Source organism: Dipteris shenzhenensis, chromosome 17, assembly GCF_047967505.1.
Source record: "Dipteris shenzhenensis isolate YYH24624 ecotype China chromosome 17, Dip_SZ_1.0, whole genome shotgun sequence".
Classification (NCBI taxonomy): Eukaryota; Viridiplantae; Streptophyta; class Polypodiopsida; order Gleicheniales; family Dipteridaceae; genus Dipteris; species Dipteris shenzhenensis.
The window spans coordinates 28,862,738-29,006,916 of record NC_141612.1 but is presented as its reverse complement, the minus strand read 5'-3'; the positions used below and the strand labels follow the sequence as shown (position 1 = coordinate 29,006,916).

Below are 144,179 nucleotides of genomic sequence, written 5' to 3'. Positions count from 1 at the left end.
CAATTAAGAAGCGCGAGATCGAAGAATACACAGAAGTAATTATAGGAGGGTCCTCTCAAGGAGGGTACAACAAGACGCTGAGATAGGTACGACAAGACGCGGCTGGAGATATAACCGAACTAGTAGTTTGGTCTCGAGGCACCTAAATTGTAAGGCTCTCTAATAAGCACCTATGCCTATGGCTAGGGACTCTCCCACGAGTTATGTCATAAAGGAAAGGTACTATAGAAAGGAAAGGTATTGATATGTACACGTGGTAGGCCTTAGTAGTTGTTTGTGGCTGAAAGAGAAAAATGCTTCAATTTTGACTTTTAAAAAATTATTAATTTCCTATTGGCTACCTCCATGGCGCCAAGTTGCCTATGGCCAAAAATATTGGCGAGAATATCTCACCATGATCTTTCGCCATAGCTCCAAAACCCTCTTTGTTCACCTTGTACCCTCTCCAACACCGCCCAGGTACCGTCTTCCTGCGCTTTTCTTCACTCTCGTTTTCCTTTTGTTCGATTTTCCTTCTCGCCTTGTTGCCCTCCGGGAGAACCTGCTCCAAGTGCTTACTTGTCGTGAGAGGCGATGAGCATTGTGATCTGTAGCTCAATCGCTCCAGAAACGCTGTGAGAGCTTGTGTGTGCTCCATTGGCGCATTGTTGGGCTCCTGCCCCCGATTGCATTCGTTCCTCACTTGCATACTTGTAGTCTACAATGGAGATTTCAAACAGTAAGTATGTATTCAAACGCTTTAATGGGTTCACGGCAGTATATTCATGTTTTGTTGCTCATGGCTTGGCATTGAAGTCTTCTCTCACTCTTCTGGGCTTTGTTGGGCAGAATACTCCCGCTTGTTTCTCAACTTCTTTTTAGACCACGGTTGGTTCTCTTTTGACTACGAGAATCTCTCTGGCGTTGCTTTTTTCCGTCCTTGTTTCTCAACTTCTTGTTTTAGTTCGAGCTTTTCTTCTTAATTGTTGAAGAACAACTTCGAAGAAGCTTCTTTGGATCACATTCGAACACCTTCAATCTTCAATTTCTTTGACTTCAAGCTTTCTTCATTCTTTTATGCTTCTATATTGATATTGCGCTAGCAAAGCGTGAAGAATATGGTAACGATGTTCATGCAATGTCAATGCAATTTGAATCGGTGCTCTCTCTCTCTCTCTCTCTCTCTCTCTATAGTTTTGCATGATAGGATTCGTTTTGCAGGTTCTTTGGTAGCCCTCACCAGCCGATTACCTCCTGCTTGCTTTGTAGCTTCATATCCCATATACTATCTATCATCTCATGCACTTTTGTGCATGAGTGTATGGAGGTTTTACAACACGTAGCTTATTCACCTTCAATCATATATGGGTCTATTGCTCGTATTGTGTACATCGGAGCAGCACCCTCCCTAAAATGTTGTCCTAACTTTAGAAGAATAGATAATCTCGGTCTGTAGACTGTCTACGAGATGTCTTTACAATTCATGCCTTTCTGCCTTGCATGGCCCCCTTATTTCAGAAGGGAGCCTTTCGGTTCACAAATATGCTCTTCTTTTCCTTTCACTTTCTCGAGACAAATTTAAGGTCTTTGTTGGTTTGTTTCTGATGTATTCGACTTTGTGCTGGAGCCCTCGCACTCGCAAGTCCTTGAATAGAGGTTTTATGGCATGTAGCTTGTTGAAATTTAATTTGGGCAGGCCTCTTGAATACAATTCACCTTGTTTAAAAAATGTAAAGAATTACCTTTTGCTTTTTCGATTTTGTTCCTTTCCACTTTTTTCTCCATCCAAGACAACGTTTCCAATCAGCAACTAGAAAATCTCTTCTCCCAATTGAAAACTATCTTAAAATCATTCATCAAATCACACTTGAAGTATGGTATTCTTAGGCCCAATTGATTGCATTGTAGCTATAGGGGATCTAGTGACTTGACTATTAAATCAAAATTCAAAATATGTACATTTGTAGGAACAACTAAGCACAACAAGCCTTCAACATGATCTTGTCTTTTTCATGACAAAATCATATAGGTTACTTTTGATTATCCACCACTCTTCCAACACTCTACCAATAGGGAGACTATGTGTCTTTGGTCAGTTGCACTACTCAATGATTTGGGGCCACAATTATAAAGCAAGCAACCACTTCAAAGCTTGTTCCTTTCTCATCTGGGCTTACCTCTATGAATTTGTGCTTCCATCCTCATCAAATCACATCTCATCTATGCATTAGATTCTCTATCATTTGGCTTATGGTTGAACATAGAATACTAGAGAATCAATTATCGTATACAGGAGGCTAAATTCATCCATACAAATTGTAAGAGACACTCAATCACTCACAATCATACAAGTGAAGAATCATAGTAGTAGCAATTTTCACAAAGCATCAGCAACAAGGATTGATGAAGGTTGGCAATCATTTGTTACTCGGTTGTGATTTCGTATTCTCTAAACAAGCTAAGCTAACTCTGACCACTTCCTTCATCCCCTCGCCTTGTCACATAGCAGTGTCTATAGGGGGTTGGGCCAATACACGATGTTGGTAGGGGATAAGAGCTGTCGCTGCCCCACTTCACCCAATCAATATTTAGTCAATAGTTCCCTTTGCTCCTTCATTGAAGCATTCACTTCACGTTGGTTGAATCATGAAATGTCCATTGCTGAGCACTTTAATTTGAAAGGGGAAATCTATGGGGACTATTGGGGGTAGAAATTAGGGTGAATGAATTTGCTTAGATAAGGAGAGGAAGATGAGGAGGATGGGCAATTGTTCCAAGAGGCCACTTCGCTTTAATTTAAGAGGTTAAGTGGACAAGAAGATGGACGATAGTGAGCTCATCAACGTCTATTCCCTGCTTCCAAACAATCGCCTTAAATCAAGGTCTAGATTAGGAGCGTCTATTACATCAAGAAGATCGGTAGTAACCGTCTTAACAGCTTTGAGCGATGAACGGGACAGGGATGACAACTCAACCTATGATGATGAGGCAACAAGAGATGATGAAGCAACCATATGTGTTGCTAACGTGGGGGAAGGATTGTCACGTCTTTCCCCCCCTTTGAAAAGAACAACCCGTGCATGATAGGGCTTTATTTGGGATATGTGTCCTATGGTCTTTGTTTTGCGACGATCAATGCTGCATCTTTCTAGAGCATAAGTTGCTTGCCCCACAAGTTTGATCACTTGGTAAGGACATACCCATTGCACCAGGAGTTTTTGAACCAAATCTTTCTTTTGGATTGGGTAATGAACCATTACCAGGTCGCCTTTTGAGAACACGATATTCTTATGTCGCTTGTAATACAGTCTCTGCCTCTTCTGAGCCCTCCTCAAATGTTATTAGCATTTTGCCTTATGAATGATAATGCATTCTTAAGGAAATCAGCCCACTGTTGTGCTTCTTTGACCTTGATTTTACCTTCATTTACCATGCCGACTTTTGGTGGAAAGATTGGTGGTCTGCCATATAGAGCTTCGAATGGGGGCTTAATCTGGTTGAGTCATGAATAGCAATATTATATGCCGCGACCACATAAAGTAAAGAAGTATCCCAGTTTGTATGCTCCGATTTCACGTACATTGCCAGCATTAGCTTTATGGTGCGATTTAAGCGCTCTATCAACCCATTGTAGTTTGGATGGTGAGGACTAACAAATTGTTGCTTCATGTTTAGCCTCTCAACTCTACGACTCGAATGACTTCAAATTTGAAATTACTGCCTTGGTCAGATAATATTTGTTTTGTGCATCCATGTGGCAAAATTAGATTCCGCAGTAAAAATTTGGCTACTTCAAATGCAGTAGTCGTTTTGAGAGATCAAGCTATAGTCCATCTGGTCAAATAGTCTATGACAACTATTATATAGTTGTTTCCATCTGCACAAGTTGGAAACAGGCCCATAATATCATAGGCTACTAACTTGAAAGGTCGAGTTACTGAGATTGATTGCATTTGTCCAGATGGATGGAGACTTATAAAATTGACATACTAGATAGGATTGTCGATACTAATGTAGAGATTTCCTCATTTTTGGCTAGAAAAAATTGGTCTGAAGATTTGTCAGGACTTTGAGGAATCCCAAATGTCCTCCAAGCATTCCATCATGAAAGGCATGAAGGTTGGTGGAATTCCTTTGGAACATACATCCTTGGTTGAAAAGACGGTTTGTGATAATAAAGCAACCCGTCCAGCATAGTGAAATGAAGCGATGCTTTACCTGATTGGAACTGTCTTAGAATTTTGACAATCTTTGGATCCTTAGCTTGCATCTCTCTGAGTTCTTCATTAGTCGGTAGAGAAAGAGGATTATGCGGAAGAGGTAATGGCGTGCAAGAAGTGGTGGGCAAATGTGTTTGTATTTCTTGAGCAGTTGAAATTATAGCTCTTGACAAGGCATCTGCAATCTCATTTAGCTTCCCCAGGCGATATGAGATACTGAAATCATAATCTTGAAGTAAGAGTACCCATCGGGCAAGGCGACCTTGTAGATGCCTTCACTTCATGAGACCCATCAATGCTACATGATCAGTTTGAATTTCGAAAGTTGCTCCATGAATGTAAGCATGCAACTTGTTGATGGCCCAAATTATAGCCAAAAATTCAAGCTCAGTAGTAGATGAGTATCTTGTCTCAGGCTCCATCAAAGATCTGCTCAGATAGACGATAGGTCACCAGTTGCCATTGTCATCTTGTTGCATGAGAATTGCACCCAAACCTTCTTTAGAGGTGTTAGTTCGAATTAGAAAAGGTTTTTTTAAATCTGTGTGATGTAAAAGTGCGTCTTCTTTTAGAACATTCATTATTGTATCAAATGCTTCTTGAGTTTTTCTATCCCAAATGAACTTCGACTTCTTTAGGAGCAGGCGGCGGAGAGGAGCAGATAAATTGGACAACTTCGGAATGAATCTGGAGCTGAATCCAGACATTCCTAAGAACCTTTGTACAACTTTGACATCTTTTGGAATCAAAAAATCATTTAGAGCTTTGACTTTCTCTAGATCAGGCCGAATTCCATCTTCAAAGACGATGTAGCCAAGATACTTGACTACTAGTTATGCCCATTTGCATTTGGTGGGATTTAGTAGAAGATTATATTGTTGAAGTAGATGCAACACTTGCTTCAAGGTATCTTTATGTTCTTCCCATGATTTGGAATGCACCAAAACGTCATCGAGGTAGACAAGGACCTTGAGGCTTGCCTTCAATTAAATCATGGAGGACAAAGTTCATTAGTCTCTGAAGTGTACTAGGAGCATTTTTTAAACCAAATGACAATCACTTTGAATTGATAAAGACAAAAAGGAGTTCGAAAAGCTGTTTCATGTTGATCTTCAGGTCGGATAGGGATCTGCCAATAGCCAGATTTTAGATATAGAGTGGTGAAGAATTTGGAATGAGTAAGTGAATCAAGAATGTCGTCAAGTCAGGGAAGAGGATACTCATCTCGTTCTAACACTTTATTCAGTGGTCGGAAACCAACACAGAATCGGTATGTCTCGTCTGCTTTCTTTGCCAAGTGGGGTTCACAAAACCAAGGACTTTTGGAGTGTTGTATTACATTATCCCGCAGCGTAGCATTTACACGTTCTCTCAGAACTTGCATTTCTTTCAATGATCTTCTTCGTTGGGCTGTTACTACCGCCGTGAATTTCTTGTATGAATTTCGTGGAAGATCCACGGCTGTTGTTGTTGATGAATTGCTAGTTGCGAATGCTTTCGGAAATTTGGACAGCATTTGTTGTACTTCTGCTTGATGAAATAAATTTGCTTGAACAACTGCAGAAGACATATATGACGTAGCAATCATTCTTGAATAAATCCGTGGAACAGTTGTTGAATCTGGAAGTTTTAGGCATTTCTCTTTGAAATCTTTAGAAACTTGGTTTTCCAAAAGCCAATCACATCCGATTGTTAAAGGAAATATATGTTGCGGCAAAACTTTGGTTTCTACGACATGTTTGGTATCTCCTAGCTGTAATTCTATCTGTGCACCTAAAGAAGACTCGACTGTTGTAACATTATCTCCGAATGTTACATGACTTCTTGGAAGAGAATAAAGAGGAATTTTGTTTTGGTCAATAAAGGACTTGTAAGAGGACGTGAGCGAGCATCCTGAATAAATAAGGACTAGTAATGACTTAGGATTCCAGCTGATCTTTTCCCGAGACTAAAGAATTTGTTGTGGCTGTGTTAGAATTTTGCATGGAGTGAAGTAATCGACAGTGTTTTTTGACGTGGCCATATCTATTACAATGAAAGCATCTTGGTTTTCCTTGAGTATCACGATTAGGTAATCTAGGTTTATCAGTCGGTGGGTTTGCTCTAGAACGGAAATGAGATTTATGAAAACCTTGTGCACTTTGTGTATGATCTATGTCCATTGATGTTGGTGTGGAAGAATAAGATGGAATTGGCAACAATGGAGGGAGGGTCATAAGTTTTGCACCTATTTTTGTTGACGTAAATTCGATTCTTTGCGCAATGAGAAGCGCTTCATTCAAAGTATTGGGACCCTGATATTGTGTCCTTTGAAAAACAACAGGCTTCAATCTCAGCCACCAAAAGAATAGCTTGAGATTCACTATCATGTTTTGGTCTATGTGAATCAACACATGAGTTAATTTTCACTCCAAATTCCGTGGGCAATTGACTTAAATCTTGGAGTTGAGTAAGCACATTCTTCACAATATCAGTACTTCTAAATGTGCTTGTAAGAGCGGCTTGTAGATGCGGCCAAGATTGTTTGATAGGCTCCTTGAGTTGGTGATACCATGCTCTAGCAAGGCCTTGGAACAACAGCTTAATCTCCTCAACTTTCTGGGCATCGGACCATTGTGATATTCATATAAATTTGAGAAGTGGTCTAACCACATATAGATGTTATCGTCAGCTACGCCTAAAAATGCTTTGGGACGAACATGCGAATTCGAAAGTTTTCTTCAGGACAAATGGGCTATCATGTTGGCGACATGCATATTCGACTGTACCAGCTCTGAGAATAAAGTAGCGAGTACATTTGGAGTGATTTGTCGAGGAGAAGATTGTTCTGAGGTGTCGAACTCTGTGCCTGTCATCTCTACCAAAATACGTAACAACTACGTATGAATCAAGACAGCAAATTACAACAAGAAAATGGACGACAGCGAACTCATCATCGTCTATTCCCTGCTTCCAAACAATTGCCTTAAATCAAGGTCTAGACCGGGAGCGTCTATTACATCAAGAAGATTGGTAGTAACCGTCCTAATAGCTATGAGTGATGAACGGGATAGGGATGACAACTCAGCCTGTGATGATGAGGCAACAAGAGATGACAAAGCAGCTAGATGTGTTGCTAATGTGGGGAAAGGATTGTCACGATAGCTTAGTAACAAATTTCTCTAGCATAATCATCATGAGACTTATTCATACCCATGAGCTCACATATTTTCCCTTAATCTTCACAAATTATTCCATGCATCTAACTTAACGTCATGATAAAGGTAATCAAAGATGAGAAACTTAATTGATTTTTTAGGTGAAAAGTTGACTACCTCAATTAAGCTAAGATCAAAAGTATAGCTTCAAAATTTCATGCAAAGAGGGGGACTCAAAAAGTCTTACCATCAAGAAGAAGTTGTAAAAGAGATAGAGTACAAGGGCTTAAAGCCTAAGTAGAGGAAATCCCCTTCTATTTCCCACCCCTCCCCTTGTACCTTTTCCTCTAATTAATACATTTTGGAATTCTTTTTAATTGGGAGCACATATTTTAAAATGACTAGAAGGGAGACCTTCCCAAAGAACCATCAAAGCACGAAACATAAGTTGTTTAACAAAGTAAATTGTTGTACTTGCCTTCTTGAGTTAAGAGGTTACTTCTTTATCTTTCTTTTCTGATCCTCTTTTTGGCTTACTATGAGGTAGGTCTTAGTGAAGATGATTCCCAAGAAGAGAAAAATCATCATTTTGCGATTTTCATTTTATGATCCACTTACTATTTTCTTTTCTACAAATCCTCCATATTTTTAGCCACACACTCTCTCTCTCTCCCTCCCTCGCCCCCCCCCCCTCCCTCCCTCCCTCCCTCCCTCCCTCCCTCTCTCTCTCTCTCTCTCTCTCTCTCTCTCTCTCTCTCTCTCTCTCTCTCTCAATTCATCATCTCTCCACCCTCTTTTTTGAGTAGCAAATCCAATTCATCTTCTTCTTTGGTACTTTTGATTTTGGGCATGCCTTATGAATGATTTATTATTATTCACCTTGTTTTTTACATTCATGATTTTAACCATTCCATTTATGAACACTTTTAAATAACCTTGAAGTCAAATAACATTTATGAACACTTTGTGATCTTGTAGAAGCTAGACATGTTTGTGTACTTGCTCATGTTGACACCATGTTGACTTGGTGATATGATAAATGATGTTTTTGGCATTTGCATGACATCTTTATTATCATAGATGATACATATGATAACATAATAATGTGACAAGTGACAACCCATTGATCACTTTACTTCAAACATGAGTATTTGAAAATGAGACACCTCTCTCTCTCTCTCTCTCTCTCTCTCTCTCTCTCACACACACACACACACACACACACACACACACGTGTCTTGTTTCTACCTATGTTGCACTTTCTCTTTCTTTCTCTAACTTTTTCCTTCATTCCGTTGATTTTTTGACTACCTTATCTCTTTCTCTCTATATAGCTATGGTGTTGTCTTGTTTGAGGACTTTGCTCTTGGACATGAGTATTGTTGTTGGTAGCAAGGACTTTCTGGGTAGTTCATGGCTTGTCAAGATCGGGTGATTCCTCCTCTAGTGACGTTACTAGTTTCTCTTTGCTACAATGCAATGTAGGCCACTGACTGGTTGTCCATTTGAGTTGGCTTTGCTTGTTGAGTTTCTTGTGATATGGCAACAATGTTATCTGCAAAAAATTGTGAATATAACTACTTTCCTGATGGTAGCAGCAACCCTTGGATGGCTCGTCCCATCCTCAACACCCTTCTTGACTAGCCCTATGGTAGCACCAAGCCTTGGATCATCCCTTCTTGCTTAATGCAAACAAGAGTGGATCTAGGGGGATCCACAGCCTAATTGACCTCTCTAAATCAAACCTACTGATAACCCCATTATCTAGGCAAAGACTGGCAGAGGCATTTCCGAAGAAAGGCTTCACCATGTTGACGAAATTCTCCCCAAACCCTATGTGCTTAAGCACCTAATAGACATGGTACCGCTTGATTTTGTCATATGCTTGTCCAAATCAAATCTAAATAGAATGCACTTTTGGCTAGATGCACATGCATAATCCAAGGAAATAGTAACATTCAAAACATTTTCAAATATATCTCTATCCTTTATGAAGCCATTCTATTCTCTGTCTACTATGGAGATGCAAATCTCCCTTATCTTGGTGGATGCTTAACATAGCGATCGGCCTCCAATTCCCCAATTTAACTGGCACTGCCTTTGGAGGAACAATTCTTTCACTCTTTCATTCACATCCTCTTAGAGGGAACCTCTTTTGACTGTGGCATTACCCATTTCCACAAGATCCTCTTTCATTACATCCTACAATTCTAAGAAAAACTCCATCGACAACCCACCTCAACCAAGGGATATCTCCTCCTCCATACTAATTAAAGGCTTCCCACAAATCATCCACCAAGAAATGCCCACATGTTGCCCCTCTGAGACTCGACATCCCACCACCTAAAATCATATGCATTTTATGAAGCATCATCCGCAATTGCCACATCCCATCTGAAGGACTTCTACAAGATATGAGAAAATAAGGTTATGTTTCTATGAGTGAATTATCCATTGGATGGTAATGTGAAGATAGTGGGAGAGAAGGAAGGAGTCTCACTTGAGGCTTTCTCACATACACAATGGGGGAATACACACAAAGGTGGAGGCTGAAAATAGTTTTCCTCTTCTTAGTTGTGAAAGCCAAAAGAACTCTAGTAAAGAGAAATAGAAGAACCCTATATGTGGGTCTCAAGCCAACCTCAACTAACTAAGGTGGCATACTAACTGAGCCACGAACTAGAGTACATAAGGATAGCTATCATCCAGCTAACAAGTCGGTGACATAAATGCACAACGGTCACCCTGGCATATCACAAGTGGAGCTAGATATCTCAACACTCCCCCTCGAGCTCAATCCCAATTCCTGCACACCAAGCAGGTCTCTGAACTTGCGTAGCTTCTCTGCGCCCAATGCCTTCGTGAATATATCAGCTACGTGATCCTCTGTGCTGACATAAACTAGATCAATAAGACCTAGTAAAACCTTCTCCCACACATAGTGATAATGCACCTCAATGTGCTTTGTTCTAGCATGATAGACTGGGTTATTTGCCAAGTGTAAATTGCTCATGCTGTCACAATAAATGACAACTGGCCCATCTGTAGACTAATGCATATCATAAAGTAGCTTATGCAACCAAGCTACCTCACATGCAGCCCTCACATGCAGCCATTGCTGCATCCCTGTACTCAGCCTCTGTGCTCGACAAGGCAAGTGCAGGCTGTTTCTTGCTGCTCCAAGTGACTGCAGCACTCCCAAAAGAGAACACATATCCACTGGTGGATCGTCTATCAGAAATACTACCAACCCAATCAGCAATAGTGTATCCATGCAACTGTATCTGAACCCCAGCCTCATAAAATAGTCCATACTGCAATGTGGACTTCACATACCTGAGTATGCGTCTAGCCGCATCCAAATGTGGTTTTCTTGGAGCCTGCATAAACTGACTTACCAATCCAATAGCATAGCTCAAATCTGGCTGGTAATAGTCATATAAATCAAACTTCCTACTATGTGCCTGTACATAGTAGGGTCTTCCAGAAGCTCACCTGCATCTGTGCTCAGCTTCACATTCTGCTCCAAAGGAACTGAAATAGGCTTACAGCCTGTCATCCCATATTTGGACAGCATGTCCAATCCATACTACCTCTGCAAGAGCCGTATCCCACTTGGTGATCTAATCATCTCAATGCCCAAGAAATAATACAGCTCTCCCTAATCCTTCATCTCAAACTTCTGCTTCAATAGCATTTTCACATGAAGGATATCTTCATCAGTATCACCTGTGATGATCAAATCATCAACATAAATGACAAGCAGCATAATGCCTTTCTCTATTTTTCTCACATAAAGTGAGAAATCTGCCTTGGAAATCTGAAAGCCAATAGTGACAAGATATTGTCCTATCTTGTCAGACCATGCTCTAGGTGCTTGCTTCAAGCCATACAAGGCTTTCTTCAACCTGCGAACAAACTCAGGATGAACAGCATGAACATAACAGCATGAACATAACCTGGTGGCTGCTCCATAAAGACCTCTTCTTGCAAATCACCATGCAAGAAAGCATTCTTTACATCCATCTGATGTAAAGACCATTCCTTTGATGTAGCCATAGCAATGACTACTCTTATGGTTGCCATCCTTGCAACCGGACTGAATGTTTCTTCATAATCAATGCCATATGTCTGTGCATACCCCTTGACAACTAATCTTGCCTTGTATCTGTTCACAGAACCATCTGCATTGTGCTTCACCTTATAAACCCACTTACAACCAATTGCATTCTTGTCTTTAGGCAAAGGCACCAATTCCCATGTAGCATTTGCTTCCAAGGCATCCATTTCTTCATCCATGGCTTTCTCCCATTTTTCTTTTCCCATGGCTTGCTCAAAAGAAGTGGGTTTTGGTTCCTGTATCACTTTGACCATATAGGCATAGTGAATGGTTGTAAATCCATCATATTTCAGCCTATCCACAGGATACCTAGCTCTGGTAGACGTGCGCAAAATAGACTCACTTCCAGGTGCTCTCAAAACATCCCTGATCTTCCTTACTCCAGGTGTAACAACAGAAGGAATACCCAACTCATCATCAATGCTCTGTTCTGAGCCACTGGATTCACCATCCACATAAGAGTGACTTGCATTCACATCAAACATGGGCTGATCGACCTTCTCTTTTCCTTTTCGTGATACCTGCATACCACTATTTGCATTGCTTTGAGGAGATTCTCATGATCTCAATCTGCCTGTCCATGGCAAAGTATGTGAACCACTACTAGAGGACACTCCAGGTCCACTAATATTTTGTGATTGCTGCTATGAATTCTATGCAGCATTACCATTTTGTGCATCTACATCATCAATCACATTTACTGGTTTATACCAGCTACTCATCTCATAAAAAACAACATCTCTACTCACTGTAAACTTACGAGTAGAAGGGTTATAGCATCTATACCCTTTCTACTGTAGAATAACCAATAAAGATGCACTTCTCAGCTTTTGGATCCAACTTGGACCTCAACTCATCTGGCACATGAACATAGGCAATGCAACCAAAAATTTTCAAATGAGAAATATCCGGTTTCCTATCAGTATACATCTCCTCTGGCGTCATGCCATGTATTGCTGCAGTGGGAGTCCTGTTCATTATGTAAACTGCTGTAGCAACTTCTTCAGCCCAATAATAATCTGGTAGGTCTTTTTCATTTAGGATGGCCCGAGATACCTCTCCAATATGCCTTTTTTTCCTTTCTGCAAGTCTATTTTGCTGTGGGGTATGATTGCATGAATATTGCTGCTTTATGCCATGCTCCTGCAGGAACCTTGCAAACTCATTTGAGAGGTACTCTCCCCCTCCATCTGACCTTAGGCATTTTATTTGCACGCCTGTTTCTTTTTCAACCATAGCTTTAAAAGCTTTGAAATGGCCAAACACTTCACTTTTCTTTTTCATAAAAAACACCCAAACTTTTCTGCTGTAGTCATCATTAAAAGTGACAAAATAATGACAACCTCCAATAGATGCAACTTTAGTAGTCCACACATCAGAGTGGATTAATTCCAATGGCTTCTTACTTTCTTGAACATGTCTAGGAAATGGTTTCCTTGCCTGTTTTCCAAATTGACATGCTTCACATATCTTATGCATTTCTACAACCTTGAATTTAGGCAATCCTGCAACAATATTTTGGGCCTGCATTGATTTAAGTCATTGTACATTAACATGACCAATGCGTTTATGCCAAATATCAATATCTGCAACTACACCGGTCCCATGTGCAAACATTGCTGCACTCAATTCAGGCATGTTCGCATCCAACGTGAACATCCTGCCCTTCTCCTTTCCTTTTACTATCAAGCGATCGTTATTTTTCATATCCTCAACAAAGCATCCATGTGGATTAAATCTGACCTGCAAGCCCTGCTCAACCATTTGACCAACAGAAACCAACTTCTTGGTGATATTCGGGACATGAAATACATCAGACAGGTATTTCTTTTTCCCATCCTCCATAGACAAAGGAATTTTACCAATCTGCACAATAGGATGTGCAGTGTCATCACCAGTCTCCACAAATCCTGGTCTTTTCATTTTCCTAGCATTTTGCATCCATTCTACATGACCTGTCATGTGGTTTGACGCACCTGAGTCAACATACCACACATCATTGCTTTCTTCTGCACTTGTCACAGAATTGGTCATGTGCTGCACCATAAATAGATGCTCATTTCTGTCATCACCCTGTCTACTAGAAGATGCATAATTCCCTTGCTGCAATTTTCCATTCATGATATCATTCTGCTTTTTATAGCAGTCTTTAACCATATGACCCATTTTACCACAATAGTAGCATTCAACATTGCTGTTTGCATTTTGGCCTCTCTACCATCCACCACGACCTCTTTGGTTCCCCCTGCCTCTAGAGTTACCATGCCCTCCTCCATAGGACTGGTTTTCTTGAGTTTACTGCATATTCTGATTTCTACCACGGCCTCCAGATCGGCTTGCTCTACCTCTGCCTCTACCTCTTCCAGCATTTGAGTAGAAGACATTTTCTTTTGAAGTTCCTGTTGAAGAAGATGCACCACATTTCTCTGCTCTTCAGAAATTAGAAGAGCAAACAACTCCTCAAAATTAGGAAATTTTTCACGGACGGCAATGGATGTCCGGAGCTGTGCATAATCCTTTCCTTGACCATTCAAGGTCACAGAAACTAAATCATCATCTTCCACTGGCGACCCAATGGAAGCAAGTGCATCTGCAATTTTCTTCACCTTCATGTGGTAGTCATTGATGCTCATATTTTCTCTCTGCACATTGTGCAACTCCTGCTTGAGCTCTCCTGCTTGAGTTGCATTTTCCTGCCTGTGTATTTGTGCTGTACATTTTTGCCAAAGTATCCCATGCCTCCTTTGGCGTACTTGCATCTTGAATATGCACAATCATAGAATCTGAAATACTGATAGACAGCCAGTACATAACTTTTCTGGCTCTCTCATGCCATCCTTTAAATGCCTACATTTCTTGTTGATTGGGAACATTAGGAAGAACTGGTTCTTCTTCATTTCCTGTAATGAACTCCAATTAGCCTTTTCCCATAAGGAAATTCATCATTCTAAACTTCCATGCTTGGAAGTTGTTCTTGTCAAGCTTTTCAGTGACAATCTATGAAAGAGAATCAGATGCCATTACAGAACACTGCAAAATATTCTCTCACTTCAAAAAACCCAACTTCTGCCTCACAAGGCAAAACTGACGAAAGTGGTATTTGACCACACAGTCACTTCCTAGTGATGATTTTGTATCAACAAGCAACAAGGATGATTTTGTAACTCCCAATATCTTTGCGCACAGGCATACGATGTAATTTCTGTGGCAACTTTTCACCGACCTGCAGAGCAGTGGTCGCACAGCAAAAACAGAGCCTTTTTCTCAGTGCTTGCAGAGAACTTCTGCCTCCAAAACGGGCCCCGAAATGGCCTCGAATCAGAAAAATAAAGTCATCGAGGGCTTCGCCCATTCCCGCAACATATACTACCCTCTCGCCACACCGCGAAGGCGTCTCAATCTGAGACAATGCACTCTTGCACTTTCCAGCTGTGCTACCTACAGAGATTTGCTCCCAAACTCGAAAAAGGAAAGCAACACTGGTCCTCTTACCAGGACACCACGAACTTGGTTTGCTTTCTTGAGCTCCTCACCACGAACCAGGCTCTGATACCATGTGAAGATAGTGGGAGAGAAGGAAGGAGTCTCACTTGAGGATTTCTCACATACACAATGGGGGAATACACACAAAGGTGGAGGGTGAAACAGTTTTCCTCTTCTTAGTTGTGAAAGCCAAAAGAACTCTAGTACAAAGAAATAGAAGAATCCTATATGTGGGTCTCAAGCCAACCTCAGCTAACTAAGGTGGCATACTAACTGAGCCACGAACTAGAGTACATAAGGATAGCTGTCATCCAGCTATTATTCATGGACGGTGTACCAACCGCATCTACAGCTAACAAGTCGGTGACATAAATGCACAATGGTCACCCTGGCATATCACGAGTGGAGCTCGATATCTCAACAGGTAACTCACTATGTAAAGGTCAAGTCCACTAGGACACATTTTATTGAACTGATGGACCAATATCATACGATTATCTTTCCTCTCACAATCCAATCTTGTAATCATAACACCTCCTTTTATTTTAGTCAGATGTGTTTTTTTCCATGGTGTGTTGAGCCCAAACGTAAGTCCAAATCGTGAGACTCAAAACAATGCAACTTTCTTGCCCTCATAGAGGCTCAAGGCTCTTTGTAGAGTGTGCCACATGGCCAACATATGCCGGTGTGGGTCCCACACTGCCTCATAGCCACACCTCCTCCTCGTATCCCAAAAGGTCAATCAGGATGCAAGGTTTTCAACCAAGGCCATATATATAAGGCCACCACAAGTGCACATTGATTTATGGGATTAATTCCCCATTGTACACACGTCACATAGTGCATGGGGCCCAATATCCTTTCAATTAATCAAGTTACTTAAGGAGAACTTAAGGACGTACAAAGGGGTTTGACCCCGTATTTCAACACCCCTGTGAGCCATGCACTTGAAAGTACTAACCAACCCAAAGGCCATCACACTAATCAAGGGTGACATGAGACAAACGCACACGACACGACACCAAATGTAGATAGCCAACTTTTGGTGCAAGCGAACACCAATGAAATCAAGTCACAATCTACTAGAGACAGCCATCTACCGCCAAACATGTTAAATTACACAGCGCAGTGGAACAAAAATTGAATAAAGAATAGAGAGTACACAGCAAACTAGAGAGGAACTAGGTAGAAGATCTAATCTGATGGATACAATGGACTAGGAAGGTTGCCTCTTTATAGCTATGAGGGCAATAGTCGGATCAACATAGTCGGTGGAGCTGACCAGTCCACCTAGTCGGTGGAGCCGACCAGTCAACCCAGTTGGTGGAACCGATCAGTCGTCCATGGAATATTTAGGGAAGGCCAACTGGCCCGCAGACCCTAAGAGAGCAAGAGGCTCCCACACAATCAAGACAATGTGCCTCGTTGTGCTACTAGCTTACCTACCCTGCCTAGCCCATAGGCTAGACTCACATAGATCACCTTTCTACCATCAACGGTCTCATTGATAGACCTCATCTGACATGCAACTCAGGATCCATCCAGCGTCCCGGGATCACACATGGCTTCTCCTCATATGGGGGCCTTATAACTTGAGCACCTTGGACCACTGGTGGTTACCAGGAGGGTGGGACATTGAGCATATCTAACAAAACATCTGCCATGGGTCACCACATCCCACAGCATATCAAAGATAGCCACCAAGTGTGATAACCGCCAAAATGCCACATTCCAATGTCCAAGCTCTGATACCATTGAAGGCCCTTTGCAGAGTACACCATGCAGTCCTCACAGCCTGTAATGTCGATCGGAATGCAAGAAGGTCTTCAACCAAAGGTCTTCAACCAAGGCTAGATATACCCATTGTACAAGTGCAACGCAACACATAAGGGCCCCCATACCCTTTCAATCAATCAATCAAGCTACACGAGAGGGTACCAAGGGGGGTGGCTCATATTTCAACACCATGGGCCACACACCTACACATATCCACCAAACCAAGCTAGCACACTAACCAAGGGTGACGTGAGCAAATGCACAGGCAGTTGTGATGAGGGGAAAGGATGGAGAATAATGGAAAGAAAGGAAAGGAGTCTATCTACTACTAAGAAGAAAGCAAGGGGGGAGTCGGTTGTGGAATCAAAACTGATGCATGAAGAAAACATTGGTGAATGAGGAGATATTGGAAGCAAACCAATAGAAACGGATACTAGAGGAGAAGGGTGAGATGCAAAAACCTCTAGAAGAGTGTAATTAGAGCAAAGCTGAGAAGGTGGTCTCGAAGAAAATAAAAAATATGGCATGGAATGTTGGCCATTTTAAGAAAAAGAATCGATTCAATTTCTTACAAGATGCCTTTAAAAACATGGCTCAACAATAGTGTGGTGGGAAAGGTGATTTGCCAGGTATCAGTGGTCACTTAGAACATTAGGAGAGGATGTGATAAAGTCAAACAAAAGGCATGCATATCAGCTATCAGGAAGTGGTCAGCTGATGTGATTATGTTGCATGAGCTGAAATGTGGTGCTGATGATGGATTTTGGATGGCATTACGATGGGAGAGCACACGGATTGTTGGGAAGTTCTTGCAAGGTAATGTGATTAGAGAAAACTGGATCTTGGGAGGTGCCTATAATATGTTTGAATCTGAGGAGGATAGATCTCAAAGCATCCTCAAGGAATGGGGGTTTCTCCTAGAACAATAAAAGCATTTTAGTTTCGAGTAGGTAGATTAGATGTATTAGAGTTCTTGGGTGAGGCATGGTGGATGTGCATGCTCCAACAAGAGGCAATTGGCTTCCCAATGCTGGTATTTTGGACCATCTTCCAATGGAATGGCATTTTGCTATTCTACGGATGGTGGGAAGGTCATTTGATATCCCATACAAGTTTGACAAGGGTTGCTTGAAGTTTACTGTGAGGAAGTGAAAAGGCTGTGGAAGATGCTGCTTTTGGAGTGGAAAATTCATGTGATAGATGGGTAGTGCTATTAGAGTTGTGATGTTGTTTTCTAGGAAGTGGGAGATGGAGCACAAGGCTAAGCAAGCTCGGCTCAATGAGCAAGTGGTAAGCTATTGGCAGAGTTTAGAAGAAGCGATCGAGGAATGCCCTATGGATCAGTATGCCTCAGTGGAAGCAGAGGACTGCATAAAGAAAATTGAGCTAGAGAAGGTAAAGAGAGCCCGCATACAGAGTAGGGAAACTTGGTTGACATTGGGGGATTGTCCCTCAAAATTCTTTTTCAAGTCTGTGAAGAAGAAGAAGCCAATGAAAGCTATTGATAGGGTGATGGATGTTCAAGGGAAGGTGGAGATAGAATTTGGCATCTTGCATACATATTTCGGAGGGAATCGTCCTCAATTGTGGGAGACTCAAGAAGTAGGGATTTGGTATGGAAGACTAATGTGGAGGAATATTTTGCAAGATGTAGGCACAAGAGTGTCTAATGTCCAAAGAGTGTGTCTAGAAAGGCAATTTGATGAGGAGGAGTTAAAAGAGGCATTAGATAGTTTGGAAAAAGATAAAGCCCATGGACCTGATGGCTTTACGGTGGCTGATTTCTTTAAACATTTTTGGGAGAGTAATTAAGGATGAATATGTGTCTATGATACATGATGCATTTTAGAAGGGAGACAAAACAACACAATGCATCCACAGACGTGTTTGCAGATGCGTTTATTGAATTTTAAAAAAAAGAGACAGGTGCAACTATTAGCACATCTATTAGCGCGTCCACAGACCCACATCTATTAGCGCATCTATATAATAGAGGGATACATGTATAGAAGCGCTAGTAGATGCTCTAATAGACGCTCTACAGAAATTTTAAAAAAAAAACAGAATGCTAATAGATGCGCTTATAGATGCTCTGTAGAATTTTTTAAAAAAACAGAATGCTATGTGGTTGAACAGAATGCTGTGTGGTTGCAGGAATCCCATTTCTACAGTGTGTAATGCAATTCCTACAACCAACAACATTTTAATTTGCACGATTCCACTCACATCTATAGCTATTGGTAATTCGTTTTATATTATTAAATGAGTTAAGGGACTAACTGCTAGAATTTGAAGTGCATATATTATTAAACGATCATATACAAGTCGACGATTACAATTCTGAATAAAACATTTATATCACAAAGCATTCATTTGATAAAACATTGTACAAGGAAATTGAATGCTAAAAAAATAACAGGAGAGTATATTAATTCATAACCCAAAAACTTCTTGAATATACATATAGCATGAAGCCAAGCCACCTGTGGCTTCAAGTACAAAAAAGAATAGTATCTAACTAGCACTACTTCTATGACTAATTGTAGGCATCCTTGTCCTCACTCCTGTCATCAGTCCTGCCACCCTCAGAGCCTTTTTTGTTGCCTTATTCCTCCTCATTATCCTTTCCTTCTTCCTCCTCAATATCCCCAGGAGCCTGTAAACGAGGGACAACATGTATCAATGTATGAAAAATCAAATCTTTATTTACAACATTGACATTTTTTAAGTATTTGAGCCAAAAAGAACAACATTCTCTACTCTAGCAAAGGGTCTTTTATGACTTAATTCAATATGGATCTCTGTAATGCACAAAACCCATCCTCTCATTAGCTCATATTTCATCAAGGCTAGCATGCTCTTGAAGAAAGGTCTCCAAAGTTGGGGCCAACTGTTGCTCAAGGGAGAGTTTAGATGGAAGAGCTGGTTAGAGATAAGAAGAGAATTTGGATCAACTAACCAAGAGCAATATCTAGTCATTAGTAGGACTAATCTTTGTGAAGGGGAGATCCAATGGAGGGTACCACACTGTTTTACTAGAAGGAATTAAATTCAACTCACCTCCCTCCTATCCCAACCCCACAAGATGGCATAGAGGAGGTCTACAGGGTCCTCAATAAAGGTGGAATACTATAGACGGTCTTTTCCAATGGAGAAAAGGCTCAAGACCGTCTGGGACAAGAGGATTCCAATAAAGATGTTAGTATTACTTTGGTTGATCCTCCACAAAGCAGTCTAGACCAATAGTAGGGATGAGGGCATTGGCAAAGGGGATAGGAAATGTAAAAGATGTCCTAGCCACAAAGAGGATATATTTCATTTGTTTGTTTTCTACCTTGCAGCAGCAAGTCATGTTTGGAAAATGATCTAGATTCAACTAGGTGATTAATTGGAAAGCTATTTTTCCAGGGGATGCTCAGAAAACAAAGTAAGAGTTATTGTTTCCTATCAAAGCTCAAGCTCTCTAGAAAATCTAGATATCTAGAAATAACTTGCAGTTTAACAATATTCTCATCAATGCATAGGAAGACTTTTGCAATTGGTTTGGAGGACACATATCAAAGGATAGCACCTTAATGAAATCTTGTTCAACCAGCATCACTAACTTGCCTTCTTTCTTGAGCAAGCCCATGAGCAGCTTGATTTTGACACATTGAATTTCAATGAGGCCTGCCTCTAGCTACCCAAAGAGAAGGAGAAACATTTGAAGAACCTCAATGACTACCCCAAGCTCAAGGATGGGGGTTAGAGCAATAGACGTTTTGTATAGTTCAATGTGAAGCTTGAATATCAATGAAGCACTGGAGCTACTGGTGGACCTTTTTTGGAGTGGCGTTTATTTTGAAATCTCTTTTATTGTATATCTATACTTTCCCATGAGGATGAAAAACTCGATGGAGCCACAATGTAATATCTCCTTTAAATGAATTTTGGTCAAAAAAAGAAGAAGAAGATGTTCCAATTTTGTTTCAAAAAAAGAAGAAGAATAATATTATTTTGATATCATACCCTATGAATCCAATTCTTTAGGCTCATTTTGTATTTAGAACATGATGGCATAAGCTGCTTGTTCTTAGTGTACTTATTAGGACTACTCTGTTGCATTCATCTTAGTTTCTTGTTCTTTGTGTGCTCATTAGGACTACTCTACTGGATTCATCTTAGGACAATATGGTACAAGTTTTTGTGCTTAGTGTGCTTATTAGTTGCAGTTGAATGGATTGGCCATAGCATAAGATCAATGGTTTTAGTAACAATCCTCTAACACAAGCTAAGATGTCAACAACATCTATGAATATAGAGCACATTGAACCTATACCTAAATTCCTATATCCATCATTTTTTGAATACATATGGACCTTCAAGAAGCAAAGAGCAATAAACCATTGATTTGGAAATACACATCTCTTGACATTCTCTAAAATTTTCACATAGCTTCTTTCACAAGCATTGAATATTGGAATTGTAGACCAAACATAAAAATGAAACATGCATGAATGTAACAAAATACTAAAAAGAAATTGTTCTTTTATCTACCTACAAATACGACTCTTGATAGAGTATGATTTGTTTGACTATAAACTTTGCTTGCACATTCTTTGTGAATTGAACGTTATGATACCAGGTTACTACATAGCCACAATTAGCTTAGTAGTAAAGGGCCTAATATAAAGCTATGCAATACATGTTTTCTGTGCAAGGTTTCAGCTTTAATGGTGGGATTCCAAGAAAATTGGATACAAAGAATGAAGACATAGAAGAAATAAGGAAATTTTTCACGAGGTAAATTACAATATGAAAAATTTAGGTCATCACCTTAGCAATATTCACACCTACAATCATGCACTCCTTATTGATCATTGGCAAAAAGCCACTACATGGGGGGTGCTACAATCACCTTAGCAATATTCACACCTATAATCATGCACTCTTTACTAATCATTGGCAAAAATCAACTACATGGGGTGTGCTACAAAAACTGCATCCGTTCTATGTCCACATACTTGAATGCTCTTAGTTTGACTTTACCTTTGCTATGACCTCCTTGCCTCGTCCCTCTATAATGAGTTCATACATGGGTCAATGGGAGAGAGAGAGAGAGGTTGGAGGGGGGGGGGACAAATCAAGGCATTTAGGTCACTTCGTGCATTGACATTAGTTTGAGGGACATCATGCCATGTAGTTCAACTCTAGGACTATTCATCCAATATCCACACATGGGTAGTCTTTCATAAAAAAGGTTTAGGAAATGGAGAATATTAGAGCCTCTCAAAGATCATACATTTTTAATGGCCCTGCAAACCTTCAAGAAAGGTTTTTTGTCTTGGTGTGCCAACCTTGCTAATTGATGGCAATAGCCTGCTAAATGTGAAGTATCATTCAATAATTTTGAGCCATATTTTGGAAAATTGCATCTTCGATCTTTAGAAAGGGTCTTGTCAAAGCAATTTCTACATTGAACTCTAGCATAATTGGCAATTTTATGTTCTTTTCCACTATTCAAGCTCCAATCACACATTGGTGAGTGGAGCCCAATCCTTCTCATCAACTCCCTTACTATTCTTGGTGACCCTCATACAATTAGCTTACAAGCTAATCCCTCATGTCTTTGAGTACCCTCTCGTACATTGCACCTATGTAGTTCCTTGTGACATTGACTGCTATGAGAATTTCCCCTCAACTCCTCCTTATGGTTTTAGCTCCCATCTTCCCTTTTAAAGGTCCTTGATTCTGTAGAGATTCACTCATCACATGCAATTCAAGGGTTCTTAGACCTTTAGAGAAGCACATGAGTTCTCTTTCAAGAGGTCTCCACATGTTTATACTCGTTTGCATTTTTGTTTTATTTGGAGACAATTCAGCATCCATGTGAAGCATTTCTTGACTTATAGGGTATTAGGCTAGTTAGAGTATGCTTACTAGGTTTAAAGCTTATCTTTAGCATGTAAAAAGGCCTAGCTTCTAATTTACAATGCAAAGAAAAAGTTCTATATGGCAACCAACAAAGGCTCATGTAAGGGCAAGTTCACCTCTAAGAAAGGTGCTCCCCCCCTTTCCCAGTGTACAATCCCTGGCCCATCATAGGAGAGGCAACCATGTCATTATATACATGCCAACCGAGATGCAACAACCAAAAGGGATACCCACAAAATAAAAGGCATGATAAGAATGTGCCTATGTCAAGAAGAGACACTATGCTTTTAAAAAAATGGCACGGGCGTAGAAGGATGTTAGTCCCATTGTTATGGGATGCCAGCACCCTTCATGCATACATGGAGGGGCAAATATGCAAGAAAATAAGAGGTCCAACCACAACCCTCACAAAAGTGGAGGAGAATCTTGGTTGTAATGGTGCTTCCATATGGAGTAAGTTATGGAACAGTGTTAGCATACAAGAATTAAGGGTGAAAGTTTAGAAGTACCACACTCAGTAATGGTGCTTCCATATCTAGTAAGTTATGGAACAGTGTTAGCCTACAAGAATTAAGGGTGAAAGTTTGGAAGTACCACACTCACTAATGGTGCTTCCATATATGTAGTAAGTTATGGAACAGTGTTAGCCTACAAGAATTAAGGGTGAGAGTTTGGAAGTACCACACTCACTAATGGTGTCTCAAAAACATGTTGTGGGACTAGTTTTGAATACGGCATATGAAGTTTATTTTTCCGATTTCCAAGCACCTCGACAAGGCCCATAAATTTTCCCTTTGTCCCAAGATAATCAAGGTACTTCATGAAGGCTTGCAACTAATGTATGGCATGCATAATTATCCTCTTCATCGAAATGTCCAGAATGTAAACAAGGCAAGGGTACAAGGATGCAAAGACATGTGCATGAAAATGTTGACCAAGGACACATGGTATATGGACTTAACCCAAACACTAAGGAGTGGCAATGATATTGTGCTATGTCAATGAAAAATAGAAAGGAATTGTTGAGCTATTAAATCTTTGAAGGCAAGTGTGGTGTGCAAAATTACATTGTCCAATGTAAAGAGGCAGCAGTCTTTTCCATGCAAAATTACATTGTCCAATGTAAAGAGGCTATAGTCTTTTCCATGCAAAATTACATTGTCCAATATAAAGAGGCTGTAGTCTTTGCTTCCATGCAAAATAAAGCATGAATGATTGAGCAACTATTCAAGGCATGAAACACTTCTAACATACCTTAACCAATGGGGTTTCTCCAACACATGAGCACTTCTTGATTGGGGATGGTCATGCCCCCCATGTCATATTAGAGTTGGTGGAGAAGTCAAAGGCGGTATGGTGTACCTTGTTCACACCTCTCATCATTTGCAACCCTTAGATGTTTCAATCTCAAGTCCCTCAAGATAGAGTTTAGGGAAGCTAGTTGCTTGAAGTCTTTACATATTTGTGGAATTTGCCCCTCGAAACCTACAACCATTAATTTTGAGGGGTTGCCTATACTTAGCCTCACTGGAAATCTCTTTTAAATAAGGAGTTTTGACATGTATCCGATCCTTTGATCATGCTTGTAATCTTTGTGATCCTTGGGTTTTTGATTCCTATGAATTCTTCAGCAAGATCATCATTTGGCTCTACAGGACCTCTCTAGCTAGGTTGTCTAGTGGCTGAGCTTCCATGTTATGAAGTCATGATGTGCTTGGAAGATCAAACCCAAGCTATTTCATATCTAGATTGATTTAAAAAACACAAGATCGTTGAGAAGAAAACCACTAGGGTCCAGGACTACTGAATCGCACTTTAGATGACTCAAAGATCTTGAACCAAAATCAACTATTTTTGCAGTAAATCAGCAAAATGATTTGTTGTTTTGGATGGATATCACTACAATTGCCTTCAATAGTGATAATGAAGAAGAGGATTAAGAGGCAGAGGGTGATACATTTTGGAGAGCCAAGCTCCATGCACCCTAAACATGGATGCAAGAGCAATAACGATCCTTGCTACATTGCAATTGCAAGATGGACTCCAAGAATGTCCGGCTAACTAAGACAACATTATTTTGAATATCCAACGTGTACCAAGGGAGGAGATAACTATTATAGTGTAATTGCAATAATGTTGTCTTACAACTTACCAAGACAACATTATTCTAAACATCCAACATGTACCAAGGGAGGAGATTACTATTATAGTGTAGTTGGAAGGCTATTCATGACCTAAAAGTATTCCATTATCCTTGTGAGTAAGCAAGGATAATAGTGTAGTTGGAAAGCCATTCATGAACTAAAAGTACTCCATTATCCTTGTGAGTGAGCAATAAATATCCAACAAAAAGGCCAAGAAAGAACGGGAGGGCCATCAAATGGAGAGGGAGATGCAAAAGATGAAGAAAGATGGAGGAAAGTACAACAAGGAGTCAAGCATCAAGAGTTGGAGAACGTATGGGTGCCATAGAGAATGGGACCAACAACTACATCAAGATACATTTTATTTTCATCATGACCTAACCTTTGTTTTACATCTTCTCTATACCCAAAATGTCAATGTGTCTTACCAAACATGGTCAATATCTCAAGCTCAGAAAGGACGAACTTCTCAAAGATCATGCCAAAATGCTAAGAGACATCAACACGTCAAGCCCCTCCCTCCCAAGTGAGCCCTTAGTGCACAATGATACGAGGGTCATTTTGCTCCTCAATTCACAAGACTACCTATGACAATGCAAACCTCTTTATTTCCCAATTGGTTCCGATCTTGATAACAATGTATAGCGTAGATATGAAAACAAATTTTGTAATACAAGGAATCAACCTATAGTTTCTCTTCATTTTCTAACTATTAGTGATTAAGGACCTATGCACTTCACACAAATCTGTCACACATGAATCAAGCTCTAAACCCTATTCAATGCATGAGTTATAATTTAGGATCATCCCCTCCAACATGAAGCCCATTTACCAAACCAAACCCTTGAAATAGAATCGCAATACCTTTAGCTTCATTCCCCAACTTAATTGACTAAATCATGCTTTCTAATTTCAAAGCATAGCATGTTTGTCTCTTCAGAGACATCTAGTAAAATTGAAACAATACAAAGAAAATTAGCATGGCCCCCTGCACAAGGATGGCACGAATCCAAAAATGGTCCAAATTTTTCCTTCCAAAAAGAGCATGCCATGCACTGATGAGGTGCAATAGTTACCATCAAACCACCTCATTATTGTAATATTGAAACCCGCCACACAAACGCACACACCATCCTTTTGAGAAAAAAAAAAGTAGCTCACAAATGTAGCTCTTCCATGCACCCCACTTCCGCATATGAGTGAGCAATTTAATGGCAATTCATCCTTTCTAGTTGTCCAACATAAAAACCCAACTGGAGCAAATAGCAAGCAAGGAAGGATAGCGTACAAAACAAAAGGGAGTTATGCTTAGTAAGGATGACTCAACTCAAATGGAAATTTTATCTTGCATATGGAAACAACCCACCCCTCTCAATGATGGCAGTACAGGTGGCTCCTAGCATCTACATATAGCTTTATGGCATGTAAATGAATGCTAGTGGTTGTGGCAACAAAACATGTGCAAAGCATTGCCATGGAGGGAGGTTAGGATATCATGGTGGTGGAGGACAAGGAGAGGAGGGGAGGGCAAGATAGAGAGAAAGAAAGAAAGATCTATTAACATCTACAAAAGACCTCACAGATCTATAACACAAAGTACAAACACCAAAAAGTGACGTACTACATCTAGATAACTAGAGGATTGAGGGGGGGTGCATGAATCTCATCTTTTCTTGAGTTTTTATAGGGAATAACGACATTCTAATACTTTCATAAAGTGGCCTTTATAACATCAGTTTAAGACTGAGAGTCTTGGGGTTTGGATTTCACGCCCTAATTTGTACTTGCCCATCACGATAAACCACCCATTTTCAAGCTTTTGTGCTTCCTTTACTTTGGTGAGATCAATATTTCATTATTTGAGCTAGATCGGATTGAGCTCCTTAGATATCCAAATCTTTGTACCTATGTGTCTGTTTAAGTATCTTAACTCTTGCTGCCCTCCCTCTGAAGTAGACTTGTGCTTGTGTGCCATTTTGACTAATATTGCATATATCACTTCCTTCTCAAGGCATATATCATGTCATCTATGTCTTTCTCCTCATCATCATGAATACAACCATCTTTCAACCCCCCAGTGCTTAAGCTCATTCTATTATTCACTCTAGACTCTTGCTCTTTTACTTAGCTTTATTTACTTTGTTACTAGCATCTACAATGATCTCTTCTTTGATAGAACTTACTTGGTTAGTGATCATCTCCTTAACCGTGGTGTAGATATGTTGCATTTGTGTAAGACTTCGGCCAAAAATTCATGTTTTCCATTGCTCTCCATGTCTTGTACCTTCCTTCCAAGAGCTACAAGTTGGAGCTTGAGCTCTCACATTTCCTCTTGTTGCAAGTATTATATCTTCTCCTGTCAATCTGAAACCTCCTCCGCTTTTGATAAATCTTGATTTGGAGGGGCCGGGGGGTATGGGCAGCAATGGTCGAGTAAGAGATCTTGTTGGTTGATTGGGCACCCCTTTTTTCTTTACTTTTTGTGAGCAAAAAAGGAATTCTATTAAAAAAGAGAATAAAAATTATAGCCGAACCTTAATTCAAGTTGGCAAGCAAGGCAAAGTATGCAGTATAATAGACAACCACCGTTTAACATAAAGAACAAGTCTTGAGGCTTAGGTTATGCCTGAAAACCAAAGAGTTCCTAGGATCAAGATTTGGTGCAATGTTAGTACTTGAACCAAATTCTCGAATTTGACCTGGTAATCATTTAAGGAGCTCCGATCCCCCAAAGTCACACTCTTCCAAACAGCATTCAAAAGTGAGATGTGCAGCACTGAATCGTCGATGGATATGACTGCTACAAGGGTCGAACAAAGACACAATTCCAAAACAAATGGAAGTGGTCTTCAAATTGCATTCTACAAAGTGAACAAACCGGCGAAATCTCCTTCCAAGATGTGATTATCCTTAGTAGGCATCTTGGCAACAAGAATGCGCCACAAGAAGATCAGTTCACTTCACCACACTCGAGAAAGTTGCATTTGCCAAATATCAACCAAATGGCGAGGGGCGAATTTGCACCAAGAAGCCTGCACCAATGAGACAATAGACTCTAGCAGAGTAGCCGCAAATTCTGAAGGCGATAATCGAGCAAGATCTTTGCCCCAATCATTACACCAACCCTTCAAGTCCCTAGGCCAAAGCAAAACTAAACTAAAGGGCCACCCTATTCAATGTTGCATGAACGAAGAGTTGCTCCCATGAAGACAAATGAAAGTGATCTGCTATCGAAGATAGTGATATAAAGCAGGACTCCCTGGGGTTCTAAAGCGAGGACAATTAGAAATGCCACAATCATGCAACCGCTCTAGCAGAGTAGCCGCAAAGTCCGAAGGCAATAATCGAGCAAGATCTTTGCCCCAATCATTACACCAACCCTTCAAGTCCCTAGGCCAAAGCAAAACTAAACTAAAGGGCCACCCTATTCAATGTTGCATGAATGAAGAGTTGCTCCCATGAAGACAAATGAAAGTGATCTGCTATCAAAGATAGTGATATAAAGCAAGACTCCCCGGGGTTCTGAAGCGAGGACAATTAGAAACGCCACAATCATGCAACCGCTTAGCCAACCTAGGCCGAATTTGAACCGAGGCAACACTATTGAAATATGGCCATTTGTTAACCCAAATGTTAGGGCTAAAGAACCATCTAGGCATAGAGCATGCGCCCCATGCCAAGAACATTGACCAAAGCCCCTCCGCTATATCGAAATGAGGCTCGTCAGTACATCTAAGTTGCAAATCCAAATAGGGAAATCAAATAAAAGGAGCTCCTACCAACGAGCCCTACCAAGAGAGAGACTCTACACTCTTGCCTATTTGATCTAGAGATGCGCGAGGACAACCCATGGTTCATCGATATGCGCCCACTTGAAATTTAGTCATTCACATATGCAATGTCTAAAGACCCAAGCTACCTAACCGTTTCGATGCCGTGACATAGCTTCATGTTCACCCCACAAATACTTCAAAGCCAACTTGCATGGTGAAAGATAAAACAATGGAGACATACACCAACGAAGGATCAAGAATGTGTTTGGCAACGATCTGATGCCCAACAAATGAAGATGTTTGGACTTCCACTTATCAAATTTGGCTGCTACTTTATCTAAATACCACTAAAGACACTGTTGCATGGAAATGCCTAAGCCCACAAGGCAACCTAAGTACCGAAAGACTGCACCCTTAGGGATTTGTGGAAAGGATATTGTGAGAGCCATTAAGGAGTCATATCCCAACCAAGGTATAAGCTGTGGTCTTGTGAGCATTGATTCTAGAGTCAAACAGATAGGGAAATACTGAAAAAGTATCCACGCATGGTGAAAGATAGAGCCGTGGAGACATACACCAATGGAAATACCAAGGCCCACAAGGCAGCCTCAATACCAAAAGACTGTACCCGTAGAGGTCTGTAGGAAAAAAATAATGTGAACCATCGAGGAGTCATATCCCAACCGAGGTATTAACTATGGTCTTACAAGCATTTGACTCTAGAGTCAACCAGATAGGCAAATTTGTTGAAAATATTTAGAAAGTGGTTGAGATTTGAGTGATCTACTACCAAGATATTGGTGTTGTCATTTATGACGGACTGAGTTGAAATAGGCATTATCTAGTAGCAATAGAGCTTACAAACAACCACGTTGAGTGTGGTAATCCAATTGACGCAAGAGAGGCTCAATGACAATCAAAAACAAAAGAGGCACCAAAGGACAAATAGAACGTTCCAAAACAAAGTTGTCACAAAAATACCCATTACAAAGAGCGCCACAGTGGCATTTGTGAATAGGGTAGCAATCAAAGAGCAAAACCTCTTCCAAATCCAAGACACCCCGAGAATGAAGTCCCAACTGATGAGTTGAGAACAAAGAATCAACCCCAAAGTTGGGTTGGGGGTTCAACTCAACTTGGGGTTAGGGTGGGGTGAACCTTTGGCCTTTGAGCCTTTTGAATTGGAACTGAGTTTGCATGTACTGTGGTGCACATCTAGGGACCAGTCACTCTGTGCTCTAGTACTCCAAACATTCACATGCATTTTCACTAGGGTGTTCAAAAGGTATATATCTAATAGATCAACTTTAGTTGACAAAATATATAATTCCAACCACCTACTTAGTAGCCAACTAAGGCAAAACTACTGTACACATGGCAATTGCCACGAGTCTGGCTTCTCCCAAAAGAATATATGTATGTATGTAGCAATCAGCTCAACGAGCCCTTTCACATGAACCTAATTAACCGGTCTCATTCACAAAAGTTAAAACATAAATAAGCTTGCTATACTGAAACAATTGATAGGTAGCCATGTAGAAGCTCGAAGAATGCACACAATTTAGGATGTTGGCTTTCTTTCATTTCTCTATGTAATTCTCACTGCACTACCTACCAAAAAGAAAGATGGTGACAAGTAATGAGCATCCCAAGGTGGTCATTGAACGTGGGCAAGTGAAAGTGATGTGACCCAATCTTCAGAGGCTCATGACACCTCATTCTCCTAAAATAACCTCGACTGGAAAAATGCTGTGATATTTTATTTTAATTTTCACTCGGGTGAGTAGTTGAATGGAAAGAAATAATGCTGTGGATAGTGTTAACAAGCCTTTGTACTCCATTTCATACCAAATGGTCCCACTCTTTTAACCCCCCCCCTTCCTTTTCTTACCGACAAAAAAAAGAGAGCGTAGAAGATATATGGTGCATGTGCATATGACCCTTAACTTTCTAAGCTATACTAATTCTGAACCCCTATACTGCTAGGCACTGATGCATTCCAGGACATTAGCACCACCATCTAAAGGGCAATGTGTCACAATCTAACTTCCTGCTTCGCACAACAAAGCATACCTGCAGGTCACACAGATCCTCACATATAAGAGCAGGTTCCTTTTACTAGATCATCATGAACATAACATAAAACCAAAATGAAGACTTCCAACCCTGTGAAATGGACTTGAGTTTATGGTAATCAAAAAACTTCTTCCACAGAAACCAAAACTTTGCAACATTTCAAAGCATTTCAGTGCCAAAGAAACATGGGCCTGCTAAGTCTCAAGTTTCAACCAGTAGGCATAGCTTTTTGCAATATCAAAAGTTGAGCCCTAGTTTCGAAACATTTTGAGACATCTAGAAACTCCTAGACAAGCTTCGAAACACTATGCTTGACGTGCCATTTGAGGGTGCAGATATGCAGGAAAGAGACCAGGTGAGCCCAGGGGAAAGGGGGGCGGGGAGGAAAAGGGGGGGGGGGGAGGAGGGAGAGAGAGAGAGAGAGGTGCCAACTATCACCAAAGGTATCAGCCTTAAGGGCTATATATTAAAAAGAAGATATCAGCAGCATAATACTTGATAAAATCAATAGAAAAGAAGAGGGGATGGGGGATGACCTGCTTTCATGTAACATAAACTGGTATCCAGGTCAGCAAAAATGCCATCAGTATACTATTGCTGAAAGTGGTAGCTGTAAGACACTGATGATGGCCATTGACGGTTTTGCCAACTGTCAAATATCACAACAGCAATTCCAGTAGAAGCCCTCTTGGCCCCATGGAGAAATGAATCAGGTAATAAAACCATTCGCTCGCTCTACACGAAGCTACATTTTTCTATTTCACTATAAACAACCTGCACTTGGTTCCATCAATAACAAGAAAAAAATAACTTGTAATCCATGACACGTGTTCCTCCTAGTCCCTTGAAAGGAGATTGACACAGCCAAAAAATGTGGTATTGCAGCCCTTGACAGCCAGGATAGTTGGAAACATTCCACCACAATTTACAAGGAAGTTGCTGAAAGAGCGAAATCTCCAGACAAAGTAGCTAAGCAGAAAATCTCAAGATGGCGCCTCAACATCAGGACTATCTTGAATCTTGGATTCTGTTATCTCCTCCACAACATCCATTCCAACCTACACAAAATGACATCCATTCCAACCTACACAAAATGAGAATACATTAAGCTACGTATACGGTATGGCATTTCGAGATTTCACATTTATAGCCACAGAAATCTTGAAAGGTTTAAACACACAAACGATACCACGAAAGGCTACACAAAAAAGGAAACAGATGAAGGGATTCCAAAGACCAAGTTCAATGCTAACAGAGATAGCATGACACACAGAATCCCTCCAATAACTTTTGGAAGAAGGGCATGACAAGCTAGCTGCTAGGTCTGACAATCAAAAGAGATACGACCATCACCCTTGTTCATCATCAACCTTGTAGGAGCACTTAATCTCTAGAAGAGCTTGCCTTGTCAGATGAAGGCTTCTTTCCTGAATAGCGCTGCAGAGACAGAAAAAAAGCTCTCAACAAAATACATCTTTAAATCAACTACGAAGTTAGATTATAATCCATTAACAATATAATCTTGAAGCAGTAATCTTACCTGTTTACCGACAGTGAAAGGCAAATATTTGTACTTGATCATATGTCGTATTTGTCGTTTCATAGTGAGGAAGAAAAGTACTATCCAGTAAAGCAGTAAAATAGGCCAGAAAACAGGCACATCAAATATTGAAAAGAATGTCATGAGGAAAGCCACACAAAAGGCTTTCGTCAAAGCATACCTGTGACACAAACGAGACATTCTGCTCAGGATATGGAAAACAAGATTTAACCATGTGTCAAAAACGTTCTACAACATAAAATGTAGATCATCCCTTGGAACATTCACAATGTAACAAGCATGTTAGCTTTAGCTTCACACATGCAACTCTAATCTGCAGATCCATGTGTGGGATGCCTAAACTTACCCATGTTTCTAAAGACCCGCGGAGTCTCTTGGGCAAACCCAGTGCTTACTAAAATACGTCAAATAAACAAAAGAGAAAGAAAACAAGAAATAAAGAAGAGAGGAAGCAGGTGACTAAGCAAAAATAAACAAGCAAGTCAAGAAACAAAATCTTCCAAAAAACTGGAATAACGCTCTCTCTCTCTCTCTCTCTCTCTCTCTCTCTCTCTCATTTAAAAGATAAAAAGCTAAATGGCCCTTTACACTTACATATCATTTACTACAAAGAGGCAAAAATACATTTCTAACTAAGAAAGCACAAGCATACTCAAACAAACTCTCTTTTGAAACTAAAAGAAAAGCGGGCTATTCAGCTCCCCGCTTTTTGTTTTCAGCTTATGTTCAATCATTCTAAACATACCTAAGGCCGATACACCATAGATAAAAGACTTCATATCTAAGATTGTGCATACTTTTTTCATTATTTTCCTTAGATTATACCTCTTGTGTAGTAGTAAAGTAATCAAATTACTACATTGAGTGATAAAAGACTCCTTAGTTGTACAAAGGCAGGAAAATCTATGGAATTGGGAAGAAATGACTCCATATTTTGCCAAATCAGAAACAAGCTATAGTCCAATCATGATAATGTATGAGTTTTAATGCAGAACACTAGTGTCTATAGGACATTAGAAAGAAAAGATACATGCTGTAAAAGATTTTCTCAAGCGTGAGGGCGGAAGGGGGGGGGGGAGCAAAGTGGTCACATCCAACGTGAGGTACAAAGAGCGAGGTGGGGCATCTGCAGTCCCCTCCAAGATCACAACCACCCCTACAAACTGTAGTGCTAAACCCCACAAACTTGACTTATTTTTCCCCTTTAGAATAGCTATCCAAAGTCAATGTCAATTGTGAATTGAAACGCTGTAAATTCATATATTCATAAGAATAAAACAGGTGAAAGAACAAAGGAAAGGAGGGAGTTTGTAAGCGACTTTAAAGAAAATTATGAGTACATGACAAAAATAAAATATAAAATATAACTTAGTAAGCAAAGTGCTTATGTTCTCATCACTGCCCAAACATAAGCTGCCTTCTGGGTTTCAAAAGATTCCAGAATCTGTAACCTCATGCTTACTAGCATAAACCTTACACAGATGACAAAGTTGCAGCCTTGAAAATCTAATTATCATGAAAGTATTAAGGTAGTAAAATAAATTTCACGGCACACAGAAAGAAGAGGGGACAAAATAAGGCATAACACTGAGACAAGTTTGGGAATGAGTATATAAACGACATCCTGCACCCATGGCGGCATTAATATTTGTTTCATGGATGTAGTGATACTAACTTGTGCCACAAGCTAAGAACGGCATAAGCATTTTAGGTCGCGAGCATAACTTCCTGAACGTTCAATGCTGAAACCCACACAGGAGAACTTAAGGTTGATTTGTTTTATAATATGACCACTCTTCATGGAAAATAGATTCAACTAGTGCAGATCCTTGGGACTTTCAACATACAGGTATCTGTTGTAAGCAATATAACAAAAAGGGCTCTTAAACGAAACTCTCCCTCTTTGCCAATTTTGTCGTATTTGTAGGTTACGTTTCACATGTGACCTAGTGCTGACTACAGAGAGGCTAAAAATGATCATTCTCGCCTGGAGATTGGTCCACACATGCCGAAATTTCAGAATCGTATAGATCGTCAGACATTTGCTAAGATGACGGCAAGAAACAACGAGACACAGATGATTGGCAAGCAATGAGGCTCGATTAGCAGTTCTTCAATCACGATAGCGGAAAAACGAGGAAATGAAAGGGCAGCAGCAATCTTTACCAAAACTTGAATTCCGGGAGCCTGCGAACGAAAGGCTTGAACTCGTCGCTGCCTTTGGATGGCAGAGTAGGCCCTTCGCTCTCGGGGTCGACTTGCGGGGACAGAAAACCGATCAAGAGGTTGAGGAGGTAGATCCCCAATCCGTAGGTGACGATGTAGAAACCCTGAAGGAAGTAGACGCGCAAGCAGTAGATGGAAGCCACAAGGACGGATCCAAGCCAGCGAGAGACGGGATGAGGGGTAGATTTGTCGAGGTAATACTGAAATTTGCGAGAGAGGTCGGCGCGCCATTGGAGCAAGGGGTTGGAAGAAGCGTCATCGACAAAAGGAGGTTCCATGGAAACAGAAAACCTATATTTCTGTGAGAAGATGTGCAAAGATAATCTGCTTCTTCAAAATTCAGAGGCAAATCTAGAAATGGAAGCAAGGAATTGATGAAGAAGATGAAGATGAAGATGAAGATGAAGATCGAACAAGAGTGAATTTGAGCAAAAGAAGAAAAAGCAGATGATTCATATCTTTTGTAACACAAGACTCATCTTTCTCTTCAACCTTACAAATCTTTTCTGCCCAAACTTTGGGAACCTGCCTCTCTCTCAAGTTCAAGAATCCTATTTGACCCGGCTTCAACACCAAGGCATTATAGCGAATATGCTCCACACATTTGCACTTTTCCCTCTCCTCCTCCCCTTTGGCCTCTCCTCCTGCAAACCTCGCTCGCGTTCACATCAGATCGCGCCCCCCAATCCATGCACCGTCAGTGTCCGTCGTGCTCGATGATGATGTCATCCATGTGTGCCTGATGGGACTATTGCGGAGCACTCCTCCCATTTCCCATCCTCACAGGGCCTCCCCACGCTCCTGCTGTTGCCACCGGAACCCTAGCTGGGGGGAGATGCTTAAGCTAGCATTGCGAAAAGCACGTCCCCATGAAAGCTTTGTGATTCCAACTTCTCAGTAATGATGACCTCACAAGGCTGTTGCAGGTTGTTCAACCAATCGGAAAGAAGCTCGACATCTATGCACCAATCTCACAGGGCTTGGGCATTGGAATGTTAGTAGTCCAATGCCAGGGAAAATGCTGGGCATAGCATTTTGGAGCCATGGGGATGCAAATCCTCCATGCTAGTGAGGCTGGACCAGCCCCACTAGCATGCGCGGGGAGGCCCTCTTAGTTGCACTCAGGCTTTTACCTTTTGCATTGCAATGCAAAAGAAGACTCATCTTTGAAAGGTTAGAAGAAGAATGGGAGCAAAAGAAGAAGACTTGTCTTTGCAAAAGAAGACTCATCTCTCATAAAGGTTTGCCCAAACTTTGGAAAATGCCTTGAGTTCAAGAATCCTATTGACCCAGGAAAGTGAATAACACATGCACTTCCTCCCCTTTTGGCCTCACCCACAGATTTTGTTGACATGAGATCGAGCCCTCAAGCAGTGTGTTCGATGATGTCGCATCAATATGTGCCTCAAGGGGCCAGTTTGAATCAACGTTGCATTGTTTGCACTACTGCCCCCCATCAGGAATGCATTTCTCACCCTTAGCTACATCAGGCTTCACCTTTTGCAATATAATGCAGAAGAAGACTCATCTTTGAAGGTTAAATTTTTTTCGCACAGCTTTGGGGATGCTTTAAGTTCAAGACTATTGGCCCCGCAACAAGGAAAGCAAAGATATACAGTTTTCCCTCCTCTTCTAGCTCATCCATCCACAACTCATGTTGACATGAGATTGAGACTGCAAGTGCATCCACTATAATAGTGTTCATTGATGTCACATTAGTGTGGCATCAATGTGTGACTCATGGGAGCAGTGCGAATCGATGTCACATTGTTTGCACTGTGCCCATCATGCAAACATTTCTCATCTAACCAAACTCTTCCTTAATGTGCTTGATGGGGGCAATGCGAATTGATGTCACATCGTTCACACTTCCCCCATCAGGCACACATTTCTCATCTCACTAAGGTCATCCTTAGTGTGCCTAAATGGGGCAATGCAAATCGATGTCACTTGCCCTGCCTCCATTACACATACGTTTCTCATCTCGCTAAGGTCCTCCTTAGCTGTGCTCAAGGGCTTTACCTTTTTTGTTATAGTGGAGGAGGCCAATGTGGTAGGGAGGAAGTGTCATAGTATATTGTTGGCATGGTCAACCCAAGAAAGGAATTTCCTCCTAAGTTTAAAGGTGCTTACTTATAGTGAATGTTACATGTGCTCCCTTATTGTTATAATCTCCTAGATATAGCTTCGTTAGCTTCTCAAACCTATGACATCCCTACCATGCAAGACTGCATGGTTCTCAAATAGGCAAATAACATAAAGCATAGCTCCCTTGACCATAAACCATACCATTGCAAGGTCTGAGCTAAGCATAAAAGATCACCAAGCTCATGTTTCCAAAATACATACATTTAGTCATTCAGGATACCAGCTTCCATAATGGCTTTCTAGACGATCTACCAAACTCAGCGACAAGATGGCCAATGTGAGAAATTGGGCTCATATCTGTGTTGGCCCCTATTTTTAATAGGCAATTGATGCATTAATATTTCATAATGAAGGAAAATACCAACTTTTCTATAACCTTGTGTTGGCTCTTTCCCACGGCTTCCGCAGGAAGAGTAGGGTATTCTCAGTATGCAGGGTTTCGAGGCTTTTTGTTACCTATGGATATATCAGTGTGGTCATTTGTAGTATAATTGTAGCTTAGGACCTCGGGTCGTATTCCGATGAGAGACATAGGCTTAACTGTGGTAAGCAAACATAGTGCATGCATGTGTGAAAGGGACGTGCATCATCATGATTGGGGTAATGAAAGCTTTCGCTGGGGGTTGCAAGGTTTAGGAGGAGTTTGAGGGTTAGAGGGAGGTTCAGGGTTCAAAAGGAGGTTCCAAGGTTTAGAAGGAGGTTCCAGGGTTTAGCAGAGGTTCAGGGTTTAGAAGGAGGATCCAAGGTTCGGGTAGAGTACATGGCAGAGAACTCGTCTCCCTCGTTGATCATGGAGGTCAAGGGTTCAGGGACTAAGGGTTTAGGTAGAGCATAGGAGTGGGAGAGGAAGAAGTTGTAAGAGCAGATGGAAGGAGGAGGAGGGAGGAGAAGGGAGGAGGAGAGGGAGGAGGAGGAAGGAGCAGGAGGGAGGAGAAGGGAGGAGGAGAGGGTGGAGAAGGAAGGAGGAGGAAGGAGGAGAAGGGAGGAGGAGGAGGGAGGAGGAGGAGAAAGAGGGAGGAGGAGAGGGAGAGGATGGGTTGCAAGGTTGGAGGAGAGGGGAGGAGGAGTTGCAAGGTTAGGACATGGTTTTAGACATGGAGTGCAAGGAAGCATGGACACTTGGAGACAATTGCTTGGAATACCAAGGTAGAACTCAACACAATGCCCCAAAGAGTCTGAGCTTCATTCCATCATGGGATATTTATACGAGTTGGAGAGCTTCTCTCTCTGCATGTAGGAATTATAAGACATTCTCTCTCTACATGTAGAAGTTGCATGTAGGAGTTGTAAGTTGCATGTAGGAGTTGCATGTTGCATGTAGGACTCGCATGTAGAACATACATGTAGGATTCGCATGTCAGACTTGCATGTAGAACATGCATGTAGGAGCTACAAGTAGAACTTGCATGTAGAACATGCATGTAGGAATTGCAAGTAGAACTTGCATGTTCTGCCACCTCAACCCTGGGCCCTATGCACACCATATTTTATTATACTATTGCCACACATACAAACACACACTCATATTTATGCCTTTTTCCTTAGACAAATTTATCCATAACAGTTCCCCCCCCCAGGCAGGGAATGCACAGCATTTCCATGCTTGGGTCCATCACGCACAAAGAAGGGCTTGAGGTAACGCTTGTTGATCACCTTCTTGCCATATGGTTCATGCAGCTCCTGAACTTGTACAGACCCATTGCTACGTTCCTTGATGACTTTGTATGGACCGGTCCACAGTGGCAGAAGCTTCTTATCCATTTGGTGGTCCAATCTGTTATCAAAGCATAGCACAACATCCCCCTCAGCAAAATGTCTTTCCCATCCCTTGCGAATCTTAACATCCAAGCGGGCCTTTTGTCGATTCTTTTGGATCTCTGTTTGATGTAGTGCAAGGCGTCGGGTTTCATCTAGCTTCTCAAGTTGCACCAATCTGGCCTCTACATGTTCATCTTCTGTCATCCTCTATTCTTGTGCCAATCTCAAGGCTGGAATCTCTATCTCTAGTGGTAAAACTACCTCAGTTCCATACACCAACTCAAAAGGAGTGTGACCTGTAGACGTTTTATGAGTGATGTTGTAAGCCCACACGGCTTCAGTGACCTTTTGATCCCACTGGCTCCTGTTTCATGTGGCCATTTTTCCCATGGTTTTACAAAGGAGACCATTGGTCCGCTCTATTTGACCCATGGATGCTGGATAATAGATGCTAGAAGTGTGATGATCAATACCCATGCGATCCATGAGTAACTCCACTGCTTCATTTAAGAATAGACTCCCATGGTCAGAGACAATTTCCATGGGTGTCCCAAACCTTGTGCAGATACGTTCAAATATGAAATTTGAAATTGCCTTACCATTTGCACTGGCGAGGGCGATAGCTTCAGCCCACTTAGTGACATACTGAGTGGCTACCAAAAGATACTTCTTTTTGCGGGCAGTCATGGGCAAGGGCCCGACAAAATCTATTAAATGGATGGATGGACATCACTGGGTGGTGTTGCCCAGGATGCAATTCCTTCCTACCAAAGAATTGGCATGGTTCACAGGTTTTACAATACAAAGTGACATCCTTGAACAAGGTCGGCCAATAGTGTCCAACATGTAAAATCTTCTTAGCTGTATAGTCACTGGCATAGTGACCTCCACAAAATCCATCATGATAATGCTTCAATACCTTAGGCACTTCATCTGCATCAATGGCCCGTCTTAGTACCCCATCCATGCCTTGATAGTACAACACCCCATCAAAGAAGGTGTAGCGCCTACTATCTTTGCGGATCTTCTTTCTCTCATAGCTAGTACTTTCTGGAGGAAAGGAGAAAGCGGTCAGAAACCTGTAGATACCACCATACCATGGATCCCCAACTTCTATGGCTGCTACAAGGGCTACATCGAGGCACTCCTCTAAATCAATCAAAGCATTCTTCAAGTTGGAACAACCCCCTTTTACAATTTTTAAAGAAAAATCATATTCTTGTAGAACTGCCAACCATTTGGCCAACCGGCCCATGGGATTTGGTGATTGAAGAACCTACTTTGCAAGACCAGTGCTAGTGAGTATAATGAAGGACTTTCCAGCCACATAATGCTTAAATTTCTCAATGCAGAACACCAAAGACAAGGCATGCTTGTCAGCCTCTGAATAGCATCGCTCAGTGCCAAGCAATTGTCGAGAAGCAAATCGAACGGGATACATGAACCGATCCTCCCCTTGCTAGAGAAGAATACCTACCAGAGTGTGCTCACCAGACCTAGAATTGATATAGAAAGTCTTTGACTAATCTAGATTGCGTAGAATGGGTTCTAAAGCCAGAGCATTCTTGATTTGTGCAAACCCATGATCACAATCCTCATCCCAAGAGAAATCAACCCCATCTTTTAATAGCATAGTCATGGGTCGTGTCAAAGCAGCATATTGATCAATGAAGCGGCGATAGTATCCTGCTAGATTGACAAATGACGGTACCTGATGTTTGGTTGTTGGTGGGGAGAGCTTGAGGATAGCTTCTACCTTCTCAGGGTTAGGCTTGACATCCTCGGATGAGAAAATATGTCCCAGTAACCTCCCTTGAGTGGCTCCAATGGTGCATTTCTCCGGGTTGAGGCTGCCATTCGCATCATTGACCCTTTGGAAGGCCAACCTAACCTTCATGACGTGCTCCTTACGTGACGAGAATATACAAAAATCATCTAAAAACACCTCCAAGAAATCCCCCAAATAAGGAGCAAATACCATCTGCATAAATCTCTGAAAGGTAGCAGGAGCATTGGTGAGGCCAAATGGCATTACTTTGAATGCAAATGTCCCCCAAGGTGTGGCAAATGTGGTTTTTAGCACATCTTCTTCAGCAATTCTGATTTGATAAAACCCAAAGTAACCATCACAAAAAGTATACATCTCATGACCACTTACTTTCTCAAGAATGAGGTCTTGAAAGGGAAGAGGATGATAATCCCTCTTGGTGGCCGCATTGATTTTCTTATAGTCGATGCAGACCCGCCACTTGTTGTTTTTCTTTGGGGTAACTACCACTGGTGAAACCCATTCAGTATTGTGAACTGGAATAATAAACCCAGCTTCTACAAGCTTTTGCAACTCCGAGCGCAAAGCATCGGTCTGCCGGGGGGGCCTATTTAGCTAGAGGGGCCGAGGGAGTAGAAAGGAGGGGGGCTCGTGGGTGAGGCTGGGGAAATCTTTGAGGCGGAGGGTGAGAATATACACCTTGTTGAGGGTAAGCATCTAAGGGAGGACCATACATTTGAGGTGGAGGCAGTGGATACATCCCTGATGAGGGGTGGGGGTATGCCCCTGAGTTAGACCCCCCAGGTTGTTGTTGCAGGAATTGAGGGGGTTGCGGATGGACAATCGTCTTCTTTGAAGCGAGGCACCATAGTTTCTGGATTCTCCCATTTAAGCTTGAGGCGGAATTTGTCACTTGCTCCTACTACAAGGTAGCCCAACACATGCTAAGTCATTCCAGCTCGAAATCCGACATTGTCCTCCTGTGTGGCAATTAAACGGTCCAGGAGCACGGCTGCTCGATCCACATATCGACGCGCCATCTCACCTTCTGACTGCTTCAAGTTTGCCACCTGCAGGTACATATTCTCGGGCTCCTCTTCTTTACCAAAATACTCAATCATCGCTGCTGTCAACCTTGGCCAGCTTTGGCGAACGTCTTCGGCCTGCTTCTCATACCACACTTGAGCCAAACCCTCTAGAAATGTGGGAAGAACCAACAGCCATCTGTCTTTAGTAAGAAAGTTGAGAGAAACACAATGGCACTTGAAGGCCACAAGATACTCATTTGGATTTTCTTCCACCCGTCCACAAAACACGAGAATGTCAGCCATGCTTGGAGGATGGAAAAGAGAGAGGCAAGACAAGGCTTATCTATGGACAAACAATAGAAAGAGGAAGCTTGAACTAAAAATCGGGTGAAGATACATCCACAAAGCACACATAGGCAGGGTAGGGTGTGACTGGTGTGGTGTGACTGGTGTATTGTGAAATACTACATGGGAAGAATCTTTAGCATAGAATAGCACATAGACAATCTTAAAAGGACCAACCCTCATGATATGACATCCATCTTTACAAGCGAGGGTTAGAGACACGGCGCTGCATGAGGTTGTTCATCAAGGCAAACAAGAATGCCATGACAAATGTCAACAGTTGGAGAGCTTGCACATCACCTTCAGCTTCTTCCAGTTCTTGTAGTTGCCATGCTATTTCTTTAAGGGGTGTGCGGTCTGGCATCCTTTTTTTGAGCAATGTTCTTGAGGACCTTTCTGATGATCTTCCGAAGTTGGTGAACTCGTATCAAGTATGCCCAACACTTAGTTTCATGATGACCACAACCTTTGCATTCCTTACAAATGATCACCCTCCTTCGTGGCTTGCGGCTTTGTTGGGATGGTGCTTCCACTCGCATCATGCATGATTGAAGTACAAGCTTCACGTGCCAAGAAATCAGCAACTAGATTTCGAGCTCAAGGGATATGCTGAATTTTTACCTCTTCAAATTGGTTGCAAAGTTCCAATGCTTGTTGATGTCGTGGAACCAAGCCCTTGCTCCGCACCTTCCACCTTCCACTAACTTGTTCACACACTAGTTGAGAATCTCCTTGCACTTCAAGTTGCTTAACATGATGTTCTTGTGACTTTTGTAGCCCAAAAATGAGCATCAAGTACTCAGCTTGATTGCAAGTACTTGCAAGTGCAGACTTGCTATAACAATACTCCTCACCACCGGTGAAGTAAGCTTCACACCCACGCCAACAACCTTGGTCGAAGGTTTGTAAGCTCTATCAAATTGAAGGATCCAAGATGTCATCACACCAAGACTAAAATTCGGACATCCCAAGTTTCTTGGTAGTCCAGGATAGGTAGAAGGAGAGGGTGGGGAGAATTCAACACTTGAGCCAAATGTTCAGCACCAAATAAACTTGCAATCCTTTGTTGATAGTTTATCTTTAGACCAAAAAGAATTACAACTTGAAGCTCGAAATGAGGCACAAAAGGTTGATTAGGTACAAATGGATTCCTTGGTCGAAACATTACCAACCATAGCCGAGGCCTAGAAACCTTTGTAGTGAGATTGAGAATAAACCATTCAGGACGAGCTTATCCACAAGAATCAACAAGCAGATGCACCAAATCTCCCCCCAAGCTTGGGGAGCATCCCACCCTTTGATGAAGGACACCGTTTTAATTACCTCTAAAGCAGCAAGTAGTTCGATCACTGCACAATGAGTAGAATTAAAATCAAAGTTCTCCCAATGTATCAGTAGTTCTTCACCATGAATCATCCACGGTGTATCATCCCACGCATCATTTCCTTGAACAATGCACTAGACAATCAGCCGTTGAAGGTCGACATGAAGATCAAGGAAGAGATCTCGTGCATTGGTAGCCGTAAGGCACAGAGGACCAGGCACCAAATCCTTAAACGCGTCGAGAAGTGACATAAATATCCACCCTCCTCGTGTGGCGTGCGTCCGTGAAGTGGACTTGGAAAAGTTCCGAATCGACGATCTAGCAGGAGATCTGAATAGAGCACATGAAATGAAGTACTTTTGCTTTTTACAACAAGAGTAAACTCCCCACGGTTAGAGAGTAACAGTTCTCGAGATTTCAATATATAAACAAAAATCATTACATTTTCATCACTTCCAACTTGTTGGCCTAATGATAAGTCTCCCTTTTGTGAAGGGGGAGGTCTTGGGTTCAAATCCTACTCTTTAATAAAAAGAGAGGAGAGGAGAAGGAGAAAGAGAAAGAGAGAGGGGGGGCGGGATGGTCCGCGACCAGAAGACGTAGCAGCCCAGAAAACTATCACGCAGGTGAACACAATAGACGCGCAAAGCGAGAAACTGTCCGCGACCAAAAGACGCAGGAGCCCAGAAAACTATCGCATGGGTGAACATAGTAGACGCGCGAATCCAGTGCACGCGTAGGAGCTTAGAAGGAGCACAGATGGTACAGTTCTGCAGATGCAACTGGTACGAGCAGAAGATTCGTCGGCCAGAATACACGTAGGAACCATGAGCAAGAAGCAGGCAGACCGAAAGTGCAGAAGCAAGGAGGTTTTGCAGCCATAGAGATAGGGAAGGCACATAGTTTAGAGGTGCAAAAGAAGAGAACTGTGCATGGAAGAGGCCACAGTGCCGCACCTAGTCGTAGGAGTAACAGATTTTATACCACTAGCCGTGGAGATTTCGATCCCAGCAGCCACACCATTTCTATTAGATGGAAAAGAAATCAGGACCAGAGGCTAGAGGCTAAGCATGGTGACGCTCGAGGGCCATAGAGGAAACGAGAACGTGAGAGCAAAACGTTATCATGGGAGGGAAAAAGGAATTAGAAGGGGAGGGAATGACGAGGGAGACTATGACACAAGGGGAAAGGGAGAGGGGGAAGAGAAGCATGTACATGATGGGAGGAGGAATGTAAAGATAGAGACATCAAGGGATGAAGACCATGCTTTATTTGAAAGGAAGGATGAGAGGCAAATATCAAAGTACTAGCTAGGTGGCTTTACAAGAATGAGTGTGTCTCATCAAGGAATAGCCCCCTCCTTTTATAGCCAAGAGAGGGGCTCTCTCCCAATAAATGCATCCTCTCACATGTATGGTGTGTGTGGAAAAGTCTCCCATGTGGGCTAGGTGGTTACTCACTCTCAATTGTGTGCAACAACCCTTTGCCTCATTTTTCCACATAAATCAAGCCCCATATCTCAAGCCTATGATACTCCCTTGGTCTCTCCCAATTTTATAATATGTTCAAACCTCTAGGAGGGGACAAGGAATCTTGCCACCTCATCCTTCTTTCCCCATTATTTAACTTGCTCTCTTGCTCTATACCTCCCCCACATGAGCCTACCCTATATGGAGGGAATAACCCAATATAATATCCATCTCCACCTATTTTATATTACTTCTCCGATGGACTTTGAGCCATATCTCACTAAATGCAGCCTAGGTGGAGGGGTGGCACATGGAGGAGCCATGCCACCTTACATTTTATAATATTACTACCATGGATTATGTACATCACACCTTATGGGTCCTCTTATGTGGAAGGGTGGCACATGGTCATGCCTTGCCACCTCAACCTTGGGCCCTATGCACACCATATTTTATTATACTATTGCCACACATACAAACACACACTCATATTTATGCCTTTTTCCTTAGACAAATTTATCCATAACAGTACACCACCGTTGTGCATTGTAGTGGGACTTCATTGGTGATGTCTTCCATTGCCTCATTGGTTTGCACTAGCAATCGGAGTTCAAGCTTGCATATGATTATCTTTTGGGATTGCATCTTATCCATTTTTTCCTTATACTTATGGTAGATGGATGTATATGCCTCCTTAAGCTTTTTCATTTGCAAGGTGATATGCGCTTGTTGAGGAACTTTAGTGGTATTGGACCAGTGGTCCAAGACTTGTGCTTGAGAAGTGCTAGCCTCTTTGGTAGTAGCAAGTTGGTTCTTTAAGATTCAACAGTCCCTTGTAAGCTCTTCAATGCTGAATGTGCATGTTGCCAAAGACGGTTGCATGTCTTCAAGCTTTTCTTGGCAATCCTGGAGCTCTTCTTCTTTTTGGATTAGAGTGAGTCGAGCTTGTGCCAGTTCCTCCATCCGCTAAGCATATGCTGAGGTCAACTAGCCATAGGAGGTTTGTAGGATTGCTGTAGCTTGTACTGCTGCTATCATTTGTATTTGGCTCTGGTGGAGGTTGGAGGTCACATCCCTCACTGCCTTCTTTAGAGCTTGGTGAGCTTAGTTCATGCACACTTCTTCAACCTCTTTCTCATCTATTTGTGCCCAAAGTGCCTTGACCTCTATGGTGATTCCATGGAATTGGTCTTCGATTGCTACTACAGTCTGTCTTTCCAATTCTCGTGCATGTTCCTCCTTGCCCAAGCTAGTGAATAGTTTTGACATTTGAAGCACTTAGCTAGCTTGATGATGGAGAATGACAGATGATGATGAGGATTGGCAATATTGCTAATACAATTAGTGCCCATGTAGCCATCTAGATGATTCTGTAGTACTTGTTGGGTGTTGTTCCAATGGTAAGTCAGTCACTTGGGTACAGTAGTCATATTGCTGATCTGGCACTGGCTCTCCTTGTGCCTCATTGATGATGGGTGGTATTGGCTGCTATTGTTATTGGAGATATATTGGTTGCAATTTGGCACCGAGATGCAGCACCTCGTGGGGCAATTCCTCAATTTTGACCTCCACAATAGGCATTTCTTATTAGGTATTCACATTTGCCAATGTGATAGTAGGAGAAGTTGGTGATGGCTCCCATGCTGGTGAGAAGGGAATGTCCAACTCCTCAATAGGTTTTGGTGACTGGGGCAGAGTCATTTCTCATTCTTGTAGCTCTTTGTTGATGATTACAGCCAATGTGGAATTTTACATTTTTGGTCTGATGAACCATCGAGTTTTTTTGTGAAGAAGATGACTAAGTGTTGGATCCAGTCTTGCTTTAGCTACCTACTTAGCAAAACAAATATGCGGAGTGGGAGGGATCGATTCTTGCCGCACTTAACCCTCAAGATTGTGGATAGGAATCGTGTTGCTTCCTTGAGTCGAGGGTTAATGATGGTGCGAAGTAATATCCCGTCCCTATGGAACTTGGTGCCCTTGGCAAGGAGAGGCTGTATTTTGAGGAATTTAGTGTCGGCAGGACTTGAAGGGTATTTTGAACCTTGAGTTGGGAGTGAGAAGGCCCTTTGAATTACTGTGTTATTGAGGATAATGTTGAGTGGGCTCATACATATAGTGATGGTGTCGTACTTGCCAACCTATGCATCGTTGGAGTGGTAAGAATGGAGAAAGTCCTTGATGTACGTGGTCATTGTAGGACTGTACTCCAAGGATTTTAGGCTCTCATACAAATTGCCTACTAAGAAAGATGTTGTTGGGTTGGAAAGAGCATAAATTGATGTAGGTGGCCACACAAGCTCCAAGGACTGAGCCCCATCAATGGTTGTGTTGGCCGGTGGTGACGGGGGTGACATTTGTTCTTATTGTGTTTCCATGTCATGCTCTGAACCACAAATGCCTGTGGTCGCCGTGGTTGAGAGGAGGTAGATGGCTGTGAACTCTAAAGGGGGTCTCATGGTGGCTGAGGTGGTGGGCTCTTTCTTCGCATCCTCTTTAGCGGTGGCATTGTTTGTGAACTTGCATCCATGTTCATATGGTGTACCATTGATCATTATATTAGTGGGCATGCAAGTATGACACTTGTGTGTGTATTGTGAGAGATCTTATTTTTACACATGCTTTGAGAAGGTGGAATGAAAGTGTGTAGCACAATTATTCATGGAATCGACTATGTGTCTAAGTGAAAAAGTGTGAGTGCACATGACCTTGTAACTAGGTAGGGACTAACTACATGCTTTTTTTTGTTATTGTTGAGATTTCATAGGGTAGCTAGGACTCAGGCATCACTTCTGAGCCCTAGGCTGAAATTAGTTGATGCTACCTATATGTGTGAAGATGTACATATGCAAGTGAGTGCTCATGATACAATCTAATACTAACTAAGGAAGACTTGGGGTGCCCAAATCTTCATTTTTGTTGGGGACGGCTTGCATGTTAATGTAGTAGCGCTTCAGTTGGCTCCCATTTATGGTTGTGTTGAATTGGACTCCATCCAATGTTTCTAGTAGCACAGCTCCGATGGGATTCATTTTTCTTAATAGGGTCCTTGACCTAGATACTTGAGTTTTCCCTTGAGTACTTTGGCATTGTATAACAAGACCAAGTCACCTTCCTTGATGTCGTTGGCTTTAAGATTTCTATCAAACCATGCCTTTCTTCTGCATTTTTCTATTGGCATGGCATGGTAGGTGACTAATCTGGTCTCTGTATGCTTCTCCAATTGATAGAGTCTTTCTTTTAGGGATGCATGATCTCCCATGTGTTCCTCTACTGCTATGCATAGGCTTGGTATTACAAATTCGAGTGGGACAATAGCTTCAAGGCCATATACCAATTGAAAAGGTGTATTCCTTGTATTGACCTTGAGTGTGGTTTGGTATGCCCATAAGGCTGCATTTAATTTCTCTGCCCAATCAGAATGCTATGGTTCTACTACCGTGGTGCGGATAATGCATAATATTTTGTTGGTGGATTCGGCCTGTCCATTCCCTTGGGGGTTTTAGGGAGTGCTTTTTCTATGGATTACCATAAAGCTAGACAAGAGTTCTTGGATAACCTCATTGACAAAATGTATGCCTCTATTTGGTGCAATTTCAATGGGGTATTTGAATGGGCGATCACATTCTCATATAAGAATCTTGCTGTGCTTCTAGCATCTACCTTTCTGACTGTTTTAGCTTTGGCCCATTTGGTAAAGTAATCAGTGGCCACAATGATGTAGCGTGCCTATGTTCCCTTTGCTGCTGGATGGATGGGTCCCATAAAATCAATCCCCCATTTTTCAAATGGTTTTTGTGCAACAACTGTTGCTAGGGGGTTGAAGTCCTTGTGTTGTGGTTTAGTAGTTTTTTGGCATACATCACATCTTTTGACATATTCATAGGCATTTGCCCAAAGCTTTGGCCACCACCAGTAGCCTGCAAGGACTTTTCTTGTAGTCGCTTCCCCTTGGAAGTGTCCTCCTTCAATGCCTTCATGGACTTCACTAAGGATTAGCATGATCTCATGAGGCATTACACATCTTCCTAAAACCTAGTCCTTGCCCATCTTATATAGTTGTCCTGCAATGAGTTGATAGGGTGCAGCTTTTTAAAATTAGTTTTCTGGCATCCACTGCTTTCATTTCAGGGGGTGGTTTTCTTGCCATTAAGTACCCAATGATATCTGCACACCAATCTGGAACAGTATCTATCTAAAATAGCGTGGCATCTGGCAAGTCATCTTCTACTCTAGTGGCTTCTTCTCGTGACTTGACACGAGACATGTGATCAGCAATGTGTTGGGCACCTTTGTGAACCAATATTTTAAAGTTAAATTCTTGAAGCAAGAGGAGCCATCTGGTTATTCTTCCTGTCGTACACAGTCGGCTCACAAGGTAAAGCAATGCTCGATCGTTGGTGTAGAAGAAAAAATAATTTTCCAATAGATAGTGTCGAAATTTCTTAACACTATACACCATTGGTAGGGCTTCTCTTTCTATGGTGGTATAGTTGATCTCTGCATCATTGAGTTGTCGACTGGCAAAGTAGAATGGGTAGTCTTTCTTATGTTCACTAGGTTGACCAAGCACACTCCCAATTGCATACTTAGAGCCATCAGTATGAACATGAAAATCAATATCCCAATTGAGAGATATAAGGATGGGTGCTATGATTAGGTGCCACTTTAAAAGCTCAAGGGCTTGGTCGCACTCTTCTGTCCATAAAAACTCCACTAATAATTTGTAAAGTGGTCTGGCTATCATGGCATACCGCAAGATAAATCTTCTATAATACTCGGCATCTCCCATAAAGGCCTATACGCCTTTGGAATTTGTAGGAGGAGGCAATTCCATGATGATTTTTATTTTCTCCATGTCACTTGCAATCCCATGTTGAGAAATGATGTGTCCCAAAACAACTCCGTGGGTGACCATGAACTGGAATTTTGTTGGATTTAGGGAGATGCCATACTCTCTACATTTGATTAGAATTGCTTCAAGACATTTGAAGTGGTCTTTTTTGTTCGAGTGGATGCACAAATCATCCAAGAATACCTGTAGAAATTTATTCAAAAATGACTTGAAAGCTGTGAACATGACTCTCTGGAATGTGGCCAGGGCATTACAAAGGCCAAATGGCATGACTCTATAGGCAAATATACCCCATTTTATAGCAAATGCTAATTTTGATTAGTTGGCAGACGCAATTTGTACTTAGTTATAACCATTGAAGCCATCCAAGAAGCTGCATATCTTTGATCCTGCCAACTTTTCCCAACATCCAAGGCACATTGATCTGAGCACTTCAACAGCAGGAGAAAATAATGTGTGGCAAACTGACCGCATCCTTCACCAAAGTGCTATCTTCTACAACACATTGGAATACATTCTAGAGGTCCTAGTCACATCGACCACCATTTTCCTCCACTCAATTTCAATCCTAATGAACGGATTGATGCTCAAACTACAAATCGACTATTGAATGTCAATCAATAATAAATATTCTCTATTTTCAATCAAAATATACGAAAGGGTTTGCATCAAATCCTCATCCGTCATACCTTCTTTCTCCTCTTTTTGCTCTCCTTCCTCCTCTTCCCCTTCTGGCTGTCCTGTGGGGGATGATGTCCCACCTGCTTTGAGAAGCACAACCAACTTTGTCGTCCGCTCTATTTCTGTTGTGTGCTTTCCCTTGTCCAAAGTTGCACTAGATCAATCTAGAGCAACGGTGGCTTCTGCAACCACATCAGGATTCTCCTCAACGTCCACATCTTGCCCTGCTGCTAGAAGAAGAGGTGGCTCTACATTGATCAATGGAGGTGCATTTGTGTCCTCCATTTCCAAAAGAATTACACAATAGGCTATTTCCAAGGATACAAAACGAGTTCCTATAGGACCCGCTTGCAGATCCAACTCTTCATCCTTGGAAATCCTTCTACTAAAACTTTTTGGACGAAGGGATTTGCAAATTATTTGCAACCTAAACTTGAAAGTGCTATCAGCCCAGCGACAGTCAATGAGGAGATTCACAAGAACCCACTGTACTCTATCTATGTCTAGCCGGATCAAGTAAGGCTTGATTTTCTCTATCACGTAATCTACCACACCTCTAAAGAGATCTAGATGCTTGTGGACTGTGCCGATGACATCTATCTTATGATAAAAAATGTCATACAACTCTACCTCCCTACTCGAATGACGAGTAGAAGCGACGAAGTCATGGTATGCCTCACGGGGTGTGGCCATTGGAGGTTTGTGGAAGATGGCAAGAGCAGGTTGTCTAGGAGGTGAGGACAATAAAGTCTATGTCATACCTAATGGCCCTTTAAATAGTTGACTTCAGTCTCTTTAAATACCGTAAAGGTCCAATTACAATTTAGGTAATAAAATATTGGACAATGTAATATATTGGCCTAAATAATTTGCCATCATATACCTCAATATCTCGAGGACAGGAGAGTCTCACATGAATTGAGGATCGCCATCCGCTAGCTGCGAGTCTCATCACATCAGCTGAGGATTAAGGTAGGGAGAGCCGCGATCATACAGTGAGAGCAGAGGACTTGCACACTATGCCAAAGGGAGGAGATTGAGAAAGAGGAGCACTTCTTATGTCTGAGATTTGAGGACGATATCACTTCCTCTTCCAGGAGGGAAATGGCTTTGGTCCACTTACAGGGTCGATCCATTTTTTCGATCAGGTCTTTGTTGGGTTCTATTTGATTTATATGTGACGACATAGATATATTGATGTGATAGACCAAAGAGCAACATAGATTGAGGTGACAGGTCACAGAGATTGACAGAGCACATAAGGACTACCCACGAGGCATACATATGTGATGAAAGCATCCGTCCTGAGTGCTATAATCCCAGCATGGGTAGATAGGCATAAGATATTTTTTTCATCTTTGGACAAGTCTTGGCAAATTTTGTGCAGAGTTTTTGCCCCTAGGGAGCGTTCCCATTTGATGTTTAGATGAGCGGATATGATCCTAAGTTGGAGTTGCTTCCATTGGATAAGCACTCGAGCTTTGAGGTGATCTTTCGCTTGTAGGGCAGCCACAAGCTCTTGGTACACCACCGTTGTGCATTGTAGTGGGACTTCATTAGTGGTGTCTTCCATTGCCTCATTGTTTTGTACTAGCAATTGGAGTTTAAGCTTTGAGATGACTATCTTTTGGGATTGCATCTCATTCATTTTTTCCTTATACTTATGGTAGATGGATGTATATGCCTCAAGCTTTTTCATTTGCAAGGTGACATGCACTTGTTGAGGAATGACTTCAGTGGTATTAGACCATTGGTCCAAGACTTGTGCTTGATAAGTGCTAGCCTCTTTAGTGGTACCAAGTTGGTCCTTTAATATTTGGCAGTCCCTTGTAAGCTCTTCAATGCTGAATGTGTGTAGTGCCAAATATTGCTGCATGTCTTCAAGCTTTTCTTGGCAATCCTCAAGCTCTTCTTCGTTTTGGATTAGAGTGAGTCAAGCTTGTGTCAGTTTCTCCGTCTCTACTGAGCATGTGCCGGTCAAGTAGTCATAGGAGTCTATAGGATTGCCATAGCTTGTATTGCTTATGTCAACTGTATTTGGCTCTGGTGGAGGTTGGAGGTCACATCTCGCACTACCTCCTCTTGATCTTGGAGAGCTTGGTTCGTGCACACTTCTTCAACCTCTTTCTCATCTATTTGCGCCCAAAGTGCCTTGACCTCTATGGTGATTCCATGGAATTGGTCTTCGATGGCTACTACAGTCTGTCTTTCCAATTCTCGTGCATGCTCCTTCTTGGGCAAGCTAGTGAAAAGTTTTGACATTTGAAGCATTTGGCTGGATTGATGATGGAGAATGACAGATGGTGATGAGGATTAACAATAATGTTGATACAATTGGCGCCCATGGAGCCATCCTGATGATTTTGTAGTACTTGCTGGTGGTTGTTCCAAAGGTAAGTCAGTTACTTGGGTATTGTAGTCATATTGTTGATTTGGCACTAGCTCTCCTTGTGGCTCATTGACTGGCATGATGTTGATGGGTAGTGCTGGTGCTGATGTAGCCTCAGGCTCTAGCTGCTGCTGTTGTTGGAGAAATATTGGTTGCAATTGTGCGCCGAGCTACAACATTTTGTGGGGAAATTCCTTAATTCCTACCTCTAGAATGGGCATTTCTTTTTTGAGGTATCCGCATTTGCCAATGTGATAAAAGGAGAAGGTGGTGACAGCTCCCATGCTGGTGAGAAGTGAATGTCCAATTCCTCAATAGGTTTTGGCGACTGAGGCAGAGTCATTTCTTGTTCCTGTAGCTCTTTATTGATGATTACATCCAATAAGTGTGGAATTTCACATTTTTGGCCTAATGAACCATCGAGTTTTTTTGTGAAGAAGATGACTAAATGCTGGATCCAGTCTTGCTTTAGCTACCTACTCAGCAAAACAAATGTGCGGAGTGGGAGGGATCGATTCTTATCGCACTTAACCCCTCGGATTGTGGATAGGATTCGTGCTGCTTCCTTGAGGTCAAGGGTTAATGAAGGTGTGAAGTAATATCCCATCCCTATAGAACTTGGTGCCCTTGGCGAGGAGAGGATATATTTCAAGAAATTTAGCATCGGCAAGCTTTGTAGGGTATTTTGCACCTTGAGTTGGGAGTGAGAAGGCCCTTTGAATTACTGTACTATTAAGGATAATGTTGAGTTGGCTCTGATTTACAGTGATGGTGCCATACTTGCCAACCTGTGCATTGTTGGAGAGGTAAGAATGGAGAAAGTCCCTGATGTATGTGGTCATTATAGGACTATCCTCCAAGGATTTTAGGTTCTCATACAAACTGCCAAGACCCCTTTGCTCTAAGAAAGATGTTGCATTGGAAAGAGCATAGGCCTTGTCAATGGTTGTGTAGGCCGATGGTGACTGGGGTGGCATTTGTGCTTCTTGTGTTTCTATGTCATGCATAGAATCCTCCTTAGAGCTATCTCTCTGAACCACAAATGCCTGTGGTTGCCTGGGTTGAGAGGAGGTAGATGGCTGTGAACTCTGGAGGGGGTCTTGTGGCTGAGACAGTGGGCTCTTTCTTTGCATCCTCTTTAGTGGCAGCATTGTTTTTAAACCTGCATCCATGTTGATATGGTGTACTATTGATCATTAGATTAGGTGGCATGCAGGTATGAATTTTGTGTGTATTGTGAGAGATCTTATTTTACACATGCTTTGAGAGTGTGGAATGAAAGTGTGCGGCACAATTATTCATGCAATCAACTATGTGTCTAAGCGAAAACGTGTGAGTGCACATGACTTAGTAACTAGGTGGGGAGTAACTATATGTTTTTGTTGGGATTTCAAAGGGTAGCTAGGACTGAGGCATCACTTCTGAGCCCTAGGTTGAAATCGATTGATGCTACCTATATGTGTGAAGACATACATATGCAAGTGAGTGCTCATGATACAATCTAATAATAACTAAGGAAGACTTGGGTTTCCCAAATCTTTATTTTTATCGAGGATGGCTTGTGTGTTGATGTAGTAGTGCTTTAGTTGGCTCCTATTTATGGTTGTGTTGAATTGGACTCCATCCAATGTTTCTAGCAGCACAACTTTGATGGGATTCATTTTTCTTAATCGATAGGGTCCTTGACCTAGATACTTGAGTTTTCCCTTGCATAGTTTGGCATTGTATAACAAGACCAGGTCACCCTCCTTGATGTCTTTGGCTTTAAGGTTTTTTGTCAAACCATGCCTTTCTTCTACGTTTTTTTGTTGTCATGGCATGGTAGGCGACTAATCTGGTCTATATATACTTCTCCAATTGATAGAGTCCTTCTTTTAGGGATGCATGATCTCCCATGCGTGCACGTACTGCTATGTGTAGGCTTGGTATTCCAAATTCTAGTGGGACCACAGTTTCAAGGCCATACACCAATTGACAAAGGTGTATTCCCTGTACTAACCTTGAGTGTGGTTTGGTATGCCCATAAGGCTGCATTTAGTTTCTCTGCTGAATCAGAACGCTGTGGTACCTTGGTGAGGATAATGCATCATATTTTGCTGGTGGATTCAGCTTGTCCATTCCCTTAGGGGTAGTAGGGTGTGCTTTTTCTATGGATTACCATAAAGCTAGACAAGAGTTCTTGGATAACCTCATTGACAAAATGCATGCATCTATCCAACACAATTTCAATGGGGCATCCGAATCGATGATCACATTCTCGTATAAGTATCTTCTTGTGCTTGTGGCATCTGCCTTTCTGACTACTTTAGCTTCAACCCATTTGGTAAAGTAATCAGTGGCCACAATGATGGAGCATGCTTGTGTTCCCTTTACTACTGGATGGATGGGACCCACATAATCAATCCTCCATTTCCTAAATGGTTTTTGTGCAACGACTGTTGTTAGGGGGGTTGAAGTTCTTGTGTTGTGGTTTAGTAGTCCATTGGCATACATCATAGCTTTTGACATATTCATAGGCATCTGCCCAAAGTGTTGGCCACCAGTAGCCTGCAAGTAGGACTTTTCTTGTTGCTATCGCTTCCCCTTAGAAGTGTCCTCCTGGAATGCCTTCATGGACTTTACTAAGGATTGGCATGATCTCTTGAGGCATTACACATCTTCTTAAAACCTGGTCCTTGCCCATCTTATATAGTTGTCCTACAATGAGTTGATAGAGTGTAGCTTTTAAAATTAGTTTTCTGGCATCCACTGCTTTTATTTCAGGGGGTGTTCTTCTTGTCATTAAGTACCCAATGATATCTACACACCAATCTGGAACAAAATCTATCCAAAATAGTGTGGCATCTAGCAAGTCATCATCTACTCCAGTGGCTTCTTCTCCTGGACTTGACATGAGACATGTGATCGGCAATGTAGTTTTGGGCACCTTTGCGGACCACTATTTTGAAGTTGAATTCTTGAAGCAAGAGGAGCCATCTGGTTATTCTTCCTGTTGTACATGGATGGTTCACAAGATAAAGCAATGCTTGATGGTTGATGTAGAAGACAAAATCATTTGCCAATAAATAGTGTCAAAATTTCTTAACACTATACACCATTGCTAGTGCTTCTCTTTCTATGGTGGTATAGTTGATCTCTGCGCATCATTGAGTTGTTGACTGGCAAAGTAGAATGGGTAGTCTTTCTTATGTTCACCAGGTTGTTAAAGCACACTCCCAATTGCATACTTGGAGCCTTCAATATAAACACGAAAATCAATATCCCAATTGGAAGATATAAGGATGGGTGCTGTGATTAGGTGCCACTTTAAAAGCTCAAAGGATTGGTCGCACTCTTCTATCGATAAGAATTCCACTAATAATTTGTAAAGTGGTCTGGCTATCATGGCATACCGCAAGGATGCATCAATTTTACGAGCAAAAACCTATGAGCAGGTTTATACAAGCGTGTTTTTCAAGAGATTTTAAAAATAGTATTTCTTTAGGAAACATGGTTTTTACACTTTTATTTTCATTAGAACTAGATCCCTTTATCATAAAAATATACAAACTAGTCACTCATTCATTTTTACATAACATAAATCTTCTTATTCATAGACATCCCTTTGTACCCTTGTTATTACCTTAAAAAAGTATTGAAAAATAATTCATTTCAGAAACGGCCCTCATAATCACTCTCAACATAATAATATTATACATAAATGATTACTTATTAAACACATTTATATCATATGGCAATATCTTTCAAGTGTTTTTATAGTATTAATAACAATATATTTATGGACATGTTTCTATAGAAGTTTAAATTACTGTAAATAAGTATTAACTTGGGCTTATATATCACTCTCATAAAATACATGTAATATTTAATACTATATATGCAAGGTTTTCCAAAATATAACCCCATAGATGTGCTCAAATGGGGTTTTCCGATCAATTTGAGTGGCTGAATGACTATATTTGGACATTGGATGTGAAAGTTATGTCACTTTTAAAAGTGCTGTCCAAGGTAGTTTCGCCAGCGAAACTACCTTGAAAGACCTTGTTCAAAGGGGTTTCGTTGGCGAAACTACCTTGATGGCTTGCTTCAATGAGTTTTCTTTGGAGAAACCGTTTCATGAAGATAGGGTGAGAGAGGTTTTTCAATGTCACCCCCTATTAAGTAAAAAGTTGTAAGAAGGATCATAAGGGAATTTTCATAGAGAAGTCTACTCTACATGTGGGTTTCTTCAAAAGCCATCCCATTATGTTCTCACCATTCCCAAAGATTCACATAAATATTCGTGTATAAAATAGGCATTCCTATAATACTTTTCATATTTCTAACTCAAACTATGTCTTCTTCTGATCCATTTTTGTCATATTTTTGCATAGTTGGAAGTTTTTTTTTTTCCTTCGCTCGGACGCTCGGAAGATTTCGCTCGGAAAATGCTCGTCCCCCGCAAGATAAATCTTCTATAATAGCTGGCATGTACCATAAAGATCTATACGGATTTGTAATTTGTAGGAGGAGGAAATTCCATGATGATTTTGATTTTGTCCATGGCAGTTGCAATCCCATGTTGAGAAACGATGTGTCCCAAAACAACTCTGTGGGTGACCATGAACTGGGTTTTTGTTGGATTTAGGAAGATGCCATACTCCCTGCATTTGATTAAAACTGCTTCAAGACATTTGAAGTGGTCTATTTTATTCGAGTGGATGCACAAATCATCCAAGAACACTTGTAGAAGCTTATTCAGAAATGATTTGAAAGTTGTGAGCATGACTCTCTGGAATGTGGTCGGGGCATCACAAAGGCCTAATGGCATGACTCTATAGGAAAATATACCCCATTCTATTGCAAATGTTGTTTTTGATTGGTTTGCAGGAGCAATTTGCACTTGGTTATAGCCACTAAATCCATCCAAGAAGCTGTATATCTCTGATCCAGCCACCTTTTCCAATATTGTTTCTGTTAAGGGTGGGGGATAGTGTCCCTGATTGTGGCAGCAATCACATTCTTTAAGTTAACATATATTCTTAGCTTCTTGTTGTGTTTAGGCACAATAATGATGGGTGAAACCCAATCAGTGTGCTCTATCTCATAGATGAATCCGGCAACTAAGAGTTTTTCCAGTTCATCATAAACCATGGTGCCATATTTTGGATTTGTTTGATAAGGTCCACATACCTTAGGGTGGGCACCTTCCCTTATAGGTATCGATTGTACTACCACTTCTAGTGAAATTCCCTTCATTTCCTTGTATGACCATGCTAGGCAGTCTTAGTATTCCATCAAGAGTACTTTGAGCTTTGTTTCATCTACCTGTGTAAGCTTTTCCCAATGAATACCAATTTTTCTTCCTCCCCTTCAAGGGTGAGGTTCATTGTGCGAGTTTTGTCCAGTCCCTCATAGATTGGAGTCTCTCCAATATTATCGGTTTGTTGCATGTCAGATTCTCTTACTAGCCTTGGCATTGCTATGGGGACACTAACACTTGTGTAGTTCTTGAAGTACTCTGGCACTTCTTGGAGATCAGCCTTGGATGGTGTTGAACTAGCCTAGCATGTGCTATGGGTACTGGGTGGCATAGTATCATTAACCAAATTTTAAGGCTCTTGTGGACTTTCTTTTTAGGAAGTCTCATTATCAAGCTTGTGGCTTAAACTTTCAAAACTTCCGTTAGGTACTATGGGGTAATTTTTCCACTGTATTCCCAAGGGTTCATTTGTTGTGCATACTCCTTCAGGTCCATCAAGGGACCATTTGAAAGGAGATGGCTTAGATTTTGGGGAAGCTGGCTTGGTATGATACAACTCGACAATCTTAGTTTGGACTTGTTCAAACTCATTGAAGTGTTCAGACTTGGCTTTGTGGTGATATCCTCCTTCAGCTTTCTTGTGGGATCTTTTGGTATTATTCAACTTTGGAGTTTCAACTTTGGGAAGCTTGATCGCCATTAGGGAGTGCAAAATGGCTAAGTCATCGTCAAAGACATGATCTTTAAATTGAGCATTTTTAGCCTTTGTTTCAAGGTCCCAAGGAAAATCTAAGTCCTTATTATCATGGATAACTTGTTCAGGTTCACCATTCCAGTCAAGGTTAACCATAAAGAATGGCACCTCTATGTCTATTGGTCCTTCGTGGACCTTAGCATCAATTTGTGAGAAGATTTAATCGAGTGAATGGAAGTTGTCAATGGTCGCCAATGCTTGGATCCAATTATTGACATTGCTTTGTGTATTGCCCGCTATGGCATGCTGTTGCAAGGGGGCTGATTTGCTTCAGATCATCGTTGAAGAGGTTTCATCCAACACTCTAGGCACAATTGGTTTTTATTGCTCCTGTCCCCACATTGACTCTTACTGCGATGTCGTGATTTTGGATTGTTAGTCTATCAGTTCCCCAATCATGGAGAACTGATGCCTCACACAACCAAGGACGTCTAAGCAAGATTTGATAGGATTTCTTGGGGAGATCCAAGATTGTGAATTGAAGAGAAAGTGGACTCTTGCGACTTTTGTTGACATGCCATTCACTATTCCCAAGGGCTTTGCATGTGAATCATCTACAAGGTGTATGTTGAAATCAGCCTTTTGCATTGGTGGGAGACCCCATTCATCATAGAGCTCCTTGGATAGGACATTCACTCCTACTCCACCATCAACTATGGCTTGGACTTTATCATATGCTTTCTAGATCAAAGTCACAGTGATGTTGCGTATGGCATCTCTCTCACCCATCCGCACAAGGATATCTTCTATGTCTTCCATAGGTGGAGGGGGATTTGCTAGTTTAATCCATCCTTTGAAACTCTCCCAGAGATTAGTAAGAGGATTCCAATGGGAATTGACACAGGGCAACTTAGAATGCTAGAGAGTGTGGCACCTTCAAGTTGGCATGGCGGTCCATTATGTTGTGGATTTTGTTGTTGGAACAGAGGCTCAAGTATAGTGTCAATACTCAGTGGGCCCAAGTTAGGGATTGGATCTTGTGCTTGCTTCTGAGCCTCAAATTGAGCTTGTTCCTTTTGCACCCATTGTTGAAGTGCTTGAAATCGAGCCTTCTCCACTTCTGCATTAGGGTATGGAGCTTCTTTTATTTGAGGCTGAGGAGCTGATGTGGATGAATAGGTTGTGATAATATGCTTACCGGCCCTAGACTTTGATTAATAAATTAGTATGTAAATGTGTTAAAAAGTTAAAAGTTAATAGCTAATAAGTTAATAATTTAATAGCTAATAAGTTAATAAGTCAATAGCTAATAAGTTAATAAGTTAATAACTAATAAGCTAATAACCAATAAGTCAACAATTTAAAAGCTAATAAGTCAATAAGTTAAAAGCTAATAAGCTAATAAGTTAATAAGTTAAAAGCTAATAAAGTCATAAGTTAATAAGTTAATAACTAATAAGTTAATAATTTAATAGCTAATAAGTTAATAAATTAAAAGCTAATAAGCTAATAAGTCAATAAGAAAAAAGCTAATAAATAAGTTTAAAGCTAATAATAGATAAGTTAAAATCTAATAAGTTCATAATTTAAAAACTAATAAATAAAAAGCATATAATAAATAAGTAAAGCTAATAAATAAGTTCATAAGCTTTAATTTATAACTTCAATAAATGATAATAAATATGTTAATAATAAAACATATTAAATAAGTTAACAAGCTAAATAAGATACTTGCTAATAAGCTAATAAGTAAAATAAGCTGAATAAGTCTAAAAGCTACAAAATTTATAATTATGAACTTTATAAAAAATAGCTTTATAATTTCAAGGTCCGACGTCAAATCAAATAAAAAATTTTGCAAATCTATGGTCACCAAGATTTCCCTCTGGCATTGATTCTCTAACATGGGCAAGGCCATCTTGTGAAAAGAATTTCAAAGCCGGCGGCATAGTGAGACTCCCCAAATAGTACATGCATAGGTTGAGGGGCCCTATCCCTAGGAACCCTAATCTCTTCACTACTTATTCTCCATCCTTTCTCATTTGCCCTCCACTTTGTAACCTCCTCCACAAGCTTCTTCTCTGTTGCTATGAATGCTTGCAAGACTTTCATTTCTTCTAAGTCAAGTGCTTTGTTTTTTGTCAGAATGAATGTAGTTTCCTCCAAAGGGGTTATTCGTTCTAATAAAGCATATGGCGCACTCCATAACGGATCTCCATCCATTGAATAGTGCTTCCATTGCATCATTAGAGTGTTCTCATGCATGCTAAACTAGAAGTAGTGTGAATTTGTGTGCCCTATTAGTGCATCATCTCCTTGTTTTAAATGTGGCTCTATGAATGCTTTCCAATCTACCATCCTCTCTAAGATAGCCTCTTCTAATTCTTCCTTTTGAGCACTTCCAATTTTTTTTCCAACTTAACATCTCATTGCGTCCATCATCAAAACATCTCTTGACTTCAAAATCTCCAAAGATAACACTAAATATTTGATCTATGTCTTCGTGTATATGGCCGACAATTAGAAAATCAACTTTCACTCGTGACACCTATTTCATTAATTTTGGACTATTTTTTCATTTTTGGACAAAGCCCAAAAATCCTTCCTAGATGCAAAGCTTAATTTGTGAAAATATCCTTCCCAAATTAAAACTTTACTTCGTGAAAATATCCTTCCTAGATCAAAAGTTTAATTTGCGTCACTATCATATCCACATAAAAAACTTATTCTTTCACTCTATAATTTTGCACTAACAATGCAAGAATTATGTTTGAAACAATCCTATTTTAGAAATTTTAGTTTTTCTTAGGTTATTCCAAATTTTATATTTCTTTTTTTTTTGAATTTTTCTTACGATGTTAATTTAAATCCATGAAAAAACTTTTAAAAACCCATGTAAAGAACATTGCCACTCACAATCATGTTATGATTATGATGCAAAAATACCCAGAGAAGTAGATGGAGATAATTTATGAGTGTGCCATATGCTTTATCAGAACACATAACCCCCTTCGAGGAAACTACATTTGTTCTGACAAAAAGAAAATCACTTGACATGGAAAGGCTTGCAAGCATTCATGATTAATCATGTTACGATTATGATGCTAAAATACCTAAAGTAGTCTGAGAGATGAGATAATCAAAGTAAATGAATCTCTTATCAAATATCTAAAACAACACGAAGATTTACCAAGCATAGAATACTTAGATTTATTTTGGCCACAACGAAATGAGTCAAGAGAATTTAAATTTGCTAGAGACACTATAACTGAAGATATGGAAGAAGTTGGAGCAATGCCTTTACCTTGTAAAATTTGTGGTAGGAAGCATCATAAGCCCTTACAAGGATTTGTACGATGTGATGAAATCCAAGAGGATCTTTTTGTTACCATTTGCGCAACCTATCTAGAATCAAAGTTGGATGACCAAGGTGGCCCAATTTGGGTCGCTAAGGTTGCTCGGATAGCAAGGGATGAAATGGGAATCCCCAGCACATTCACAACATTATTGTATGAGCCCAAGCCATTAAAAAATATCCTTAAAAAATATACAATGAAACAACTTTATGAGGGTTGTCTACAACAAAAATGGGAATGGGTTCCAGATAAGAGGGCTTGGTTGAAGTGGAAGTGAGTAGCATCATCCATTGTTGGAAAGCGAGGTCTTAGAAAGAAGCATGGGTATGATTTGTCAAAAAGTATCATGATCCCTGTCAACAACCTCATACATATTAAATACCATTTGGGTAGATTTAATCCGACTCAAACAAAAGATTATATCTTGTAACACGAAGTCATAGAAAATGATAGCAAAATCACGCAAATGACAAAACAACTCCATTTTTGGATTTTTTAAATAAAAAGTACCCTAAACCCCTATCTAGTATCAATACCCACCCTCAAATTTACACATTTTGTACTTGCATTGATCATAAATCCAACACATAAGATCTGCAAGTTCTACCTTGAAAACATACCTCAAAAGATTTGGCCTATAGTGAGTCACAAATATGAAACATAAGGACAAAGGTATAATTACATTACCTACCACCATGGAAACTTGGAACTTAGATGCGGAAGGTGGAGATGGAGAAACAAACTAACCCTGCATGCCCCCCTAGTCTTGCATGATTCAAACATATTCAACATGTCACTATATGCCCCTATTTCTCCATCATTCACAATCAACATGTCACCTACAACTACTCATTGAGAGCCTTTTCTTTATATATGTAACCGATCACTCTGGTGCTTCCTAAGAAAAAATGAGAACTCTACTTTGTTAATAATAATAAACGAGACCGAGAGAGGTTGACGTTCTATAGTATGAGACAACCTCCTATTGCTCCCCATGAAAGGACGAGTGGATATGAGATTCACTGAAAGAGAGGCTTTAGGCATTGCCACATAAGCAAGAAGTCACGACCATGGTTTTCTACATATTTTTTACATCTTGAAGTTGCGAACATTTTGAAAAATTCACATCTCGACCATTTATGGGCAGATGCCAGCACTGCTTGAGTGAGTATGTACCACTCATACATTGCATATAAACAAACAGCTTATTAGACTTACTTCAATTTGAAAAATGCATGCTAACATGCAATGATACGAAATGACAACTTTTGGTAAGAAAACTTAACGAAAGCAAAGAGGTCATGCTTATGTAAACAAGTCACACTTGTGCACATACACACTGCCCAGAAAAGAGAGAAGAGACCAAAAAAAGTCAATTTGAATTCATTCATTTGAAGAAAAGCATTTCATTACACAAAAAAGAATGTTCTTGAAGAGTAGCAAGGTGTACTTTAAAAAGGGATCAAACATTGATTAATCATAGTAATCTGCCAAGGCCCATGCATTTTGTATGCTCTCCTTGTAAAATAAAAAAGGATAGCCACTATGACAGAAGTTTTAGTGGATTCAACTGGCACTATCATATTTTGTAGGCCTTCTTTAGACTGTTGGCGCCCTAAAAAGAAAAAAGAAAAATAAAGAAAAATAAAAGAAGAAAAAAATGATAAGCACGAAATAGCCATGTGAAATAATGTTTCACAAATAATGAAGCTTATGCTCCAAAATTTCAATTCCTAAACAACTTACCACTTTAGGTGCATTGGCTGGAGGTTTCCTTCTCTGTTAATAAACATGTAATGGAAAAGCCTCCCAATGCCTACTCCACTCACAATAGCATCCAATTGTTCCCTTGTGGTTTCGTCTACCAATAGATGATGCATCAGGTCATTTCCGGTTACATACACAGACTCATATAGGTGAAAATCCCCGCATGAGTAGACATAAGCATGGAGGGACAAGCGAAGTGCATCGTCCACTCCTTCCTTGACCACTTGAACCAGGTCTTCCACAACCTGTCTTTGCAATTCTTCCTCGCTAATAGCCATGTATGTGCGTTGGTTTGACTCCCTATTGTGCCCCAAAGTCAAACACTTTCTTGTACTCAAACATCATTTTGTAAAATGCATTCTGGATGATGCATTTGAAGCCTGTCAGGGTTGTAGATGTGGAGCAATGTTTGAGGCAACAATGTACCCTAAGGCTTTAATACCCCTTTACCTTTTTTATTCGAGTTAGGGCCTAATCCATGTTTAAGACCATTCTTACATCTCTAATCTAAAGTGCCCTTTTTGACTCCATATCTTTCTAATGAAGTGTCCTAAGGGTCCTATTTCATCAAGTTTAGGATACTCTTTCATAGGGCACTTATCTGTTCACCTATCCTAAGTCTTTGCATAGGACCATGGTGTTAAAATTGTTCTAAATTTCAAAGTCTCTTGAGAAGCATGGTTTACTTTAAGACCATGATTCGCCTATAAGTGTCACAATCTAGTAATAGAAAGGAACTTCATCTTTGCAACTTGTAGTCTTACATTAAATCAATATGAACATCCTAATTAGCTAATCCTTTAGGAGAGATATGGGTGAGTGGAAGGCCACCCTTGTCCAAGATACCTTAGAATTTTGACCATGTTGATCAAAATATATGTACAAATGAGATTTGAGAGCAATCCTAGAGAAAAACCGCCCTTTAGTGTATCTTGCACTGGTTAAAATTGAGAAAGTCGGCTCAAATTTCTCCCCATCTTTAGAATACTAGTTAACATTTTGAGTAATTTAGTGTAAAATCCGATAAATGTGTATGTTTTGAGATGTAAATTTGACTTGGAGAGTGTCTTTATTTTGATTGGTTAGGAAAAAAGATTTTGGCTAACACTATTTGCGAGAGTAGGAGAACAAGAACAATGCTTGCACTATCATTCACCACCTCATCTCTCTCTCTCTCTCTCTCTCTCTCTCTCTCTCTCTCTCTCTCTCTCGCACGCACGCATGTGCTGCCCCGCGACAGTGCTCTCTCTTCGTACCTCTCTCTCTCTCTCTTGCTCGCTCTCGCTCTCTCCCATCCCTCTCTCTCTCTCTCTCTCTCTCTCTCTCTCTCTCTCTCTCTCTCTTGCACGCTTTTGCGACAGCACGACTTTCTCCTCCCTCTCCTCTCTCTCTCTCTCTATGCCTCCCCTCCCTCCCTCTCCCCTCCCTCCCTCTTTCTCTCTCTCCATCTTTCTCCTCTTGCTCTTCCTTGTTGAAATGGGAGAAAGAATAAGAGGAGGAGAATATATATAAGAAAAGCTAGGGTTTAATGCTTCTCTCTCATTGGTCCCTACATCTCATTGTCTCCTCTCCCATTGGCCCTTCCATCACATTATCTCCTCTTCCTTTGGCCCCTCCATCTAAGTACCTCCTCTTCCATTGGTCTCTCCTGCCCTCCCCTCTCCCACCTCCCCTTCTCGCACCCACTCTCACTCCCTCTCCCTCTCCCACTCCCACTCCCACTCCCAACCTCCCACGCCCACCTCCCCCACTCCCACTCCCACCTCCCCCTCTCCCACTCCCACTCCCACTCCCACTTCCACACTCGCACACTCGCACCCTCCCTTTCTCCCACTTCCACCTCCCCTTCTCTCAATCCCACATCACTTTGTTTCCTCTCCCTCTCCCACTCCCATTCCCACATTCCCACTCCCACTCCCACTCCCATTTATCAATCCTAATGAAAACTATTACTTAAATCAACCATATTACTTAAATCAATGATGATAGGGTTTAGGGTTTGAGGGTTAGGGTTTAGGGTTTGGGGGTTAGGGTTTTGGGTTTTGGGTTTTGGGATTAGGGATTAGGTTTTATGGGTTAGGCTTTAGGGTTTTGGGTTTAGAGGGCCAAGATTAGGGCTTAGGGTTTAGGGATTAGGGGTTAGGGTTTATGGGTTAGGGTTTAGGGGTTAGGGTTTATGGGTTAGGGTTTAGGGGTTAGGGTTTAGAGGGCCAAGATTAGGGTTTAAGATTTAAGGATTAGGGATTAGTGGTTAGGGTTTGGAAGTTAGAGTTTGGGAGCTAGGGTTTAGGGTTTAGGGTTTAAGGGTTGGGGTTTAGGGTTTAGAGGGCCAAGACTAGGGTTTAAGGTTTAGGAATTAGGGGTTAGGTTTTAGGGTTTATGCGTTAGGATTTAGGGTTTACAGGTCCAAGATTAGGATTTAAGACTTAGGGATTAGGGGTTAGGGTTTAGGGGTTTAGGTTTTGAGTCTAGGGATTAGGAATGAGGGGTTAGGGTTTAGGGTTTAGGGTTAGAGTTTAGGGTATAGGGGTTAAGGGTTTAGGATTTAAGGTTTAGGGTTTAGGGATTAGGGTTTAGGGTTTAGTGTTTAGGGATTAGGGTGTAAGGTTTAGGGGTTAGGTTTAGGCGTTAGGGTTTAGGGAGGATTAGGGGTTAACAATTTAGGGGTTAGTGTTTAGGATTTAGGATTGAGGGTTTTGAGGGCCAAAATTAGGGTTTAGGGTTTAGGGATTAGGGTTTAGGGTTTAAGGATTAGGGATTAGGGGTTAAGGGTTTAGGGGTTAGGGTTTAGGATTATGAGGGCCCAAATTAGGGTTTGGGGATTAGGGTTTAGGATTTAGGAGTTAGGGTCTAGGGTTTAGGGTTTAGGATTTAGGGGTTAGGGTTTAGGATATGGAGAGCTAAGATTAGGGTTTAGGGTTTAGAGAGCCACGATTAGGGTTTAGAACGATTGGGTTAAGGATTTAGGATTTAGGGTTTAGGGTTTAGTTTGGGGTGTGGGGTTTAGAGGGTTTGGGTTTAGGAAATTGCAAATTACTGAATCTAGATTTCTAAATAAGACCTCCTATATTTTCTAAACAAGATCTAGATTTTTAAATAATTAATAAAGTAGATTATTGAAAAGAGACTAATGTTCTTTGATAATGGTTATTACAGCTTGCTTACAAAGGAAGCTCACAAATGAGATAGCTACAAATTTTATTTTGAGGATGGAGGTGATTCTATGTTGCAAAAGAGAAGTAGTTGCATTTGCTACAATCCATGAAAGTGATCCAAATTCTATGTGTCACTTTAGAAGACTTGGCGAAGATAAGGTGGCGGTTATCGCATCAAAGATTCTTAGTGCACATGTTGAGCTAAAGCATAAGTGTGGGGATATGGAAATCCTAGGAGATGTTATGCCCTATAATACTTCCAACAAAGCATTTATTGCATGGGAGAGAGATGAGACTTGTCCAACACATGTCATCAGGAATACAAAGTGCATATCTTTGGATTTTAAAGTGGAAGATATTTTACAAATGATATCATTTACAAATAATAACGTAGCAGAAGATCAAGTCTTGGGCTTTAAACAAGTGGAACATTGGACATTTGCGCAAATGAGAATTCAAGAAGTTACTGATGATGGTATGGATGATAAATCAATCTCATTGGATGGTCCCTACTATGAGGTAGGTGAGGATTTGAGATGGAGCATGCAATTTTTAAAGATTGGAAAGACTCGGCATGTGCTTTTTAATGATAAACATAATGTATACTACAATATCAAAGAATTGAAAGAATATGCCAATGTACCAAGCTCTATTCCTTCAGAGATGGATGATTACGATGCACTCAACTATAGCACTGACATCTTATCAAGAATTAATGAGTTCATTGGTATTGAGAAAGAAAAAGATTGCATAAGTGATGCCTTATCCGGAGTGGATGAATTCATGCACATTGAGAACTTGGGCAAAGATGTCATAAGTGATATCTTATCAAGCATGGATGGCTTCATGGATACTGATAAAGTTCTTGGAGTCAAACTAAGTAACTATGGAATTATGGAAATCATGCATGATGATATAATGAGTGATGTTCTCTCAGGAGTAGAGGAGTTTCAAGACTATGGAGTTATGAAATCCATAGAAAGTGCATCAATGAGTGACGTTCTCTCAGGAATAGATGAGTTTGAAGATCATTATGGACACTCTATCGCCACTGTGTGACAAATGGTTCTACGATTGTATCAAAAGTAAGGATGAGATCAACAAAGGACTATTCGGTATTTGACTTTGATTGTGAAACAATTAATGTAAATGGTTCTACGAATGTATCAAAAGTAGGGACGAGATCAACAAAGGACTATTCAGTATTTGACTTTGACTATCACAGTGATAAGATCAAGGATGCAACATCCCATGAAAACAAAGTGACCATAAATATTTTTATCGAATGTATATTTATATATTAATATTAAATCCTAGAGAAGGTTTATCAAGCTAGTTTTTTTAGTTTCACAATATTGATAGAATATAGTACACTTGTGTATATTTTCTTTTGGATTTTGAAGTAAAAGATGTAGATCATTGGCGAAACTTCAAAAAAATTCACATAACAGTTTCAAATCCTGGCGAATATTTCAAACATTTATTTTTATAAGGGCATACATACTTTTGACACCAATATAAAAGTTTTGCTTCTTAATGAAACTAACATGAAAAAATCATCCCTGAAAGTGACAAATAAATCTTACAAGGAGAATTGCACAAATCCAAATAAGGATGTACAGAAGGCCCCAAAATAGACATACAGATGCATGAAACGAAAGTGAGTTTAGGAAGATCCAAAAAATCAATTAAAGAGAATAAGAGTAATGAATAAAGAAGTTATGCTAAAAGCAATGTGATCTACATGTTGTAAGTGTAGATGTATGCGATCCATTCACTTACATGACATCAAGGACTGTAGAGAACATGTCTGGCAAAGGAGAGGGAGTAGAAGAAATGAATACCTACTCACGAGACTCTCTTGCTTTCTTGTAAATGATAAGAGAAGGCGAAGTTTAGGACAACAGATAAGGCCTCTTATAAATGGAAAAAGTATTTGCAATAATGCATATCGCATTATTACAGGATTATCACATGGCACATATTAGAATTTGGCTAATAAAGAAAAATATGGAGTAAAATTTAACATTCATGGAAACACAGGAAGGCCCAAAACAAGAGCCTCAACATTTGCGGAAATAACAATTCTAAAAGACTACATTCATGAAAATGCTTTACCCCGCAACCCCATCTATCTAAAATGCATCTTCCGATAGATTTGACAAAAAAAGAAGTATTTAACTCTATTGGAGAAACACAGAGGCAAAGAGGGCATGCTCCGACATCTTTTCATACTTTGTATACTCTTTGGAAAAAGAGCTTTGAACATGTTAAAATCCCAAAGAGGCAAAAAATGTCAAAGTGTAATGACTATGATGATCTAAAGCAAGCACTTGAGAGTACAACATCTCCAAAACAAAAAGAAACATACAAAAAAAAGAGAGAATTTCATCATGGACTTGTTTGACATTCTAGAATAGAATATGCATTTTGGAAGGAGCAAGCTATTTATCATCCAAATGAGTACATGTGCATTATTGTAGATGGTATGGATCAAAATACAACAACATTACCTTGATTTGTTAACACTCCACCTAAGCTACAAGAGGAAAATAATTTTTAAAGACACATCTATGTGGAGTGTTAGTGCATGGATTTAAGTTTTTTGCAGACATATGGATTAGTTCCTTGCATCTACATGATAGCAATAAAGTTGTAACATTTGTTATGAAGGCAATTCAGATTGAACATGCAGAAAAAGGTCCCCTATAGCAACTTTGAGAGTACAGGCAGACAATTGTGGATGAGAGAATAAGAATGTACTCTTCTTTTCATTTTGCTCAATGCTGATCACTCATAGAATCTTCAATGAGATTGAAGTTGGGTTTTTGTTCGTTGGGCACACACATGAGGATATCGATTAGGCATCTAGCATAGTCTCAAGAGAACTAAAACACAAGGACATGAAGACAATGGATGACTTGATAAGAAACTGTGGGAGGCAAGTTGGTGGCTTCAAGGAAAGTATAGTATGCTCAATGGTTGAAAGGATGTATGATTGGAAGAGCTTTATTCTACCTATCATACAAAAAGGTGGTGATGCCTCATGGCGCTCCACATTACTTTCACTTTTTCTTAAAGGATGAAAAACTAGTGACGGAGTGGCAACACTATTCTCTTGATACAAAATGGGAGCCTGAAGAACCTTACTGTCTCTTAACTTCAATTCTGAGCAAAGAAATGCATCCAACATAGGCTCCTATAAAAGAATTCAGCGAGAAATCCAAAGGTGAAATAGAAGGCTTAAAAGCTTTTATTACATACAAAGAGGAAATGCTCCGGAGATTTCCTGATTGGAAGCCCTCTTGGAAGGAACACACTACTATTGTAATTAGCAAGACCTACCAATTGATAAAGGACCTTCCAAAAATGCAAGAAGATGATATTAAGGCAGAACGGCCTTTATTTTGGCCAAATGTTGGTGATGACTTGTGCCTAGCATATGGTCTCTTTGAAAATGAGTTTGAATTGCTGCTCCCATGTCCATATTGTGGACCAAGAAGAGAGAGTTTATGCACAAATAGACATAGACGTCCATTGTTTTATTGCAGTTCGACCATCGGATGATGAATATGAAGTTTTGGGTTGCAAAAGTAGTGGACGTGAGCATGGATGACCAGGGAAGAGCTACAACATTTATAGCAGTATGGTATGAGCCAAGGGATAGGAAGGAGAGCCAGGATAATAATAAATTGTATAGTAGTTGTCTGAAAAAGAAATGGGTCCTAAACCATGATGCAATTTCAAAGCTTTCTACAGAGATAGTCATAGTATCTTGGAAATCAAGGACGAAGAAAACAAAGAAGCACATGGGGTATGATGTAGAAGAAAAAATAAAATTACTGTAACCAATTATTTCACACATTATAGAGTTCATAAAGATGCTCGCCAGGGAGGAAGTAGAAGGAGATAGCGCAAATGAAGAATGCCCATGATAACACCATTCAAACATCGAGAAATACTGAAGGTGATGGTGGTGGTTAGATGAGAGTGAATGAAGATGGCACCCAAGCGACAAGTGACAACAGAAAGGGCATTCGAACAAGAAAATGTTTGGATCACCCATTTCTGTGTGACGATAGAAAGGACATTCGAACAAGCAAATGTTTGGATCTCCCATTTCTACTTAACTCATTGTAAAGGTAGAAAAAATTTATTGAAAAGGCCACAGGAGATCCTTTCATGTTTAGATCACCGATTTGTACTTAACTCACTATAAAGGAAAATTTAAATTAATGAAAAGGCCATGGCAAATCCTTTGTACAAAGACTCATCCAGAGCAATATTTCTTGTAAACTTATGATAATGTAAAATTGCAAGCATAGCTATTGCTATTTTTTAGAGTACAAAAGAGGCTTCCATCATGTCTCATGTCTATATAAACCTTTTAATTTCTTGAATATTCAAGAGTGTTATAGTTTTCTGCATTGAAAGTAAAAAGAGTCTTGCAAGTCTCTTGTGTATACCTTTTTTAAAATTTGTGAATCTCCAAGAGCGTGGTTTTTCATGGATTTAATAACTCAAGGGATTTTTTAATTTAAGAATATGATTCTTTAAACCAAGAAATACAAAATTAGAATTTAATAGTAGTTTTTACATTAATAATGCAACATTGTAGAGAGATGTTTTGAAATGTATTATGTGGAAATGAGAGTTCTAGAAAGTAAACTTTTGATTCTCGAATGACATTTTCATAAATTAAACTTTTCATTTGGGAAGGATTTTAAGGATTAGTCCAAATGTAGACATATGAGTCCAAAATTAATGAAATAAGTGCTTACAATTCATTCTTTTAGGATTTGTGGTCACCAGCCCGGTGGCTGATATCTGACAATAGATAAAGAGAACCAACCTAAAGGGGATTGTTTTAGTATAGCACTTTGCAACAATATTAGGATAGCATGGTGGTAGTGTAGGATAAGTGGTTGCTAACGCGGAGCACACTCTAGGATATTAAATGCCACTAGTGCGATGGTTGCTTGGGATATACTAAAAAGAAGAGAGTGGAATTTATCATTTGGGATTTACAAAACAAGTGCGGTGGTTAGGTTGGGATTAACTAAAGAAGTGTAGTCTCAAATGGATAAGTGGAATATTATTTCCTACTTTACTAGTATTTTATTCCTTGTTGCAATAAATACTAAATGAGGGTAAAAGAATTCCAAGACACCGTGATAACTGGAGGCCGTGGTGCCATTCATATAATCATTTAAATGCGGTTTAAGGCACACGTTGTACATTCTACTCTAAACTGGATGTGGAGCTGTTCAGAGAACAGTGCATTCATGATATCATCAACAAAGTCTAGATTCACCTAGCCAATGCCCCTCCTGATTGGGTACCCCCTCCTTGATGAGTGTGGATACCACCCCTTGCCCCTTTTTTTTTTGAAAGGGAATTTGCTGAAAATTTTGTATACGTACCTCCTGACTAGTCTCCACTGGCCATTGTTTAGAGGGGATTGGCATTGTACAATATTTCTCAATGTAAATTCCTTCTTTACACTACTCCATGTATCTTGCCTGATTTTTTTATTTCGTATTTCTCAATGTAAGTGTAGTTGCTAAGATATATATATATATATCCAATATCAAATTATTTCCAAAGTGATTGAAGTGATGTTTTCTCAGCTATGTGACTAGATAGTGCCCTTTGACAGGCCAAGGACCATAATGTGAGACAAAAAATTTCAATTAAACTGAGTTGAAGATTTGAAATAAAGTGGTTGAATAATGCTAATGAGAGAGGAAGAGATGTTGCTATGATGATCGGTAGCACATAGTACGACAAGAGAATGCTCTAAGTCTGGATAGTGTCCTTTAATGTCAGACAAAAGATTCTGAATATCTACATATATCTATATGTCTATATATATCCAATATTAAATATTTCCAAAGTGATTGAGGTGATATTTTCTTAGCATGTGACTAGATAGTGTCCTACAATGCTGATAGAAAGAAAGAGAAAGTGAGGTGAAAAGAACAAGAAGAAACTAGGCCTTTTGTTGACAACCAAGGATCATAATGTGAGACAAAAGATTTCAATTGAATTGAGTTGAATATTTGAAATAAAGTGGTTGGATAATGCTAATGAGAGAGGAAGAGATGTCGATGATGGATGCCGCTATGATGATGTTTGTATATATCCAATATTATAGATATTTCCAAAGTGATCAAAGTGATGTTGTATGAAGCTCCAAAGTGATTAGAGTGATCCAATATTATAAATGTTTCCAAAGGGATAGAAGTGATGTGTAGAAAGATCGCTGAAAGTTTCGTGCTCTTAAATACAAACCAGTGAAGGAACAACGAAGGAATAGACATGGAAAGCCATGGTAGCAACAACATTTCTTCAACCTATCCTACGAAAGATGAAGCCATTTTACAATGGGTCCCTTGCTAACCCAAGTCGTACATGAGATTGATTGATTAGAGGAGGAACTTAGTGTTCCACAACAACTTGTGACCTCCAGCCATTTGGTCAACACTTTCCAAATAGGAAAGGCCGACCATGGACCATTAGTCCACATGGAGGGCCTTGAGGAGGAGAACTGGAAGTCACTATGGTTAAGTGTGAGTGGGAGGCGAAGTGAGATGCATGGCGGGTGGGGATTGGCATGGATTTTGGTGCATGCATGAGATTTCATGCTCCATTTCCTATGTGTGGTGTTCATTCTTCCATGGATCGTTGCTCCATTGCTGTCCATCGAGATGCTATCTGGCTTGCTCCACGTTGCTTCTGTTGCGATTTTCTTGCACGATCAGTGCTGGTAGTGGGTGTTAGATGGCAATGGTGGTACCTTTTGGTGGTTCTAGATCTTCTAGAGTTGTTTTCTAAGTGTTTTCTTTATTTTTGAGATTGGTGAGATGCCTTATTTTGACCTGCATCCTCAGGATGAGTCTTTGGGTGTTGGTTCTGTCAGGGAAGTTAGGGAAATGGAGGTTGATGGGATTGGAGGTTCTGATGTTGTGTCTGTCGATGTCGGAGGTACATTTTTGATCCTGGGGGAGTGCCTTTTTTGGATATTGCGAGTGGTGAGAATTAGACTATTATGAAAGATGAGTGGGCTCGCAGGAGATTTTATGAGTGGAGGAAGAGTCGAGGTATGGATTGCTCGACGCCAATTGAAAAGTTGGATTTGAGGGAGTTCAATCATTTGTTGCAAGTGTTTTTCCTTCAGTGTGGTGAAGCTAAATGGGTGAACTGTATCCGACAGAGAATCTGATGAATATGTATCGATGCTTCTAGCAGGAGGTATGTATTGGTCTATCTAATGTGGTTTTTTCAGTCAAGCTAGAATTCTTTGGTAGCTATAATGGATGGATTAGTGAGGCAAGGTTGTAGCAGGGATCATTTAAGATGTTCTGTAATAGGTTTGGAGGAGGAAAGGATGATTCTTGGCAACATCAACTTTAGTGTGACTTCTCCTCGAGGCCTTTAGAGGCATTTGGCATTTTACTATCTCAATCAATTTTGTGTTTATGGTGGTGATGAGCTTTATATGCTGGAGAGGAATGACTTTGTTTTTGGAAGCAATGCGATGGGAGATTTCCTGGAGTATGCTCACTCTATTGTCAGTTTTTGTTGTCAGTTTTTGTGCTGGTGTCGAATTGGTTTGTATTTTAATTGTGTTGCATGTTTGTTTACTGTGCTATGGATTTGCAAGTATAGTGAGGGATTATCTAAGAGATATAAAGTGGATTTGAAGCATTATAAGGAAGGAGACTTCCATCCTCTTGTTCCTGTTCAGGATTTGGACATTGTGTTGACTTATTCTCAATATGAGAGGCATTTGCCTGGTCAGATGATGAGGATGTGCATCTGAGATTGTTGTTTCTATAGCTATTGCTAATCCACATGGAGTGGTAGGATTCTATGTTGTTGGAATTTTTTGTGTGTGTTCCTTTGTTGCATGTTTAGTGTTGTTGAATGTTTGCATTTGTTGTGCAAGTGTGGTACAACCATGTGGGGAGCAAGACGTTAGGGTCAATTGTGCTCGATATGATGGGGACCTATGGTTTGGAGGTCTCCAATGTGATGAATCATAGCTGGAGGAGCACGGCAGTGAGTAGACTGATGCTTTGTAATGTGCCTATCGATGTAGCAGTGTTCGTAACCTAGCATAAGATGGTTGATACATTTAGGTGTTATGATCGAAGTGTTGATTGCCAAGTTCAAGCTGCCTTTGATGTATCGTCAAATCCTTATGATAATTCTAGAAATTTAAGAGAATATAGCAAGTTTTGAAGAAGAAGATTGCAAACTACGCCAATAGAGTGGGAGCAGAGTGGATGGTGTTTGTCATGTTTCTGGCGGGGGGAGGTGATTCTAGAGAAACATTGAGTTGATTTCATTTTCTTTCGGCGCTTGTTTTGTATTTTGTGATGCATATTCTTTGATCTTTGTTTGACGGATTGCTTCAATGTGCTTTGACGGAGCATAAAGGAGATGCGTGTGGTATTGATGGAGCTCTGCATGTTCCTGTTTTGTCTGCATTTGGCAATCTTAATCTTGGTACTTCGAGTGTTCGTGCTGATAGTACTAGATGCTTGTGGTGTTGCCAAAGGTATTGTTGTGGAGGATTCTCGGGGTGTTTTAGTTAGTGATGGTTTTGGTGCTGATGGCAAACGTGGTGGTGTGGAGGATTGTAGGGGATGTTTTGTTCGTGAGGATTTTGCTATTACAAAGAAGACTGGTGTTGCTGGTGTTGGAGATAATTTTGGTGTTCAAGAGAAATCTATTGGTGTTAGTGTTGCGGATAGTTCAAATCTGGTGTGGGAGTTGGGGTTCGTCAGTGCCTTGATGTTTTTTATGGTAGTAATGAAGGCCTCGCAAAAGTGTTGGAGCTATTTCATGGTTTAGAATCTTTTGATCTCAGGTTCATGAACGAGAGTTGGGTTGAAGGTGCAAGAGCTTTGTCAATGGAGAATTGCAACGTGGTCATGGGATCGTGTTTGTTGGAGCAATCAGTATTTGGGAATTATGTCATAAATTTTGTCTGTGGGGCTGGAAAGAAGATGTGATGTTTGTTGGAGATTACTGTGTTGGAGAATTGGGAGTATTTTGGTTTTTTGGTATATCCATGTGACTTTAGATAGTCATGGATGATATAAATATTTTCAAAACAATTTGGGAGTCATATTGGATGTTGTATATATATTTTGTAATTAGTTGTTATTATGAATTTTAATAGAAGTTTTTGGTTTTTTTCAAGTGTTGTTTTGAAATTTTTAGATGAATATTTGTTTTTTGTTTGATTTTTGGTGTTTATGTTATTTAATTTGTATATTTCGATTTGAAGTTGTAGTTAATTTCATTTAGTGTGTAAGTAGTTTTTAAGTTAATTTCATTGAGATTTTTTTGGTTGTGGTTACTGGAAAGTTGTTTAGGTTACATGAAATGAGTTGTGAGTTAGGGTTTCATTTGGTTAGTTATTGGTTGAGTTAGGTCTAGGTTTGGTTTGGGGTTAGCAAAATGGCCGACCAACGGAATCTTGTTAGGCAAAATCGGGATGGTGTATTCTCTTTCTGCAAATGTCACGATTAGACAGCGGAGATTAAATATCTACTAATCCAAACATTTACAGTAAAAGGTGTGGCAAAAAGACCTCCCTTGTACTCCTTAAGGACCCCCAAGTAATTGGGTGTGGCGGAGATTGACGCTCCTTGTGCGTGGAGCCTCCTCTTGCACTTTGTCTGATTCATTGCAGGAGTCTTCAAACAAGTAAGAGGGAGTCCGTGGGTTCTGGTGTTGCGGAGTAGCAATGTCCCTCAATGGCATTTTTGAGAAGTGAGTGGGGAACAAAAAGTTTTCCTCCCACTCAAATGGCGTCAGTAGGAACTTCAAAGTCTCCTCTGGGGTAGAGCAATTTCCAATATTGAATCATCACAAAGTTTCTCTAAAGATGCATTCTATTCCCTTCTATTTCCTCGACACTTTGTGGTGCGCCTCTGCTCAGGTCCTAAGCCTGAATACATCCTAACTTCTTCGTATTTTGACTCATTGGTTGACTGCATTTAGGTTTTCCCTCCCCTCTACCAAAAGGCTCTTTCTGCTTGAATGCCTTGGTGATCTCGATTTCCATCTTTTCTCTTCTTTTCCTAGCTCTTTTAGCTTCTATTGATTTGTTTGGTTCTTTTGTGTGTGTCGAAACTAGGCCTGTAGCTAGTGATCTAGGTCACATGCTCTTTGCAACATGTCTAGCTGCTTTTGTCACAATCTACCATTCTTCAATCACCTTTCTTCCTATAGAAGAAACATGCACTATCAACAATCTTGTGTTTGGCTATTTGATAGGGCCTTCTGCCTTCCCTCTCTACATGGTGAACCTTTGCGGTCCATTTGTTGTTGATGAACCAGCACTCTTCGATCATAATGATTTCATATGTTGCAATATCATTTTGATCGATATTCCTTCCTAGTATGCCCATTATTTATCCAATTTTGAGAGCCAACTCATTTGCTTCTTTGCTATCCATACTTTTTCTTTCTTTCAGCTTAGTGATACCCCCCTTCTCAATTATAATTTCCTTATGCATCAATTTGTTGTACGTCATCATTGGATTGTGATTTTTATATTTCTCACCTTTGCATCGTTGTTGAGATTGCTCAGCAACCATGAACTAAGTGTCGTTTCATCTTTGAAGGTAGCCAATTGAATGGTGAGCACTATCATTCAAACCGCAAAATCATACCTTGATTCTCCAACTGTTTACTTGATTCTCTTGAGCTTCAAAATCACATCTTTCTTGCTAAAATCATGTTGAAACCTTGTTAAGAAGCCTTCCCTCACCGTAGTTCATGTAGTCGAATGACAATCTAGATATTGGTCAACAACTGGATGGCTTTGTCGATGAATGTTGTGGGAATGTATAACAAGTACACCTCCATATCACATTGGAATATTGTTTCCATTCATAGAAAGCTTCGAAAGTTAGAATGATATTTCATCCTCTCGCCCCATGTACTTTTGATATTTAATATTTACCTTCAATCCTGCCACTGGTAGAGGGTTCACCCTCGGAGTTGGTGGTGGACTCTCTGTTGAACCTCCCATTCTCATGGAGTGCACTGTTGAATTGGATCTCTTATGGATTTGATGGGGTATTGCTTCCCTGTTGAAACCTTGTCAAGAAGCCTTCCCTCACTGTAGTTCATGTAGTGGAATGACAATCTGGATACTAGTCAACAACTAGATGGCTTTGTCGACGAACGTTGTGGGAATGTATAACAAGTACACCTCCTCCATATCACATTGGAATATTGTTGCCATTTATAGAAAGCTTCGCGTGTTAGAATGATATTTTCATCCTCTCGTCCCATGTACTTTTGATATTTAATATTTACCTTCGATCCTGCCACTGGTAGAGGGTTCACCCTTGGAGTTGGTGGTGGACTCTCTGTTGAACCTCCCATTCTCATGGAGCGCACTGTTGAATTGGATCTCTTATGGATTTGATGGGGTATTGCTTCCCTGTCCTTAGCATTGTGATACACCCGGATTCCCTTTGGAGGTGAAGCCTTGACTGCGTCTTGAATTTCCCATCATTCAACAACAAGCTTGGTTATTAGTCCCTCTGTCCACTATTCTTTTCTCTACTAATATCTTTGCCATCAATGAGCCTAACATTTAATTTTATGCTAGTTTGCCATGCTCAATTTCTAATACGCCTGGTACCAAGGCATACAATTCGTATGCTTGACCCATAGAACATCTCTTGGCAATTGCATTAGTGCTAGAACAATAAATTCATTAGGATGCAAGTAAGTTACCTTCCACAATTTGATGTACGCCCAAAACTCAATTTTCCCAAGGTGCAAGGTGTACTGGAGAGCAACAATGACAACTTTCTAGTTAAAGAGCCACTTGGGCCATGCTAACTTCGTAGACTACATCTCTTTAAAAAGTTGTTGGTACCCTTGCCATACTTCCTCCCATCTTGCTCCTCCATGTTTCCTCACATACACCCAACAAAAGCACGATACATACCAATCTCATGGTCAAGATTAAGTACTAGTTCATGTGAATCTTGCAAACGTAAGGTCACATCTTTGCTTCATGGGCATTGAAATCTAATGAAACGAATAAAAAAAGTTTGCGGCAAGTAGGATATATGTTTTGCTTGTATCTTATCAATTTAAATGAATGCTTGCATGATTGTGAATCATTCGTATTTAAGGATAGGTTATCCTTGTATTCTCTTAGTATTACCCAATTACATTTTCAACTAAGGACAATTTAATCAATAGACTTCCACACAATTCTCTGGATCAAGGGATTTACAATGAAGAGTTTTGCATTTCCACTTGCCTTGGACAAGATGTGCTAGTCCTTGCCATTTCCTCCTATCGACGGAAAGTTTTCCAAGCCAAGAGGCTGACAATCAAGATTGTGTGAGCTGCGCCTTCCGAGCCCTTATCAGGCTCCATGATATCCTCTTTTTGGAGCTAGAGGTAATACTTAAATATTCATACACAACTGCTTTTATTACATCCCTTCCAATACACTGGCCTTATTCAAAAAGATATGTTTGGAGGTAGCCCCTCCTTGCTCATAGGTTCCCTCAACTTTGCATGAGAAGATGATGTGAAAGATTGTCTAACCCACAAAAATTGGACCTAAATCTGTAGCCTGAAAACAATGCTGTAACAATGTAGCTCTTTTGACTCCCAGCTATTCAATTTGGAATTCTTCACTCAAACCATCACCTTGACCACTTCTTTCGCAACACATTTTATTTCTCTAAGAAAGATACTGTCTCAACAATGAAGTATGAGAAGATGATCTGAAGGCTCATCTTACCCACATAAATCTGTAGCTTGAAAACAATGCCGCAACAACATAGCTCTTTTAACTATTGGATGTAGAATTCTCACTCAAGCCGTTGCCTTGACCACTTCTTTCACCGTTGTTGGTGACTGGGCAATCTGAGTTGGCTGCAAAAACACACAGAAACTTAAGCTTTGTGTCTAACCACTAAGCAGCACCATAGAGACAACCCATAACGAATTGCATTTTTTCAATGACTAGGAGAGGACAATTCATTGTCAGTGAGATTATTTAAATAGGAATGAGTAATGTCATCTCGAATTTGTGATTATGTAACATTTAACCCTCCAGAAAAGACCACATCAATTCAGATTCAAAAAAATAGCTCCAGTGTATATTACCATTCACTGCCTTGTGGCTACCAAGGTTTACATATTTTGGGGGAAATGGAATAAGGGCATGTAATATTGGATACACACATCATCAGATTACTAAAGGGATACTTTCCAGCGTTACAGGATACCATTCAGTAAAGATAGTGATACAGGGCCAAGGAAATTTTCATGCATCTACTTTGTTGGAAATATTTGAGTGAGGTTTCTGTAATGACACCATTCGCTCATCACCACTTCTCAAAAACAGCCATAAACTCTTTCATCCAAGAGATTCCCTAGCCCAATACCCATGGAGCAGACCACATGTCAAGTCTTTCAGTCTCTTTCAAGTCTCATGGGGATTGAAAGTTTGACCAGCCTGTACAATAGATTGGTTGGTGACCTTTCTGGCCAAAGGGGCTCTCATGGCAGCTTCCTTGAACCCCCTAGTCATTCGGATCTTCCTTTCCCTAGAGGACAAGCAGCAGGTGAAAAGTAGCCATACAGTCCCTTTAGGACAACACGGTGGTGGGCCACATTGTTCACGCCAACTTGGAGTCAGGTTCGAGACTGAAATCAGGCAAGCTAGAAGTGCAACCACATCCAAGAGGTCACCATCTGGGGGAGGTCTTTTCCTCCTCCAGACAAGAACTCCAGTCACTACTGAGGCTCTTGTGGAGCAGAGTCCCATCTTCGTTGGCCCACCGCAATAGGTCTTCGTCATACCTTGGTATCACAGTTTTACAGCAGACGACACATCATGTGCTGTGGTCTCCAATCTGAAGGAATATAGACACATTTTGTCTTCCATTGGGGCTTACTTCAAATTTGTGCTAGTGTCCTCCTCCACAACAGCCTCGATCCTTGCATATGATTGTGTTCTATGGCTCAAGGTGATTGCAGAGTTTCCAAAGTCCTTGCGCAATCACCTAGTACTTCACAATAGCACATATGAACTTAGTGTGATGTGTTAGTGTGAAGTACTAGGTGTGCAGTACTAAGTGATCTAGTACTAATCTATGTGTGTTGAGTCATGTGTGAGTGCCACATGTCATCATGGGACTTATCCCATATGCACTAGGTGCTAGTGTGTGAGTGAGTAGCCTATATAAGGCTTGTACTTCACTTGTCTTGTCATACTTGATAAATGAATGAGAGCCTTCTTCATGTCTTCATTTGAGCATTATTTCGTCACACCCTAACTGTCTCTCTCTTTCTCTCTCTCTCTCCCTTCATCATGTTTCTAACATGGTATCAGAGCCACCTTACATAGGCGCCCTGCCACGTCATCCTTTCAGCCCTAACCCTAATTTCGTCTATGCTGCCTCCTTCTCTCAGCCGCCTCTATTCACCTCCTCTTTGCACCCATTTGCTTCTGCTTTTGCCACCACGGCTTGCTGCCTCTATTCGCCTCTTCCTTTCAGCTGTTTGCACCCATTTTGACACCTTCATTTGAGTCATTTCAGAGCTCTAGGCGCTCTTGGCGGCCTGTTACCTGGCTGGTCGGCACAGTTTTCAACGCATGTGAGCACGTGTGGAGGTTTTCATCACCGAAAATCAGCTTTTCTGACTTGCTGCAGCAGAGCCGACCACCTGTGCACATTTTTGGCAGAAGTTCGAGGTCTTCGAAGGCTTTTTTGAGCTATTCTGAGGCAGCTGCTACATTTCCGACCTGTTCTAAAGCTGCTGCTGCATAACCGCCATCAATAGAGGCATTTTCGAGGTGTTTCAGGACTTCAGCACATCCAAATCAGCCGATTCTTTCCTTAGACACGCTGCAACACGTCAAACAGTGCCATCATCATTTCAGAGTGCCTTGCTGAGCCGACTTTCATTGCAGATACCTATTGTTGTGTTTTGGTACAACCACACATCTGCTGAAACACTTCGGTGTACTTTGGAGCTATTCTGCTGAGCTACTTTACACATTTCGAGGCATATCTTTGCTGCTCTCAGATTCAGGTTCATATTTGGAGCATCTCTAGGCATTTATATCTGTTCTTTTGCACACAAGGAGATTGCTGGTCCCTCATCTTAGCTTGCCGCCCGCCTTCATGAAGTCCTCTTCAATCATGACTTCCTTGTCTTCAAGTTCTATCCTCGTGGAGAAATTTAAGGGGGAAGGTGGCAAACCAAGATGCAATTGCTGCTTATGCGTGAAGGAGTTTGGGATTTTGTAGAGGATGACCAGGTTGAGTTACTTGATCAACAACATCAAAAGATTTGGAAGCAGTAGAATGCTAAGGCTATTGCCCTCATTGGTCTTTGCTTAGCTGACTCTCTCATCCATCATGTGGATTTCAAGTCAACAGCTAAGCAGATTTGGAGTCGCCTCGAGACCTTCTTTGGTAATAAAATCACCAACTCTAAAGTCTTTTTGAAGCTCAAATTTTATGATCTGAAAATGGAAGAGAGTGATGAGTTGGCCCGGTTTCAATCTCTTGTTCAACAACTCTCAAGTTTGAAAAGTGTCCCTGATGATGAAGATAAGATGGCCTTCCTTATGAAGAGTATGCATGGCATTTCTCGCTTTGAGCACACTCTTTAGAACCTTCGTCTTGCCACTACCACGTTTGATGATATGGTGGCCCTCCTCATTGAGAAGGATCGTCACAATAAGAAAGCCGCTCCTGTTCTTGCCTCTCCTATTGATCATGCATTTGCTTCCACAAGCAAATGGAAGACCAACAAGAACATTATTTGCAGGTTTTGCAAGAGCAAAGGACACATTGAAGCCCATTGTTTTAAGAAGAAAGCACAGGAACAAGAGAAGCATCATACCAATCTTCTGGCTGAAGACAAAGCTGAACCTGAAGAGCCCTCGGAGGAGATACATGCAGCTACAGCAGAGGTTCATGGCCTCTCTCTTGACGAGGAGGCTCCATTTGACCAGGGTTGGGCTTTCTAGGCCCCTATGCTATGTGAGTTTGTGTTGAGTCAAATAAAGGTTCTCAGCCTTGAGTTGTCCCTCTGAATTGAATATATTTGGAGTCAATAAGAGGTACTCTGCCCTGGGTTGTCCCCCAAAAATGAATGTATTCTCCCCCCCCCCCCCCCCCCCCCCCAAAAGAAAAAGCTCTAACTTCCCTCTCCCTCCCCTCTTCTCACGCTCATAGCACCCAACCTTGCCGAGGCCATCTGCTCACTCTAGTCCTGCTCAAAAGCAGCCAACCTTGCCTAGGCCATTTGCTCACTCTAGCCAAAGCTCAGCTTCCTCATCTCAGTTTCAGCCCGTCGATTCATCGAGCTAGGGCACAGCTCGCGCAATGCCAGCACGAGACTCCCCTCCTGTTCTCAAGGTCCCCAGGGCCGAACCCTTGCCCATGGCAGCCCCTCCAGAGAGAGTTCTGGAAGTTGGGGCCTTAGAACTATCTCAACATCCCAAACGATTACCCCATCGGATTGGAATGTTAGTTTTGATCAACCTCGCAAAGGGGTGCAAGATCAAGGATTCCACATGATAGACGAGTGGTAGGGACCGCAAGGGAAGGAGCTTTGGATCATTTGTGGTCATACCGCCACCTTTCAGCTTGCTTTTTTGAGAGACGGACAAGGCTTGGGTTTAGTGGTCTCGTTGTGATCCGGTTGGAGCCCGATGAGCAGCTCCAATAGGTTACACACTGATTGGAGACACCTTCTTGACTGAAAGTGGGCATTGATTCATTCAAGCCTTTGGCACGCCATCGTAGAGTCAAGACTACTCCACATCCAAGCCCCTCACAAAAGTCCACGACTACCACACAAGCTTCCACTCATTGAAAGGCCTCGGAGACTCCAACATTGGGATCTTGAACGTGTATGCACCCGTTGCCATCAACAACGTGCACCTTTCTTGAGATGGCTTCCTGAGAGCCTCATAGATGTGGACTCTTGGACTATTAGAGGAGACTTCAACAACCTAGATTTTGAGGATGAGCTTCACTTGGAACAGCCTTTCGAGGACTTCTCAAAGGGGGTACAGATTCCCGATGTGTTGCCTTAGGAGGAGGAGGTCCAGCAGACATAGCAAGGGTATAGCAGGATGATCCCCAACCGGAAGATTGGGCAAAATGGGTAGCAGTTCCAATTCATACGAGTAGTGATGCAAAAACAGCGCTCATGCCTTACAAAGATGACCCACAAGATTGATCTACTACCAACCTCCCCTTTTAGGATCAAACAAATCCAGCCCGACTGAGCAACCTCGAAAGCAATGCTGAGTTGAAGATCTCTTGGGAGGCCAACTGTAGGGAGCATGAATGACCTCCCAAAAGCACCTGAAGAAAAATGGCGTCAGGCTGTCTTGGCCTGGGCACTTCTATGGTAGGAGAGCCTCTAGGAGCTCCTCATTTGTGAAAGGGATCTCCTGATGCATGGGGTGACCATTGAGGGGATGTGACCATTGACTGCCTCTCCGGTTCCAAGAACATGAGGTCATGACACCTTTGAAAAGCCTGGAAGTAAAAAGAGGTGGTCATCTCTAGTATCTCTTGGTGGTCGATCGATTCTAACCTCAATCATCTCATAACCATTGTAGTTGAGTCCTTGCTGAGCATGGACTAGTGGTTTGGAAGAACTACCTAGTCATCCTATCTCCCTGTTGAACCCATCACATCTTGGAGAAGCGATATGAGAACCCGTAGCCTGGAGGTCAAGTCGTGCGCTCTCATATCTATCTGCAAGCCATTGTGAGGCAAGGCCTTGCTCCCTGAGTCTCTCTAAAGAGAACATGTCCAGCCTCAGTTCTCTCCTGCTTTTGTAAATATTGTCATTGATTGATGAGGCCATCGAACCAGTTCCACTCACCTGGAGACAAGACCCGTCTCAATGGCGGCTTTGGTGAGGACCATCCCCTACAAGAGGTGCAGCAGGACCCGCATGAGCGATTTTGGCCATCTAGAGCAAGGCACTCAAAGATAATAACAAAGGTATGCTTTTTCTCATACTCTACACGAGTCACGACTAGCATCTACAACTAGACACGGCCGCATGGACCCCTTCAAGAAAGCAGCATTGTGTAGAGCTAGATTTTGGTCCCACCTATGGACTAGCCTTCGTCCGTAGAAGATTACATATTTCTTCTAGCTAGTGGTCCGCGGGGGACTAGCCATTCGCTCGTAGGGTGCCACCACTGTGCAGAGAGATACCTCAATACAATACCACATTGTCCATCGAGCTGCCCTACAACATAGAGGATTGGGCAGGGGCCCTCCGAGTTGTGTATCAGACACAAAAGATTCAGCACGACTTCATTTGGGGCATGGCAGCCTGGTTGATAGAGGGGCATCATCCCTACGCGATCGAAATGGCCTCGCTAGTGAACACAATTGTTGGATAGAGGGTCGTCCAAACCAAGGTGAAGATTGAGTTCCTCTATCCCATCAACAGCCTATACCCTCAATCATGGATAGTGTTTGGGAGACAATATTGAGCATTACTATTTGGAACATCTAGGTCGCCTACTGCAATTTGTAAGGGGAGGCTAGTAAGGACCTCAAACAGCCACCCTTGTTGCCACTTAATATGATATCATCTATACCTTGCGTGCCATTTGGGAGCGAGACGATGGGTTCTCAAATGACCGCCGAAAGGCATGCATGTTTCTGCAAGGCTTGGCCTGCAAGTCTATTAACATATTCATAGATCAAGGCATCCATTGGTCATATAATTCCCTACCCTAGCTGTTGGCCCCTAGGCAGTGAGCTAGGTTTTTCTAGATTCAGGGGGGGTGGAAGGGTAAGGCCGTGTGCCTCAAGGGCTGAGGAGTCAAATGACACACAATGCCTCAATAACTAAGAAGGCACAGATGACAATTTCCATGGAAGGGGAGGAAAGGGGCCATCTTGCCCAAGGCATAAGACTGAGCTTATGTAGATAGATGTCATTGACTGGTGCACGGAGATCACTTCCTGCACCAAGTGGGCAAGCTGTAAGTGATCACAAGTTGCAAACTACACTCAATACACCACGATAGGTAGCAGCTTGCAATTTTTTGTCTCAACAAAAACGATAATCTTTGATAAATGAAACTACGACCCTGAGGAAGTTGTACAATGTTGTATAACAACTTGTAGCAATCTAAGAAAGACGTGAGGGCAACCAAGAACAATGGGAGGGAGTGTGAGACAAACAGGCCAAAATCCTTAGATTTCCCCCTTCAAATCATCCCTTTAAAACAAGGCATTCATATACACATATTTAGCCAACATTTAGAAACACCCATCAAATGATCAAATTACGCTTAATAGTATGTTTGTATCTATCCACTTGACCCCTAGACGACTACAATCAAATCTTGGAAAGCCTGTCCATGGTAGTTTTAATAAGAATGTGTATACAAATCCATTTTCGCCTTTTGCTTCAAAACCATTTATATGTATGATTCCTAAAGTCGACACCAGTTGCATGGGAAGCTTTATAAGTTTTAATTAACTCACAGAAGCCAATTCATCTTCATGTTTTGGAATGAATGCTGTATCAACTTTTCCATCCTTGAAGTCCTGTTTCAGCATAGACAAAATTTTAAGAGCTATTCAAACCTTTGAATGAAAACAAATACATGTGATAAAAAACTATCATAGAGGCCATTTTATTGCTACTAAAAGACACGTATGCTTTACCTGGATTTCTAGAATGAGCTTGTGGTAATCAATAGTCGTCGGTATGCCTGCATTAGGAGAAAAGTAAGAAAATTAAAATTGTCATTCATAATAGCCTTAGTGATTACAATTAAATTTCAACATGACTACGGGAGCCAAAACACTAACAACCCGTGTGGTCTAGTACTTGAGCGAAAAGTATAATTACTTATTCTTAGTGAGCAAACAATGCACTCGCAAGTGATTGTTAGAAACAAACAATGATATCCTTTGAACACAAGTGACTCAAATACTAAACCTGTCTCCAAAATACGTTGCACAATTTCTCTAAATCTTAAATTGATCATCATAAAAGATGACTATTAGCCATGAAAATAGATACGTAAAACTACAATTCCATGCTTATAAGAAAGTGAATAGAAAGTGGCATTGGACTAAAGCCCAAGGTCGTTCAACAACAAGATTGAAAGCATGTCTAATGCACAAGCAATAAAGAATTTCATAACAATCCACCTAAAGTAGAGTGCCTTGTACATGGCAAGGTTCATAAGGCTATGAAAACCTTTCGGTTAAAATTTATATGAGTGCCTTGCTCTTCCCAGCACAAGATGCCACAAGACAAATAGAGCTAAAGGTCAAATCTATAAGCAAGTAACAAGAGGGAGAAAAAGATGCCATGGGTCAAATAGAGCCAGAGACCAATCTTCTAACTAAAGAACAAAAGGAATACTCTGAGAGAAAAAAATGAAATTTCCTCAGCAAAGCTTTTGGACCTCATTCTTTGTTCACAATCAAAGGCTATGTAGGTGGCCAAAAATCCAAGTGTGCCTTTCATGAACTTTGATACAAGAGAGGTGCCTTTCATTAAAATCAGTGGTGTTCTTCATGGCCATTAAGATGTTTCCTTTCGGCTCAAGCTGTGCATTTAGTTAGTAAAAGTCAACAAAAGAATTTTGAAGTTCTTAGTCAGAAGTATATATGATTCTAGGTAAGCCACACATATATGAATTTATACATGATATTAAGCTAGAAGCCACTTTTGTACTTTTTTAATGTATTGAAGTGCGATTTACCTTTGGGAAGCCCAAAAATCATTTCCAATCCCCTAAACTTACTCTCATGAACATAATGACAAGGGATGGACCTTCTTCAAGAGAATCATGTTCATCATTACTATAATGACAATCTATTCAAGAGTTTGACAGTTCTCTTTCAAAGGAGCAATTGTTGAAATTATTAAGAGAGTTAGCAGAAGGTTTACGAAGTCACTTTTATAGATCCTTTTATAAAATAATTGAGCAAATGAGAAAAGTAATAGTTGAGATGGTTCAAAAGCATCTAACTCGTCTCACTTGACAGTGCCTTAAAATCGGGTAAGAAGTCATCACATGGAAAATGAGTTGAAACAAGATCAATATCCTAGCTATGAAAAAATGATTGGTTTTAAAAAAATGAAAGATTTCAAAAAGTGGACTTAAACTCAGGAGTCAGGATATCATCAACCAAGGAAAAGAATATGTCGTTCATAAACAAGTGCTTTGATCTTTAGTCAAGCATAATGTTATTGAAGTTATGTGCTTAGCGCTTGCCATTGCTCTTACCAAATGCAATTTCCTTGCACAAAGATTTTACCACCAACACAATGTCTAGTTTTCATTTTAAAATTTTGACAATGTATTGGTTCACAATCAAAACAAGTGCGTTTTTCTCCTTCTGTTTTGATTTTTTTTTTTTTAAATTCGTGGGACAGGCACATTGTCTCTAAAGCAGGAATTGAAGTCTTCCCAACTAAGGTAAAAGCCATTGAAGAATGGCAAGTACCAAGTAAATGGGCTGAATTTTCAGTGAGCAAACCTTGATTAGTTAGCTTGTTATGCATGATAGGTTAGTAGCAAATAAAGGAGAGATCGTGCCATGGAATTCTATGGCGAAACATGAGTAGCTTGTTAAAGGAGAGATAGGTTTAAGTTGGTTGCCATGAGTAGCAAATAGTGGGTCATGTTGAGAAACATAGAATTGAACAGCTGAGTCGTCGGTTTTGCTTCATTATGCAGCTTCTAGCATAGTAGGATCCGAAGCATGCCACCTACCATTAGGGGTGTTACAGGCATTGTGGGACGCCTCTTACTTGTTAGAGGCATCCTTCATTTATTTTAGAATGGTATGGCTCTCTATCTTAGACAGCAACTTTGGTTATAGGTGATAGGACCTATATTATATACTAATTGGACCTTATAAAATGCAGACCCTACGAAATGCTGCTTGAGCCTCACATGACGACAAATTCTTGCTCGTACGTCCAACCACCACATCAGATGTACGGCAGCTGGCCGTTGTACCTGTTGGACCTGTGCAGTCTTCATCGCTGGACAGTATGAACGTCATACTGTGTATGCCAAACTTGCACTCTTCATATGGTTAGCGCTGGTTGGGCCTGCAAACTGCCACCACCTGCAGCTTCTCTCTTGCAGCGGGCGTTTTTTCTTGCAAAAGCCCTCTTTTGTGGCTCGGCCTACCTATCCTCCATTGCAGCCAGCCCTCTTTTGTTACAAAAAGCCCTCTTTCACCATTCCAAGAAGAGAACAGCCTTCTTGGGCACTCCACACCACTTGACAAGGTCAAGTACAAGGGGATCATGCAGCAAGGAAATGGACGTGTAAGTATTGCTTTGAGTACTTCAATTGCAGCTCTACACCTTTGATTCGACATATCTCTAAGCTTGGTGGAAAAGGGATCGGACATTGCTCCACTGCTCAACCGGATCTTTCGAATCAGGTGTTGAGATGGCCATAGCAATCTTCCATAATGGAATGCAGGGATGAGCTACTTCAGCCCATTCATATACCTAGATGAATCCAGGAACATTCCCAAACTCATCCTCTAAAAACACAACATAGTGCAGTTTCAATCTCACGATAGTCACTCATAAGATTGAAAACCATAAAGCCCATCACGCATAGCAGGGACTAGCTACTATGACATCCCCACTGACGTCATCAGCGCCCAACAGTGGGTGTAGACCATAGTATAAAAGTATGCTCTCACACATACAAATCCACACACCCACACATACTTGAGCATCCATTTATACAAAGTCTTCGTACTGAGTTTCTGTCGGCACTCCGGAGGTGAAGGGCAAACTCAGCCATGACGAAGGCTAGCACTAAAGGAGAAGGCTAATCAAAAAGTAGTCCAAATCTCTTCATTCAAGCTACAACTACTTGTGAAGTCTAAACGATTTCATTTTAGTCTCTCTGAGCTCTTGGATGAGGAGATTATCAGGATAATAATCCTCATACACTTACCAAGGAACGATGTAGTATCCTTTCTGATGGATGAAGTGACATCAAGAGGGGGAGCATAATTGATGTAGTCTCCTCTTGCTCAGGCACTTTTTCCTTGTGTGTAGTAGATGCTGGGAAGGCAGGAAAGAAGAGTGATTCACAGTTGATTTTCACACGCATCAGCAAGCCATTATTGATATGGGGGTATAGAATGAAGATAACTAGGATGGGAAAGATTGTGTGCAGCCCATTGCTTGTAAGCTCAATTTCATTGCTCAATATTCTGAACATATAAAGTGATGTTTTGCATCTCAATGATTTCTGTCCGAGCATGAAATGCACAGGGGTCTCTGTGTAAGTGTCTTGGCAAGGCCCCAAATGGGCCCTTATATAGGGGAGGAGCTGGTATGGCCCCTCTTTCCTGATCTGACCGACTGGCACAAATCTCACAGAAAAGATAGTCTGTAAATTGGCCAACCAAATTCAGAAATGCAGACTGCCACAATAGAGAAAGGCATCTACATCTATGCTGAAAATTTTGTCACGAGTTTCGTGCTTCCATAACTCCATTTGCAAAAGATGCATGCATTTTTTCCCCTAAAGAAAAGAACCTTCTAACTAAAACTTGAGAATCAACGACACAAATCAGCAATTCAAAAGGCACTGATCACGGGGAAAAGAAAACACACAGCTGACTGTCAGGAAAAAACCAGCCTGTTTCCCCATAACCCAGCTCACTGCCTAGGGAGTCTCTAGAATAGGGGCTAACAGCCAGGGAGGAGGTCTTTACCACCAATAATTACCCTCGTGGTGATGATATAGAAGATAGCTGCAGGCTAAGTCTTGCAGAAACGTTCTCACCTTTCAGCGGTTGCTCGAGAACTTGGAGTCCCACGCTCCCAAATGGCACGTAGGGTGTAGACGATATATTACTAGATGGCAACTACAGTGGCTGCGGGCAACCTGATTGTTTCAAGGCGTGATGCTGGACACCGTCTTCCATACCATATCCTCTGGTGAAGGCGAAGGGTGCAGACGGGGGGGAGGAATCACATCATATGACTCTATCCTGAGAAAGCGCTGGCCCTAAATCTTGTAGCCTGAAGAGGCTGGGTCGATGGAGAAAGCATGGCCTCCTCCGTCGGCCATGCAACCTTGCCAGAAGTGAAGTCTCGCTGCATTCTCCATGTGCTGGCCACAATGTGGAGAGCTTCCGTCCAAATCCTCTGTGCTGCCGGGCAACCCCACTAAGATATGGATAGCTGAGGAGCTTACATGAGATCAAATAAAAAATAAAGCAACGGAATTAGCTAAGGTCAAGGCTGCTAGGAAGGATGGAAAATGGGCAGTATATCGTGGAGTCATAGCAATCATTAAGGAGTTTAAATCTAAGCCAAAAGACTCTCAGTCTTCAACTGATGTATGGCTGATTATGTTTTTCAAGCTATAACTTAGGTACTCTAAATAATTGGAGCTGCTCTTTGCACTCTCTGGGAGCTGCCATGTGCCCTCCCTAAGCAGATGTACTAGATAGGTTTTTCTGCCCCATAGACTTGTTGGTCTTCCGTGGACATTAATAGACTTTCTTTCTTTCTTTCTTTCTTATGGGGGAGTCCTCGAAGGGGCTGTTCTAAGTGAATCACAATCGGGAAGTGATTTGATGGAGCTGGGTGACCTGTTTTCAGGCTGGATTTTGGACTTCTACTGCTGCTGGATACCTCCAGGCTGGTGGGCGACCTGTTTGGATGCTGAATCTGTTGCCGGAAGCTGAGCAAGAAGAATTGTGATTTCTCCACAAGCTGGTTTTTGCTGTTTCGGGGCCCCAAAAGTGTGGTGATTTCTTCTACTGTTTTCACTTATTTCTGGGCTCCAGAAGGAGAGGCGATTCATCTTGTTGCTTCCCGGGCTGTAGACAAGCTGTAGAAAGTGGGGTGAAATACTTTCTGGCTGATTCTTGTCAGTTGCTGTTGGTTTTGGGACCTTTTCCAGGTGGGACGACCTGTTTTGGAGCTCCCTTGGGCTGCGCTAGGGCTGAATCAGCTGTTCTTTGCTGGATTCAGGGTTTTCCAATTCAAACGACCTGATTCCTGTGGATTCCAGGCCGAGGAAGGCTTATTTATGTTGTTCGACAGTGGCTAGGGTGACTACAAGTAGGGAGGACCTGTTTTGGAAGGGGTTTCCTGGCTCATTGCGCCAAAGTTTTGGCTGCCTTTGGCTTTTCTGCAACTGTTTAGCCGTGTTTGGCTGGTTGGGCACTTGGTTGTGCAGGTGCAGTAAGCAAACATATAATTTATGCCTTTGGGTTTTGTTGCACGCTTGGTCAGAAGGAAGAGTGCATGATTGCCTAGTGATTAGACGCATATTCGCCATATAAAGTTGAGCAAGAATTGCACGATGTCCGGGATATTGGAAGTCTGTGGGCAGTGGTTTCCATGTGGTGCAGCTTTCAGGAGACCTTGTAATCAGCCTCTCGACTTTATATAAATATTAAAGAAATACCGCAAGGGGCGCCAATGTTTGGGGCCATCGAAGTCTTTGTTTCTGAGCAGGAGCACCCTAGCTCCCTGTATTTAATCAGTGGTGATTGATAATTTGATTATTTACTGTGTAGGCTATGGTTAAAGTGGATCTTACCACCCTTTGATTAGTGAAGGCTGGTTTCATTTCGGTCAAAGAAAGTTGACTTCAGTTAACTATAACAAGTTTTATTTTCCTTTGCCTTGCATTGGTTATATAACACTGTGGGGACGCCCACAAGGGAGTAGGATTAGTCCAAGACTAGAATGAATGGGTTAAAGCAAGGTGCAAGACTTTGGCGAGTGCTAAATTACCCTACTTTTTAAGGGAAAAAGCACAAGACAAGTGGCCCCCAATTAATGAAAGGCCCACTTGAGCTAAAAGTATTAAAGGCGCCGCACTCTATGGAAAAAAGCACCTACTTTTGGGAAAAGCCCAAGATTTTGAAGAAAGAAGACTTTCTAGAGATAAGCACCTACTTTAGGTAAGAAGAGCAGGCCCAACTTTTAGAGAGCGCATGCTTTCTAGCTAGCTGGTTGCCTGCATCTGAGGCACTGGCCTGGTAGAGCAAAGACCTCGACCCACTGTTGAATCTCCCCTCCATCTAGCATCTCGAGGAGATCTCCAGCAGCATCTCTAGGCACTCAACCGTCATCCGGAGTCGGGAGCGGAGCGTCACCAGAAAGCAAGGCACGTGATGCATATCACGAACTGAAAATCCATGGTACCTAGGGATGAAGCAAACCAAGTGTGGGTAAGGAAGATGGGGCTCTGCTCTACCAAAGCCTGAGAATTGTCGAGGGAGCTCAGCTGAAGAAGAAAAAGTCATCGCCCATCGATGGTGACCTCTTGAATGTGGTCTCCATCCACTAATTGTGCCTGGATCCAGTCACGCTCCTAACTCCTCGTGGGAGCAAGTCCAACTATCCTGCCCACCAAGGCTCTATCAATCACTGCGTCTTCAGCTGTTGTGTGTCTTCTAGAGAAAGTATAACCTTCAAAGCTTGGGGAGTCGAAGGTGCTGCCATTTGAGCCCCTCGTGCCAGACCGAAAGGTAACCATCAAGATTACTTCTTCAGAAAATACAAACCAAAATACTGCACTGCGATAGAGGAAGGGGCTAAAAAGGACTAAGCTCCTCCCAAAAAGGTCAGCCAGAGGACTCAAGCAGAAAAGGACTCCTTGAGGTCCGACAAGGGTGACCTGCTCTGTAGAAAAGGGTCCAGCCAAGCCAAAAGGAAACAGAGCAGAGAAAAGAAGGGATCTGCCTTCCAAACACTGCCCAACAAAGACACCCAAAAAAAAAGAAAAAACTTTGCCCTGGCTCAACTGGGCTCCTGATAAAGGGCTGCTCCCAAACCAAAAGAGCAGTGGAGAAACAATACAAAAAGCAGGTCTGGAGAGTCCCAGATCAGAAACAGCCTGGCAGAAAGCTTCAGGTCAGCCAGAAAGGAGCTCACTTGAGCCACGTGAAAGCTGGAAGGACCTCCAACAAAGAATCGAACAGCTGGGTGACCAAGTAGCAGCAAGAACGCTGCCTTGAGGCCAAAAGATAGCACACTGACTGCACCTCAGCACCCTGGAAAGAGCTTGAACCACTGAAGAGATCCTGAAATAATCACGAACTGAGGGGGCAGTAGAAAAACACCATCCAAAAGCACCACAAGCTGCGTACCACCTGAGTGACCTCCAAGAAACCAATGCGAACCAGTTCCAGCTTGCTAAAGAAGAAAAACCCAAAAATAAGCCACAACCTGTCCAGAGCCTCCAAGCCAGCAAGCCGGCCAGCAGCAAGCTTTCACCAACTACGCGAACTGATGAACCTTCTCCAGGGACTAGAAGCAAAACAAGAAAGCAGAAAAGGTGCTGCAAAAAGGCGAGGAAAGGAAAACACAGAGAGAGCACGGGGGTGAAGAAGAGGCTAGGCAGGCTGAGAGAAAAAGTCGGTGGTTGTTAAACCTGGCAAGGAGGATAGAGAGAGCCCGAATACTAAATGGGAAGGGAAGGGGAACTCTAATGCATGCGTTTTAGTGTTCATATGTGAGTGAAATGATTTACACAAGCAAAGCTACATTATATCCTTCAGTATAGGCCCTAGACCGAGGCCCTAAACCAGCATACAAAGGTTCCCCCCAAAAAAAATAAAAATCCTAAGCAGCCTCACTCTTCCAAAATTGATTGATCCCTTACCAGTAATGATGGTGTCATTCAAAGCCCGTAGCATGCGAGCGATAGCTCTCTCTCTAGTAGGAGCCCATACAATGAGCTGCACAAATCAGAAAGAACAGACGTATATCCGAACATTAACCATGTTGCAAGCAAGCAAACCTATAAAACATATCTGATCGGATATATCAATGTTTCCCAAAGAAAAGAATAATAGAAGAAACACAGGAAAGTCCTTTCAAGCACAGAATGGTTTTGACAAAGAGTTCAACTACTTCATGGGAACATTTAATGCTCTTTAGCAAGCTTCAAATTTTGTAAACACGAAATTATCAAGCATGTCTTCAATCTTAAATAGTACATAGAAAAAGACTGGCGTTGAACTTTCAATTTCAAGAAATAATCAAGCATGTCTTCAACCTTCAATAATATGTAGAAAACAACGAGTGTTGAACTTTCAATTCCAGGATATCTCCAAAGGGCCAATAATGTCAAAAGTGAACATTCAAACTAAAGTGCACTTCTAGAAGAAGGTGGACATACATCTAGATGAATCCGCAGATATGCCCCTCTACAGTAACCCACAAGGTTGAAAACTGTCATTATGCATAAAAGGAACAAGCTACTAGGCATTCCCACCACTGTCATCAGTGCACAACATTGGGTAAGATATGCGCTAAGTCATCCTCTACAGTAGCCCACAAGGTTGAAAACTGTAATTTCATTATGCATAAAAGGAACAAGCTACTAGGCATTCCCACCACTGTCATCAGTGCACAACATTGGGTAAAGAGTCTAGACCATAGTACAAACCTGTGCACTTAAGTCTTACATATGCAAATCCAACTACCCACACACCCCAGAGCATCCATTAATATTTTAAGGTCTTCATGTACTCCGAAGGTGAAGGGCAGACTAGCTGTGACAAAAGCACTAGGAAAGTGGCATAGTGGCCTGCTTCCCTCTCCCTTGCTTGGAAGGTTTTGACTCCACAGCAGCATACAATCACTATGCTTAGCACTAGTTTGCAGATGGTGAGGAGGCAGCTGCCACCTTTAAGCTGTTCACTGCCTCTCTTGGCCTCAGCATTGGGCTGCACTCGGGGCCCTATGAGAGACTGGCCCTACACATGCATAAAGCAAAAGCTAGTATATACAAGACTAGATAACAAGAGAAGATAAATAAAGAGCAATGAAGGAGATCTATTCCATTGCAAGATGCTGCCTGAAGACGGGATGAATACAAGAGTGGCCAAGGGTAGATGGACTCCTCGAACCACGCTCTCTAGAGTAGAAGACAGTTGCACATAACTCTCACTACGGAATTGAGAAGTGAATGAGGAGAGCAGGTGCATCCCCTTAATATAAAAGTGGAGAGGCCCACAACCTTACTTGGAGCCAACCCAGATTCAGCTCCCTACCACATGGCCAACCTACTATGTGCAAACCAATTCCCAAACAGCCTCTCCAAGGTTCAAGATATGGTCACCACCCAAATCAAGTCCATGAAGCATGAAACAATAGCAGCAGTAGACAATAAAATCAATACATGGGACATGTATGGGGAGGCAAAAGAACAGGAAACCAGGGCTCCAATCCCTCAGTGTATGCATAGGGGGGCTGCCTGAGGGCTCCTGCCTGAGGGCTGGTATGCCAGAGATGGGTGCACAGCAGAAAATATTGATCTCATTAAGGGAAAATTCCCCTAGATTAATGGGGCTTAGAAGGCATACTTTGTGTCCTCCAAAAAGGGGCGCAAGAATGAGTAGTTTTCAATCACAAGATGGCAAGGGGCAGAGTTCTTAAGCAAACTAATAAGCTGAATGATACCATGATTTGTATCTTGGAGGAGATCACCCCAAATCAGATCAAGGTGACAGGTGACAGCAACAAAACTCGCTAAAGCAAAGGAGCTCGGACAGAAAGAAAGTGGGATGTCTACAGAGAGGGGAAGGTGTTAATCAGAGACTTCAAGACCCAAAGACTCTCAGTCTGAAACTGATGCAAATGAAGGCAGACTATCTTTAAATTAGACTATAGCTAGTTTATAATAATCTTGGAGATGCTCTATGCACGCTCGAGAGATGCCTTGTGCACTCCCACAACTTTCTAGTACTCGGATGTAGTAGTCGCTCTGTACTTTGTCTCATTGGCTTGCGAGGCCTCCTGAAGACCTCTCTCTCTCTCTCTCTCTCTCTCTCTCTCTCTCTCTCTGACCAAGAGACGTGCCAGGGCTGCACGTTTGAGTGGCCAACAGCACTCTTTCGCCAATTTCATGCCCCCATTGCCTCATCCACCCTGATGTCCTGATGATGATGATGAGATAGTCGACCACCAACATGACTATATTGTACTTAGGACTTAGTACTACCATTCTGCATTTTTTGCATTTGCATTGGTGTGGATGCTCGTTTAGTAGCTCCACCACCACAACTTGTCTGTACCAGGATTTTCACAGTCTCATAGACCCATCAGTCTTCCGAATACTTTAATAAACTTTCTTTCTTTCTTTCTCTAGCGTCAACATTTCACACTTTCACACTCAATGGCAGGAGAGGCACAATTAGTGAGAGAGTGTCTTAGGCACCTTGCTCATTACATTGGTATTAGAGCTTGAAAACTTGTCTTCTACCTAAGTAGCTCTCCATGACTTCCCCCCCCCCCCCCCCCCCGTTGGAATTAGATGATCATAGCATCCAATACCACACTAGAGCTGCGTGCACCTAAGAGGAGTGGGTGTCTAAGGTTCTAGTTGTGTGCTAGGCCTATGACACATAAATGTGCTACGTGCCAGCAAATTGTAATCACCTCCTTGCATGTGGGACACTTGGAGGTGGTGTACTTTGTGCAAGACAAGTGGACTCCTTTCCCTTGTCTATTTAAGGTCTTGTACATGAGTGTGTGAGGCATCTTTGTGACTTGTTTCTTCTTACTAATCAATATACTTTGTGTTGCCTTGTGACATCTTCTCTCATGCTTTCCTCTCATTCCACATTCCGCATTATCTTGTCTTTGAATTTGTAACATGGTATTACAGCTTAGTATAGCTCATTCTTTGAGAGGTTTTGATAGTGAGATTCTTTCATGGAGTGCATTGCAAAGTTGCAAATTGAGTGTTGATGTTTTTGAGACTCCGAGTATCTCTCACGTGGAGGTTTCTTTTATCTCGAGTTCTTGAAGGTGATTTGAGAACTTGAGAAACAAATGTGTGTGAGATCTTAAAGGAAGAGCTGTGTAAAAGCTCATCAGAGGCAAAGCTCCATCAAAGAAGCTGAGAACTCAAGCTTGAAGGATAAAGCCAACTCCACTGACGGTGACTGACGACCTTTCAACACCCAGCTTGCAAGAAGCAGTCATGAACCGCACATAGCAGCTCTGAAGGTCAGAACATTGAGTTGTGAGGCGCAGCTCCAAGCAAAACAACTCGAGCTGCAGAAAGCCTTACTTCGGAGCATAAAGCTCTTGAAGAACAGCTCCATGACCAGCCACGCAAGTGAGCTGCTTCAACAGGAGCCTCAGCTGTGCGTGAAGGCAAGCAGAAGAACATCCAAATGTAGAAGCGGACAGAGAAGCTCGTGGACAGCGCTGAGAGTTCCAACTTTGAACAGGCCGAACTGTTGGAGCTCGAACGAAATGCTGGAATGACTTGAATGAGCTGCAACTACAAATGCCCAAAAGCCGGGCCGAGCAGCAAGGGAAAGCAGCCAAGAAGGTAGCGCTTTACAGCAAGGAAAGCTAGCGTGGAGATCACAATGTAAACATGCTGAATGAAGGTCCATGAGCAGCTCAACGGCGACCTGGTTGATGAAAAGTTTGGAGAAGAGCAAAGTAGCTCGAACTGCTGAAGGAGCTGAGAAGAGGAGCAGCGGAGCTGTTGAAGACGACCTGCTTTCAATCGAAGAAGACGAGGTGTAGCAGCATACAAGGCGAAGAAATGCTTAGGGCTGCAACTTCCACGCTACTTTGTGAAAGAAAACCCTTCTATTTTTCAACACATTGCAAATTACTTTAGCCTCTCTTAAGTCCTCTTTCCAAGGTTCTTATTGTGAAGTCAACTAAAAGGTTAACTGAGTTTTTTTCTAGCTTGGAATCATCTGTGTGAGATCTGTTTTTTTGGCCATTTGTTGCCATCGCCTCCTTGTCAGATTGGAAGCGAGACCGACAGGGGTCAACTATCGCCCTTGTTAGACGTAGAGATGTGACTAGGAGACAGCGCGGGACTGCACCCACAAGCAGCCGGCAGCATACTATCTCTGATTTTATGCTCTTACTCCCCCACCCTTGACGAGGGGAGATAGAATGGGCCACATTCGTGACCTTGGAGCATATTTCACTTTGTATTCTAATGATAGATGATATGATGATGATGATGATAGTGATGATGTAGAGGACTATTATTCTGATATGACTGTAGCATTTAGCTTTTTTGCATGGGTGTTGATGCTCGGTTAGTAGCTCCACCCTTTCAGCTTGCTTGTATCATGTTTCTCATAGTCTCATAGACCCATTGGTCTTCCGAAGACTTTAATAAATAAGAGATTCTCTATATTTCCTCCAACTCTTTGACAATTAAAAGCACTAGGCTCATGGAAGAATGAGACAAGTATCCACCACCGATGGAAATGTAGATGAACAAACTATCTTTGCCTTGCCCTCTAACATGGTGTGCTTCAAATGCTTGAAGAAGGCTTCTTCTTTGCCTTGTTCCATTGGGCATGACGTTTTATTGGCCTTGCCAATTCCCAAAAGAGGGACACCTCTATATCAAAAACGCCTAACAAAGAAGATGACAAATCAAAAGAAAATAATGATGCACAAACCTATGTGTCTATACCAAGGCGAATTTTAGGATCACAAAGAGATACCCAAGAATTTCTTGATGAGGGCCAACAACCTTCAGAAACACTACTTCTATTGCTCTCTAGGTATTTGTGGCTCAACCACCATTGATGAAGACTTGCATAATAACTCTATGGATTGGCTAAGAATTCATGCATTAGTAGGATTTCTCTCAGGCTCTTGGCCCCCATTAATTTTCCTTGATAATTGGGTTAGGTCCAACTAACCTTAGTAAAAGGATGAAAGTAACATTCTTTCTTTCTCCCTCGGCTTGCAACAAGTATTGTCTTAATGGGCAACACGCATGGATCCCCAAAGCAAATATTTCAACAAGAAAGATCGTTTCGATGGAACAAGATATGCGCCAGCTCCTCCTTTTGCATCCAGAGTTTCGAGATCAAGAGGGCTTCATTTTGGGCAGTAGACACACATTAGTTGGGCACAGTGGGACAGTGACCAAACTAGATCTTTCGGAGCATGGAACCATCTCCCCACCAAGACAGAGGCACGAGCGTGATGACTCTCTCATTTGAGGGGGGCAGGCATGCTCATGTTAGAGATAGACCTCACCATCCCTGAGTCTTGGAGGGATGACTTGTGCAGATGCTCAGCTCCCTAGCACTGGTATGGATAGTTCTCTAGGACAAAGATGCCCTTGAGGATTCAGTTTTTGCACCGAGCCCTCGGATCCTTCCACTCCAGGCATACAGAGTGGGGCTCAGAGGTCAACTATTGACAGAGACTTATGGAGACCCAGAGCTAGATGGGGCCCTCGTCTTGCTATGGAAGAGAATTAAGTTAGTGGGCCATTTCGGCAAGGATTGGACCATCAACCAAGTGCCAATCACTACGGCTCAAGATGGGTCACAGTGGCACCTTTGATTGTGAAGGAGCCGACCCCCTTGCGAGATGTAGTGAGATCCGGGAGAGTGGTTTTGTCCCTCACAAGTAGGGCCCTTTGAGAGGTGTGTTGAGTTGCCCTTCTATTGGTCATCGTCTCCAACTGGAGGTGGCTACTTTGGACTCCTACCAAAGAGGGCATTGGATTGAGCAACAGATGCCCCAAGACCATCTTTGGGTCGCATTCGTGGACCAGCCGTTAGCCACGAAAGATTACATAATTCTTCTAGATGGTTGCCCACGTAGGATTGCCCATCGTCCCATGGCTGGAACAGATTCACATTGATGGGAGATGCCACCATCGTGTGGATAGTGATCTTGAGACGATCTTGCACTGTCTTTGGAGCTGCCCCGCACTATAGAGAATTGTTAGAAAAGTCACTGCCCCACCTATGAGCCCCCGTTTTGAGGGGACAAGGGGGCTGGAGACTAGGGGGAAAGGGGCTAAGGCAAAGTAGCTGCATGGAGGACTGCCAGCAAGAGGATTGCACCAGCATGGTATGGAGGCACATGGAGCAGTACCAGGACCAGCCAGCAGCAGCAAAAGGCCACCACAGGGGGCCTATTTATAGGCCAGACCAGCCAGGTCTGGTCGGTCCAAGTACAGCCCCAAAAAGGGCCCTGACCAGGTCGGTTTTTACAGACTGGACCGACTGGAAAAGTCGGCCAGTTCTAGGGGCTGACTGCCCTCCTATATAAACCCCCTCCCTCCCCAGACTTTTCTCATCACCTGCACTTACAGCCTTGCACACAGGCAAGCGTGCAGAGGGAGAGAAGTGGCTCAGCATTTGACAGCATCCTTTGGCTGTTTGTATCTGCTCGCCCAGCTTTTGTCTGCCCACGATTGTGGAAGAATATATATCTAAGTTTTGACCATCTCTTTCTCCGTCTCCCTGAGTGTTGTATGAGCTGGATCGGGAGTGAGGTGTGAGTGATTCTATCCTCTATTTCCAACATGGTATCAGAGCTAGGTTCACAGCTCTAGATCGGAGTACCTTAGCAAGAAGGCGACTCCAATCGACACTCAGGTTTGCTGCGCGATCAAGTTCTCCGCTGCAAGTTCAGTTTCACTTTACTGTTCTTTATTACAACAAGGATGGAGAACAAAGATTCTACTATTGCCTCTTCAGCCCTTCTCTTCCTTCCTCCTCCTCCAGATTCCTCTCATTCACCATCCTGAACTTCAGAGAGTCAAGGAAGCTAGACGGGTCAAACTACCCGATCTGGAAGATGAAAATCCAGAGCCATCTAGTGGCCCGGAAGTTGTGGAAGGTAACAACGGGGGTGGAGGAAAAACCAGAAGACTTGCTGGACAGCAAGGGAAAGATGGTCATTCCAGTGGATGGTGAAGAGCTTGAGAATTGGGAAGAGAGAGATGCCCACTCCCTAGCATTAATAATTGGGACCACAGAGGACTTTGTTCTTCCGCACATCCAGATGGCTGAGACGCCTGTAGAGGCGTGGGCTATCCTAAAGGATTTGTATGAAACTGACAATACATCTCGAATTCTGAAGCTCCAACATCAACTGTACAATCTGGACATGACTGAGGCAGACAATGTGCATGACCATCTGACAAAAGTCAAGGTGGTAAGGAACCAACTCGCGGCAGTTGGTCAAAAGGTAGATTCAAGTCATCTGGCATTGTTGACTTTACACAAGCTACCTCAAAGTTTTAAGAGTTTCGTGACTACGGTCACAACAGGACAGAGGACCAAGCCTCTCACATTCGAGAAGCTTGGGCATTCACTATTGCAGAAAGAGGCTGGGAAAATTTGTTTACTCAATCGGACGAGAAGGCTCTCGTGGCAAGGGACAAGCCTGGCAAGGGTAAGTTCAAAGACTCCAAGAACAAAAGCGAGACCGAGGATGCACAGAAAAAGAGGCAGATGAAGTGTTTATACAATGAGAAGCTTGGTCATTCTGCTAAAGAGTGCCGCAAGAAGACGGCGGATCTAAAGAAGAAGGAGACCAAGTCCAAGGAGGAGCCAAAGACCGAATCGGCAAACGTCACGACCAGCGCTCTCTTCATCATCACTAAGTACTGCTACGCTTATGCAGTCAGTGAAGGAGAGGAAGGTTGGTATGGTTGGTATGTGGACAATGGAGCTTCAAAGCACACGTCCAACAAGAAGGAGTGGTTCAAAACCATGGAAGGTACACATCCCGATTCCAAGGTCACTGTGGGGATAACCGGTCATGCCCTATGAAGGGTGTCGGTAGTACTCCATTCATCACGACTGCAGGAAATGAGGAGTTGATTTCCGATGTACTGTATTTACCGAATTTGTGCAAGAACCTATAGTTAGCCAGTCAGATGGACAAGCACAATATGTCAGTCTTATTTGACAACGGCAAGGTCACTGTCACATCCAAGGCAAACGGACAGGTGGTGTGTAACCTGATTTCTCTCCTAGCCTCTACTTACTGATCACGGGAGTAGCACCACGATTATCCACCCAGCCAATTCTACCAAGGCTTCCCAGCGAGAGAGAGAGAGAGAGAGCTATATCGAAATCACGTAAAAATCACATTCTTCAATTCTCTCACTAACCTTGACAGACCCCAAATCCCTAGATAGATCTAGATGCCACATGTCATCCATATAGGGCCTTCCTAATGCAACATTTCACCCCTCTCTTGGGATGCATTTAATTCCTTGCCCCTAGGCACATTCTTTGCACTAGGCCCTTGGTCTCAGACCTATCTAGTCTGGTGCTATCAGCCCTCACCTAGGACCTTGACATTAATCCCTCCCGATCATTTACATAAAGCGCAAACACATATATTACAAAGATAGATCCTATAAGGGAAATGTCGACTGATTCTTCCGAGGTCATGCTACCTCGGCTAGAGCGTAACATTCCTTCCCTCTTCAGATATCAGCGTCCTCGATGATAAAGTCTGGGAACACTCTCCGCAATTGATATACGGATTCCCATGTAGCTTCGGATAGAGGCTAACCATGCCATGCAACCAACACCGTGGGTATCTTCCGATTTCGTATTTGCATTGTTCCTCGGTCCAGGATTCTTGTTGGTTTGCGCCTTGCAATATCCTCTATCTCCTGAAACAAAACCACACCTTCGATTAGTGAGTCACCAGTATGTAAAAATTTCTTTAAACGTGAAACATGAAAAACCGGGTGCACCTTACACCCCTGTGGCAACTCTAATTTATAGGCCACACTGCCTATCCTCTTTAGAATTAACCACGGCCCACAGTATCGAGGTGATAACTTGGCACACTCTCCTGAAGTCAACGACTTCGAGTGCGAAGGAATTCTGAGAAAAACTTTTTCTCCTTCTTCAAATACTCTTATAGACCGATTTTCATCCGCATACACCTTGGCTCTATCCATAGCCTGGCGGATATTAGCTCTCGCAAGTGCTAGCATCTCCCGCATCTGAACTACAAAGTTCGCGGCACTAGGCACTTTCTGAGGTACTCCAACTATAGTCGGATTGGCTGGTCTATAACCATAGTTCAGCTCAAACGGACTGAACCCAGTAGATGAATGCTTCCTATCATTGTAGGCAAACTCCAACAATGGTAACCACTTGTCCCATGTATGTTGCCTCAATGACACATATGCCCTCAGCATATCCTCTAAAGTCTGGTTGACTCTCTCCGTCTGACCATCCGTCTCAGGATGATCCCCACTACTCATTCCCAACTCAGTCCTTAGTGTCTCAAATACCGCTGTCCAAAAGTGACCGGTAAACCTGACATCTCTGTCTGACACTATGGATCTAGGCAATCCATGCAGACGAAATATATGTCTAATGAACAAATCCGCTACTTGCGGGGCACTAATAGACTCTCTAGTCGGAATGAAGTGAGCCATCTTGGTTAGACGATCAACCACCACAAGGATAGAATTATACCCTCCTTGTGTTGCAGGTAGCCCTACAATAAAATCCATGGAAATGCTCTCCCACTTACTTAGTGGTATTTCCAAGGGCTGTAAAAGTCCGGGTGGCTTCACCCGCTCGGCCTTACTTACTTGACACGAGAAACACCGTGTCACATATTCATGAATATGCTTTTTCATCTTTGGCCAAAAGAAATCTCGCTTCACGAGATCATATGTCTTCTCGACTCCTGGATGTCCCGCACACGGGCTATCATGGCATTGTCGAATGACTCTCTGCCTGAGATCATTCTGACCAGGTACTACAACCTTACCATTTCTAACTAGCATACCATCCCTTATGGTATATCTTGCATAAGTTTGGCCTTTTCTGGATGCCAGGTCATCCTTTTCACTTTCCCCGGGTTTTAACACATGAGCCTTAGGCCATAAGCTCTGGACAAACTCGTCCACTTTTTGAGTTTCTCTTATCTCGGTCATTAGAGCACTCTCTAATACCGTGAAACTCAGGTTGTGCATAATGCGAGACAACGCATCAGCTACCTTATTGTCTTTTCCTCTTCGGTACCGAATCGTTAGATTAAACTCCTGCATGAGCTCTACCCACCTAGCTTGGCGGCCCCTCAAGTCAGGCTGTTTACAGAAATGTTTCAGAGTATCATGATCCACATCCACATAAAACTCTGAACCATACAGATAATGCCTCCATGTTTTCAAAGCATGGATAACAGCATACAACTCCAATTCATGAGTTGGCCAATTCCTTTGAGAGGGAGAAAGCTTCTTGCTTTCAAAGGCTACTGGCCTTCCCTCTTGAAGGAGAACTGCTCCTACCGCAATGCCACTTGCATCGGTTTCTAGGAACAATGGTTTCTGGGGATCAACTATTTTTAACACCGGTCCTGTGACCACAGCTTGTTTTATGGTGTTAAAACTTTCTTGTTAATTCTGTCCCCAAATAAAAGGTACTTTATCTGAGGTCAGATCAGTCAACGGCGATACTATTTCGGAATATCCTTTGATATGCCTTCTATAAAACTGGACAAATCCCAAGAATGATCGCAACGCGGTCAGACTCTGAGGGATTGGCCAAGTCAGTATCGCAGCCACTTTCTTCGGATCCATTTCTACCCCCTGTGGAGTAATTATGAACCCTAAATACTCAAGCCTAACCATACACAGTATAGTTTTCTTTTTATTTACATAAAGACTGGCTTTCCTCAAAGTACTGAACACTACTCTTAAGTGTTCACAATGCTCAGTAACACTTTTACTGAATATCAGGATATCGTCAATAAAATGTACTACAAACTTTCCGATATACGGACGTAGTAAATCGTTCATAAGCATGACGAAGGTCGCTGGAGCATTGGTAAGTCCGAAGGGCATTACCAAAAACTCATAATGACCAAACCTGCTCCTGAAAGCGGTTTTATGCACATCCTCGGCTCTAATCCGGATCTGATGATAGCCGCACTTAAGATCTATCTTGCTGAAAATCACGGCTCCATGTAATGCATCTAGCAAATCATCAATCCGAGCCATCGGATACCTGTGCTTAACAGTGATATTATTTAATGCTCTGTAATCTATACAGAGGCGAAACGTATCATCCTTTTTCCTCTTTAATATCACTGGTGAAGCAAAGGGTGAGAAACTTGGTTGAATCTGCCCCAACTTGAGGTATTCTTCCAGTTGTCTACGCACCTCCGCTTCTTCCGTAAAACTCATTCTATAGGGAGGTCTATTTACAGTTTCTGCCCCCGGGATTAGTTCAATCTTATGCTGAACTTTCCGCTCTGGAGGTAACCCATAAGGTAGTTCATCCCTAAAACACTCAGAGAACTCCTCTGTTATAAGATTAGCCAGCTTGGCCATCTCACCACTTTGCGTAACATCAGTGCTAGCCGAAGACTCATCCACTGACTCTACCGATGCTGTGCAAAGGTATAAAAACTCTACTTGAGCCTTTCTGATTTCCATCACGGAAACCAACGGTCCCTGAGGTATATCTTTCACCTCGCAAGACATAAAGCACATCATTCATCTTGAATTGATATACGTGCTTTTTCCAATCAATGGCTGGATTCTTCCTAGAATGCCACGCCATTCCCAGGGCTATATCTGCATGAGCAAGCTTGGTCATCTCAAAATCAAGCTTCTCAGCATAGTCCTGAATCCGAAGCTCCAACTGGGTAACCCTTTGGTCCCATACTTCAGTCGAACTTCCATCTGCCATCCTGACTGTATACGCATAGTCAGATGGACTTGTCTTTAATTTCAGCCTCTTCACGAGCTTGGAGTTAATCACATTGTGAGTTGACGCTGAGTCAAACAACACAATGACATCATGACTGGCCACTTGCCCTTTCATCTTGATTAACTCCGTATCATTGAAGGCTGTATACCCCGTTGCTGCGGGCTTAGATAGGATGTTATCAGGTGCACTCGTCACTAACTTAGTAACAGACACACATAACAAACAAGGTACTAACCTCTGAGAGGATCCCGCTAGCTGAATCTGCATCTCTTCCGCTCTGGGACTTCCCTGCATCTCCACGTCGCACTCTGAGATCACCATCTCAGCCATCCGACGATCTTTGTTACGTGGACAATCCTTCCACTGATGAGGCTGAAGGCAACCAAAACATAAGCCTTCTCTCCTCGCTTTTTCCCTTTGTTCTGGGTTCAAGGGAGACTTAGACCAAGCCCGGGCTGCCATTGGAGTTACTTTTCTCTTCACTCCAATGGTGGTACTTGGTTTAGGAGTTTCAGCCGGTCTCGCCTGCTTGGCTTGACCACTCGGCTGCGAACCACTCCCTCTACTAGTCCACTTCTTCTTAAACCCAGATTTCTTTGGATACCCATACTGGGTTCCAACCTGTGCAAACCCACTTGGCTTGCTGCCCTTGGCATCCTCGTAGTTCAGGGCTATAGCTATTGCATCATCTAGCGTGTTCGCGTACTTAGCCCGAACTTCCATTTTTATTCGATCATTCAATCCAAATATGAAATCTTTCACTTGGATTGATTGAGGCAGGGGTTCGTCAACCTTCATTACACTCTCTCGAAACTTATCAGTGTATTCTGCCACTGATAAATTTCTCTGACGAAGGTTCCTATATTGATCCCAAGCTCGGGATGCCTCGTCAGGAGGTAAGAAGTGTTTCCTGAACTCTCTTTTAAACCCCTCCCAGGTAGTGGATGCTATGCCATCCTTTTGTTGTTTAATCCACCACCGATCCGCTGCCTCACTAAACATGTGGGTGGCCTCGCGGATCTTTTTGATGTCATTTCTGATCTCACAAATGGCGAACGCCTCGTCCCATTTGTGTAGCCAGGTCTCAATGACATCAGAGCTACGGTCGTTCATCCGACCAGAATACTTTTCCGGTCTGTAATTGGCAATAATTGGCACTTTAGCCTTCCTAGGCTCGACCGTATGAACACTAGACTCCGGTTCCATTGGAGCCTTTCCCTTCTCCTCTCGAGAAGGTCTGGCAGACATACTATGTATCGCTCTCCTAAGCTCGGACTGCCCTGCATTGGCTTGTAATTGCTGCGCTAACAACTGTTGCAAGGCATCCTCCAACAATGCAATCCTGCCAGATAACGTATGAGCTACTGGGCGCGATCCCTGCTGGGTCGGCCGGACTCCTGATTCACCAGGGTCCCTCCTGGAAGCCCCTTCTTCTGCTTCCATTTAGTTCAGTAGGCGTTTTGTTTTGGGGTTTTTTTTTTTTTTTTTTTTAAACACCCCTAGAACACTGTAATCACAAGCTGACACAATTCAGGGTACTGACACTCTGAACACAATTCCCTATACTAGGGAATTCCTGCAATCCCACATGCACACTAACTACGCATTTGACACAGGCATATATCCGAATCCCGCTTTTCCCTATACTAGGGAGATTCCTGCAAATTAACTCAGACTCAAGTATACAGGCATCTGCACAATCTGTCCCTGCTATAGCATCAAACTTTCATGCATACTTATCACTTATGAGATCCTACTCAAACAAGCGGAGCATCAACAAAACTAATCCGGGAAAAAAAAACACAGAATTGACGGAGGTCAAAGAGAGCTCCCTGGTCGATTGCTCCCGCTACACGGGTTGATCAACTGGATTTTCACGCATACAGGTATTCTGAAGCCTGTAGCCTCCTCGTAACTTCCTGATCGTGAGTCATACGTTTCTGCCAAAGCCTTTGCAACGTCTGAGTTAACTGATCGGCGCCGTGCCTTCAGAGGTCTCTGTTCCGTCAGGCTTACGTGCCTTCAGAGGTCCCTGTTCACCGTTCCTGTCGATGACTCTCTCCCAGCCCACGGACTATTCACTTGCGCTGACGATCTACTCTCCGTCGTTCTGCGCTAATCTACCAGCCCACGGACTAATCACTCGTCGTCAGTGCGCTGCACAGCGTCGTTACAATTATCACCTCACCTATAGTCTGGAATCTCCACGTGAGCGCCGATCGATCCCTTCATTAGACCACGAACTATCACGCGCCACCTGTCTGCGCTCTGGTCTTTCGACGACCGTCAACTTCACACCACGCTCACGTTGGACTTCTTGTCCAAGCCCAAAGATCCCATCTCGCTGTTCGTCGCCACCGTTGGGTGATTCGCCACCATAGCTCACCCACGCTCCACACCTTTCCCCTTCGCAACCTTAGGCTCTGATACCAAATGTAACCTGATTTCTCTCCTAGCCTCTACTTACTGATCACGGGAGTAGCACCACGATTATCCACCCAGCCAATTCTACCAAGGCTTCCCAGCGAGAGAGAGAGAGAGAGCTATATCGAAATCACGTAAAAATCACATTCTTCAATTCTCTCACTAACCTTGACAGACCCCAAATCCCTAGATAGATCTAGATGCCACATGTCATCCATATAGGGCCTTCCTAATGCAACATTTCACCCCTCTCTTGGGATGCATTTAATTCCTTGCCCCTAGGCACATTCTTTGCACTAGGCCCTTGGTCTCAGACCTATCTAGTCTGGTGCTATCAGCCCTCACCTAGGACCTTGACATTAATCCCTCCCGATCATTTACATAAAGCGCAAACACATATATTACAAAGATAGATCCTATAAGGGAAATGTCGACTGATTCTTCCGAGGTCATGCTACCTCGGCTAGAGCGTAACATGGTGGCTCAAGGTGTCGAGGAGCATGGGCTATATCGGCTCAACGCTCTGTTGGTGGACGGGGACCATTTCAAATTATGGCATGAGTAGTTCAGTCATGTCAACTATGGCACTCTTTCCGAGATGCAAAAGACAAAGATGGTGGATGGACTTCCACCGATTGCAGGCAATGATCATGTCTGCAGGGCTTACGTAGAAGGCAAGTAACACAGGGACAAGTTCCCACAAGAGGCCTCATCACGGGCCAAGAAGCCACTCGAGTTGGTTCACGCCGACATCTGCGACCCAATGTCAACAAATTCGTTCGTAAGTTCGCAGTATTCTCATAGACCCATTGGTCTTCCGAAGACTCTAATAAAATTCCTTTCTTTCTTTCTCTTATTAGTGGATGATTTCAATCGCATGACATGGGTATTCTGCCTGGCCAAGAAATCTCAAGCTTTTGAGAAATTCAAAGACTGGAAGGCCCAAGTAGAGAAGGAGAGCAGGAAGGTAATCAAAGCCTTCCGCACTGACAGAGGGGTAGAGTTTACTTCTACCAAGTTCAATGGATTCTCCAAGAAGCACGGGATTACGAGATGGCTCACTACAACTCGCACATCTCAACAAAATGGAGTTGCTGAGAGGAAGCACAGGACCGTCACAGAGACAGGGTTGACCATGTTGCGAGGGAGGAATCTCTCAAAAGCCTACTGGGGTGAAGCCGTGAACACTACCATTCACATCCTCAACAGAACCAAGACCAAGGCCGTTGATGATAAGACTCCATATGAAGCTTATTATGGTAAGAAGCCCATCATTTCTCATTTAAGGGTTTTCGGTTCTAAAGCATTTGTGCATGTACATAAAGATGAGTGGACAAAGCTGGATCCCCACAGCCGGAGCTGTATCTTTGTGGGGTACAGTGAAGGGTCCAAGGCCTATCGCCTTTTCGACCCGGAAAAGAAGATCCTTATCAGCAAGGATGTGATCTTTGAGGAAACTGAGCCACAGCCTGCAGAAGAGGTTCCAAAACTTCCAGCATTACCCCCACCCAAGGTCACCATCTAAGAGGTGGAGCCGATTGAAGACCCCGAGGAGGAGGAGAAGCATGCCATTCCAAAGCCAGCTCCCAAGTCAACTCCATCAAAAGCACCTCCATCAGAGAAGAAGCTACCACAATGGTATTTGAAGACTTTAGCAGACTCACGGGTCAGAGATTCCCGAGAATAGTTCCGGAGCACGGCGGTCTCAACGAAACATAAAGCCTCCCTAAGACTCCCTCCGTGAACTACGCTTTGGTGGCTCGGCTTGCGGCGCCCCGTTCCTTCTAGGAGGCGAAGGATATTCCAGAATGGCAGGAAGCCATGCAGGCAGAGATGGATGCCATTTTGATAAATGACACCTGGGATTTAGTGCCCAAACCAACCAAGCAGAAGGTCATCAGGACTAAATGGGTGTACAAGCTTAAGTTCAAGTCAGATGGGAGCTTGGACAAGTACAAAGCAAGATTGGTGGTGAAAGGCTGCGCACAGTCAGAAGGACTTGACTTCGACGAGACCTTTGCCCCACCAGCTAGGATGATGACTATTCGAACAGTCATTGCCTTGGCTGCTCATCACAGTTGGCCTATTTTTCAAATGGACATCAAGTCTACATTTTTGAATGGTAACCTGGAGAAGGAGGTATATGTAGCAGAGCCACCAGGATTTTAGATTCCAAAATCCCCATTGAAAGTCTGCAAACTGAAGAAGGCCTTATACGGGCTGAAATAGGCCCCCAAAGCTTGGTACCAGCAGATAGATGTTTTCTTTCAAAAGATCGGACTTCAGCGGAGTCCATCAGAGGCAAATATTTATCTCGACACAGAGGGAGATTTGCGGCTGGTATTGATTCTATATGTGGATGACCTCATCATTTCTGGGGATCATACGAAGAAGATTGCTCAGGTCAAGAGACTTCTTATGGAGGAGTTCGAGATGATTGACGTAGGCATACTTCACTACTTTCTTGGGATTGAGGTGAAGCAAGGAAAGAGCAATATCTTTATTTCACAGGAGAAATATTGCAGGGAACTGCTCAAATGCTTTGAGATGGAAAATTGCAAAGCAGCAGTGACTCCCATGGAAACTGGTCTGAAGCTGAGTGTGTGTGATCCATCTCAGCCGGTTGATTCATCACTGTATCGACACTTGGTGGGGAGTTTGCTTTACCTCATCAATACCCGACCAAATATTTCCTACGCAATTGGATTGCTCTGTCACTTCTCCGCCACACCCAAGAAGACTCGTTGGGACGGCATCACTTATACCAAAGGCATTGAGTGGGTAGGTGACATTGATACCCGGAGATCGACCTCTGGATATTGTTTCTTACTCTCATCAGGAGCTGTGTCATGGCTGAGTAAGAAACAACCTATTGTCGCCCTTTCATCTATAGAGACGGAGTACAGGGCTGCCTGTACAGTGGCATGTGAAGCATTGTGGCTCAGGTGGATCTTAGAGGACATGGATGTGGCCCAAGAAGATGCGACTGTGGTTATGTGCGACAATCACAGTTGCATAGTGATCACCAACAAGCTCGTGTTTCACGCACCGATGAAGCACATCGAGGTCCACTACCACTTTGTTCGAGAACTCATCGATGAAGAAGTCATAGAGTTGATATACTACCCGACCAACAACATCTCAGATGTCTTCACGAAGGCGCTTCCCAGGGAGCAGATGGAACACCTCATTCGACGCATGGGGATTGGCCCATAGTTGTGTCATTGAGAGGGGGTGTTAGAAAAGTCACTGCCCCACCTATGAGCCCCCGTTTTGAGGGGACAAGGGGGTAGGAGACTGTAGGGGGAAAGGGGCTAAGGCTAAGTAGCTGCATGGAGGACTGTGCCAGCAAGAGAATTGCGCCAGCATGGTACGGAGGCACATGGAGCAGTACCAGGACCAGCCAGCAGCAGCAAAAGGCCACTAGAGGGGGCCTATTTATAGGCCAGACCAGCCAGGTCTGGTCGGCCCAAGTACAGCCCCAAAAAGGGCCCTGACCAGGTCGGTTTTTACAGACTGGACCGACTGGAAAAATCGGCCAGTTCTAGGGGCTGACTGCCCTCCTATATAAACCCCAGTTCTAGGGGCTGACTGCCCTCCTATATAAACCCCCAGCAAAAGGCCACCAGAGGGGGCCTATTTATAGGCCAGACCAGCCCGGTCTGGTCGGCCCAAGTACAGCCCCAAAAAGGGCCCTGACCAAGGGTTTTTACAGACTGGACCGACTGGAAAAATCGGCCAGTCCTAGGGGCTGACTGCCCTCCTATATAAACCCCCTCCCTCCCCACAGTTTTCTCATCACCTGCGCTTACAGCCTTGCACACAGGCAAGCGCGCAGAGGGAGAGAAGTGGCTCAGCATTTGACAGCATCCTTTGGCTGTTTGTACCTGCTCACCCGTTGAGCTTTTGTCTTCCCACGATTGTGGAAGAATATATATCTGAGTTTTGACTATCTCTTTCTCCGTCTCTCTGAGTGTTGTATGAGCTAGATCGGGAGTGAGGTGTGAGTGATTCTATCCTCTATTTCCAACAAGAATATTGTAGGGGACCTCCAGATCATGGCCAAGATGCAGAGAATGCAGCAGGACTTCACTTGGAGTGTAGTACCGTGGCTGGGGGTCATACATTCTCCATCAAACCAATCACACCAGCTTATAGGATCCACGGACAGAGGGTCTTTTAGATCGAGGTACAGGACGTGACTCCTCATAGCGCCCTGCTTATTCACCAAAGGGCAGTAGTGTCTAGCATCACTCTTGGTGATGGGAGGCCACCAGGTCCCCAAGCAGCCACTCTTGTTGCCATCTAGCAAAATATTATCTACACCCTCAGCACCATGTGGGAGCGCAGGACATCATGATCTCCGACGACCGCTGAGAGGCAGTCGAGCTTCTGTAAGGCTTGGGCTGCAGGTGTCTTTTATGTATTCATTTAGCGAGGCAGTTGTTGGATGTATAGTCCTCCACCCTAGTTGGCCCTGTTTCAAAAATTCAGTAGACAGCGAGCTGGGTTCTCCGAAAACAGGATGGTTGCCAGCCAGTTTTCTCCTTTTGTTTCTTCCATGATCAGCACCACACAGATGGCTGATTTGTATGGTTGGTTTTTTAAGCGTTAACAGAAAGTTCTTTTCTCTCGAAACAAAAATAGAAGTACCAGGAGACCTTAGGGCAAGCGGATTCCATGTCCAGATAGCAAGCCAACAGCTGACAGTAAGTTTGGGGGTTTTCTCAACACAGAAGAAAAGTAGAGGCACGACAAGGAGGAAGATGAAGGGCCACTAGACCTCTGATGGCACAAGGAAGCTGCTAGGTTTGGGCCAACTTTCTTAACCCCTGCTCCTACGTAAGAGGTGACTCCAATATCACAGTTTGAGTACCAGCTTGTGCTGTAAATTATGTGACTGGTTTTAAGCCATCATCTCATGGTTTGAGCCGCAATTGTGTCCACTACTTGCTGTCTGTCTGCAGCATTCTCTCCATTCTCTATCTATTGTTTAAGCTGGGAGTCATTAAGTGATAACAGTGATGATATTTAAACACCCAAGTCTGTCAGACCTTGTATAGTTGCTGGACCAATTTGACACAGTTACAACAGAGCTTATCCTTTCCATTGTTAACATTGTCACACACAAGCACAAACAACAGTCAGCAATAAATCCACAGCTTCAATGCCTAGGCATACAAAAAGTAAACAGGAGGAAAAAAGAAAGGTTAACTTGCCTTTCCAAGAAGAGAATCATAGCTAGGTGGGACCACATAGTCTGAGTATATATGACTATCCATCCTCACGAAAGGACCTCCGGGTGGCAAATAGCCAGTGATGCGGCCTGTGAAATGAAAAATACAATGTTTTCATTCAGAGATCAACTATCAAATGGCCAAAAGCATAACATCCGTCATTAACTGACAATTCATTGATGTCCACCTGGTCCTGGTCTAAACCCTTGGAATGCATCTTCTGCATTTATTCGGCATTCAATGGAGTGCCCTCTAAAGACAATCTCTTCCTGGATGTCAAAAGCACAAAGTCAGTGTCTTTTGGAAAAAGACGTGCGGCCAATTAATAGTATAGATAATCTCTTAACTTCTAAAGTGTGAAACAAATATAACCTTAGTCAGAGGACATGAATATTAGAAGACAAGGCCGTTCAATCATAGGCATTCATTGTACAATCTTGCATTTCAACTATTTAATTTGCACAAAAACAAGGTTTCTCAGGCTTTGTGTGCTATGGTGCTACAATAGCGAGAGAGTTTCTTTAGTATTATCAACGGATGTGTGTGCATATACAGATTCAGCCAAAAGGAAAGGGGGACTGATCATAGCTCTCCTACTGGGACTACAGTCCCAATAAGTACAATGCCAATGCAGCTTCATCATGCCTCTCCTTACTATTGTTTTCTCTGATAGCACCCACTTCACATTATGTTTTGGTTGTGCATATTGCATGACATTAAGGAAAACCATACAAATATATATCTAGATGAAACTAGGAACATGCCCAAACTCATCCTTGAAAACACAACAAACAGTGCAGTTTCAATCTCATGACAATCACAAGATTGAAAACATGAACTCCATCATGCATAGCAGGGACTAGCTACTATAACATACCCACCACATCATCAGTGCCCAACGGTGGGTGTAGACCATAGCATTAAAAAATGTCTTACATGTAAATATCCACACACCCTACACACTCGAGAATTCATTTATACAAAGGTCTTCATACTGAGTTTCTGTCAGCACTCTGGAGATCAAGGCAGACCAACCGTCAGAAAGGCTAGCACCAAAGGAGAAGGCTGAAGTAGTCCACAACCCTTTCATTCATGCTACGACTAATTGTGAAAACTATAGTATTTCATTTTAGTCTTCCCAAAAAGCCATTCCTAAGCAAAGAAGCTTGGGAAAGATAGCTGATAGGGCAATGCACACTTAAGATAAAAAGAATTTATTGCAATATCAGCAGGCTGCAAAATTAAGGAAAACTTCCTTTCCGATATACTTGTTTGTCAGTTGTAAGGGCCAGGATTTGCAGTGATGACAAATAATTGAATGCAGGATTTCAAATGAGTGAGAGATTAGGAAATGTCAAGGTTGTGACAATGATCTGCAAAAAGAGCATTGATCTGAAATGAGCAAGAGTAGCATGAGTCTTGGGAGATGAGGCAAAAGAAGCACGTAGGAGCTGTTGCTAGGTGAGGTGGATTTTTTGTAGTTTATGATATAATGGGTGAAGCAACCCCTTGTTCTTTTTGCTTGTAACCTTTCTAGATAGTTGTTTTATCCATTTGTAAAACGGCACCCCTTTCTGAAACAATCTTGCTGTTTCAGTAGGGTGGAACATGTTACTGCAATCATGACATGTAAAATCCTTATGAAAGCCTCAATCCATTTTTTGCCTCTTCCCGCCATTGGAACTGGTACATTGGTGGGGATGTCATAGTAGCTAGTCCCTGCTATTTGTAAATTGTGATGGAGTTCATGATTTTCAACCTTGTGAGTAACTATCATGCGATTGAGTTGGGTTTTTGTTGTGTTTTCAAGGATGAGTTTGGGCATGTTCCTACATTCATCGAGATACATGTTCTTGCAATATTAGCGGACATGCAAATTTCACCTTGTTGCGTGGCAGGTTAAGGATAGATGTGCTTGTGGTTGTCAGGGCATTTGCAAGTCATGGACTTGAGTGATCAGATCATTCAGAATGCTAACAATTGGCCATGAACAGTTGCCTTTTACCCTCATTATCGAGCTTGCATGATTTTTGTCTCAAGAATGATGTGAGTTGTCTGCTCCATGAATATAGTTTATTTTTTTGACAAAAAGGGTGGATTGATTTAGGAATGACAAATTCCAGCAGTCCAATGTTTCTACAACTCGAAAATAAAGCATATGCAGATAACAAAAACCCAATCCTTTGGCTTTCACACACAAATACTAAGGCATATGCAGCATTAGAATAGGCCACTTAATCATTAAGGATTTAATTTTTCATTATACCAGCCATTGGTTGTGGGTGGGTGTGGGATGCGACAGGGAAAGGAAAGGAAGGGAGGGGGAAGGGGCGGGGGGGAGGGATGGTAAGTGTTATTCATTGGATTAAAAAACCGCAAATCCTCAATATTGCAGTGAACACTGACCTGACTAAACCGGAGTTTTTCACCCAAGGCCACGCGTATCTGCTCTTCAATCAGATCCATCGAGCATATCATCTCTGTGACTGGATGTTCTACCTGCATTCAAGAAGCACATCATGATAAATGATCCCCTCTTCTAATTGGATAATTTTGCATTTCCAGTGTTTTAAAAAAGGCACTTTCCAGAACCAGGCCAAACTCTGTGAAACAGATATTTTCTCAGGAGTAGACGAGGAAAACTTAGTTCCACATTTTCCTTTGCATACCCATACCTGGATCCTAGTATTCATCTCCATGAAGTAGAAAGAACCATCTTCAGAAAGGAGGAATTCAACTGTTCCCACTCCAATGTAACCTATTGATGCAGCAGCTGCCACTGCTGCATCTCCCATGGCTTTTCGTAGCTCAGATGTCAAAGCGGGAGATGGGGCTTCCTCCAAGAGTTTCTGATTCCTTCTCTGTAGCAAAACAAAAAGACGTGATTATTAGAGGACTATAACCAAAGTAACAAAAAAAGATTGTCTCTACTCAATACATAAAGGACAATTCCAGGAAAGGCAGAAACCTGAATACTACAGTCACGCTCTCCAAGGTGAACACAATTTCCAAGCTTGTCTGCAAGAACCTGCAAATATCACATGAATCTACCGATACAATTACATAAGGGTAGTCACTAATCTACTAACTTGATTTTAAAATGAATGAGTACATGCATATCTCTACAATCTTTCGTATGCTCAACATAATTCATGAGGAAAGTGTAAACAAAAATCACACAAGGCAAGGAAAAAAAGAGAAAGAGAAAGTGAGGAATGTAGCTTCGATTTACCTGGAATTCAATGTGCCTAGGGTTTTGTATATACTTCTCTAGGTAAACTCCATCATTTCCAAAGGCTGCACCTGCCTCACTGCGGGCTTGCTGAAAGAAAATATGATAGCAAATTGGATTCCTCTAAGCTCAAATTTTAGTTACTCATTAATCGTTTTCAGCAAAGCTCATAGACCAATTCATGTTGACTACAAAAGCTACTAACAATGTTTCACTGAGGTTAAATCAGTGTTCTATCGCTTGACATTGATTAACCAAGAATTATCGTCTGAAAAGGCACGAGCTTACAGTGTTCACAGCCTTGATACGCCAACTTATCCTATTACTTGAAGCCGCTGCTGTGACAATTTAGATATTGAAAAACAATTCCGTTTCTGCCAAGATGAGAATTGCATCTACACACGAGCCCTGAATAACTCCATAGTATATAACTTGCAAACTGTACTAGAGATGCATAGACCAAAACAACTGATTTTTCAAGGGTCTTATCTCAATTCACACCTGCAATAATTTCACAAACTCTCCTGCGTGATTAGCAAGCCGCATTCCACGCCCACCACCTCCTGCTGTTGCCTGCAAAAGAAAATTTGAAAAATCAGAATCTCTTATAGATAAGAAGAGAGAGGGGATCAGAAGGTGCTGTCAAGTATCCATTTTTTAGGTCACGCATACCTTAATCATGACTGGGAAACCAATCTCATGTGCAACTCTGACAGCTTCCTCGGTGGTCTGAGGAGAGATACAACAGAATGGACATAGGTCAATATCCATCCAACACGAACCAAATTTCCTGAAGGAAAGCTTTACATACCATGCCACCTCATGAGTCACCTGACCTCTATCAGCCCTTCACTGCCAGGCACAGTTGGAACTCCAGCCTTCCTCATTGTTTCACGGGCTGTTGCTTTGTCACCCATGATTCGTATACTGTCCGGCTAAAATCATTTGCAGAAAATATTTTTAATGCATCATATTATCAAAGAACAATTCACGTAGCTCAGGTATATTTCAAAAGGTTCAAACTAATTTCGAATTTTGAATCACGAGTTTTTCCCTGAGTCTATGGAAGTCATAGCAGGAAAGCATCAACATTAGGTCCGATGAGGTTGATTCCATGCTCTTTACATATGTCAACAAAAGAACTGATAAAATTTAAACCGCGGAAGCATCAACTCACATTAGGTCCAATGAAGTTGATTCCATGATCTTTACATATGTCAACAAAAGTAGCATTTTCCGCAAGGAAACCATAGCCAGGATGTAGCATTGTGCAGCCCCGATTGGCAGCAGCAGCAACGATGTTGGGGATGTTCAAATACCTAGCAGGTTACATTAAAATCTCTGTAGATGAAAAATATAGATCTGGCGACGAGTAATGAAGATACAAACAGACCATCCTTGAGCTGTATCGATGATATAACTTCTCACTTTAACTGGCAGTCAATCACAAACAACAAAGAACAAGGACAGAACTCACGATTGGCTGCTAGGTGCCTCTCCAATGCAGACAGCCTCATCTGCGAGTTGCACATGCAAAGCCTGCCGGTCGACAGTAGAGTGCACAGCCACACAAGGAATACCCATTTCATGAGCTGTCCTAATGATACGAACTGCAATCTCTCCTCGGTTTGCAATCAAAATCTTTTGATAATCACAAGTGACTCCCAAAGCTCCACCATTCTGGCGTTTTGGCTGCTTTGAGATGCTGGCAATACTAAGCATCTCAGCTCCATCACCACACTGAAAACTACTGCTAGCACTCCTCACAAAAGCAATGCCCGGCCCAGGCCTTTTCAAAGGTAGCATGCATGGCTTGACCTGCACGCTTCTGGAGGAAGCAGCGGCTGCGCCTGGAACCTACCATGGTCAAAACCCATTCCTCTCAGTTACACAAGCTATGAGTACTCAATAAGCACGCGTATGCCATGCTCCGCAGCGATTTCAATAGCGATGCACACGGGGAGAGCTACCCAAATAAGGGCTTCTAGTGAAGAGACGTTCAACTGCTGCCTCACCGAGGAAAAAAGGGTTTGTGTTGCCAATGTGCTCTCCATTTTGCGTTCACCCCGTCACCTGCACGACGAAATCGAGTTCACGAAGCAAGTATCACCAGGTAACTCAAAGAAGAGAAGCTTGAAGAAGTAATGCGATCTCGGTTCTCAGTTGCTGGATCTGAATGATGTAATTATAAACAATTGCTGCGATTGAATAGGCTGCATGCAGAGGTCAATGAACCGAAAAAGGTTAGCTGCGCTAATGAGTGTAAGGGAGAATGGATGAGGAACGACAAACTCCACAAAGGCATGCGGAGATTTGTAAGGAAGGAAGCTATGAAAGCTAGAAGAGTGCGGGGGGAACAGCGAAAGCGATGATGCAGGATGATTGGCGTGATGAAAGACTGAAGAAATGAAGCAGCGATGGAGAATCAAGAGAAGGAATGAGGAGAAACCGTGAGGGGAAGAAGAAGACGATGTTGCAGCTCGCAGCTAAACGGGAACAATTTGTGTGGAGAGCTGTCTGTGGCTTCCCATTTTGTTGTCGCTGGAAGCGGCAGCCAGGCTTTGTAGAATCCTATGTATGTATGTATGTATGTATGTATGTTCTTTCTCGCTCGTCCCGACAATTGCGCACTGCATGTGGACACTAGCATTGGCACTGGCACTTGCCCTGCATCTGCAACCAGTGTATGTATTTCTGTATGTATGTATGTATGTATGTATTTATGTTCGTTCTGCGCTCGTCCAGACAATTGTGCACCCCACTTGCTTTTGGTTGTATAAGAAAATACAATTGGACCATGGCCGATGAAGTTGGTACTTGCTAATTCATGTCACCTCCATGTGATTGGTATAGGTGTTGGCCTTCATGGGCCAGACACAAATCCCGACCGTCCTATTGGGCCTACCAAGACGCACCCTGCACACCCCCTTTTGAAGGATGGCCGTTGGGTGGTGTGAACCAAGCATATGTATGTATGTACTCACAGCTTTCACCCTCATTGAGATGAGTGCACAATGCACAAGCATATTGCTACTTTGGTAAGAATCTATTTTGTTTGCTGCTAGCCCGTCTGCTACGCAAAATCTCATCCGACATCAATAAGCCGTCCACTACACAAACAAAGATTAAAAATTGTGGATTCAATTCTGCATTCGTCCGCCTCCGTCCGCCTATGTGTGAAACGAATACTTGTCCAAACGAGGATACTCACTTCACCCCTCCGGACGAGTGTGAAACCCCCTTAAGTATGTACGAGTTTGCATGACGCACCTTTGACATAAAAATACTACTGTTGCACACAAAGAGAGGCCCAAACCATTTACAAAAAGCCGCCTCGGGTTGGCTTGAACCCTCTCATTTCAATTGACAGACTCGACTAAAGACGTATTCTCGCCTTAGTGATGGCCTGACCTGACTAGGAAGGTTTCTTCTTGTCCTGCTCTCTACTCTCGAGGGGTTTGCCTACCTTTCTTCTAGCCCCTCTTAGTTAATTGCATGTCCCCAGGGCTTTTTCAGCTCTCATTCTCCTTTTGCTATCTCAACCTCTCCACTATTTCACTCGCTACTCTTAAACTGCCGTCTAACTTTGCAAGTGCAATGATTGATCAAGCCGCTACACACTCCTGGACCACTACCCGGGTTCATTGATTGTGCTACATCAAACCCTCGGTGCTCTGGAAAGTTAGCCAAAGAGGTTTCCTGGTTCCAAAGAAATGGGCCACCTCACACACACCGCTTCTCTTGTTCCAGGTAGCTCAACCTGTGCAGCTAGTATATCCCCTGCAGCTAGTTACTACTCTAGTAACTCGAATACTCGCTACACACTACTGGACCACTGCCTGGGTTCGTCGATTGTGCTGCATCAAACCCTCGATGCTCTGGAAAGTTAGCCAAAGAGGTTTCCTAGTTCTGAAGAAATGGGCCACCTCGCACACACGGCTTCTCTTGTTTCAGGTAGCTCGACCTTTGCAGTCAGTATATCCCCTGTAGCTACTTACTACTCTAGTAACTCGAATACTCGGTGACTCAGCATATTGTAAGGTTGCTACTATTGCGTTCTCCTATGTTGGCCTAACCCAAGAGCTGACATCTCGCCTCGGCTTTAAAGCATCGTGCCCTCATGGTTGGGGTTGAGGAGGGCTACACTACTCGAATGCAGAAGCTCCAAGATTGAAACCACGGGGCTTCTGATACTTGTTGGGAGGCTTGGTAGGTCGAGGTTTCCTATGAAACCTGGAAGGGCCAGGTTCATTCAAGATGTGATTGTCGATCAATTTGGAAGTCGGAAAAGAGCAGCATAATACTATGGGAGTGTCTCCATAGTCAGTTGGTCGAGGCCCTTAATCTTCTCAGCAATCCCTCTGCGTCCCACCTTAAACATGCTTTGCTTCTGTACTGTGTGATCCCTGATGTAAAGCTTCAAATTTCTCAAGGCACAGTCATGAACTGAGATAACAGGAGTGATCGGCCCGAGTTGTGCATGTGATGGAGGTTGAGCAAAAGATGTACCTGCTTCCTCAGTACTGCTTCAAAATACTAGTGTCTCCATAGTCGATTGATCGAGGCCCTTAATCTTCTCGGCAATCCCTCTGCGTCCCACCTGAAACATGCTTTGCTTCCGTACTATGTGATCCCTAATGTAAAGCTCAAAATTTCTCAAGGCACGGTCATGAACTGAGATAACAGGAGTGATCAACCCGAGTTGTGCATGTAATGGAGGTTGAGCAAAAGATGTACCCGCTTCCTCAGTACTGCTTCAAAATACTAGTGTCCCATCTTGATTGTCTGAGTATGGGAGTAGTCATAGCTCGATTTTTAAGTTCATGAAAAACCTTTGACCATTCATTTGTCCACTCGAATTTGGTATCCTTCTTTGTCAACTCATATAAAGGAGCTGCAATTTTGGCAAAATCTTTTACAAATCTTCTATAGAAACTTATGAAGCCCACAAATGACCTTAGTTGTGTCAAATTAGCGGGTTTCGGCATTGCTTGAATAGCATGAATTTTACTTGGCTGAGTAGGAATGCTTTCCTTGGAAATTACATGTGTGAGTAATACACCAACTCAAACACAAAAGACAGGCTTAGCCGGGTTAAGAGATATAATTGCCTCACACAATCATCGAAAAACTTTCAAATGATTGGCCTCTGAAGAGTAAACACAAAAATCATCCAGGTATATAGCAATGAATTTTGTTAGGTAGTCACAAAAAGTTTTTTTGAAATGTTGAAGGGGCATTTCGCAAACCAAAAGGCATCACTCAAGTAGGATATGCTCCCCACTTGGTGATGAATGCAGTCTTAGACTGGTCTTTAGGTGCCACAGTATTTTGGTTGTACCACGATAACAATCCATGAATGAGTACATCTCAGGTCCTGCAACCTGATCAAGAATTCCATTTGTAAATGGTATCGAAAATGGGTATGGTACCATTTGGGCATTTAATTTTCTATAATCCACACAAACATGAATCTTGCCATTCTTGGAAACAACCAATCACTTCTATCAATTGCATAAATAAATCCTGCTTGAATAAGTTGATCTAGCTCTGCCTTGACCTGTTTGGCATAGTTGGGATTCATGTGATACCTTTGCCAGCGAATGGGTTTAGCATCCGGAACAAGTGGACTTCTGTGTTGACAAATCTCAGATGGAACTCTCGAGAGATCAGTATGAGTCTAGGCAAAGACATCTTTATAAGTCACAAACAAATATTTGATGAGATTGAGTTGATCTAGTGTTAAGTTAGCACTGACAAACGACCATGCAAGGATTGTCTTCTATACCGAGGTTGAGTTCCTGCGTTGACGCAAGAATCAATTGGTTAGTACCGAGTCGAGTGATGACAACATGTGTTTTTGCAATTTCCCTTTTACCCACATTATCTTCCATGAAATTACTCAAATACATATCCTTCTGTATTGCTATTTGTTAAGCCTTCATTGTACATTTTATAGCAGCTGGGCCACTTGATATATGTCAAGTTCACCAACTGGAATGATCTGCAATTCCATGAGTCAAGACTCGATCTCTTGGGGAAATTGATCAATAACTTCTAATTCTTTAGGACAATAGCTATTTGGTATTTTTTGAGGACTAGTGGGAATACAAACATCCTTCCCTTCCAGCTTAATAATCATTAACAAGAGTGTCACCAACCCAAAATAACTAACAACAACGTTGTAGGTATGCTGCAGTAGAGTAATCTCTGTCAAATGATGCAAGGTGGAAGAAGACCACATAGTCGATGTAGAAAGAGTGATCCAAGGACTGAAAATCTGGGACCGAAGGTGCAAGTATGATACACTGCTCTGCTAATAAAGAGGTCCATATGAATGACGAGGTATAAGAACCTGTCCAACCTGTATGCTCAACTGTCATGAGTTGAAGGTCGTCTAATGTATGTATGGCTAAACATCCGTCGACATAGGATGTAGCATTTGTCAAAGGCTTGTCAAGAACGAGCTGATAGTATAAAGGCTTAGAAGCCTAAAATACAACTAAGAATGCATATGATGTCCCTAAGGCATATGAGGTCTCGAATGCTGATGAAGGGACTGATATAAAGTCGTGGATACAACCACTAGTTTGCATCAAGTATAGATTGTATACGACAGCCATAAGTGCATGCTGAAACACTGAGTCTCCCTAGGTTACGCTATGGCTGAACCTGATGGTCTCTACTGCACTAAGGCAGGACCGCACTGATGTATAGCTATCCTCATTCTGAGGAAAGATCTACTGATTGAAAGAGGTGGTGATCATTGGATCTAAAGGCGGTGCAATGTAGCATGATTGGACCTATGCTGGAATGTCTTGAAGACTGATGTGTTGATCTGAACTACTGGTAGGAACCGTGTCCATAGATGTGATAAGCTTCGTGTCCGAGGTGAAAGCATCTGAAGTGATGGATGCTGGAATGGAATCACTTGAGGAACTAGATGCGATGTGACATATATCTCTGCATGTGGCTGGAGATGCGAATGCCTCGTACTGAGGACTTACCTACTACTGAATAACTGCATGATCATAGTTGAAATCCTTTTGAGTATTTGCATCTGATGTGACAGTAAATGGAGTCAGATCCATGCATGAATGTGATGGCTGTACATCACTAGAATTAGACTGTGCTGATGTAGATGAGACTGCCTCATGCTAAGGGCTTAGTATCAAGTATACCTCATGCCAAGGGCTTACTGCCGAATGTGCCTCATGTTGATGGCTTACCAAGAAGTGTGCCTCATGCTGTGGGCTTACAGAAAGTGTGAGCTGATCCACACTAACATGTGAAGCATCTGCATCTAATCTCTCAAGACCAATGAGGCTCGAGTCTGCATCGTGAATTAGTACATACCCTGTGGCAATGAATGGTCAAAGAAGGTTCTCTTTCCACTCACAGATCTCGTCTGGAGTCATGACTAGTGTATCATCAACTGCGTGATGAGAATAACTCCATGCTAAAGGCGGTCTAGTGCTCTGTCCAAGAGGCTTACCTGTGTACCAACAAGAGTGTCTACCCATGTGAACACTGTGTGTGAGCTGCCACTGGGGGGCTTACGCTAAATGGTCAAAAGCAAGTCATGTGATGGAGGAACAACCGTGTGCCAAGGATCAAGCCTATAATCAAATGATGACAAACAACAGTGGGTCGGGAGTAGCCAAGGGGCTGTACAAGGCTAATGTATGTGTGCAGGAACCAATGCCAGAAAATAGTCAACAATGTGACTTTACATGGGTGGCATGTGTGTGCGTAAGTTGTGTGCAATAATCCTGAATCTGAGAATGAGAACTCTGCCCAATGTCACACTGTGTGGTGAACTGCCGAATGCCAAGAGTACTGAGCTGGTATTAGATGTGTGAAAGTGTATATCGATGATAGATCTGATGGGGCTGATGCCGGTGGGAACTAATTGGGTAATGCAACAATGGTTTACTTGGCTTGGTGGAGTTGGATCTCCTCTATCGTGGTGCTAGTCTACAGTTAGACTACACATCGATGCGTAAAATACAAAAAATGAATTTTATCTTAATCCATTTTATGTGCTGGGTACGTTGCAGTGGATTAGGAGGTGGTTCCAATGACGAGGATTCAATGATGCTGACCTGTGGAAATGTCAAATGTGAAATTAGACATGACAGGTGTGTAGAGCACGAGTTAGCAAGCAATTTTGCTTTTGGAGCACTGCGAAGTTCCCTCTAGATCAAAAGATACGGCCCCCAGAAGGATGCTCCCAAAAATGTGCCAAAGTGGTGCTATGCCTAGGAAGCACGTATGCTAAGGTGGCACGCTGTGTTCATGTGCATATTACATGACTGTGCCTATGTGGCACTGTAAGATGTCACTAATGACTTGTCATGCTGACATGGGGCTGTTGACCTAGCATATGATGACGTGGCTGAGCCACGTGTTCTACTGACATGGTAGAATGACAAGACTGCTATGTGGCACTGGGGTCGTGATGCTAATGTGGCATCCACGTGGTAATCAATGGTCAATGATGATGTGGCCTAAGGTTAGATGACATGGCAGTGCAGTATCTCCCAAAGAAACTCATGAAAGAACCTCTCAGGAAAGAATAGTAAGACTTAAATGAGCACATCTACTTCTCCACAGCTCGGAATGACGAGGTTCTTGAAGCAAATCAAAGAGGAGGAGGAGATCTACAAGAAGAGGTAGAGAAGATAATGAAGGTGCCTCACAGAGAGGACTTGTGCCTTGATGCGGAGCAAGGGCATACACCTTGATAAAGCAAGGGCTTGTACTTTCTCTCGAACAGGAACTCTTTCAATGGAAGATGCCTCACAGGAGAACTTAACACTCATGAAGGGAGTGGGAGCACCATCGGCTTTGATACCATGATCGTGGAAGTGAGAGGGAGAGAGAGAGGAGTGCACACGATATAGCTACTTGTATACTAAGTTGTATTGAACATGAACATGAAGATATACATGTGAACCCCTTAGGGTTAGGGTTAGGGTTTGCCCCTAATGCCCTATAGGTATGGTGCAATTTACACCATCCTCAACAAGGTCCGCAAACAAACTTGATGACAACAGAGTAATTGAACATGGGGAACTCGGGTGATTGAAGTTGGGGAGACCACATGATGACCGGGTGGAACAGCTTATTATAAAACACTATTATTGCACACAAAGAGAGACCCACTTCCATTAATCATAAACCATTTACAAGAAGTCGCCTCGGCTTGGCTGGAACCCCCTTGGTTCAATGGATAGACTCGACTAAGGACATTCCATTCATATGGATAGACTCGACTAAGGACTACTCTCGCCTTAGCGATGGCTTGATCTGACTAGGAAGATCCACTATTCATGGCTTGCTCTCTACTCTCGAGGGGTCTACCTACCTTCCTTCTGGTCCCTCTTTGTTAATTGCATGTCCCCAATTAATACCACTCTGGGGCTCTTTCAGCTCTCTGCTATCTCAACCTCTCCACTATTTCACTTGCTACTCCTAAACTACCTTCTAACTTTGCAAGTGCGATGATTGCTCAAGCCGCCACACTACTGGACCACCGCCCGAGTTCGCCGATTGTGCTACATCAAATCCTCGGTGCTTTGGAAATTTTGCCAAAGAGGTTGCCTGGTTCTGAAGAAATGGGCCACCACGTGTACGCCGCTTCCCTCATTCCAAGTAGCTCAACTTGTGTAGCCGATATATGCCCCTACAAACCGTACAAAAATTCCACTGGTAAAGGTGGGATTGTGTGCCCTACTTAGCCACCATGTACTACCACTATATGTAGTGGATTTTACATCAAAAACCCGTGCAAAGGCAACCAAGTAGCCATATTGGCCATGATTTAGTTCATCTTTGGGCATTGCCTTTTTTTTGTGCATTAGTTATGGGGACACTAGTAGTTTCTACACAACCACATAGTATCTTCTTCTCCACTAGGAGATGTGGCGATGTCAATGTCTACCACATCTATGGCCTCTTGGCCCAGTTGCTACTCTCTAAGGCAATGTTGGTGGGATTTTTGCGGCTTGCCATTCAACAATGTGCACACCTTGTTAGCACCTAGTGCTAGTTGTCATGCTTCACATCACAAGCCTTGGGCCCGTGAGGCCCTCACGAGATTTTGGCTACTTAAAGTGCATGGCTAACAAAAGCAAAATGCTATGCACTAAAAATAACAAGAAAACAATGTCTTCATTTAGAAATTAAACTCATTTAGAAGATGCACTCATACTCTGCTCTATTTTCACCACAAAAATTGGTAGCAAGCATGGGAACAATCCATTCTTCTCTAGCTGTACGATGAAATCAATAGGCTCTATATGAAGAAAGCAAGCTAAAAAAGGGCATGCGTGAAGATGAAGCTTTGAGACTTATCACAAACCGCAAAGGATTGGTGGTTTTAGGGGAGGCGCTTTCATCTCCTAAATTGAAAGTGATCGTTTAGGCGTAGAAATAGCTCTTTTCTTGCCCTCATATTTTAGCTATAGCAAGAATGCAATCTCGCCAAGGATTACTTATATTAATGCTTGAATGCAAGCATGTGTACTTTCCTTGAATTGATTTTCATGTCACACCCCCCCCGTGAGAAAGAAAGACAAACTACATTCTAATTATATTTCATATAAATATGCCCATGTGTGGTAGATCAATTCAACTGTTTTCACTCCATTTTTGCTCTAGACGATGAATCTAATGCAAACACCAAGAAAAGAAAAAATAGTACAAATCACTACACAAGGTCCAAATGAATCCGATTTGTCTTGCAAATATCAAGGATAGCTTTTTTTTAAACATCCAAGCAATTGAGGGTGCAATAATTGCAAACTAGAACCTAAGATACATATTAAATACGTCGGTGTCGCTTCAATGAGTACATCAATACTATCCTTAACAAGTACTATGGCATGGAACTTGGTGTCATTGTTTGAAGCTCATGTTCATTATATACAGCACATGCAAACCCTATTATTCCCACATTGTGGAGTACAGGACAATTTAGAGGTACAAAGTGTGCATATAAATTGAAACAATGCACTTTAAAATTAGTACAATATACCACATTTATAATATGTATATATTATGGCATCATATGTATGTATATACATATTCTCACTAAACAGAATAGGTGGCTAGCTCTCTGTAATTTTACAAGTTCCCATTCACTTCAAAAACTCTTGCAACTTGTACTTCTTAGTTCCACATGTATTATAAGAGATCTCCCCGCCACTTGTGTCAAAAATTTACAGCTTCACTTTAGAGATACATAGATGCAAATATAAACTTCCCAGTAGAAGGACTGGCGAAGTAACTTCAAACGATTAAGACATGCAATTAGAATCAAGGGTGAGGGTGAGGCCGGTTTTGCTGTGTGAGGCACTTACACCCACCAGATTTTCCCGTCGTATCGCTGGAAGCTTAGCTTCCCATGAAACGAGGACTGTTGAGCTGACTCAATGGTCTCCAAAAGGCCGAGATTACAAAAGTCTTCCTAAAGTAAGGGAGTATAGAGGGGCAATCGACCTGCTCTCCTACTCTCTACAACTGGGGAAATGGCTATCCTCACGGATGCTGTGGAGGCTACCGATGCTGCTGGAGCGGTAGATGCCGGAATAGATGTACTGTTAAGGGAGGGCTGCCTTATAAAGGCTGCAGCATGCCTCTAATAGGCCGACTGCACTTGGCACTGGTCCACCTGGAACAAGGTCATGTCGGGCTGTACCAGAATTCACCTGACCTGTAGAACACCAGACCTGTTGCTGGTATCTTGTCTGCTGTGCTGCCGCGTGGAAAAACCTGACTGTTCTGCTAGTACACAGCTGCTGCAGCAGTTTTGCAGGGGTCCACATGTCAGCAAACTATCTGGAAGAGTCCCAGGTAGGATCTGCTGCTGTTTGGTGAGTCCGTATTGACATGCCAGTCTGTGGAGCTACACTCTTTTTATTAGTTGGCAGACATGTCACTGCTGTCCTGGCTGTAGATGGCCCCTGTGCTTGCATGGCTGCCATGTGGGCCTGCTGATAGCTGAGCAGTCCAATGGCGTGGCTAGCTGCCATGTGTCCAACGACTTCAACTGCCACACGGTCTAAACCTCCTTTTTCTTAGATGTCCACCCTATGATTGTGGAGGTCAATGCCACCTACAATGCTGCTGATGGATGTCTTGGCAGTGCAGCTGAGGGCAAGCTCCTTTTAATCTGGCCATCATGAGAGACACTAATTAATATGTTAGTGTTGCCCCTTTCTGCCCAGTAACCCACCCAGGCACCCACTCTTGATGAACCATGTTGCTACTATTTACAATCATTGCCTTGCTGAGCTGAAGATCAGACGACTCAGAACCCTTCATGTAATCCTTCAATCCTCAACCCTCCTACATCAAGCTATGAACGAGCTTAAATTTTTGTACTCTCAAGTCAAAGAGTTGAATACCAGATATTGTTCCAATTCCATTAACATTGACGGCTCAGCCTGCTATAGCTAGATAGCCACATCATAGTTACGCTGAAATGCCGAAACGGCGCATCAAAGACCCGAAACACTATTTCGACCGTGCCAGACCCCCCGAAATGTGAAATGCCCCGAAACGCGAAACGCAGTCTAAAACGGCGATCAGAAACGCCGAAACGGCATCCGAAACGCCGTTTCAGACCTGAAACGCATCGTTTCAGATATCGTTTCGGGTCTGACCTAAAAAGAGGGCAAAACCAGGAAAAAACGCCGCCGTCGTCGCGTGTTTTCGCCCTTCTGCTTGCTGCTCTCCCCCCCGATTTCTTGCCCACCTGGTTCTCTCCCGAGTCTCGAGTCGCAGCCCTACGAGTGGCTGCTCTTTTGGAGACCCGACTTTGGTCACTGGTGAGCACATTTCCTTTCTCTATGCTTCTCTTGCCTCAAACATCTTGTTGTTTTTTGGCTGCAACCATTGATTCTTGGCTTTTCCCTTTCAAATTTGATCTATTGCAGCTTGTACAAGTGCTCTTTTTGCTCATGGATATGGCTTCACAAAGCGTTGTCCCTCAGCAAGAGAAGGAGTTCACCCCATCGGATTATTGGTGGAGCCAAGTTGATTTGGTAGGCAAGTATTACTCCAAGAAAGGAGGAGCTCGCAAGTTTAGATGCAGATGGTGTGGATTGGAGCGAGGAGGGAACCCTTATAGGGTCAAATGTCATCTTCTTGGCATTAAGGATGGGGGGATTGGGCTATGCTCCGTAATCTCACCACAAGAGAAAGAAAGGTTGCAAAGAGAGGTTGAAGTATTGCCCACTACAAAAAGGGCAAAGACAATGGGCTTCCACTGGTGTAGGAGCTTCTTCAGGTGCTCATGCAGCACGTGTTTAGTAGGCCACTGCATTTCGGAGTCCTCTTCCCTCTGCTACTACGGCTTCTTCTTCTGCGAGTGCACATGGAGCTCCTGCCAATATTCCTACTACATCTTGGTCTACTTCACATAGGCAGGGCAGTCTTTACACATCATGGCATCCGCAAAGGAAGGCACAAGTAGATGCAACTGTGGCCCGATTTTTTTACTCCAATGGGATTAGCTTCAATGTTGCTAGATCACCCTACTTCAAAGAGATGGTGTCAGAAATCAAAACATTTGGATCCACATATACCCCTCCCACATTTGATGCTTTGAGGGGCAAGCTTCTAGAGGATGAGGTGGTGGCAGTTAAGTAAGCTATTTAACCTGTGAAAGAGAAATGGGTAAAGTATGGGGTAAGTTTGGTTGCAGATGGATGGAGTGATGTGCGAAGTCACTCACTAGAGGGTATCCTTGCATATTGTAGGGGATCTGCACTCTACATACACTCCATAGAGTGTGGAGTGCAACAAAAAACAACACCTGTATTGATGCAAATGTGGGCAGATGCAGTGGAATATGTGGGGCTGTCTAATGTTTTGCAACTTGTTTCAGATGGGGAAAATACCAATAAGGCAGCAGGTGCATTATTGGAGCAAAAGTATCCTCATATCCAGTGGAGTGCTTGTGTAGCACATTGCTTGAATAATTTATTGAAAGACATTGGCAAATTGGATTGGGTCAAGAATGTTATTGACAACGAAAAAGAGGTGATTAACTTCATCACACGACATAATTTTTCTTTTGCTTTGTACCGTAAATTTGCCAACAAGGAGCTTTTGAAGTATGCAGAGACAAGATTTGCATATAACTTTTTGATGCTTCGCAGGCTCCTTGAAATGAGACCTGCACTGAAACAAGTTGTGGCGAGCCCAAAGTGGGATGCATGGCCCACTTCTAGGCAGGCTCTTGGAATTTATTTCTATGACTTGTGCATAGGCAGTGATGAATTTTGGGCTGATGCATCTCACATTGTTGATCTATGTGTGCCTATTGTGAAGCTGCTTAACCGAGTTGATGGAGATATGCCTTTTCTTGGTAAGGTGTATGAGGGGATGGATCGGATGATTGAGAATATCAGAGAAATAGAAAAGGATCCCCAAAAGTTGAGAGAATTGGAAGAGTTGGCTGTGAGCAGATGGAATCAATATTACTCTCCCATGCATGCAGCTGCCTTTGTGTTGGACCCGGAGTTTCAACACAAGGCAAGTGCACAACAGAGTGATGCAGAGGTTGTTCGTGGTTAGAACCTCACTCTTCAAAAGATGGTACCAACTCCTGATGGACGGTGGAGAATGAAAGACCAGCTTGCCAATTATCGCAATAAGGAAGGCGTGTATGGATGGCCAGATGCACAGCATGATAGGTAATATTAACTCATTTTAATTTTCAGATTTTAGGAACTTGTAATTTGTTATTTAATACAAAATTAAAAATCTGAAATTTATGAGTTTTGGAATTTCAAATTTTGAGTTGGGACGGTTACATGGTGGGAGAATTATGAAGCTGATTCCCCCGAGCTGCAAAAGCTTGCCATCCGCATTCTAAGCCAAGCTTGCACCTCCTCTTCTTGTGAGCGTTTGTGGAGTAGCTTTGCTCATATCCACACAAAGAAGAGAAATCGTCTACGAACACAACAGGCCAATAATCTTGTCTTTGTTAATGCAAACTTGCGTTTGCTTAACAAGATGAGACACGAGTATACGCATGACAAATATATTAAATTTCATAGCCCACATGATGCCCACTCACCTGATGATGATGATTTGTTAGTAGAGGAGAATGATGATGAGGAGGTAGAGGTTGAGTCTCAGGATGAGGATGAGGATGCGCTTATTATTTGATCATATATGATATGATCCTCGATGTAGCCTTTTTTGGGTTTCAGCTTTCTTTTTGTTACTATGACATTTGGGCTTTGAAAGCTAAATTACAATTTATGAATCATGATTGGTCTCTTAAATATCATGAATCATATTTCCATTTTGTAACTTGTTATAGGATTTATAAATTACCCCACCTTGCGTAATTGAAATTTCCATTGTGTGATGGTAACTGGTTGAACAATGAAACTTGAATCTCCAAAGTCCAAAGTTACAATCAATATTAATGGTACTAGGTAGAGCTATAGCTTATTGTGCACTTTTTTTGAAGGTAGAGCACTCTAAATGTGTGTATGCATTACTCTAAACCCCCTTTTGTAAACCCCCTTGATGACATGGCATTTCCCCGTTTCACCCCCTCTCAAAAATCTCGAAACATCTCCGTTTCCGTTTCCGTTTCCGTTTCTATTTCCCGTTTTCGTTTCCCTGTTTCCCGTAACTCTGAGCCACATGCATAAGTTTAGAAAATACAAGGCCTTTATATAACCCTACACAATTGAAGGACTTCAAGTAGCACTCCGGCACATCACCGATCCATCGAGCATCCAAATGACCATGTAGAAGACTCAGTGTGATGCTCTCGTGCCATAACCAAATGCATGCAATTACATTGGGATGTGCAAACAAAGAGGGGTGGTGCATGCCTGCACCTGTGCAGGTGCACACTTCAAGAACACATGCACACATGCAATACTAATTGAATAATAAGCACTGACGCACACATATGCCTCCACATCATAAATTTTCATAGCAATACCACTGAGTAGATGACTCACAAACAAGACCCAGTTCCACATACAAACTGTTTCTGCAAAACATTGGCCTGTTACCACATGCAAAACACAGCAAGATGATATATTTTGACAAAAAATAGTCTCTACCCACAAATCAACACTGATAGCAATTAATTACTTACAAAACCATACATGTGCTAGCAACCCATCCTATTTTGTAAGACTGATGGAAGAATGGAATGTTCACTTAATTTCAATCTTACACGAAAAGAATAACAACATTGAATATGCCGACAATAATATATAAAGCCAGCTTTTCGCACAGATGATCAGCCTGATTGAACCTGATCCTGCAGAGCACTGTCACTCCTGCTCCGAGGCATGCCTTGACTTCCTGCATCCATGGCAAGTTTCCTAAGAAGTTGTTCATGAACAGACAAAGGAGTTCTGCTTGAAAGGCCATGCTCCTTGCCCAGTCCTTTCTCAGAAGGCTGACCAGAGCTATGGTGGTGATGATGGTGATGATGATGGTGCAGTCTCGGCAATCGGGCAGACTTGGACTTAGACGAGTCAGAACCAGTGGTAACGGAACTGCGTCTTTTCTCAACATCCTTACCATGATGACTGGCTGGTTTGCTCTGCAAAAAAGAAGATTGTATTCCGGCTACCTTTCTTGATGCCCTAGTACTGGTAGATTTGCTATTACGCTGAGATGTACCCAATGCAGCTCGTGCAACACTGTCCACAGCTGCTTCCCTTGCTGAGACAGCCTTCATAGGTTGCTTGTTAAGGTAAGTCACATGAGGAGTGATGCTCATGACCAGTTTTCGCAGCTGTTCCTCGCCGACATTCATGTGAACAGGGTTTCCAAGGAGATTAAGAGCTAACAAAGAGCTGTAATTTGCTGCAAGTTGCCCAAGGGCCTTTGAAGTGGTCAATTTATTAAAGCTGAGATCAAGTACAGTTAGCTTCAGCAGTCTGTGCAGACCTTCCACTTCAGCAATCTTATTTCCCGCCAAATAAAGCTCTTTGATAAGTGTACAGTTGGCCAAACCTGCACAATCAATACATTGTGTCACTGAACCTTGTACTTAAAATCCACCGAAAAAAATCTATCAAAATTCTAACAAAACAAGGCTTACCATGCCCAATTCTAGAGATACGATTATATGAAAGGTTCAAAACACGTAAGCGAGTCAGCTCTCGGAAGCCCTCAATCATGCTAATTCTATTTCTTGAAAGATCTAACAAATGGAGGCTCCTTGGAAGACACCCTGCTGGAACTCGGGCTGCAGCAAAGCACCAAAAACGTATCATCTACAATGAGAGAAAAACTTGGAATAAAGACATAGAAATTCATGCACATAAAGAGTAAAACCTATGCAATTGGCAGAAAGATTGAGTGTCTTCAGGTTGTTGAATGCTCCCAAAGCTGGCACTTCTCGTAATCCAAGGCCTGCTATATGTGCCACAGTTGAAAATAAATTCAGAGATCGGACAGCAGCATGTGCTAATTCTACATCCATAGTCGCTACTCCAGCTGCTTGATGCATTGTGGTTGAATTATCACCCACTTCATTGTTGGTCAGTTCGCTATTCTCCAATGCAAATGCATCTAATTCTTTAGATGGCATATCCTCCCCATCAGCAGGCAGATCAGGCTGCTGAATGTTACTGATCCATTCCTCAACACGACTGAGACTGGATCCTGCAGCCGGAAAAGCAATCCACTCATTTGAAGACCAGACTGATGTTCCGTGTAATACTTGCAATCCTGTTTTGAGTCCAGAAGTTCCATCTTCCTCCTCAATTGCCAAAGGTTGCTCTGCTGATGCTGTTTTGGTATAATGAACCCTGTCATTTAAAATTTGGTCATGCGTGACAATATCCGAACGCTCAGAACGATGCCCCGGTTCACAAATGTCTGAAGTATATCCTGTCAATGTGTTGGGAGGTATTTCTGTTACCTCACTGTGTGGTAAGCTGTCTGAAGTCTGGGGCAGAATCTCACGATGTATGTTTCTGTGGCTAACCATGAAAATTTTCCACCAAGACTTGCGCTTACTTTGAGCAAGAACTTTACTGTAGGATTCAGACTTCGGTCTGACCCTATCAGCACTGCAGACAGTCAATTCTGAAGGGGAACTGCCATGTTCATTTATGTCAATTGAGATTGTCTCAACAGCATCTCCCGTTGTTTTAAACTCTGAATTATGAATTGCTACACATTGGTTTTCACCCATAGAAGGGACCATGGAGCGGTCGTTGCTCAGGATAGGTAGCTCATATGTTGGCTGCAGGTCCTCTCTCTTATAAACACCAGGATCACTAATATGGCCCGTCAGTACTTCATCGTCCAATGCTATCCGGTCACTATTGTCAGAAGGAGAATGATCTGCCTCTGGGCTGCCCTGAAATGCTGCACCACCAATTATGCCAACGCTGTCATAGCCTGCAACCCTTTGGTCTGTTGGAGGCTCAACACCATCTTCAGAATAAGGGCCTGGATGAGAAACCCATTGGTATGAAGCCCCAAAATGTTCTGCAGGATGGGCTTCAAGAGATGTGACTTCATGCGAAAACTTGGTGAAGTCTTCACAAGACTGTCGGTTGCTCTCTGAATCTGAAACTTCAAAATCACCTTCACTCTCATCTGCACAGTCGTCCCGTGACTTCACACTATGTGGCAAAGACAATCGTTGACTCTCATTACCCTTGGCTGATGCCAGCTCATTCACGCTCACAGAAGCATCATCAAGGCAAGTCTCCTGACCAACTAAAGACCAACAAGACGCATCATCAAGGCTTCCACCAGTTTCTGCACTTAATGGCACCCGTTCTTGTCCAGCATGATTTTGGTCTTGCATATCCAATGGAGAGTCTGGAGAGGTGGACAAGCTGTGCTCTAAAACTTCAGTCACTTGCAGTTTTCCAGGAAGACAGTTCCCACTGGCTACATGTCTTAATCTGCCATCCTCAGAAACGGCAGAGCAGCAATCTGGTGAGTCTATTACCAGTTGTGAGCCATCCATGGTTGTCAAAGCGAATTCACTTTCAAGAGAATCGTCCCTTGCACCAAAGCCATGTTGATCACCCATGCCCTGCAGAAGGCATGAATGTGCGAACAAGAAATCCACCTCGTTAGTCCCCTCAGAGTTTCAAACTTTCATCAGGGTCCTAGAATGTTATAGCCACGGTTAGTATGACCCCAACGCTGACAGCAGGAAAAAAAAGGCCCTGCTACAGTAGCATCGCCTGTCGTGAAGCAAGGACAAACCTATACTAAGTAACAATAAAGCTGGACAAGAGGACGAAGCCAAAACAAAGACACCGCAAGCATGTCCGTTAAGAATTTTTAAGTACTACCATCCAGACGTTTAAGGAATCGTGTGCACCAACCTTAGATATCTGCACTGTCTTTGCATCCGGCTTAGCTTTGGCTCCTTTCATTTTACGGCCGAATACAGAGAAGCAGAAAAGCTTCCCCATGCTCCAACCCTCTGCTCACAATCGTACCTTGCAGTAAAGCAAAATAGCAACTCTTTGCATCTCTGGCAGTATACAAGAATGGATTTGTATACAGCTCTATCCTGATCTATATTGTACGAAGCGACAAATTGACGGCGTAAAAGGAAAAGTGATGCGAGAAGAAGCAAAACAAACTCAAAGCTATGCCCTTGGGCAGCCTGAGAGGCTACATCGATAATAACCGCCTATAGGAAACTGATAGCCAAACTTAGCCGTAATCAACAAACAACCCTTGGAGCATGCGGCAAAACCTCCAGACAAACGACTGTCTGGCCTTGAGCTGTTCGAGAAGGGCAAAAGCCCCTTCAGCACGCCCCCGCACCTTTCGAGCGGTGCGAGAACGAATCACTGCAAGCGCGGCCAGAGTGAACAGCCCAAGTAGCCACCAAGTGGCAACACACCCACCGGGCACTCTGATGTCAACCACACTCTGTTGCACAGCAACAAACAACGGTCAGCACAAATGGATCGAAGTGGAAGCCATTAAAATATACATGCTCAGAGGCAGCTAAGGAAAAGCAAATCGACACAGAGCTTAGACCGAAGGTCAGCGCCAACGGATCCAAGCCATAAATCCGCCGAAAAGCAACGAAGACCAAGTAAATCGAACAGAAATTAAGTGCTACTGTTGCATATCAAAAGAACAATGGTGAGCACAAACTGATCGCAGGGAAGCCATAGAAATACCAATCGGCACAGAGCTAGCAAGAAAACAGACAACAGAATTGCAAGCCATACAAGTACAGCTGAATCGACAAAGAGGTTGAATGCTACGAGGGAGATTGAAACCGTTTTCTGCTGTCAATTCGGAGGGATGGCAGATCTGGAGACGGTGCTCGAGCAAAAAGGCTGAGAGTTGCCAAAACCCAAAATTTGGGCAGGAAGGGGCGAGAAGAAAAACCCACAAACCCAACAACAATCAATCACAGAGGAGAGCTTGATAAGAAGAAGAAGAAGAACCCACAATACAATCAATCAATCAATCAGATGGGAGATCTTGCAGGAAGCTTTGAAGAAGAAGAAGAAGCAGAACCTACAAACCCACAACAATCAATCACAGAGGAGAGCTTGATAAGAAGAAGAACAACCCACAATACAATCAAACAATCAATTAGATGGGAGAGCTTGCAGGAAGCTTTGAAGAAGAAGAAGAAGAAGAACCCACAAACCCAAGTAAAATCAATCAGTGAGAGAGGAGAGCTTTGCAGGAAGCTTGAAAGAAGAGGAACGCACTAAAATCAATCAGAGAGAGGAGAGCTTTGCAGGAAGCTTAAAAGAAGAGGAACCCACAACAATCAATCGGAGAGAGGAGAGCTTTGCAGGAAGCTTACAAGACGAAGAACCCACAACAATCAATCAGAGGAGGAGAGCTTGAAGGAAGCTTACAAGAAGAAGAACCCAAGAAACCCACAATAGTCAATCAGAGAGGAGAGCTTGCTTCTTGCAGGAAGCTTAGAAGAAGGTGAACCCACAAACCCACAAAACAAGAGCTTGCAGGAAAGCTTAGGTGAAGAAGAAAGGAAATTAGCCTTACCTGGCTTTTGGGCCTATGAGATTGAGGTCGATGACTTTTGTGGGAGGGGGAGGGGGTGCCCTTGCTCTTTATTAGGTAGTTCTCCTCCCCTTGCTTTTTTCAATTGAAACACATGGACCTTTTCTCATCCACGAGAACGGTGTGGTGGCAGTCGGGCATCTTTCCCTTCTCTCTCTCATTGCCCTTGTGACTCCTTGAAAAGTGTTTCACCTCATAGGGAATCTCTTCTAGCACCTCTGATTGAGACATGCTCTGCCGCTCCCCCGAAAGTTCTGCACTCTCGTGCTACTCTCCGTGCCTCCATGTCTCTCCCAAAAGCATTTTTAGCCTGCCCTTAGGTAGCCTTAGTGAAGGCTCAACTTTGTTTTTTTGGTTGGGAACATAAAGTTGAGTTGAATTTGATCCCTTCGCAAAATGAATGGATTTTATAAAGGCTAAGCAAAATCTCAGTGGGTCTTCTATAATTAAAATGAATTGGAAAATAATTTAAGAGGCCTTATTGATGGACAAATAATCCATGTTATACTAAAATTAATGGATTTTGTAAAGGCCAAGCAATTTCTTATTGAAGGTAGGTGTTTCACGTTCAATAGCCTCATTGATCAATGTATGGACAAATAAAGGGGAATAAAAGACTTTATGCTTCCCCTCTCCAAACCACCTTTTCCACAAGCTCTTCTCCCAAGTCTCCACTTGTCCCAACCCCATCCTTCTTCATGTTTCCCAACTTTTCTATGCCCTTTTCACTATGTGATCTATGCACTCAATTCAATGTGCTTCTCAATGTGACTTATTTACACTTTATGGGTGCCAAGGGCGCTTATTGCTTTCTACTCCCTCATAAGTTAACAATGATTTATATTTTTGGGTCTGAGCAACCCCTTAATATATTCGGCTGTTTTACTTTTAGGGAAAAAAAACACTGATGTCTTTCTAATCCTCGCAAGTTAAAGCTATAGTGTAGGTACCTTGCATGGCTTATGCACACATGCACATTACCTTACCTTAGGAAGGCTCCAACCTTACCTTAGGTTCTATGCATGGCTCATCTAGGCATATGTAGGGCTCCCACCTTACCTTGGGTGCTATGCATGGCTTATGCACACATGGACATTTTATCGAGGGGATTATATTGTTCATGCCTGCACATTAATCAACGGATTATATTATTTCATGTGCATTCACATTCATCAATGGATTATATTATTTCATGTGCATTTGTGGAATGACACTCTCTCGGCTCTCTACTTGTGTGGTGGTGCATGTGCATGCTAGTGTGTGGGCACACATACATGCCTTTTAAAACTTGTTAAATCCACACTTTTCATGCACCCACCCTCCTTGCCACACTCGGCTATCCTTCTTCCTTATGAGCAACGAATGCCAAAATAGGTTGAATCACAACAATAAGATTAACTATTGTGCATATGGGTGGAAATTTATGGATGTTAAGGGATCTCTAAGTTAAGATAAATTGTTCTCATGAGTGCATGACCACAAAACGAGACATGTAATGCTTGTGATAGTGAAGATATTGCATGTGGCTTATTTATTTTCCTATCATGGGCCTCTTTTCAAGTATGCAAATGCAAGAAGACAAGAGTTATATCCCACCCTCCTTAATGTGTTCTTATCAATGTTGGTCTCAAGGAGTAGCGCGCTGAATTTATATGGCGTGTGAATGTTAAGGAAAGAATGCCTTTCCTTGACAATGAGTCATGATAGAATAATACGAGGTACTACAAAACATCACAAAAGAGCTCATTTTTAGAAGGTCTATGAAACAAGGGTAAGGCATTAATGAGATTGCATTTTGTTAGTTGATTTGTGACCAAGGTGAAGGGGCACTAACATATAAGTTATTGTTGCGTTGGTGGATAGTACAAATGGCGCTAGGCATAAACAAGTCTCTTTATATATGGGACAAGAAAGGAGCAAAAGAAAGTAAAGAACGGTCTAGATATACATTTGAGTTGGAGCAGATTTGGATACAAAATAACTCCTTTTCTATAAGTACTGAGCTCCCTTTCCTTCACATGGATCAAGAGAGGATAATAACGAGGAAAACTCTTCTATCCATTATCAAAATGAATGATGCATGACACTAAATGATGTGAATAGAATATATGAATAAGAATGCATATATGCACTCAAGCAAAATCTACCCCAACTATTATTTACATTAGTGCCCTTTGATGAATCTTATATTGTAACCAACTCTTATTTTCTAGTATTAGATTCAAATATCAAGCCTAGTAATGTGACGGTTATTCTACCACAATTGTGTCTTGCGATATTTGAACTAGGCTCACCTCATGTAGGTATATGTGACGATTCATCATAGTTGTGTCTTTTGTCTAGATTTATTAACTAGCCTCACCTCATGTCCTTGAATTTTCCTTTGAAATTATGTCAAGATTTTTCTCATGTATGTTGATATTGTCAAAATGGGTATGGGATTTCATTGGAGAACTACTCCAATGGAATGATATATTTTAACAACAAGTTAACGCACAATCAGTGCACATTAAATTGCAAATCATTCATCTTCTTAGGCTTCCTTTCCCACCCCCTTAGTCACGAAGAGAGAGAGAGAGAGAGAGAGAGAGAGAGAGAGAGAGAGAGAGAGAGAGAGAGAGAGAGAGAGAGAGAGTGATGATATCATATGATGTTAGTAACGGCCCTTGGAGACTAAATATGGTATATTGAACAAAAGAAGTATGTTTGTAGTACAGGTTGCAACTGTATGTCTAGTTGGCAACAACCTAGTTCGAGTGTGTGTGTGTGTGTGTGTGAGTGGGTGTGTTTGTGTGTGCACGTGTGCGTGCATGTGTCTATGCATACGTGTGTGCATGTGCGTGTGTGTATAGGTGTGCATGTGCTTGCCTGCATGCACGTGTGTGGGGGGTGCGTGCGTGCACGTGCACACATGGTCACATGCATCTGTGCGTGTGTGCATGCATGTGTCTATGTGCATGTGCATGCAAACTTGCACATTTGTGTGCCTTGTCTAGAAGTTGTGCTCTCTCCAAGATCTATAACATTATTTGATGTAGTTTGGCTTGTATCTTATGCTTGTATTTGATGTGGTGGTATGCACAACAACTTTCTCTATACCTCCCTTGGTACATATTACCTCCTTGTATGTCCCTTAGCAATGTTTGGTATTGACCTCTCTATATCCCTAGGCACATATTAATGCTATCTTCTCTCATGGTACGCTTTGCAAAAGCTAGTTGGGGCTAAACATCAATACTCTCTTTGAGTCTATTTCGAGGTAGGGTGTCCTTGGTTAAGAGAGGACCACTTTGTTGCCTAGAAAAGATCTAGTATGAGACAAGAGGATAGTTGGTTAGGGGGACAAAGCCTTCTTGAGCTTAGGGTCCTTGATAGGACATGGTGTTGATCACCTTTCTAGGAGCATCATCCAAAATTCTTTGGAATTACTCCTAGATAGAAATATCCTCACAAGGTGGAGGTTGTTTCCCATAAACCTATTGATTTGCCATTGGTATAATTTATTTATGTTTTGGATAGGTGCCTCAAGATCTTTCCTAACACTTTTTCCTTACCAAACATCTACCCATGATATCCTTTGTTGAAGGTTTGATGGCATCTATTCCCCATTATTCTAGCTATAATGTCCTTACAACTTTGTACCATCCCTTGTGCTTGGTTGCTTGAAATTCCTTGTAGGGTAATCTCTTCAAATGTGTCCATCTTTGAAATCATAATGATATTATCTTATGTCAAAAATTAAGGTATGAAATCAATCATACTTTTAACTAAGAATAAACCATTGTAATTTGATATATTTGATAACATGTTAAAAAATAGTTGAGGACTTTATTTAAAGTATCACCATCTTATCTAGCAATATAGATATCGTTAGTTAAAAAATAGTTAAGAACTTTATTTTTAAGTATCACCATCTTATAGATATCATTGGATGATGTGTCTTATAATCTTTCATTATTTACTTTCAAAGCTTGGAGTGCATAAATCCATTCTTATTATGTTATATTTATGCAGAGGTAGAATCATTACATGCTACAATGTCACCAACAACACAATATCATTAGATTCCAGCTTCGAATTTATTCATGTCACTCCACATGAAAATTATTATAGTAAATATAATTTTAGCTTTGGAATGTTGACAGAAAGCATATTCCCACTATTAAAGAATGTCATGAATGCCCCTTGTCATAAAACTTCACTATTATTTAAGCCAAGATTCAATACTTTAATATTGCTTTGCCAAGAACAAAATGTACCCAACCAATAATGCATGGCATGCGCCTTCTAACTTTCCATGCATGGGTGCCCCTACTAGCTTTTCTAGAAAAGTGCTCATACAACACCCTTTGCAAGGTTTTGCTTAGCACATGCATGGCTATGTCTCTATGGAAAGGCTCATATAGATACTTCGAGAGTTTTTAGTGTAAGGCATATTGTCATGCCAAAATGTAGATATACAAATCAAGTGATTTTATTATTCATGGATTTCATATGTGGTTTTGAAATGTGCTCTATAAAAACAAGGAAATCATACCTATTTTGGACAAATTTTAGAACTTGATAGCGCATAGAGCTAGAACATAGTGCTTTAGAAGGATGACTCTATGTTTTTATGAGTTTATAAAGTTGATGTTTGTGGGTTAGAAGAAGGACTCCATATTTTTGTGAGTTTATACCATCGATATTTTCTAGATGTTTGTGAGTGCGTTCCACGTCCTTGTAAAGCAACAAACTCAATGGGCTTAAAAGTCATATAACTTCTACTAGATCCATGTTCTTCCATTATCATGACAAGCAGAACATATATGTAGGGATTGCATATTCATGTAGTCATGTAACTTTTTGTGTGATTTGCATTTGTGAACATCCTTCTCGTGAGTTTACACATGCCATGGAGACAAAACCTTTCCAGCCAAAAAAATAAAAAAGTGACAATTTATTAGGCATTACTTTAACATTTACCTACAATATTAACAAAATTGTACCACCTGTACAATGACTCTTACTGTCAGTAAATATTGTTGTATCAGTGGTAAAAGAAATACTTTGGTTGTTCAAATTACGTGTGAATTCAGCTACTAATACTCTTACATTTACCGACAGTCCATCATGTGATATCGTCGATAGCGTACCGCCTCAAGTATATAAGATGTTGCTTCATTTTGCAATGCTTTTCATTCAAGACCTGAATTCATCTCTCTTATCTTTAGCCCCACACTAAGGTCTGGCCTATAGAGTAGTCCCTAGACCCTATGCCACAAGGCACAAGAGCTAGATGGGACCACTCTTAGAGTGTAGGTACCTGAGTTCTCTTGAATAGAGAGGTTGTTTTTGTCCTTCTTTTATTTGAATGCATGTCATTTTTGGTTTTGCATGCATGTAAATTGTAACTTGACTGTTAATGCACGCATGCAATATCTTCACACTGCATCCTCCTTGTACCTTCACATTGCACTTCCTACCGTTTACGATGTTAAGAGAAGAGCCACATTGAGATGGTGAGAGAAGCTATAGATCATGGGAAGGGATTGTTAACATGAGAGGAGAATAAAGAAGAAGAAGAGCAAATGCTCGTGCAAGTCAAGCATGTTTTGAGCAAATGCAGCAAATTGCCACTACGCCTCTTTAGGGCTTGTTTGACATCATTCAATGTACCACAAAGTGGGTAAATTCCAGGGGCTCTCAATGAAAGGATAACAAAAAATTGGTGTCCAAGGAAGAAGTATTATCCATTTGGCCAACACAAGCACATGGGGAGCAGTTAGAAGGTAAGGGCAGCCAAATAATTAGGCACTCGGCATTAGGTTCTCAACTTGTTAAGTGACATGGCAGATGAAAGAGAAGTGATTGCAATCACCTGGAGATCCAAGATCAAGCATGCAACATTTAAATTGATGTGCATGGCAAGGAGCCTCACTATGGGGATGTCCCATTAAACTTCACAAAGATGCTATATTGGTACTTTGTGAAAGGACTCCTTTTTTTCTTCCTATAGCGACAAACTTGTGAGGCCTCAAACATATGTCACCATAACACAAGAGATGCTCTCACATGCATTAGTGGTAGCACAACATACTAAGGAGGGGTAGCTGGGAAGACTTTGTAAGCAAAATGAAGCTTGTTTTGAGGGGAACCAATGGTTGAGAAGCCAAATGACAGATTAAGTGGCCCGCAACACTGTGATATCTCTCATAGCACAATTAGAAAGCTTAACAAAATTGAATGCACGTCCACGATAAGAGTGCATGGAGCATAGAGACACTTTGTAGGGGGTGCACTCACATGATACTCAGACAA

General features: G+C 42.1%; 3 protein-coding genes and 1 non-coding gene across 9 annotated transcripts; 1 reads left to right on the top strand and 3 right to left on the bottom strand.

The window, feature by feature from the left end:
• The first annotated feature begins 25,702 nt into the window (after positions 1-25,702).
• Positions 25,703-25,802, top strand: LOC147891949 (U6 spliceosomal RNA). The gene has a single exon (XR_015542546.1). It is a non-coding gene; the product is annotated as a U6 spliceosomal RNA (small nuclear RNA).
• Positions 25,803-31,076: 5,274 nt separating this feature from the next.
• On the bottom strand, positions 31,077-34,997 carry LOC147891948 (protein RER1A-like). Of its 3 annotated transcripts, none has more exons than XM_087388760.1 (4): positions 34,349-34,997; positions 32,162-32,342; positions 32,026-32,058; positions 31,077-31,679 (listed from the first exon to the last, which is right to left on the bottom strand). In XM_087388760.1, the coding sequence occupies exons 1-4, from the start codon at positions 34,684-34,686 to the stop codon at positions 31,605-31,607; spliced, it is 627 nt and encodes a 208-aa protein (XP_087244886.1). In that variant the 5' UTR covers positions 34,687-34,997; the 3' UTR covers positions 31,077-31,604. The 3 variants fall into 3 exon arrangements, with proteins under 3 accessions (XP_087244886.1, XP_087244888.1, XP_087244887.1); XM_087388762.1 differs by having other exon boundaries at positions 31,992-32,058; positions 34,349-34,996; XM_087388761.1 differs by having other exon boundaries at positions 31,975-32,058; positions 34,349-34,994.
• Positions 34,998-78,615: 43,618 nt separating this feature from the next.
• LOC147891947 (biotin carboxylase 1, chloroplastic-like) lies at positions 78,616-119,412 on the bottom strand. The gene is made up of 17 exons (XM_087388056.1): positions 119,290-119,412; positions 118,856-118,913; positions 118,318-118,697; positions 118,018-118,159; positions 117,677-117,775; positions 117,513-117,569; positions 117,342-117,413; positions 116,841-116,930; positions 116,577-116,636; positions 116,284-116,469; positions 116,015-116,107; positions 113,796-113,877; positions 113,591-113,697; positions 94,100-94,175; positions 86,130-86,176; positions 85,947-86,009; positions 78,616-79,323 (listed from the first exon to the last, which is right to left on the bottom strand). The coding sequence occupies exons 2-17, from the start codon at positions 118,892-118,894 to the stop codon at positions 79,264-79,266; spliced, it is 1,653 nt and encodes a 550-aa protein (XP_087244182.1). The 5' UTR covers positions 118,895-118,913; positions 119,290-119,412; the 3' UTR covers positions 78,616-79,263.
• Positions 119,413-133,031: 13,619 nt separating this feature from the next.
• On the bottom strand, positions 133,032-138,021 carry LOC147891946 (uncharacterized). Of its 4 annotated transcripts, XM_087389049.1 has the most exons (6): positions 137,862-138,021; positions 136,199-136,757; positions 135,814-135,900; positions 134,178-135,697; positions 133,942-134,088; positions 133,032-133,853 (listed from the first exon to the last, which is right to left on the bottom strand). In XM_087389049.1, the coding sequence occupies exons 3-6, from the start codon at positions 135,825-135,827 to the stop codon at positions 133,129-133,131; spliced, it is 2,406 nt and encodes an 801-aa protein (XP_087245175.1). In that variant the 5' UTR covers positions 135,828-135,900; positions 136,199-136,757; positions 137,862-138,021; the 3' UTR covers positions 133,032-133,128. The 4 variants fall into 4 exon arrangements, with proteins under 4 accessions (XP_087245175.1, XP_087245174.1, XP_087245173.1 ...); XM_087389048.1 differs by having other exon boundaries at positions 134,178-135,976; XM_087389047.1 differs by having other exon boundaries at positions 134,178-135,900.
• Between the last annotated feature and the right edge of the window lie 6,158 nt (positions 138,022-144,179).

Bases quoted from the DNA above. Each gene is read 5' to 3' on its own strand.
- LOC147891948 (XM_087388760.1), bottom strand. From the start codon at position 34,686: ATGGAACCTCCTTTTGTCGATGACGCTTCTTCCAACCCCTTGCTCCAA. The intron at 32,343-34,348 runs GTAAAGATTGCT...TTTGTGTCACAG, and splicing joins CTCCCGGAATTCAAGTTTTG to GTATGCTTTGACGAAAGCCT. The intron at 32,059-32,161 runs GTAAGATTACTG...CTGTCTCTGCAG, and splicing joins CTTTCACTGTCGGTAAACAG to CGCTATTCAGGAAAGAAGCC.
- LOC147891947 (XM_087388056.1), bottom strand. From the start codon at position 118,894: ATGGAGAGCACATTGGCAACACAAACCCTTTTTTCCTCG. The intron at 118,698-118,855 runs GTGAGGCAGCAG...TGACCATGGTAG, and splicing joins CACAAACCCTTTTTTCCTCG to GTTCCAGGCGCAGCCGCTGC. The intron at 113,698-113,795 runs GTGGACATCAAT...TTCATTTCACAG, and splicing joins AGGGTTTAGACCAGGACCAG to GCCGCATCACTGGCTATTTG.
- LOC147891946 (XM_087389047.1), bottom strand. From the start codon at position 136,288: ATGGGGAAGCTTTTCTGCTTCTCTGTATTCGGCCGTAAAATGAAAGGA. The intron at 135,901-136,198 runs GTTGGTGCACAC...TGCCTTCTGCAG, and splicing joins AGACAGTGCAGATATCTAAG to GGCATGGGTGATCAACATGG. The intron at 134,089-134,177 runs GTTTTACTCTTT...GCTTTGCTGCAG, and splicing joins TCTTTCTGCCAATTGCATAG to CCCGAGTTCCAGCAGGGTGT.